At 43.2% G+C, this 144,179-nt stretch overlaps 10 protein-coding genes and 5 long non-coding RNA genes across 20 annotated transcripts in view; 11 read left to right on the plus strand and 4 right to left on the minus strand.

The window, feature by feature from the left end:
• Window positions 1-719, minus strand: part of LOC121594743 — a 766-nt gene extending 47 nt beyond the window's left edge. The window contains exons 1-3 of the long non-coding RNA XR_006005021.1: window positions 685-719; window positions 155-251; window positions 1-69 (exon numbers count right to left, since the gene is read on the minus strand). The exon at window positions 1-69 is cut by the window's left edge and continues 47 nt beyond it. This is a non-coding gene — a long non-coding RNA (uncharacterized LOC121594743). The remainder of the gene's footprint in view (window positions 70-154; window positions 252-684) is intronic.
• Window positions 720-10,945: 10,226 nt separating this feature from the next.
• Window positions 10,946-13,997, plus strand: LOC121594727. The gene is made up of 2 exons (XM_041918347.1): window positions 10,946-10,972; window positions 11,283-13,997. Exon 2 carries the CDS (start codon window positions 11,292-11,294, stop codon window positions 11,919-11,921), a length of 630 nt encoding a protein of 209 aa, XP_041774281.1. The 5' UTR covers window positions 10,946-10,972; window positions 11,283-11,291; the 3' UTR covers window positions 11,922-13,997.
• A 16,581-nt stretch (window positions 13,998-30,578) lies between these two features.
• LOC121594726 lies at window positions 30,579-36,279 on the plus strand. 2 transcript variants are annotated; one of them, XR_006005010.1, is made up of 2 exons: window positions 30,579-30,935; window positions 30,990-31,635. XR_006005010.1 is itself a non-coding variant. In XM_041918346.1 (2 exons), exon 2 carries the CDS (start codon window positions 35,542-35,544, stop codon window positions 36,277-36,279), a length of 738 nt encoding a protein of 245 aa, XP_041774280.1. In that variant the 5' UTR covers window positions 30,579-30,935; window positions 35,021-35,541. The 2 variants fall into 2 exon arrangements, 1 of the variants encoding a protein (XP_041774280.1); XM_041918346.1 differs by lacking the exon at window positions 30,990-31,635 and adding an exon at window positions 35,021-36,279.
• On the minus strand, window positions 32,604-33,462 carry LOC121594741. 2 transcript variants are annotated; one of them, XR_006005019.1, is made up of 3 exons: window positions 33,341-33,462; window positions 33,173-33,271; window positions 32,604-33,089 (listed from the first exon to the last, which is right to left on the minus strand). It is a non-coding gene; the product is annotated as an uncharacterized LOC121594741 (long non-coding RNA). The 2 variants fall into 2 exon arrangements; XR_006005018.1 differs by having other exon boundaries at window positions 33,173-33,277.
• Window positions 36,280-54,990: 18,711 nt separating the features above from the next.
• LOC121594723 lies at window positions 54,991-59,715 on the plus strand. The gene is made up of 2 exons (XM_041918343.1): window positions 54,991-56,049; window positions 59,462-59,715. The coding sequence occupies exons 1-2, from the start codon at window positions 55,177-55,179 to the stop codon at window positions 59,522-59,524; spliced, it is 936 nt and encodes a 311-aa protein (XP_041774277.1). The 5' UTR covers window positions 54,991-55,176; the 3' UTR covers window positions 59,525-59,715.
• Window positions 59,716-59,729: 14 nt separating this feature from the next.
• Window positions 59,730-65,539, plus strand: LOC121594715. Of its 2 annotated transcripts, none has more exons than XM_041918330.1 (2): window positions 59,730-61,747; window positions 65,159-65,539. In XM_041918330.1, exons 1-2 carry the CDS (start codon window positions 60,095-60,097, stop codon window positions 65,219-65,221), a joined length of 1,716 nt encoding a protein of 571 aa, XP_041774264.1. In that variant the 5' UTR covers window positions 59,730-60,094; the 3' UTR covers window positions 65,222-65,539. The 2 variants fall into 2 exon arrangements, with proteins under 2 accessions (XP_041774264.1, XP_041774266.1); XM_041918332.1 differs by lacking the exon at window positions 65,159-65,539 and adding an exon at window positions 64,221-64,261.
• Window positions 65,540-65,791: 252 nt separating this feature from the next.
• LOC121594717 lies at window positions 65,792-70,929 on the plus strand. Of its 2 annotated transcripts, none has more exons than XM_041918335.1 (2): window positions 65,792-67,444; window positions 70,856-70,929. In XM_041918335.1, the coding sequence occupies exons 1-2, from the start codon at window positions 65,792-65,794 to the stop codon at window positions 70,916-70,918; spliced, it is 1,716 nt and encodes a 571-aa protein (XP_041774269.1). In that variant the 3' UTR covers window positions 70,919-70,929. The 2 variants fall into 2 exon arrangements, with proteins under 2 accessions (XP_041774269.1, XP_041774270.1); XM_041918336.1 differs by lacking the exon at window positions 70,856-70,929 and adding an exon at window positions 69,918-69,958.
• Window positions 70,930-72,198: 1,269 nt separating this feature from the next.
• Window positions 72,199-76,922, plus strand: LOC121594724. Its single transcript, XM_041918344.1, has 2 exons — window positions 72,199-73,257; window positions 76,669-76,922. Exons 1-2 carry the CDS (start codon window positions 72,385-72,387, stop codon window positions 76,729-76,731), a joined length of 936 nt encoding a protein of 311 aa, XP_041774278.1. The 5' UTR covers window positions 72,199-72,384; the 3' UTR covers window positions 76,732-76,922.
• Window positions 76,923-76,936: 14 nt separating this feature from the next.
• On the plus strand, window positions 76,937-82,882 carry LOC121594716. Of its 2 annotated transcripts, none has more exons than XM_041918334.1 (2): window positions 76,937-78,954; window positions 81,428-82,882. In XM_041918334.1, exons 1-2 carry the CDS (start codon window positions 77,302-77,304, stop codon window positions 81,437-81,439), a joined length of 1,665 nt encoding a protein of 554 aa, XP_041774268.1. In that variant the 5' UTR covers window positions 76,937-77,301; the 3' UTR covers window positions 81,440-82,882. The 2 variants fall into 2 exon arrangements, with proteins under 2 accessions (XP_041774268.1, XP_041774267.1); XM_041918333.1 differs by having other exon boundaries at window positions 82,366-82,881.
• Window positions 82,883-83,115: 233 nt separating this feature from the next.
• Window positions 83,116-99,581, plus strand: LOC121594701. Its single transcript, XM_041918308.1, has 2 exons — window positions 83,116-84,768; window positions 99,063-99,581. The coding sequence occupies exons 1-2, from the start codon at window positions 83,116-83,118 to the stop codon at window positions 99,123-99,125; spliced, it is 1,716 nt and encodes a 571-aa protein (XP_041774242.1). The 3' UTR covers window positions 99,126-99,581.
• Window positions 86,836-95,629, plus strand: LOC121594718. Its single transcript, XM_041918337.1, has 2 exons — window positions 86,836-87,432; window positions 94,557-95,629. The coding sequence occupies exons 1-2, from the start codon at window positions 86,871-86,873 to the stop codon at window positions 95,627-95,629; spliced, it is 1,635 nt and encodes a 544-aa protein (XP_041774271.1). The 5' UTR covers window positions 86,836-86,870.
• Window positions 98,067-98,866, minus strand: LOC121594735. Its single transcript, XR_006005014.1, has 3 exons — window positions 98,414-98,866; window positions 98,172-98,280; window positions 98,067-98,102 (listed from the first exon to the last, which is right to left on the minus strand). It is a non-coding gene; the product is annotated as an uncharacterized LOC121594735 (long non-coding RNA).
• Window positions 99,582-99,631: 50 nt separating the features above from the next.
• Window positions 99,632-104,938, plus strand: LOC121594720. The gene is made up of 2 exons (XM_041918339.1): window positions 99,632-101,447; window positions 104,865-104,938. Exon 1 carries the CDS (start codon window positions 99,915-99,917, stop codon window positions 101,406-101,408), a length of 1,494 nt encoding a protein of 497 aa, XP_041774273.1. The 5' UTR covers window positions 99,632-99,914; the 3' UTR covers window positions 101,409-101,447; window positions 104,865-104,938.
• Window positions 103,869-104,400, minus strand: LOC121594736. The gene is made up of 3 exons (XR_006005015.1): window positions 104,216-104,400; window positions 103,974-104,082; window positions 103,869-103,904 (listed from the first exon to the last, which is right to left on the minus strand). It is a non-coding gene; the product is annotated as an uncharacterized LOC121594736 (long non-coding RNA).
• Window positions 104,939-115,389: 10,451 nt separating the features above from the next.
• LOC121594742 lies at window positions 115,390-116,905 on the plus strand. The gene is made up of 3 exons (XR_006005020.1): window positions 115,390-115,773; window positions 115,847-115,939; window positions 116,026-116,905. It is a non-coding gene; the product is annotated as an uncharacterized LOC121594742 (long non-coding RNA).
• Window positions 116,906-144,179: the final 27,274 nt, after the last annotated feature.

Genomic DNA, 144,179 nt, shown 5'->3' on the forward strand with positions numbered 1-144,179 from the left:
GCTGCGCGCGTTTTGACAGGTTCTTAGCGTAATCCAGTGCGATGTTTTGTGGCTGAGTTGTGCTGAACGCTGTCAATAAAAATGAACCAATAATTAATGTATGTAGTACGTATACTTTGGATAGTTTTGCGTATATGATGAGAGCAACACTTACCTTAATATTTTAAAACTGGAAAACAATTTCTTTCCGTCAAAACTTTGAAGATTGTTGACGATGCCAACAGGTGTTCGTTGATGAATGGCGCATGCACCTGTAAGTTTGAAGACGATAAGCATTAGTTGAATTAGTAGCCGGCATCCCGAATAAATGAACTCTTTTTAACAGTCGTTTAAAGTTCATTTTGTTTTGACAGAGTTCATTTGTTGCTCACTCCTTTTAAAATAAACGATCGTCAAAACAGTTAACGACTGCTCGATATCGCATATAGGCAAACACGGGAAAAAATTCGAGCAGTATAATTAAACGACTGTTAATTTGTATCGCATACGCTGTTGACAGTCGTTTGTTTAACGACGGCATACGACCAGTCGTTAAAATTAACAGATGAACTCAATGCGATCACGATGCCAAATTCTAGCAATATTTAACGCCTCTGGTTAATTTTTAACGACTGTTAATTTTAAACCATTTATTTCGCGATGCCATCTAGTGCATTGAAGCACATATGATATCAAGAAACTTACCTCAACAAGTTAGCTAGGATAAATCATTCCACAATGGAAGAAGAAGCAATACTGCGCAAAATGTAAACAAGGAAAGTAGAGGACACAAGAAATCGCACATCACTCCCGCACATCCTTCCACAACGAAAGTTCTGGACAGACTGAGGATGCCTAACACCCGGATGAGTGCGATAACAGAAAAAATCATGGTAGATAGAGAAAGATGGGTAGACTCGGTGTAGCGCAATCCGCTGGTAGATGCATGTGTGTGTGACCAACGAAAGACTTCAGACCCCGCTCCACTCGTTTTTCATCCATCATTTTTCGTCACACGCACACCATTCTACACGCGCGGCGGTTTGCAGTCCAAAATCTAGAGAGAGAAGACAGGGCATCTCGCTTTGGCACACAGAAAAATCTCTGAACAACTTCGGCTCTGCAACTTGGGGAAACGACTCCGACCCGTTGGGGTAGCGAGTTCGGGTCGGGTCGAGTCAAGGTAGGTTCATTCGGACCCGACCCGACCCGAACTCGTTGCACCAACGGGTCGGAGTCGCTTATACTTTCTCGCACCTACCGGAGTTGTTGCACCTACTTGTACCTTTCGGATAGACCCGAAAGACTCCGGGTCGCTTACCGATGGCTCCGACCCGATAGGTTCGGGTCGACCCGCCCATCACTACTAAAAAGCGTTCAACTAGGGCCTGGTTCTATGAACATGTTGCGGCAACATTTGTTCAATGGCACTATTTATTGGTTTTCCAATTAATTTCAAAAACTATGCACAAATTTGCTGACAAAAACATTTTAAAATAAAGTTGAAATTATTTTTTTATCTATTTTGGTGAGCAAAAAAGTCCGAAAATGTTCCTGCAACAAATAAACATGAAACAAATCTATTTGCAACAAAAATGTTCCCGCAACATGAGTTTGACAGCTCGTCCATACGATTTGGCAAAAAATGTTCCCGCAACATTTTCATAGACCCGGGCCTAGGGTAACTGTACCAGATTTCGGCAGGATAGTGCAGCAGTTTTACAAAAAATGCTCACACATAACCATTTTTTATTATTTTTCATGAAAGTGTTATACCTCGAGTTTTACCAATTTGAATTAAACGTTGAACTTATAATAAAGGCACAAAATCACAAGGCAGAAGAACAAACCGAAGGCTGAAGGTGTTGTCAGTACAACGATCCGTAAACGAATGATCTTTATTTTGACATTCAGATTATCGCACAGTTGTCGCGGTGATGGTCATATTTCGATCCGGCATATTGGGCACTATGGTATAATCAGGGGTCAAATCTACAGGATATTACAAAAGTGATTCACTATTTCTCACTCAGTGATCTCACTATTTCGGATAATTTATTTTCCGCGTTTCGGTCTAACTTTCAAACCTTTAATATTTACCAGCAGTTATTCGTTGTGTAGCAAAATTGAAAGAGAGCTTTATTTACGACATTCACTGTTATTTATAAACTACTCGATCGAGCCGAACACTCGAAATTGAACGAAGAATGTTCGTGTTTCGTTAAGTACGATATGAAGTGACAGGGCTGTGCCTGAACATGTGCCTGAACGCATAACGCCTCGTTTAGCGAAAAGCCGGTGGACGTCTTAGCTGAACCATCAAATACCACGCGGACCTTTGTTGTGGAGCTAGCGGCTTTGAACACGGGATGGTGAGGCAGATAATACGCGCGTTCGTCGTCGGAGGGATTTTTTATGCGTGACATGTGCCCAAGCTCCAGATACTCACGCATGAAATCATGGTATGCCGCTTTTACGTTTGGATCTCGTTCTAACCTCCGTTCTAACAAACTAAACCGCCTTAATGCTGCTGCCTTCGAAAGGCCAAGCTTATCATCGAAGTCTGCTTGTTTAGGCAAGCATACCATATAACGGCCAGCTTCATCTCGCTGTGTTGTATCCTTGTAAAATTGCTCACATTTGCGATCCTCAGGAGAATAGCCATCGTTAACCTGTAGTTCTTCTACTTTCCAGAAACGCTCTATTGATTCTTCTAGTGAAATCATACACACCACGGATGAAGTGTGAAAAGTATTGGATAATGCTGGCTGAGAGGTAGATGCTGATCCACTCACGACCCAGCCAAATACGCTCTCCATCAGAACTGGTAGATTCAATGACATTTTATATTGCACCCCGCTTACAAAGAACGTGTGATAGTTCCGGGCACCGAGAATAATGTCGATCGGTGCCGACTTCTCGAAATGGGGGTCGGCGAATATAATATGTGGCGGTAATTTCCAGTCGCTGGTGGGCACATCATGTGCGGGCAGGTCAGCAATAAGCTTCTCGACTATCAAAAACTCAACGTTAATCGCATAAGGGCTCGCTCTGGATGATACCGTGGTGCGCATCGATTTCCGCACCGGGGTGGACGATTGACCAGCACCAACCAGCGTGATGTCTACCGTGCCCGATTTGATACCTAGCCGGTTAGCAAAACGGCTACTGATCAAATCTGGCTGGGAGGCACTATCTAAAAGTGCGCGTGCAGGATGCATTATGCCATGTGCATCAACAATGTTTACAAGTGCAGTTTGAAGCAGAACTTGTTCCGTTGTTTGCCTCAATGCTGCTGCATAAGTGCGTTGCGTGTTTGCCGTGTGATCGTCTGTGTTGTGTGTGTTGCGTACGGAAGCATTTTGCGCAGCTGACGTGTTCGCAGTGGAAAATGTGCCGTAATTTTGTGAAGAGTGTAAAAGCGAGTGGTATGTTGAATTGCAGTGTCTGCACTTGTATTGCGATGAGCAATCACGCACACGGTGATTGTCGCGCAAGCAATTGAAGCACAATTTCAGTGTCATTGTGTTTCGGTACCGTTCCTCCGGTGACATTTGCATGAAACGGGGGCATTTCGTTAAATTGTGATCGGAGTGGCATAAAGGGCATGTGCGTGTGTCGTGTGATGTTGACGGAAAGCTTGCTAAGCGCATAGGCGGAGCATGTTTATGTGCGTAGTGCGTTTGGTTCACGGTAGGGGGAGCTTCGGTAATGTTTACCTGTAGGGTTTCCAACACTCGAATACGGCGCTGTAAAAATGCGATTAATCCTTCGTAACTAGGATTTTGGCTAGTTGAGGCATTTTCCTCCCAATCTCTTAATGTGGAGGTAGGCAATTTTGTGCACATTAAGTGTTCTAACAAGCAGCTCCATGCCTCCGTTTTTTCGCCTAGATGATTGAGCGTTTTCTTGTGACGTTCGAACTCGTCCACAAGATGGTGAAGGGTTGATGCACTCTCCTTCTTAACGGTGGCCATACCAAAAAGCGCTTGAAGATGCCGTTTCTTTAACAAATACTCATTCGAGTATCGTTCGGTGAGCATTTGCCATGCTAGCTCGTAATTGGCTGCGCTGATCGTGATTGCTTCGATCACCTTTGCGGCCTCGCCTTTCACGGAAGCTCGTAAATAATGAAACTTTTGTATCGGTGGTAGTTCCATGTTTTCGTGAATTAATCCCTCAAAAGTGTCCCTATACGTGAGCCATTGCATGTAATCACCATCGAACTCAGGAAGTGAGATGGTGGGAAGTTTTATCCCTGCCAACGGGTTAGTGTTTGGTGTTGTGCTTGCGGATCGCGGAACGTGCACCCGTTTAGCCTTCAAATGGGCTTCAAGGCGTATCAAACGCGAGCCAAAATCGTCTCGTAACGCGGCATTGTGACTTATCACTTCCTCGGTGGCCGCCGCATCTTCCAATTTGGCCTGAATTGCTTCCAAATCAACGGAAAGTTTCTGGACCTTTGCAATGCGAATGTTGATTTCGATTGCATCCCGTTCCGGGTAAAATTCTGCTAAAAACTTTTCATGCTTAGCCAATACTGCTAGTAAAACTATCCTTCTGGACGACAAAACGTTTATCGGAGCAGTCATAGTGCGGTTTGACAAAAAACGCTAAATTTCGCGGACTCAGTGAACTTGGTCGATTGTGAGGCGACTAAAGCACAGTTACACGCGCGCAAACAGTGATTATCGCGAGAATAATTAAGATTCAGAAAACCAGATTCGTCTTAATCCTGGTCACGGCACCAATGTTTAATCTCACTATTTCGGATAATTTATTTTCCGCGTTTCGGTCTAACTTTCAAACCTTTAATATTTACCAGCAGTTATTCGTTGTGTAGCAAAATTGAAAGAGAGCTTTATTTACGACATTCACTGTTATTTATAAACTACTCGATCGAGCCGAACACTCGAAATTGAACGAAGAATGTTCGTGTTTCGTTAAGTACGATATGAAGTGACAGGGCTGTGCCTGAACATGATGTTATTCTAGTTGATAAACTATCATAGTAAGTCACTCCAGGTCAAACCGTTGGTCAAAGTGGTCGAGTTACTTTATAGTCAAAAACCGTTTTTTTCATTCCGTTTATATTTTATATAAAAGATCGAAGAAATAAATATCCATACAAACGAAAACATCTACAGCGTTTCATTTCCTTTCTTGGGACCCTTTCCTTTTCTTTTTTTCATTTAAATCAATAAAAGATAATTACATATATCATAAGTGGGAAAAAAATTATAAGTGAAGTGTTTCCGCGTAGGAGATGGAGGTCGACGACCCGGGAGGAGGTAGGACCTTTGGGTCTTACTTCGGCATTTTGCGAGACACAACAATAAAAAACACAAAAAAAGAAGGAAAATGAGAGGTGAGAGAATAAATATAAACTTTAACAAATAGGAAAAAACAGAGGAGGTGTTCATGGTTGTGGAGAGTGACACTAAGGGAAAAAGTTTAGCAAACTACAATCCCTTTCTGTTCGCAAAGGCGACGGAGATGGCGATTGGAGGAAAGCCATTACAAACCACCATACTGAGAGACGGCAAACTGCTCATGAGAATGAGAAATCACAAAGAAGCCAAGAAATTATACAATATAAATCTAAACCACGGTGATAACTGTATGAAAGTGAAGGTGTACGAGCACAACACTTTAAACACGAGTAAGGGAGTAATCCGTTGTGATGCCTGTAAGTTTTTGACTGAACAGGAGCTATTGGAAGGTTTACAACCACAAAATGTTACAGAGGTTTACATTATGAAGAGGAGAGGACAAAACGGTGAAATGTACAACACGAGAACGGCCATTCTGACATTTAAAACTACAGTGCTTCCCAGAAAAGTGGATATAGGATATTTTTCAGAACGAGTAGAACTTTTCATTCCCGACCCAATGAGATGTATGAAATGTATGCGTTTTGGACATACTAAAAAATATTGTAGTAGGGAAAAAACATGTGCAAAATGCGGAGATTTATATCATGAAGTCTGCAATAACCCATTAAAATGCACAGCATGTGGTGAAAACCACTCATCACTTGATAAAGAGTGCCCAATTTGGAAAGATGAGGTTGAAATAAAAAAAAAAACGGAAAAAAGAATCACGATCAGAGAAGCCCACAGAATAAGAAGAGAAGTAGTGCCAATAGTACCTCGAATCTACACCACAATCAATTATTCAAAAATATTATCCGACAATACTTCAAACCCCATAATCACGGAAAAAAGGAGATTAGATGTAACTAGCGAAGAAGATAACATTGCAAAAAAATAAACGAAAACAACCGCCTTAACATTCAAAACAAAACAACTCACACAGATGAAACAGAAGAAATCACCGATGAACTTAATAAAAATTTAAATCAAAATACACAAAAAGTAAACGAAATAAACACAGAACACAACGATACTCTAATATACCTTAGCGACACAGATATTCAAAGAACAGAAGAAACAGGTAGGGAAATATCCCCTTAATAATATAAATTAGCAAAGTATACACATAAATTAAACAAACAACAAATTAAATGTACAAACTAAATATAATTCAAGCAAACATCCAAAGCATTAAAAAAATAGGGAAGAATTAATGTATATTCTAAAAGAGAACAATTACGACATTGCTTGCCTACAAGAAACATGGCTAAAAAACGAAAAAAAAAAAATGACGATAAAAGGATACAACATGATACGCACCGACCGAAGTGATGGTTACGGAGGTACGTGCATTATATTAAAAAAAAAACAAATAAATTACAAAAAATTAACACTAACAGACGAAACAGAAGAAAACATTCAAACAACAGCAATATTACTACTTTCCACAAATATCATTCTGGTATCAATATATATCGCCCCCCAAACCCTCACAATAACAATAAAAAACACTATAACAAAAATACTCTACTACACTCGCAACCACAAAAAAATCATAATAGCAGGAGATTTTAACTCCCATCACACCTTTTGGGGTGATTCACAATCAGACAGAAAAGGAGAAATAATAATTGAACAAATAAATGGATCAAACCTAATTATTCTAAAAAATAATAAATATACTTGCATTCCCACCGACAACAACAAATGACAGACATCAATCGATTTAACAATAATATCGAAAGACATATACTCTCACACACTTAAAATAATAAAAGATAACCACATAGGAGCTAGCAACCACAAAATAATTGAAATTACAATAAATAACCATAATGCATTGCCTAAGGACATAACGATCATAAATAAAAATAAAGTTAACAAACTTTTAAAGGAAATCAAACAAGACGAGATAAAAAACATTTAACAATTCACAAAAAGGGCTACAAATATAATAAACAACAACAAATACAAAATCCATTTTACCCTTAAATCATGGTGGAGCAAGGAGATCAAAGAGGCTTATGAAAAAAAAACAAGGCAAGAAAAATATTTAATGAAACCAGAAGTATAGAAAATGCGATGGAATTTAAAAAAGCCACAGCGATCTTTAGATTAAACAGTAAAATGGCAAGAGAAAAACAAACAGAAATATCCATGGATAAGATTAACACAAACACAAATAATACTGAGCTTTGGAAACTTTTTGGAAAAATAACTTATAATAACACAAATCCAAAAGAATCTAACATAATTCACAACGAAGAGAATAGCGCAAAAAAATTCATGAATATAAATTTCATTAAAAACAAAAACTCCAAATTCAGAATTGAAATAGACCCAAACTTTACCACTGAAGATGAATTATTGAACATTGAAATATGGAATCAAATCCTAAACAAGAAAAAAAACACCACTCCAGGCATCGATAAGATAACATATGAAATGCTAAAAAACATAAATGACCATACTAGAAACACAATCATTGCCGATGGAAATAAAATGTGGCAAGAAGGAAAAATAACCAAAGAACTAAAAACAATAAAAATTCTAGCCATTCCTAAACCAAACAAAGATACAAATGATCCAAACAATTATAGACCAATAGCACTAATACCAACAATAACAAAAATCTTAAATACGGCGGTACTCCTAAAACTAAACAAACACATAGAAGAAAACGACACACTACCAGAACAATCTTTTGGTTTCAGGAAAAAAAGAACAATCAACCAATGTATCAATTATCTCAATAACCACATTAAACACAACCAAAGAAAAAACCAAATATGTGGAGCAGTATTCATAGATTTAGAACAGGCCTATAACCATGTACATACACAAACACTTATAGACATAATGAGCATATCCAACATCCCCCCACAAATCATTATATGGACTTACGCCTTCCTAAGAAACAGAAATCTACAAATAACCAGTAATACCAAATCACAAAATATGCTAATAACGGATGGCCTACCACAAGGAGATGTCATGTCACCTACACTATTTAATATATACACCAAAGAAATACACAAAACCATACACGAAACACACCCAAGTAACACAATCATACAATATGCATATATAAACAAATCTACAAAAGGCACTAAACGCTTTTACCAAAAATGTGGAATCGCTAAAACTAACCATAAATATAGCAAAAACTAAATACATTATCTTTGGAAAAAAGACAACAATATACGCTTAACAATTAGGAACACAAATATAGAAAATACAAAGATATACAAATATCTTGGTACCATAATAGATAATCAACTAAACTTCCAAAAACATGTAGAACACTTGAGAAACAAAGCCACTAACCGCCTAAATCTTCTAAAAATAGTATGCGCCAACAACAACAATTTAAATCCGGAAAAAAGTCTTAATATATACAGAGCCACCATCAGAAACACCTTAGAATCGGGAGCATCATACACACTAAATTGCAACAAAAATAAAATAAGAACAATGCACACCATTATAAATCAGGCCTTAAGAAAAGCTACAGGGTGCACAAAAACTACACCAATTAACACATTGCATGCTATCTCCGCGGAAGTCCCTTTCAATTTTAGAAGCAACTTCACAGCCAGAAAGGAGCTGGTGAAAGACATAGTATACTCAGAGACAACTAGAAAACAATTAGACACACAACATAACACGCGATACAAAAAAAGAAAAAAAAAACATTCCAGGAAGAGAAAGATATAAATATTATAAAAAATATATATAAAGCAAAAACTAACGACTTAAAGAAATATCCATCAATTAATACTGAACTCAAAGAACTAATAGGTACAAAAAACAATAACAACAAAGATACTCTAAAACAAAAAACACTAGAATACATATACAAAAATAAAAATGACAAACCAACCATTTTCACGGATGGAAGTATAACATCAGATAAAGCGGGCATAGGAATATTCATAAAAAATAAATCACACCAACATTACTACAACTACAATATAAAAAATCATTCGTCCATAACGACAATAGAATTAATTGCTATTAAAAAAGCACTTCAAACAGCGGCAGAATTAAAAATTGCAAAACCAATAATTTACACAGATAGTCTAACTTCTTGCACTATCCTAAGAAAAACCTCCAAGGAAACAAAAATTGAGGAAATATTTTATAACATTTTAAACATAGCAAGTCAAATAGACGCTCTAATTATATGGATCTCATCACACATAGGAATAAAAGGGAACGAAATCGCAGACGATTTAGCAAAAAAAGGAACCATATCAAGCACAAAAATAAACAATAAAATCAGATACATAGACGCCATCAATATTTTTAAAAACGAAATGATAGAAAAAACACAAACATGGTTTAAAAACACGGCACAATCAAAAGGGAAAAAATTCTTATGCTTTCAAAATGAATTTAAAACAGAAATATGGCACAAACACATACAACTAAAAGGCAATGAAATAAAAACTATTAATAAAATAATAGCAGGACACGATTACTCAGAATACTGGCTAAGCATTATGAAAATAATGCAAAATGGAACATGCGAAACATGCCTGACACCAAAAACAGGGAGACATTAAATTTTTGATTGTAAAATATACCAAAGAAACACAGAGATCACTAAAGAAAATCTCATAAAGAACTGGCTAGACAAATCAGGTAAAACCTGCAAACAAATAATAGAGTTTATACAAAAAAACAATATATCTTTATAGAAACTTTAGGATCAGGGACAACTAAATACACATCATGTATACAAACGGTTACATTTCATACATACTTTCATTACGTACTGGAGTCTATATATCCATAACATTTTCCACCTATTTATTCACATATTCATTGAAAAAAATTTTTTTTACTCATTTATTTATTTAAAATTTTATACTTTTTTATTAAAAACAAAAATAAAAATAAAATAAAAGAAAAACCTTACCTACAACTCGGGACCTCCGTCTTATTTTTGAGGAGAAGGGCAGGCCATATGCATCCTTTCAATTCCACGAGAATTGCAACAAGATGAATAGAAAGCCATATGCCACTAGTCACAACCAGAACACCCTTTCTGCTGGAATTTGCCCTTAAGATGGCAAATCCCAATTCAGAAACAGAGGGATATTAAAAAATAAATATAATAAGCAGAATAATAAGCAATAACCATACAACCGCATTCAAAAGAAACAAACAGAACAACTATTATCTTACCTCACAAAATAATAATAATAATAATTCATTCATAAAAAAACCAGCACAACCCACAAACACAAACGAAAAAAAAAGAAAAAAAAAGATTTAAATTTAATTTAATGAAAGACAATGAAAGGGGAACCTAAAGGAAAAATCGCTTAGAAATAATAAACTGAAGCTAGTCCGGTATAACGTAGTCAAAAATACAATACAATAAAAAAATATTAAATATAAAATAATAATAAAAATAATAATGAACGGAGGAAATAACGGGAAAAAGACTAAGTAACTAACGACATAATATAAACCAACCTGGAAAAAAAGAAGACATGGATGACAGTCCACTCCCAAACTCAGATGGTACGCCTCTGATTATACCTCCCAAAAAGAGAGTATAGGAGGATGTAACCCATCAACCTAAACAGAAGAAGAAGAAAATCATAGTAAGTAAAGCTTTTTTTATTTACCGTTTCAAAGCCCTTTTTCACAAATATTCGTGAAAATGCAAACATTGATTTTGCTCCTATTTTCGGCAGCACGAATACGGGTCAGAAAATGTTTTTATCAATGTTATGGAGGCGTTTTAGGGCGAATTACGGAAAGCCACAAAAGCCACAAAAGTGGCGACGAGAAAGTTAATGTGATCGTTTCGTGTTGTAAAGTGCTGACCAAATTTTAATTCGTTTTTGTTCGTTTTCTTCCGTGTCCCGCTCATACACATACACCCACACAAATGCGCCACCACGTCCCAAGAAGCGCAAGATGAACCCCGCTGATGCAATGATGGATTTACCGACGGAGGAGGAGCAGCGACGTGCATCCTTAGGCCGACCTGGATTTTTCAACCCGGCGGTGATGCAGCTATCCGGAACATCGCGGCCGCACGTTCCCTTCGTGCACGAAGTAGCGTCCCATCATCAGGTGTCCCCAAACGGGCACCTCTATCCGCCATTGCAATTGGGACCCGCATCAGCGCAGCCGGTATCAGCGCCATCGCAATTTGTGCAACCGCCATCGCAAACGGGCTCAGCTGTAGTGGATAACGCCGTACTCCTGCAAACGCTGAATATGATGCAGCAACAAATGGCCCAGCAACAGCAGCTTATTAGTAAAATAATGGCCCAGCAAATAAGCCAGCCCGCAGTTACGCCAAATTTTAATCCAGAGCAAGCAACGGAAGCATTAGCCAATTCTACTATGGAATTTCGATTCGATTCTGAAGCTGGCATCACCTTCATAACATGGTTTTCCCGGTACGAGGAGCTGTTCAACGAGGATGCTTGTCGGCTGAGTGATGCAGCAAAAGTGCGACTTCTTTTAAGGAAGCTAGGTGCAGCCGAGCATGATCGGTATTTGTCATTTATCCTGCCCCGGCGTTCAAATGAATTTTAATTCAAGGAGACGATCGCAAAGCTCGCTGTGCTGTTCGACGTACAGGAATCCTTGATAAGCAAAAGGTACAGGTGTTTGCAGCTTACAAGGAAATCTGAAGAGGATCTGCTTACCTACGCATACCGTGTGATTAAACCATGCGTAGAGTTCAGCAAGCTCGACGAGGAGCAGCTAAAGTGCCTCTTATTCGTTTGTGGATTAAGAGAAGAACGAGACGTCGAAGTGCGAACTATATTGTTGGCGAAAATCGAGGATCGAGAGCAGATTACGTTGCAGCAACTGTCAGAGGAATGTAGTCGCATTGCCGCACTAAAAAGAGACAGCGCAATGATACAGGAAAATGAACAGCAAGTACTCGCATTGCATAACAACAATAATACAAAAATATGTAACAACCAAAGCTAACAATTCGTATTTTCAGCACCGGCAATTCCCCAGAAGAAAAAAATTCCAAAGATATAGTAAGCAGCATCCTCCCGCACGGAACACCCAGCCCAGCAGACCATGCTGGCTTTGTGGCGATAGAAATTGGGTGCAAGACTGCGAATACAAATCGCACACATGCCAAGATTGCGGAATAGAAGGGCACCGAGAAGGACATTGCAATACTGCAAGTCGTTTCTGAAAGTTTCGGCACAGCCCATCAGCGGAGGCTAAAATCGTCACGGTGAATGCTTGTGCAGTCGCAGTAAATCGTATGTTTAAGTTTACGTAAACGTGCTAATAAATGGGAAGAATTCCAGGTTGCCACTCGATACGGGGTCCGATATCACGATCATAAATCGACCCATGTGGAAAAGCTTAGGAGAACCTTTATTAAATGCATGCGAGATAAAAACAAAGACAGTGTCAGGAGCTAACCTTCACATAGACGGGGAATTCGAAGTAATTATGGGGGAATTGCGAAAACAGCCACAATACGGGTAGCTCGCGTGAATCTTTTATTATTGGGTGCAGACGTAATAGAATCTTTTAACCTGGGATCGTTACCAATGAATGCGTACTGTGAATCAGTTTCAACAGCGACACCAATTGCTAAAAGCTTAGAATATCCCAGTGTTTTTAAAGGATCAGGCAGTGATTTTTATTTTACAAACGGAACAACGACTGCTACATAAGAAAAAAAGAAAAAAAGGAAAATAACGATACCAAGATTCATACATAAAGAGCCTGAAAAGATTAACGCAATAAGGTTTGGAAGATATACAAATGGAATATAAAAAATGAGATGGATAAAAAGCAAAATGATACAAAAAAAATGAAACCAATATAACAGAAAGTAGCGCATGCTTAAAAGAAACCTGATCAACAATAGTGTCGTGACCACAGCTTGCACGTTTCATAAAAAAAACTAGAGGGCTATAACGCGATTTATTTTGTTTAAAGAGAGGGTGGGTAGCAATCCCCATATGCAAAAGAAATGCCTAAGCGAAAATTATCATTCAAGGATTCAAAAAAAGGAAAACAAAATAATAGTTACAGTTATGGTCAGAATCCTCAACTAAAAAAGGAATGTAGTACATGAACAACACAATCAAGCAAGAATACCAAGTCAAAAACAATTAAATAATAATAATACAGCACGCACTTCGAGCACTTACAAAAGCACAAAAAGATTACAATCAAAAAGGAAAAGGGATTGACAGAAGTAAAAGAGCACTCTAACACAGAAAACTCTTTAAAAGAAGGCTGTTTGAAAAAAAAAAAACAAACAAGTTTTATACACAAGTGATCTAGCAGCAACAAAATGGCATCAGTGGTTGCTTCAGCGCATCGTCTACGCAAATATTTAGAAGAACGGCAACCGCACGTCCTAGAAAGCTGAAATCGGGTACAGGAACCACGACGCTCTTCTCGCAATGGAAGATTGTCCAGTCGGTTCGAGGTGTACCGTACATTTTAAGAGAGGGAGATGTTATGGAGGCGTTTTAGGGCGAATTACGGAAAGTGAGTCAACCTGCGCATACAGTTCGGCTCCGACTGGCTGGTCACTCAGCGAGCCGAGAGGACACTCAGCACGATCGAAAGGACGATCGTGCCCTCTTGGAATAAGGCGGCCGAGCGGGACGGTCACACAAAAAGGGCACTTAGGATTAATAAATTATATTATTGTATTGTTGAAATAAGTACAACATCGTTTTAGCCTAGCTCCGCAATATCACAAAAATCAATGTAAATATGTACAAAAAAATGTATGAGCAATTTAACACTCTTACTTTCCCAAGGTTGGTGTTTGAAAGCACTTTAATTATTAATTTTATGTTGATTATTTTGACCCTTCGACAGCCATTTTGATCCGACATTCAAACAGGGTAGCCATTGAAGAAAATTGACAGTTTGATGTTATAGTGCACGGCGCGAACTGGCTTACAAATATTTATTTTTCTCTTAAGTTAGTACATTATTTGTCGTGAAATTGGTGATATTTGGTACAAGAAAGGTCATATTATGTGTCGACAAACACATTGTAGTGCTCTGATAAAGTTTAAAAGATTTACTCAGCCAAATCCAAGGTGTGTTATTGTTCCGAGTTTCGGCAGGAGCCCACAGCATTGAGCTGTCAAAAATGAACATTTACTGTGTACCAATTTTCGGCAGAATTTAAGTGAAAAATAACTTGTTTATAGTGATTTTAAAATTCCGAATGAGTTAGAAAAAATTAAATAAGCATAAAATATTCAATTTACAGGCGGTCCCCGAGATACACGGTTCATGGGGACCGAAAACGGCCGCAAAATACCGCGTATCTCGAATTTCCGCGTAAGTCGAATCTAGCGATTTTCAGCTAAAATATCACTTATATTCGTATCATTTTGCAAGTAGGGGGCGGTTTTAGTCACTTTATGAATTATTTGATATGAGTCTGACTGAATACATTAGTTAAAAACCTTTTGAAATAGTTCTTCACATTCCATCAAAACGGTAATTATTTTGTTATTTACAATTGATGTGTCAAATCAGTACAATTTTCTGAAATAATTGTCAAATATAGAAAACCGTGTGTTGTGCAAGCGCGGTCTTACGTTGGGCGCAATACGCAGCCACAGGTACTCGGTGTTGTCTGGTAACCGACAGCATCCGACGTAGCCGAAGGGTTCGTCGGCACTTCGCGCGTCGGCAAAGCGAGAGAGATCGGCCTCTTCCATTTCGGGTGCCGTCGTAGCAGGACGTGTTTTCTACCGCGTATTGTCTTTTATATGTGTACAATTTTTAATGTGGTAGTTTACTAAAGTTATTTTGTCTAATAAAAGCATACATCACCAAAAACACAAAAGTGGCAACGAGTTAAGTGAACCCAGTCAACGTTTTAAAGTGCAACAATTCCGCGAAAACGCCGTAGAATGTTAAGCCCCGACGAGACGCGGATCACCGAGGAGCAGAGACGGCTGTCGCAGAATGGTGTCCTGAACGCAGCATTCATACAGCATCCACCACCATCGCAGAATGCGCCATCGTTGCAAACGACATCGGACATCACAATGATACAGCAAATGCTGCACCTGTTACAGCAGCAAATGGCCCAACAGCAGCAGCAACTATTTTCTCAGCTTATGCAGCAACGGGAACAGCAGCAACCTACACCAGTGACCCATTATAGTGAGCTTCAACCTTCCGCGAAACCCAGCAATTCGGAGCTCATCCTCGAAGCTCTTGCTGGCAACATTACCGAGTTTCATCATGATGCAGAAGCCAACATCACATTTGAATCATGGTACGCGCGATACGATGACCTTTTCGCGCAAGATGCATCCCGTTTGGACGACGCAGCAAAAGTTCGACTCCTTGGACGAAAGTTACGAGCAGGCAAGTATGCTCGTTTCACCAATTTCATTTTACCGCATGCCCCCCGTGACCCTTCATATTCAGAAATGGTGGAAAAGCTCACGGTGCTTTTTGACAAAATGGAGTCGACCCTAAGCAAGCGGTATAAATGTTTGAGCATCACCAAATCGCGCTCCGAGGATCTTTTGTCATTCATCGGCCGAGTAAACCGCGCATGCGTCGATTTTGAATTTGCATCTATGACAGAAGAGCAATTCAAATGTCTCGTCCTGGTATGCGGATTGAAGGATGAAAGTGATCGTGATATTCGTGTCAGGCTGCTTGCTAGCATGGAAGAGCGCACAGATGCAACCCTAGCGCAGCTAGCAGAAGATTGCCACCGGCTAGCACGAGTTAAAACGGATAGTGCTATGATCGCGACCGATACGATCGAACGTGTGCACGCGGTCCATGTGGGTGGAGATAAGCAGCGGTACTAGAGGAACAACGAGCGAAACTCCAAACCGTTTGACAGAAGCACTGGTTCCAAACTCCGTAAGCCGTGTTGGCTTTGTGGTGCATTGCATTGGTCCAGGGAATGCACGTACAAGGCGCACAAGTGTCGTGATTGCGGTCGCATCGGTCATCGAGAGGGACATTGCGCTTCCTCACACCGCCGCACGAGGCATAAGAAATTTCACCAGCGACCATCCGTAGCAACCAGAGTGGTACGAGTCAACGTCTGCAGTGTCTAGCAGCACAGAAAATTTGTGACCATCCAGATCGAGAATAAATCAGTAAGGTTACAATTGGATACCGGCTCGGCTATCTCGGTTATCAGCCAGCGCATGTGGAAGCAGTTGGGTAAACCATATCTGACACCAGTAATGGTATGAGCCAAAGCAGCATCCGGTGACGTCCTCAGACTGGAAGGTGAGTTTATAGCGAACGTGTTCATTGCAAACCGTACAATGCGAGCTACCATGAGAGTGTCCAAAATGGAGTTGGCGTTGTTGGGAGCGGACATGGTTAATTTTTTCGCCCTAGGAACGATCCCGATGGATAATTTTTGCAACAACATCAAAGAAGCAGATCCACGGTCCTGGGAGGACAAATTTCCGTCGGTATTCCATGGCACGGGGATTTGTACCAAAGCCAGCGTTTATCTGCAGCTACGAAAAGATACCCGTCCAGTGTTTCGTCCCAAGCGCCCCGTTGCGTATGCAATCGAACAGATTGTCAACAAGCAGCTCGATCGGTTGGAAGGCTTGGGCATTATATCACCTGTCGATTACTCGGATTGGGCAGCATCAGTCGTAGTGGTCAGGAAGACAAACGGACAGATACGATTATGCGGCGATTATTCGACCGGCCTGAATGCAGCTTTACACCCGCATGAGTATCCACTTCCGTTACCACAGGATATTTTTCTAAACTGGCTAGATGCAAAATATTTACACAACTCGATCTTTCAGATGCGTTTCTTCAGGTGGAATTAGAGACAGGATGTCGGCCCTTGCTCACGATTAACACACACCGAGGCATTTACCACTACAATAGACTCCCCCCAGGCATCAAAGTAGCACCAGGAGCATTCCAGCAGATCATGGACAAGATGCTCGCCGGCATAAACGGAGTATCAGCCTATATGGATGACGTGGTAAAACGCAAGAAGAGCACGACATCGCCCTGGAGGAAACAATTAAACGCATACAAGACTACGGCTTTACAATACGATCAGAAAAGTGTGCGTTCAATAAGCCACAAATCCGCTATTTAGGGCATATTATAGACAGCCAAGGCCTCAGGCCTGACCCGTTGAAGAACGAAGCCATTAAAAAACTGCCTCCACCGAAAGATATCTCAGGAGTACGATCGTTCATCGGTGCGGTGAACTACTATGCAAAGTTCATCCCAAGTATTAGAGATCTGCGTTACCCAATGGACAAATTGCTGCAAAATGGTAACACATTTGAATGGACACCGGAATGCCAAAAAGTGTTCGAGCGTTTCAAAACTGTTCTTTCTTCAGACCTCCTGCTCACACATTATGACCCGAAGCTTGACATTGTGGTTTCGGCCGATGCTTCATCTGTTGGACTTGGGGCAACGCTTAGTCACAAATTTACTGATGGATCTCTTAAGGTGGTGCAACACGCATCTCGGGCGCTGAGTAAGGCTGAAGAGGGTTACAGCCAAATCGACCGAGAAGGTCTCGCCATCATATTTGCTGTAACGAAATTCCATCGGATGCTATACGGTCGACATTTTACGTTGCAAACCGACCACCGGCCATTAGTGTGAATTTTTGGAAGCAAAAAGGGGATTTCAACGTATACAGCTAATCGATTGCAGTGGTTCGCATTAACACTTCAGCTTTACGACATGACCATCGAATACTGGTTCTTTTGGCAACGCCGACGTTCTTTCTCGCCTCATACAAAACCATGCGACACCAGAGTCGGAATACATCGTAGCAAGCATCGAATTAGAGCAGGATCTCAGGTCAGTTGGCGTAAATGCCTTACTAAGATTCCCTATTCGTTTCAGAGACATTGAGCTCTACACTCAGCAAGATCCGTCGCTCCAGAAGGTTTACAAGTACATGCGAGATGGTTGGCCTCGCGACGTAGCTTACGGAACAGATCTTGCACGACTCTACGATAGAAGGGAATCGCTGACCAACGTGGATGGCTGCATTCTTTTCGGGGAGAGAGTGGTCATCCTGGAGAAGCTGCGCAATCGCTGTTTAAATCAACTACACCGAGGACATCCGGGAATGCAGAGGATGAAAGCACGTAGCTACGTATATTGGCCTAAGTTGGATGACGACATAGCACGCTATGTGGCCTCCTGCGAGGCATGTGCAGCAGCGGCAAAATCACCACCAAGGGCAACATCAATGGCGTGGCCAAAACCTTCGGCAGTTTGGAACCGAGTTCACATCGACTACGCGTGCCCTTGGGAGGGCGTTTATTTCCTGGTTGTAGTCGACGCGTATTCCAAATGGCTAGATGAGGACTTGGAGCTTTTCCTGATGACGTATCGTTCTACACCAAATGCTCAACCCGATCAGCAGAGAAATCCAGCGGAGGAAATGTTCGGTCGCCCGATAAGAACTGCATTGGAGCTATTGCGACCTCCATCATCGTACGAAGAATCTTCCCCATCATCATCAATTGCATCAGTTCGCAGATTTCATCGCAGCGACACAGTTTGGGCAAAATATTTTAGCAACAACTCGTGGAAGTGGATCCCAGGGGAGATTGTCCGCAGCTGCGGGCGTGTAATGTTGCCGAAGATCGTTGCCGAAGATGGACGGTTGTTAAGGCGTCACGTGAATCAGCTGAGACGACGAGTTGGTAACGGTTCATCACCAGCAGTTCAGCTACCCCTTGACGTGCTGTTGGCGGAATGGAAGGCATCCAGTCAGCCTGAGAGTGGACATCATGTACCGGCAACCCATTCTGCTGATCAGTCTGCATTTGAGACATCCCAACACACTGCGGCCTTCACACCACCACAACCGCAGCAGGCTCTGGAGACCGAACATCCTACAGATGGTACGAACCAGTAGCAGATAGGCGTGCCACGTAGGTCTTCTCGCGTTAGAAGACCCCCCCGTCGGCTTGGAGCCTATCAGCTCAATTAACAGGGAGAGATGTTGTGCAAGCGCGGTCTTACGCTGGGCGCAATACGCAGCCACAGGTACTCGGTGTTGTCTGGTAACCGACAGCATCCGACGTAGCCGAAGGGTTCGTCGGTACTTCGCGCGGCGGCAAAGCGAGAGAGATCGGCCTCTTCCATTTCGGGTGCCGTCGTAGCAGGACGTGTTTTCTACCGCGTATTGTCTTTTTATATGTGTACAATTTTTAATGTGGTAGTTTACTAAAGTTATTTTGTCTAATAAAAGCATACATCACCAAAAACACAAAACCGTGTGTCTCCGAATCCGCGTATAAGAGGTACCGTGTATCTCGGGGACCACCTGTACACCAATTTGTCATTGTTTTACTGTTCTGATTCTCTTAATCACAAAACCTGCCGAACTATTGGCTAACAGCAAATCTGTCGAAAAAACCACAATTGATTTGATATTTGGAAAAATACGAAATGAAATGGTGTGAAACTTCGTATGTGAATAACAAATAAGTACACTTTCACTACAAAATTATGTTTTGTGAATTTTTTCCGCATTTGTGTAGAATTTCACGTTTTTTGCTACTCTGCCGAAAATAGGTACACTGCCGAAAACTGGTACAGTTACCCTATTCGGATTTCGGATAAAGCCAGGAAAATCAATAAATTAAATACAGGTGTCCCCCGAGATACGACTGTATTTGGGACCGAAATAAAGTCCCAACGCAAGGCGTAAGTCGAAAAAGTCGTAAGTCCAATATCTATGAATGTTAAGTTTATAACCGAATTTGAAGAGTCGAAATCTATGATATCGTGTTTTTTATTTGAAACAATGTCCGATAATGTATTAATTTTACACAAATAGTCGTTTACACGATATAGATATTCAAGATCGGGTAGTTGTGGAATCCCAAATAGCCCAAATAGAATTGCTTAAGCAGCTCATTTTGGCACGCTAAAGATCGCTGCTCTAATTCGCCTTTTGCAGTAGATAAACAGCATCAAAGTTCTATGTGGGTCTTTCAAACAGCGCCTAAGCAGGTTCCTTATGCCACGATGCCAGGGATTATTTTTCTTTGTGTTTTATTTTCAAGCAAGCGTCATCGATGAAATAAACAACAAGATTTGTTTCGTTTAAACACATGTGTATATTTTTAAATGCTTTGTATTGATGAATTACACAAAATTTTACACAACTTACTGATAATTCACAATCACTTCCCTCAAAATCCCTTCTTCAAAGAACTAATCTAACTTGTGCAGCAGCAATGAGATGATTGACGGGGTCAGACTTTGACAATTTGACAAGAGCCACCTTGTACCGATGTCATGCATTAAAAAGCTATAAAGTACCACCAAGTTCGGTACGCTTTCTTAACAAGCTTTCAAGTTCCATCATGAACCCTACACATAGTGCTGTAGCATGCATATGCTATACTCAGTTCACATAATTGTCATTACACTCAAATAACAAAAATTATCAACATCCAACACACAATAACAACCCTTAAGTCAGGAAATGTAAATCAGCAGAAAAACTCTTATCCCAAAACACTTACAAAACATGCAAGCCACACACTAACTGTCAAGGACGAAAAAACATTACTAAGCACAAAACCCGTAAGAACGCAGTTGAAGCGTAAAACCATAACATTGCACAATAGCAACCATCAAGTCATATACAATGAAATAGGAGACACCGTACCATCGAGTGTACAAATAGAACCGTTACCCGCAAGCGTAAAAACAAAACACCAAATAAGCACAAAAATCCAAAACTGACCTTACAGAATAAGCGAAACCACCCAAACAGCCAGAATTGCTTAAGCAGCTCATTTTGGCACGCTAAAGATCGCTGCTCTAATTCGCCTTTTGCAGTAGATAAACAGCATCAAAGTTCTATGTGGGTCTTTCAAACAGCGCCTAAGCAGGTTCCTTATGCCACGATGCCAGGGATTATTTTTCTTTGTGTTTTATTTTCAAGCAAGCGTCATCGATGAAATAAACAACAAGATTTGTTTCGTTTAAACACATGTGTATATTTTTAAATGCTTTGTATTGATGAATTACACAAAATTTTACACAATTTACTGATGATTCACAATCACTTCACTCAATATTCATTCTTCAATTAACGAATCTACCTTGTGCAGCAGCAATGAGATTATTGCCGGCGTCCGTCTTTGACACTTTGACAAGAGCCATCTCGTACCGATGTCATGCATTAAAAAGCTTTAAAGTTCCACCAAGTTCGGTACGCTTTCTTAACAAGCCTTCATGTTCCACCATGAACCCTACACATAGTCCTAATCAACCGCAAAGTTCCAAAGAGTACCATGTGCCTGTTAAAAAGCTCCGTAGTTCCGCAAAGTACCGTCTATCTCTTAATCAGCCACAAAGTACGACATCGGAACGATTTTTCGTTAAACAGCCCTAAATCAGCTATAAAGTACGAGCTGGCTATTTGGGCATATAAAAACTCAAACTCTGATCTTCAGCATAATTGAAACAAAACAGAAAGCGAAAGTAAAACCAAATCTAACTATACTCGTAACTCGTATAAATAAAGATGTAAGATAAGAACGAGTACTGCTCAGTACGCACAGTGACACGGTTCAGTGGAGCCGTTTAAGTCTTATCGTAATTCGCACAAACAACACAAATGTGTTAAATTAATGCATTGTGTCCACTCGTTACCTGGAGCCCCGATGGCTCCCAGTGATCATCTGAAACTCTGCTTTGTTATAATTAAATGTACCTTCTTCTTTGGCTCAACAACCGATGACGGTCAAGGCCTGCCAACCCACTTGTGGGGTTGGCTTTCAGTGACTTATTGATTTCCCCCCATAGCAGGATAGTCAGTCCTACGTATGGCTGCACGGTCTATTCGGGGCTTGAACCCATGACGGGCATGTTGTTAAGTCGTACGAGTTGACGACTGTACCATGAGACCGGCTAATGTACCTAGTGAGTGATATTTAAAACTACAACACCGTTGATCTACCCAGTCGCGTACTAACCGAACATTACAGTGCTAATCAGCCGCAAAGTTCCAAATAGTACCATGTGCCTGTCAAAAAGCTCCATAGTTTCGCAAAGTACCGTCTATCTCTTAATCAGCCACAAAGTACGACATCGGAACGATTTTTCGTTAAACAGCCCCAAATCAGCTATAAAGTACAAGCTGGCTATTTGGGATCTTTTGAAATGTGTGTGTAACGGTTATCAGCTCAGAAATTCAAAAAAAAATCAATTTATTCTCTATGACAACCCGCTGCGCAAAGCGACGGAAGGCGTTATGGCGTTCTGAGAATTTTATCATGCCTTCCTTTTCTCTCCAACGGCAAATTTGTCAAGCAGCTCGTCGAGCTACCCGTCCCTGGCTCCGCCTCGTACCCCTCGCCTGAACGCGCTGCCGTAGGTTTGGATGTGTTGGTGCATCAGACGGCCAATCGCTGTCAGCCGTCGTCCGTGCTTTTCCCTCCATAGCGCCATCTCTTTCTCGCGTGTGGTCAATGCTCGCGAGCTGTTGTGGCGCCTAAAAATGCCGTTAACAAACATTGCGGCGATGAAGTTGCATTTTCACAAATCAAACCAAAAAATCGCAATGAGTTCAATTGCTGCAATATAAAAATGACTAAGGAATCGCTAGCACGATAGAGGGTTTGCTGTGCAACGCGCAGAACCCTAATTCGCATTAACACATTCAGCCCGGCGCTGATTTTCATGAGCTTACCGTTCCCCCGGCATCTAGAACGCAAGCTGATTGTGAAACCGGTATACTGGAAAGTTCACTGGCAGTCCCTGGGGCCTGCCATCGAACTTAACGTGTTAAGCATTAAGCATAACTTTGCTACACTAAGCTTTTTTGCTTTCGTATGGTGTAGATTACACAGATATGCTGAGCCGTCTGCGCAAGGGTGTGAGTGTGCGTGTGTGTGCAAAACTGTCGCCGAATGTATGCTCTTCCGGAATGTTATGATCCATCGGAAAGGAAGGTGTTCATGAAAGGCGGAAAGACGAATTGAGACCCCTGTAAATGATAGCTGATGACCGGGAGGAGGGGGTACTGGCATACAGCTGTTAAGAGATTGAACATTATACTTAAATTGCCGGCGGGGTGGGGGGGGGATTGGCGATGGAACCCCTACGATCATCGGTCACAGGCCCTAAAATTGTTGTCGCCATGGGGGGGGGGGGGGGGGGGTTGCAAATGGTTCTCCTGCCACGGAGCCCCAATGATCATCTTTCCGGGGGCCCTTGTCGCTAACACTCTGTCCACTTGTAGACATACGGCATACTACAGACTAGAGATCTTCGGTGACCGCCTAGTCCGCCTACCGTTAGATCCACCGCTGGTTCATGACGGTGTTTTTTTTTTACTGTGGAGGTGCATCCTTCCCCCTGCCTGCTGCGTATGCACCGGGCAGGAGACAGTGTGGCAGTATGAAAGTTGCACACTGGATAGGAGCGGGCCCGCAGCACCGCCATCATTCCGCACATCTGCATGCCCGTCGTGGGTTCTAATCGCGTATGAACCGTCCGTCATAGCAAGGGATTAGTCACCGGCTCCGGCTACGTGGTACTCAAGTCCTGAAAAGGCCGGCATGATCGCGTTGGCTATTACGCCAATAATAATAATAATAATAAAAAGAACTTAGCATAGCAGTCCACACCCGGGTAAGAGTTTGTCTTTACTTTGTTGCTGCCGGGCTACCGCTGTGACGAGACAAATACACGGAATGCACTCGACCAAAACATGAACCTACCGATCCGAACCCATTCCAAGGCATTGCCGGTCAACCGGCGTCATGATAACTACTCCAAACCAACAAGCCACCAGATTCTGGACGGACAGGTGCAGCACCATACGCGCACCGTAATAAACAAATCCAGAATCCTCTTTTGTATGGATTCAATTCAAAATGTTGTTTCCACTTGCGTCCGCTAGCTGAATTAGAAATAAATGTGCAACAAATCACACGCACGTTTGCTTAAATCATGTGTCTTTTTAATACCCCCAACAGCAGAGCCGATCGCAAAGATGCCAATGCCAATGGTTGTGTTGTCTCTCAGGTAGCGAGATCGAAAATGCATGGACTTTGTAGCCGCAGCGGATGAAAATGTACCCATCAGAATCAAATAGTTTTGGGGTTTCCAAACGCACGCACACACACAAACACACAAACACGCGTGCGCAAACTCACACACAAACACGCACGCGCAAACTCACACACACACACACACACACACACACACACACACACACACACACACACACACACACACACACACGCACGTACGCGCGCCCGCGAGCATGAAAGCGCGCTCGCGAGCACGCACCCCCGAAGTCGCGCAGGCACGCACTCCCCCCCCCCCCCCTAAACCACTCCCCACCGGCATGATCGATTACGGCTACCTTATCGGTAGAACGGTTGGTTCAGCTTTCTTGTAGCATCCTCAACCCTAGCGCCGGGCGGGGAGGGGGATGGCGACATGATAGAGTGAACGATCACTTTCCCCGCGCTGTGTGTGTGTGTGTGTGTCGTGGCCCGAAAACTCGAGACAGATTTAGGCATATTTTTAAAAAAATATTTTATTGCCACTATACACTGTGCTACATGATGCTTACAAGGTCGTTGAAGCATCAAACATGTTCAAATAAAAAATATTAGATTAGTGTTAGACGTTCTCCTACGCTTGTTTTAAATAGGCTTCTTCACCCTCAACTGGCAGGGGCATCGAATGGCCTCATCAGAAGCGGCACGAAATAAAATAATCCATCAATACACCGATAACACTTTGAATCCCAATCCAGCTTCTCCCACAGCGTCTCAAGGTCACACACAAATTAATAAATGCTAACACCCACAAATAACAATACACCGCAATGCACATAAATTAATCAACGCATACACCACAACAACCAATCATCTGGCGGCGGAAGGCACGGGCAGAAGCGCAAGTAAGGCAAGCCAGGGTGAGGGAGGGAGAAGAAGCGGATGAAAAAATGGGCGCCAATATTTTTAAATTTTTTGACCGTTTTTTTGCTCCGCCGCCAGAAATAGTTCGTCCATTTCGCCAACAGATGGCGCTAAACTTGCTCGACCCAGCGCAGGAATCGCTGAAGTCCAGCGCGGGAGACCAGCCAAAATCTGCGCTGGCCAGCGCAGATTTTGGTACATTTCCTGCGCTGGAAACTGCTCGAATTTGCGCAGCGGGTAATTATCACAGTTTTGTTACATCCACGCGACCGACCAGTGTACATTACTCAAATAATCGAATCGACCTGTGCACATTACTTAAGCATAAATCGAAATCAATAAGATTATATTCTTAAATTAAAAGTAAATAACAGATTTAATATTTTTCATTTTTGCACTATGGTTAATGAAAAATAATCTGAAAGAAGGAAGTTCATATTATCTCAAAAGCTTTCAATTTGAGCACATTTCATACGAGTAAAAAATTTAAAATATTAAAAATGTTTATAAATAAATTGAATGAATGAAATATAATTAATACCTATTCAATCTATGATTTCGGCCATTTTGAATAAAAATTACTTTAGGCATGAGGGCTCTTTTTTAAAGTGAGGTTAATGTGGTTAATACATTTATGTATTTGATTATTTTGCTTCATCAATAGCTGGGTAAATGAATAAATAATCATTTTTTTATTATTAACCTTTTTTAATGTGTAAGTTTGTTATAGTTCAATCAATTGATTATCAATGAGATTTATTTTTAATAACGATTGCTGTACTTTTTTCTGTTCGTTCAAAAATTGTTGCTTTCCTGATTATCAAAAAAAAAAAATCAATATTAAGACATGATTATCTATTAATTAGCTCATCCGCGGCGGTTAAAACAGGCGTTCAAAAATGCTGCTTGGGTTTGCGATAAACAGGCGTTACGCGTAACGCTAGTGTAACGTAGAGGGTAAAAGTAAGGCTAAGCCCTCTACGTTGCATAGGAGAAGCGTTACATGCCTTGAAACATTCCCAAGCATCATTTTTATTATAGTTTTGTCATCCATGCGACCGACCAGAGTCTATTTTGCAAATAAAAAAAATATTTAAAACTACGATGAAAATAAAAGTTTTATGTTTTAAGATTAACCAATAACAAGAAAAATTTAATTCTGAAACACAAGTATTATACATAGGTTATGAAAAATAGTCAATAAAAGTTCAAAAAAACTCTTGAAGCTTTAAATTGGAGTACCATTTCCAAAAGTAGAAAATAAAACAATTTGTAAAATATATTTAATTAGATTAAATATATGACATGTATTTATTGTCTATCAAATCTACGTTTCTGGCCAATTTAAATCATACCCTACCCGCAAATTTCCGTTAAATGCCTTCTAATCGCCTTGTTATCGCCGGCGAATTGAAGGCGATCAGCAGTGCATTTAGCAGTAATTAAATGCCTTTGAAATATGTCAATGAAAAATTTCGCTTTTAATTTGAAATTTGAAATTGCAACTGTCAAAAGAAAACCTTACAAGTGTCTTCATTACTGCACTGTTGTAGTGTTCCCAGATATGAGCGTGAGATTCGATAGCACGATTTACGTGTTATGTTCTCTTGCGTTAAGCTCTGAGCTATTTCACTTTATTAAAGATGGTCTACATTATTCGGTTGTTAAAGACCAACTCATTGAAAGGTGATAATATATCAAACTCATTTCGATAACTTAAATAAAAGGAAAAATGAGATACATATTTCCCCCATCCTGATAATGAACGGTGAACAAAGTGTAATTATTATGTTTTTTTAAAAGGTATTATTTTAATTTCGCTTCACATAAATTTTGTTTAAAGTAATTATAGTAAGAAAAAATTAATTTAAAAAGAAATAAAAGCAGAAAAAAGATCATAAAAATCTGGATTTGAACACACGCTTTCTCGGTTCGGAACCAAAAGCGTTGTCACTGCTCTATTTGGCAGTTACATTGGTACAGGTGCAAATTCAGTATATAAACAAGCTAAGATGGCGGCAAGCTATCTGTTCTCCTTGAATCAAAAAGTTGAAAGATTTCGAAGAGAACCCGTTACAGCCGTGAAAGTTTCGGTTGAAATCTTTATTCGCCTTCTAAGGCGACTAAGGCCTAAAATGCCTTCTGAATGCCTTCAAAGCCGTTTAATGCTGGTAGGGTAATTACATTTAGTTTAAAGGCACTTTTATAAAGGCGATGCATTAGGTTAATAAATAAATTTGCATATTGATTATAATTTTAAAATCATAGTTTTACACTAACAGTGGGCTTAGAAATGTATAAGCATATTAATATTTTAATCGTTTTAAAAGTAATTATTAAATTAAATAACATTAATGAATATCAAATATAGGAAGGTAATAGTCATATAATTATTCTTTTATTTTAAAGAATTATCAATGAATCTAAAGCTTATGAATGATTGCTGAACATTCATAAAGTTTCGATTATTAGACATTATTATCTATCAATTTGTTCATCTACGACAGTTAAAACAGGCGTTCAAAAAAAAATGCTGCTTGGGTTTGTGGTAAACTGGCGTTACGCGTAACGCTAGCGTAACGTAGAGGGCTGAGCCTTACTTTTACCACGTAGAGGGCTGAGCTTTACTTTTACCGAATAATGACTGTACAGTCTGTTCTCGAGTTACACGGTTCTCGACTTACGCGAATTCGGAGATACGCGGGTTTTCTAAATTTGGGGCCCTTTCCGTTGGAAATTCGTAGGCTGAAATTTCAGCCTGTCAGCTGTTTGCATTGTATAGCAGCAAGGTGGATTAAAAATATCAGGTGGTGGATTAGGGCCTTTGGGGGGGTCGCCATAGTTGAGGGACTTTACGTCATTTTAGAACCGTTAACCATTGGTTTCCGCACACAAAGCTTAGCAAATAGAACATATTTTTTTGTTATTATGTGCACTTTTGTGTGTCTAGTGATTTTATCGAAAAAATGAGATATATTAACAAAAGATGTGATGATTTGTTCATGCACGAAATTTTAAATCATGTTAGCATGAGTTCTAATCTCAATTAAATTGTCCATGCGTTACGTAGATAATGAGGAATTAATGTAAAACTTGAAAAAATAATGATTTCTTAATTTTTATCATCAAAAATGTTGAAAACACAAAGAATTCTAGAATAAATTAACGGAATAACACAAAATAACACACTTAAATTCATGTTTTAATGTTAAATAAGAACTCGCAAAGTCCAAAATGTATTTTTAAAGAATGTTTAATAAAAAAAATGGGGTAGATAAATTATATGTACAAATTTAATAAATGTAAAAAAATTTTGAATCCTGGGGACCTTACGTCAAGTGATGAATTGTCAAAATGCACTAGAGTCCACCACCTGATGTTTTTAAATCCACCGTGGTATAGCAGTTTTCGAGCAACTATCTTTATTGAGTATCATATACAGGTGCCCAAGCTCCCGACCACGCTGGTTTTCGCTGGTCTTTTCGGGGATAATTCGTTAACGAATTATCCCCGAAAAGACCAACGAAATACAGATCATTTTCGGGGATAGTGAACACACGTGAAAGATGAACCCATGCGAAAAAGAGCTAAAAATAGAAATGAACATTCGGATTCACTCCCTCCACTCATGTTCCAATTCATACTCATGCTTCATCCTTGATGCTACCAACTACATCGCTAGTTCTACTTGGAATCACTTTGCCAGTTGCGCCACCATATTATTATTCATTATCGTGCTATTTACTGGTTTGGTTGTATGAAGGGGTCCTGATACTAAATAAATGAAAAGAAATAAATAAAACAATAAAAATAACAGATTAACTATTAAACACGCATTTCTAACAATGAGTAAATGGGTTTGAAGTTATTGGCGGAGGATGTTTTAAAAATTAAATAAAACTTTAAATCATCAATAAAAACAATAAAAATGGAATTGAACTCATGTCGACCATGGTACAAACATTACACCATTAACATTTGACCATAACTACTTCATGAACATGAATTGTTATCTATCACTTTTAAACCCTTCAAATATAATACAATGAACAAAGATATGTGTAAAAGTTCATCGATGCGTGTGAGGGAGTAGGGCTGATGAATAGAGAGAGATGGCATGAGTTTGTGTTCATTATCCCCGAAAAATTTCGCTTGGGTGGGCTTATCCCAAGGTGTATGAATTTAGAAGGCTGATTTTTATCGCTTCTGCTTCTGAATGAAGATTTTAAGAGTATTTTGAGTATTAGTCAAGCCTCCAGAAAGCTCGTTGGAGCAAAAGTTTTTATTCGTTCTGTCAAAAAGAGAATTTCAAAATTGGTTATCAAAAAATGCTTTGAGACCACCTGGATTACATACACTTTGATTCCAGATTCGATCACCTGATTTCTTTAATGCACCTTGGGACAAATGTAAACAAAACCGTGTTTTTCGAGCAGGTACTCGAATCTAATTCTAGCTTTTAGGCTAAAATTTTCTAGACTGAAAATCGCAAGCTAGTTTTTTTGTGTGGTTTTGAATGGATTGTTTACATGATTTCAGCCTCCAACTGTCAAACTCTATACAAAAAACTGACTAGAATCGTGAAGGCCCCCTTTGACAGATAAATGTCAAATCGGTACAATTTGTTTCAAGTTGGTTATAAATTGCATTTTGGCTTACAAATTGAAATCGCTTAAAAGCCAGAAATAATAGAATTTTCTGCACAAATCATATCAAATAAATGATAAAGTGTATAAAAGTACTAAATAAAAAAAAATCCGAGTAATCAATAGATTAGTCAAAAAAACGTGAAATTCGACTTACGCGGATATTCGAGTTACGCGGATTCGTCGGGAACGCAGAAACCGCATAACTCGGGAACAGACTGTAATGAAAAAAAAAAAACTACTCTATGCCACGTTCATGCTTTTGCATCTTACTGTCAAAACCAACCTTTCAAAATGGTAGACCAAAAGCGAGCTATGCATCGACCTTTGTATTATATAGACTTTGGTATTATTTTTCAACCGATCCAAGGTGGAATGTAAAATGATGTGTAGCTATAGCGCTTTTGGCGATCCCTCCCAGGGCTCCGATTTTGACAGATGGTTTTCCTCTTGTATATGTATTGATGGATTGTTTACGTTTTGCATGGTCAATATTTGGTAGAGATCAATTTGGGTGAATATTTTAGTTTATTAGAACACAGCCCGTGATTTAAAATGGAAATTTTCCTTCGAGAACTTGAAGCGTTCGCCAAACGCGAAAACTAACTGTCAGTTTTCTTCGTCGATTCTTCTTCCACCTAGCTGTCAAAACGGGCCTGTAACTTGACCTGATATCTTTACGGCCCTTGAACCTATCAAAATTCCACAATAATACGTGAATTTTCCGAATTGACTTTTAATTACTTTTAAATGGTTGATTATAAATAACTGAATAATACATGCAACATTAGGGTTACCAAGTAATTATCTTTATGAGCTTTCTAGACTCCATGACGGTTTTATGTGTTTGCAGAAAGTGAAGTAGTAAAAAATGTTAGTTTTTAAACTATTGAAACATCCTTTAGCGCGCGGGATGGTTACGTATTCCGTCTTATGGCCCACAGCTAATTTAGTGCAGCAAAGTTTGGATGGACGAAGATATGGTAAGCCAGCACAAATGACATGGATCCGAAGGAATTAACCTGTAATTTTTACAGATGCTTTAGACTTTGTTCAGAGTTTGAGGTATGGATTATACGGCACATTTTACGTTGCCCCGACGATCTATGGATGGGTTAAGATAACCAGCATAATGTGGCCAAAAATTAATTTACGTACTGCCATGATCAAAGCTATTATCGAACAAGCTACATATGGGCCATTTGCTGGCATTAGTTTTTTATATATTATGTCATTGGCCGAAAGAAAGACAGCTGTAGAAGCAGTCAAAGAGGTAAAATTGAAATTCCCCAGTACATATACAGCAGGTCTTGCATTTTGGCCTTTTCTTCAAACAATCAATTTTGCTTGTATACCCGAACGGAATCGTGTGCTATTTGCGGCAACCTGCAGTTTCATATGGACAGTTTTTCTAGCTTCTATAAAAAATAACTGTATTTCGAATCAAAACTAATATCTGACGAAATAAACAATACTGCAACGAAGCAAATAGAAAACTTGTTAGATATTAATTAAATGCTATAGTTATGCTGACCATACGTACCGTATTCCGGGACAGTCCCAATTTCAAAATGGATATTTAATATCCAGTCGTATCCATAAAAATCCCGGGGCCGTGGGAACGCTCCCAAGCTCCCGACCACGCTGGTTTTCGCTGGTCTTTTCGGGGATAATTCGTTAACGAATTATCCCCGAAAAGACCAACGAAATACAGATCATTTTCGGGGATAGTGAACACACGTGAAAGATGAACCCATGCAAAAAGAGCTAAAAATAGAAATGAACATTCGGGATTCACTCCCTCCACTCATGTTCCAATTCATGCTCATGCTTCATCCTTGATGCTACCAACCACATTGCTAGTTCTACTTCGAATCACTTTGCCAGTTGCGCCACCATATTATTATTCATTATCGTGCTATTTACTGGTTTGGTTGTATGAAGGGGTACTGATACTAAATAAATTAAAAGAAATAAATAAAACAATAAAAATAACAGATTAACTATTAAACACGCATTTCTAACAATGAGTAAATGGGTTTGAAGTTATTGGAGCTGGATGTTTTAAAAATTAAATAAAACTTTAAATCATAAAAAAAAACAAAAAAAATGGAATTGAACTCAGGTCGACCATGGTACAAACATTACACCATTAACATTTGACCATAACTAGTTCATGAACATGAATTGTTATCTATCACTTTTAAACCCTTCAAATATAGTACAATGAACAAAGAGATGTGTAAAAGTTCATCGATGCGTGTGAGAGAGTAGGGCTGATGAATAGAAAGAGATGGCATGAGTTTATGTTCATTATCCCCGAAAAATTTCGCTTGGGCTTCCGCGTAGAACAGTACCCGTCACCCTACTAACAAAGAGAATGAATAAGTGTGCGACTTTCTGTTGAGGGGCATGTAGAAGCATGGGGAGACGGTTGGAAATACGCGGAATTACGCGGAGGCGCGAGCGTGTTTTCGTTTCTACACAGTTTTTGCACTCACACAATTACACATGTGTAAATGTGTGCGTTCACTTTGAGCCAGCGCGCTCAATTTGACCAGCTCGTAGCGGCATGCGGGTATCGGTGTCTCGCTCGCACTAGTGCAGCGAGTGTTCCTCTGTCCCAGCCAACAATTTCCGAAGGCGCCCCGTGTAAAAAATTTTTACTTTAAGCTTTCCTTAAGTTTTTACACTAGCAGCAGCTAAAGTAAAAACTTTCAGCACGGCACAAACCGACGCACACATTCAAATGCTTGGATTGCTGGTCCTGCTCACGAATACATTTGTATTTATCCCTCCCCTTATATTTTCGGATTTCTGGTTGTAGTAGTGACGCTTTTTCTTTTTGCTTTATGCACACTTTCGCATGCTATTTGTTGGACCTCCTCTTTCCACATGCGTTTTGGCACACTCACACTCTGTACACGGCTGGATGCTTCACCCCCTACAATTGTAGCGGTTCCGTTACCCTTCCTCTCGTTCCTCCTTCTGCCCTTCTCGCTAGGACATCCTCGACTGATGCTGCGCGTGTTCAACCGGCGCCTGTCTGGAAATGACGTCACGGACTGGTGCTGCGCATGTTTAGCCATATCCTATGCGTCCTTGAAGTGTCTTCTACGAAAGAGCTGTGTTGATTTCTGTTGATCAAAATTAACCAATAATTAATCCATGTGTTTTATAAAAAAAACAGCTAAACAACACATAGGATAGAAACGCTTACCTTGATATTTTAAAACCGGACACCGTTTTCCATCCGTCGATCGTTTTGCAGGATGTTGGCAAGGACAACATGTAACCGTAGATTATCATGCGCGTGCACCTGTAACTTTTTAGACGACAAGCGTTACATTCAATACATTCCATTGAAGCACACACGAGCACAACTTACCTTAGAATTTTACAAGGATAAATCATTCCATAATTGAAGAAGAAGGAACACGGTACAAAACGTAAACGAGAAAACCACGGGGCAAAAGATATCACACATCACCCCAACACATCCTTCCACGATGAAAGTTCTGGACATACTGAGGATGCCTAACACCAGGATGAGCGCGATAGCACAAAAATCATGGGAGATCGAGAGAGATGGGTACCCGGCAGGCAATTGACAGCTAAACTGACGGCGCCGGAGGAGGAGAAACGGGCGCCCAACCGTGCATGGCTCAGGCGCCCAACGGAAGACATGATTGGGCGTGGGGGGGTACGGATGAAACGGACCTCCCGTTCTTTCGTGTATTGTTTACATTCGCTTATCCGTATATTTCTTTCATTCGGGTTGTATATCAACACAGCATATTTTCAAATTGACCGTTACTTTATTGAAAATTAATTATTCTAAAAATACACTATTTTTCATACAAACCTTATTCAGCGCACGAAAACGATTATCACGGAGATTTGCAGCATTCACCTGTAATTAAATTAAAACATAAAACATAAATTTAGTAAAGAAAGTTATTTGCGTTTCACATAAATTAAGCGTTGAGAATGCAATACATTACCATTAATTATGAGAAACCAAAACAACATGTTTGTTTTATTAAACATGTTCAAACAATTTGTTGTCGTCATCGAGGACTAAGCCAGCTTCATCGTGTTGGCAGCATTCCGTTACCGAGATGTGATTGTCCTTCGTGATGAAGTGTAACTAACCGACCGTACATGGTGTGGCATTGATGAGAACGGTTTATCTGAAACTAAAGAAAGAAGAATAATATAAGTCAAGTGCATTTCATGCTGATCGTTCGCGATCGTTTCTTCTATGTACAAAGAAATAATGGCGACATTTTTACATATTTTTCATTTGCACGCTTCCTACCCGCACCAGTGTAGCCAGTGCTAGCGGACGAGCTAACACCCAATACTATGCAATAGATTTGAGCGCGGTTGTTGCGTGTTGCCCTGTGGGCCCGGCATGTTTTTACACTCTCGGAACGTACCTCTGTGCTAGCATTTTCAGAGCGCAAGTATCGCCTTGCAATCATAACGCGTCTACCACGTCCATTCGTCCGGCGTACGTTTGCTCCAGGTGGTTGCTGTCCGATTGGGCTTGCTCCAATATGCTGCGCTTCGTACGGCAGCTGTAATTCTCACAGCACAGCTGAAATAGACAATATAAGAGAAAAATATTGTTAGTGGAGCGCAATCCATGTAAACCATTAATTCTAATTATATTACTTCAATCGTCAATTTGTCTTTCTCTTACATTTTACACTGTCGCTAATTTCGGTAGCTTAGGTAAGCTAACAGTACGACGATGATCTGGATACCGCCAGTTACCGGCTCGTAGATGCATGAACGCATTCATCATCACTGAAGATTTGGTACATCCATAACAGTCCGCCTCACACGACGAAATTATTAGCAGTTGCGATCTGATACACGACGCCTAAACGCGATTAGAAAATACACAACAATAACGTTTTAGATGAAAAATATAATGTCGGTTTAGCTTAATAAACATTAAAATGAAATAATTATTTTGCTTTTTCGCACGGCATATTAGCTGAAATGAAAAAATAAACATTGTTAACCAGTTTATCAAACTGTCTTTCTATTACTTTAGATACTGTCAGACTTACTTCAACTTTGCTTCAATTTAGTATGGATCCAAGTTTCAGCCGATATGCATGTTGGTGCCCGGTGACCCACGGGGTTTTCCGCTGTTTCCAGTTTGTGGTCCGGTGGTTTTTATAGAGCAGTGACTCCCACATTCTCCAGACGGTGCCGGAGGATGAGGAATACAAACGCGTGCTCTAATTTTGTCTTTGCGGTGGCGTTAATCGAATCAGGACAGGTGCAGTATGATCCGACTACAGCGCGATGGCGAGTAACCCGGAAACACCCAGAATGGGTACATAAAACACGGGTATGTGATGAGTAGCTTGACGACATTCGGTAGTACAAGCAACAGGCACAATAATCATCGAAACCACACCATATCCTATTCCTTCTTCACAAGTCCTTAGACTCCTCCCACTCATTCATAAGTCTGCGCACTGGCAACTCGAAATACAGTATAAAAGGAAGTTGTGGAAGAGTCTCAAGTGCCACTTTCTTTACAAGTGATGCCTTCGGCCATTGCGGATGTGTAATCGTTTAGTCAGTCAGATGTACCAGTCCGTGTTGTTGGACAACTTCCCACGACAAGTGCAGTGCCATCGGTGGTTCCGGTTGCCATTCCACGTGCCTTCCGTCCTCCCAGATTGCCGGTCCGTGTTGTTCGACAACTTCCGACAACAAGTGCAGTGCCATCGGTGGATTCAGTGGTCGGTCAGCGCGAGTCAACAAAGAATGCCAGTCCGTGTTGTTGAACAGCTCAAGGTAACGGATGCAGTGTCAGCGCTGGTCTCGAATGCCGGTGATAATAATCATCATCGGTCAACATTACCTGGTGTTCCTGCACCATTCCGTCCGTTAGGCCAGCAACATGGACAGCAACCGTCAACTAGTACTGCTGCGCCATCAGTGGTACCGGTTGCTGATGCTCTACCGCATGAATCAGGTATGAAGATCGGTAGACAACAGGCATTGACGGGATCTGCAGTACCATCGATTGCATCGCTTGCCGAAGATCATGCTCCGAAGAATCTGCGTGGTATGATGACCGCTGTTGTAAGACAACATTTACCCACCAGTGCTTCTGCATCGGTGATAGCGGCTGCAATAATGATGATCACCGACGATGAACACCAGGCTGCAGCAGGAGCAAATCAAGCAGTCCTTTCAATTACTTCTACAGAGTATTATGGAAGCTGCTGCCTTCGTTGTCGGATGCTGTTGATGAAAATAGATGCACACAGCGCACAGATAATGGTGATTTAAAATGAGCAGTCTACAATACTGAATCCTATGAAGGGTATAAGAAGAAAAGCGGAGAGTTTAGCAATTTAAAAAATCGGAAATGAACAACAGTTTGATGCATTTTTAGCAAAAATAGCTGGAGATGATTTTACATTTTGCAGTTATACTTAAATAATAGATGCAGATATCAGCAGCCAGGATGCCAACAACAGGAGGCTTTAGACGTGATGTTTGATAGGACTTTTCTTGCACGGTGTAGCTGGGAAAGATCGTATTGAAAAAATAGCTTTTAGTAACTGCCCAAATATAGTGCTTATTTAAGTCTATCTCCTATCTATTTATTTTGTTAAATTGCTCTACCTATTTATAGTTGCTGTTTATATATTACATATTATTTATTGATAAACACATTGCTTTTCCATTTTTATTAATCGTAATGTCCTATTGATACTATATTTATCAATCACCTTTTATCTATTCTTTTCTAATTTTACAAATTAAATAAAAAATTGTACCTTTTATTGTACCTATCACACAGCTAGTGGTACGTAATACACATTTGCTTTGGTAGCTTTCAGGGGCAATGCTTGTTTAAGATAAAAAAATGTAAAATGGCAGTTGGTTTCATTTTGCAAATCACTAACAGCCATCGCGTTTTTGCTCCTATCATTTATTGTACTTTATTGCCCACTGTCAAACGTTTGACCGAGGAGGAACAACGCTAACGATATTCCGCAAAATAAATAATGCTGTTGTATCTTAAAAGATATAAACATAGTGCGTTAACAGCAATAACACGATTACACGACGACAATGCGACCATAGCAAACTGTGGTGTCAATCGTCGCGGTGAAGCAACAACAACTAAACCCGAGAAAGGCCAGGCTGTTCAGTTGGAGGAATTTTCTTAAAAGAACAACAAACAACATACGTCGATGGAGCGCTAATGCTCAAATTAATAAATAAACGAATTAATGAATAATTAGATAAACACATGCATTCATAAGCTATACATAAATGTTACCATCGATTGTTTACAACGATGTTCACAGTGTGCCGTAACTCTCTTCAATTCCCAAACTTGAGATGATTTCCACCTGGAACAAAATGCTCATCCGGTTGTTGCTCTGATAGCGCAGTTCCCATAAGACCCGCGACGACGATCCAAGGTTGCAAACAAAAATATGGATGAGAAATCTAAAAGTAAAAAGAATCAAAGTTTCCTTACCATCATGCCCACTTCTTTGATGGCTTTCCAATATCCTTCGCATGAAATCCGCTGGGTGCATACGAATCGGATGGTGAATCGGATTTGTGTGTCTTCGGACAGCTTGGAACACTCCTGAAGAACACTGATAACATCGATTATTCGTAATGTTAAACGGTTAAATTTATTCGATTAGTTATTTAATTTCAGCTTAATGAAAAATTACAAATACAACAACTTTAATTAACATACCTTCCTGCGGAGGCAAATATCTGCACGTATCTAACCTCCATCTATCGTTTTCTCCTGGTGAACGATAAGGACACCCAAAAATATGGAAAATTAGATGGGTACAACCGAACACTAGACGGATACGTTTACATATTTCTAATTTATAACACTTTAGCACACATTTTTGCTTCACACTAAGCACAACAAACTAACATAGGAACCTTCAATATTTCAACGCTTCAATATTCGCCAACAGCACACAAGTGAATAGCACCATTGGTCATTACTTTTAAGTTCACATTACAAACTTTAACACTAAAAATATGCAACTAAAATACATGTTTATTTTAAAGACGCTTCTGCATCAAACTCTTTCACATTGTAAACATAACCTCGATCCATCTTCGCTGCCTAAAATTACACACACACATCCACACACTGTACGTCGTCACATGCCGTTTTCTGCTGTTGCACGCACACAGTTGCAGTTCATCAGCGCTCGTCCGTGTTTCTTCCTGCTCTTCCATGCGTTTCAACACCCTTCGCCCTAGTATGAAACGTCAATTGCCTGCCGGGTAGTCTCGGTTCAGCGGAATCCGCATGCAGATGTATGTGTGTGTGTCACTCGAAAGATATCGGTTTCCCCTTCTCCCGTTTTTCGTTCATAGGCCACACGATCGGCGTTGTGCCGTCCAAAATCTAGAGAAAGAAGACATGCTCTCTCGCTTTGGCACACAGGAAAGTCCCGGGCGATCGAAGTTTGGCTAAGTGTTGAAGTGTTGTGCACATTGAAATGAAGCTGCGCTTATCTTTCGCCATTTATCCTAAATGTGTGATTTGCTCTGGTTTATTTCAATGATTTTGTTGGTTGTATTGAACATCTACAATGGTATCCATGCTGTTGAAGCACGAATACTTTTTTATATATATAATGTGTGTGGTTTGAAGCAAGATTGTGTAAAGTTATGTATTAAAATGAGCTTTTATTTGCAATAAAAGTGATGACATATAAACCAAGTTTGATGTGTCAAAGTTTCTGTTTTGATTCGGGTGCACCAAGTCCGTGTGATGGGAAGCGCACAGCGCGCTACGAAAGAAACGAGCGGGAGGGGATGTCAGTCCAGCGCAACTCGCTGGAATCAAGTGGGAGGGGTGTCAGTTCAGCGCAGCGCAAGCCGAAAGAAACGGGAAGAAAGGGGTATGAGGAAAATACGATGAAACAGCGCGAGCGAGCGCCTCGTGTATTTTAAAGGCAAGCAAGAGAGCGCATTCTCTCCGTGGTAGAGCTCCATCCGCCATTTTTAATTTTCAGCCCAAAACAATGGACTTCGGATTCCATCTTGGGCCGAACCCCCCACACGTTTTTCTACCTACCCCTCGCCTGACAATTTCGTTCTCTTTGTCTGTCGGGTAGTGTCTAGTGGTATTTTCGAATTCAGTTTTGTTCATGAACAGTTATTAAACCTACAGTTATTGATTAAAATAATATTCTACTAACGATAAATCGATTGATTCAAAGTGATTTAATTATAAAATTAGTGTAAAAAATGGTCACAAAGAAATAAATATCCACAAAGCAACTAAACGCGTCTTTCCCGCTTGTGCGTCAATCTTCGAATGAAGCTTGTCTGCTAGTTTATTCCCAAAGAAATTACAAATTTCGCGCAATGACGTTTATGATCTAAACTTAAGCTAGGTTTATATGTGCATGTCTACATTGGTTAATTTTATATTTTTTTATATGAATTTGACTTGGGGCGGTTCCGTGGTACAGTCGTCAACTCGAACGATTCAATAACATGCCCGTCATGGGCTCAAGCCCAGAATGGACCATCCCCTTGTAGCAATGATTGACTATCCGGCTACGTGGTAATGAATTATGTCTCGAAAACCTGTATAGGCCGACATGTCCGCGTAGGACGTTACGCCAAATAGAAGAAGATGATGAATTTTACATTTCTCGGACCATTATTCGTGCAAATTGATTAACCGGCAACCGTCCGGTCCCGAGCTGCCCGGATAATCGACGTTTACTGTACTTTAACCGTAGAGTTGGCAACCAGATTTACACACGTAAGTTGGCAACCGGCATACCCGGGTATTCCACACGTTTTGATGTAAAAAATTCACGATTTTCATAGGTAAACAATGCTTTCTATATTTTAACCTTTAAGTTGGCAACCGGATACCCGGGTATTTTTTTCAGCTTCGAACTGCAATAACTTTTGATTCATTGCTTTTATTGACCTGAAATTTTCCGTAGCCTCTCAACTTTTAATTTATGATTTTTTGGTGCATAAGTTGTAATTTCAAACAGCCTGTAAGTATTTTATTTTGATTTTTTTTAAACTTTACCACGTAAGTTGGCAACCAGCATACCCGGGTATTCCATACATTTTGTATGGAGAATGACGTTTCTCTTCTTCCTCTTTTCGTATTGTGCTTATTTTCGAGTCAAAATCAAGCGATTCCAAATTTCAATTTGACCGTTATTTTTATCAAAAAAATGAAAAAACTTAATGAATAAATGAAATAGAAGAGAATATATGGTCGGCATAACTTGCTTACAGCATTGAAATATAGAAAGCATTGTTTACCTATGAAAATCGTGAATTTTTTACATCAAAACGTGTGGAATACCCGGGTATGCCGGTTGCCAACTTACGTGTGTAAATCTGGTTGCTTACTCTACGGTTAATGCTGTAAGCAAGTAATGCCGACCATATATTCTCTTCTATTTCATTTATTCATTAAGTTTTTTCATTTTTTGATAAAAATAACGTTCAAATTGAAATTTGGAATCGCTTGATTTTCACTCGAAAATAAGCACAATACGAAAAGAGGAAGAAGAGAAACGTCATTCTCCATACAAAATGTATGGAATACCCGGGTATGCTGGTTGCCAACTTACGTGGTAAAGTTAAAAAAAATTCAAAATAAAATACTTACAGGCTGTTTAAAATTACAACTTATGCACCAAAAAATCATAAATTAAAAGTTGGGAGGCTACGGAAAATTTCAGGTCAATAAAAGCAATGAATCAAAAGTTATTGCAGTTCGAAGCTGAAAAAAATACCCGGGTATCCGGTTGCCAACTTAAAGGTTAAGCTTTCCATATAGCAGTAATTCCAGGGCTTAAAACACTGCGTAACGCTTTTCTTGCTTCGTCAATGTTTCGTTCAATTTTAAAATTCAGCCGGTATTTTAAACGAAAACAATTTCAGAGATGTCTTTATTTTTCTTTCTCTTTCCTAAGGGACACGCAAGGTCTTCGTTAAGCTTAATCTGCTTATATTTTCGTGAAATAAATTAATAAATAAAACACTTACTCGTTTATTGAATAAAAACACAATTTCACTTGGTAACCACCTCACACAATTTTCTTCCATTACGCGGATTTCGTCAATCTTCAGCATTAGTCATGGGAAAAATGATTCTTTTTAAAGATCAGGTGCGGTCCAGTTCGCTCAGTGAAATGAACTGAACGCGCGCGGTGATTCTTTCGCACACCCGCTTAGCGCCTGCAACATCTCCCCCTTTAGGATAGTTGATACGAGTCAAACCTTCGCGGAACTCTTCTAGGCCTAGAGGAGCGGCGAGCCGGCGGTATCTGTTCTACTTTACTCTGCTCTGGAGGGATGAAGTTGTCCTGGTGCTGATGACGAATCTCTACTGTCTGTTCCGGCATCGATGATGATGATGATGATGACTGTGCCGACAGCCAAGAAGCAGGCGAGGATGTAGATGACGAAGACGATGACTTAGGTGACGAAGACGATGATGGTACAGGCGATGATGTGGATAGACCCCAAGTATCCAACAGAACGTGTTACATGTAACTGTGCCAACAAATCACGTGCCTCTTTTATGGCACACGCAAACCAAAACAAACAGATAATGACAGGAGATAGGTGTAAACATCTCGGCTGTCAAAGTCGATGTTCGAAATTCGGATATCGGGAAAAGGGCAACGTTCGCGCAATGGCCATCGCAGGAAGAAAGGGCTTAAATAGACCGTGCGCAGGATAATCGGCCTCTTTCAAAACTAGCGCACGACAAAGACCGCGTTTTTAAAACTACAGTTAATAATTACATTCGGTCGAGCCGGTGATTAATAAAGCACATTGTACGTTGGTGAAAACGGTCGTTATTTTTCATATTCGCTATCGTGGAGCCGACGAAGTTGCTTTCGCAACATTTTTTAAAAACGCGCTTACTGTTAACAACGCGTTGTTACGTCGCCAACCGTTAAGGTACCGTCGCGAGTGAGTTCAGTGAAGTTCGCAGAATGTCCCGTACACCGATCCCGCCTCGAGGAGAACCTCTTCGCGAAGGACTGGAGCAGCTTCCTCCCTTTGTTGCTAGGCCAGGTAGCGTCCGTGGATCCGGTAGAACCAGCACAGATCCGTTGGCCAATTCTACAACTAAGCCTACGGAAGCTGGACGGGCATCATCGATATCATCGAGGGTATCATCGATATCATGGAGGGCATCATCTAAACTACGGAACGACACCCTGCATGAGCTGGTAAAGAGAGCTCGCGAAGCTAAGCGCGAGCTAGCGGCGATCGAGCGCGAAATAGCTGACGTTGTGGTTGAAACCACACCATCGATTGTCGATACGGAGAGAGAAGTTGCACAGCTGCTACACGATACCGATTATCGTGATGAACCAGACCACCGAGAGCTAGGCAGCCACATCCCAGCTGCGGTTACTGGACGACAACCAGGTAACCACATCCCAGCCACGGTTGCTGGACCGATACGGTCGGAGAACTACCGTCTACCGCCCCAAGTAGTTGCTGTGTCGGCGAAACATCCTGTGAGACAATCCACAGCGATCGACGAAGAGTTGAGGAAGATCGAAAAGCAGTTTGAGCAACGGCTGTTAGAGGAGAAACTTCTGGCCATTGAAAGGAGTTAGCTCCGTCGATTGGCCGAAACTAAACAACTACTAGAGGAATCGTCCCGCCCCTCGACGAGCTACACCGCAAGGCAGCCTGAGGAGTCATATAGACCAGCTGTAAGTTTTGTGCCAGTGAGACCAGAAGGAACGACCCAAGTGCCACGAACCTGGGCACAGAACTACGCGGCAAATTTTCCTTCCTTTAACGAGAGTCAGGTCTCAGCGCGAAGGTGTACGAGTCGTGAGCTGCCACCCTTTAGCGGGGACCCCAAGGAGTGGATGGCGTTCATAGCCAATTACGAACACTCCACGGCTATATGCGGCTACACCAACGATGAAAACATGTTACGGCTACAGGCATGTTTAAGGGGTAAGGCCCGTGAGGCAGTCGTTAGTTGCCTACTATATCCAGACAGTATTCCCGAGGCCATCGAAATCCTCAAAGAATGCTACGGACGGTTGGCTGATGGCCAACATTCGTCGTATGCCGCCCCCGAAGGATGACCGATTCGATGCACTTGTGGATTATGGTGTCGCTGTGAGGAACTTCTATGCATCTATAACGTGCTCTGGACTACACAACTACTTCGACGGAGGACCACTGCTGGAGGAGCTCGTGGACAAGCTGCTGCCGTACGTGAGGCTGAACTGGTACTACTACCAAAACCGCTGCGCGCACACCACACTGGCCGTATTCAACGATTGGGTGAAGGAACTGGTACGCGCTGCCAGCCGAGGCGTGAAGCATACGAGCGGTCGTAGGGAGGTGAAGGTTGAGTCTAATGATCGTCATCACGACCGTAAGTACGCTTATCAGAACGTTCACTCCACAGGTACGACCATAAAACCAGCGCCAGCACAGTCAACATCTGAGGGTAACACAGAGCAATGTGTTGCTTGCCATGGAGAATGTCAAGCCCTATCCGTGTGCAGCAAGTTTCTGGGGATGAGTGTGCATTCACGTTGGACGCTAATTAAACGTGGATCTCGATGCAGGACATGTCTTCGAAAGCATCAGGGTGCTTGTGACGTCCATGTTTTATGTGGAATGCATGGGTGTGAACGTCGTCATCATCGGTTGCTACATTCACCTAGTAACAACCAAGTCCAACCGGACACTCAGCAAGAGAGCAATCGGGTCAATAGTAGTTGCAATGTACACTCCGCGCTTCCCGGGGGTGTGCTGTTAAAATATGTTCCGGTGACGCTGCACGGCAATGGACGGAGCGTTGACACAATCGCGCTCCTAGACGACGGATCATCGGCGACATTTATGGAGCATGATTTGTTAATACAACTGGGCATTAGTGGCACGCCTCGCCCCTTGTGCATATCGTGGACCGGAAACCAGAGCAGGAGCAGTCGGTAGTGCTTTTTGTGAAAATATCTGGCGCTGGAGCGTCTACCGTGTATGATATGAAAGCAGTACACACGCTTCGCACGCTTGGTTTATGCAGCCAGATAGTGACACCGACGCAATTAGCAGCTGAGTACAATCATCTAAAAGGGCTGCCGTTGTCGTCGTATCAAAACGTCTCAGCGAAAATTCTCATCGGTATTGACAATTGCTTCTTGAGCCAAGCGCTAAAAACGATCGAAAGAATGGCAGATGAGCCAGCAGCATCGAACACCCGACTTGGATGGGTGGTTTATGGGCCATGTAAACGCAGTACATCCGATACTGGGAATGATGAAAATAAATCCTTGAATGTGCATATTTGTCCCTGCAACAAAATGAAAGATGATGAGATGGATCTGGCATTAAAGGAGTACTTCTCTTTAGAATCGTTGGGGTTGTACCGTCCTGTTAAACATTTGCGCTGCGATGATGAAGAACGTGCGCTGAATATCCTCGCCTCAAATGTTCGGTTGATAGACGGGCATTTTGAAGCAAGCCTCCTCTGGAAATATGTTTATGTTTATGTTTATTTGTCTATCGATGGACAATAATGCCCTCTCGAACCATTTAAGCAATGTTTTACAATTAGTTCTTTACAGTGGATTACAATAACATAGAACATAAAAGTGTGCACTATGGAACCAAATTTAACACAGGAACACGATCATTAAGCTCATTTGGCGAAATCCTCGGCTCAAAAGCGTCGCTGACTGCGTTGAAAGCACGGCACATCAGTAGGAACGGGTCTGTTTTTGCACGAAGCCGTTACACGAATATTTCCTCACGAATTAGGTATTTTCTTTCACTAAATTGTGCGATTAATCACGAAAGTATATTTCTGCGAATTCACTGCGAGATTTATTTCAATATAGATATCACTCACGAACACGTCTTCACGACCCGATGGCCTTCGAACGAAAGAGACCGATCTCCCGTTGCTTGATCCTTTGATCACTCTCTCGCCGGACGTTAGAGATCGCATTCCTCTTGCATTACACGTGGCGGCGATACGTGTCGTCACGCGATTGGTCGAGAGAAAGATTAAAGTATCAACGCGTTTGAATTCGTGTGCGAATAGATTCGCGTTCGGGCTTATAGAACGAACGCATTCTTCTTATAGCTTACAGCGAATTCGGCTTATAGAACGAACGCAAGTCGACTTTTTTCTCTGTTTCGAGTGGACCGTTTTATCGGTCACCATTTCTCCCCCCTTTGGGACGAAGTCGCCCGTCCCAAATATTATTCAATGGTGGTGGATCATCTTCGTGCTCTGTCGTCTGAAAGTGTTCGTCTTTCACCCTGTCACTTTGAGAACAATCTCCCTCTGCTGCTTTTTCGTCGTCCGTCTCATCGTTAGGGTCAATAGGGAGTGGGGCAAGAAGTCTGACATTTCGCTTGTAAGTGCCACTGCCCGTCCGTACGTCAGCTACGCGAACTACTCCGTCGGGTCCCACGTAGATCTTTGTCACCATTCCCATTGGCCACCGTCCGACTGGTACGTTGTCGTCGCCCACTAATACAATCTGCCCGGTTTGTATGTTGGGGGTCTTTTTCGTCCATTTGGCGCTGCAACGTAACTGAGCTAGGTATTCCGTCCTCCATCGTGTCCAAAACTGCTGTGATAGTTTTTGTACTCGCTTCCATCGAGTTTTTGTGCCTTCCGAATCATTGACCGTCACCTCGGCGGGAATTGCAAATGATGGTCTTCCTATCAGGAAATGAGCGGGAGTGAGAGGCTCCATGGCATCAGGGCTGGTGTGGGTTGCGGTGAGAGGTCTGGAATTGAGAATGGCTGAGATTTGGTGCAGTAATGTTTGTAGTTCAATCACGTTTAGCTGGGCTCCTTTAGAGGCAGCTTTCAACAGTCGCTTTGCCACCTTAATATTACATCAAGACTAATACATCAGAAGCCACCGATTGCTCTCCATGTTATTCTGTCATGCATTATGCACCTTTATGCAATTCCGTGGCTAATACCGATTTCGTTGATGGGTTGCATAGTACCGGATTATTTCAGTTGAGTGGTATTGCAAATCAATCTGGGCGTCAATTGGATCTGGTCTTCGCAAACCTTGCCGCAACCAATATTTTGTGCGACTCAATCACACCTCTGCACTCTGTGAATGGTACTTCGGCTCTAGAGAACTTCCTCCCATACGTAACACACTGTAGTATTCCACTTCTCAGTGAGGACTTTCATCATCCTTCATTGGATATGATGATTTATTATCCCGTACAACTATCCCACACCACCAACAGTCACACTCGCAGTACAGTCAATAGAAATTTCTTCAAAACGAATGTGGAACGTATGAATGCCCTTATTGTGTCGTTTGACCGTAATTTTGACTGCTCCAACTTTTCCACTATCGACGAAGCCACCGATTGCTTTAGCGTTTTTATGCGCTCAGCGATTAATTCCTGCGTTCCTGTTGCTCAACGAAAGCCTGGCCCCGATTGGTCTAATGCATCTTTAAGACGGTTGAAAAAAATAAAATCAAAAGCCTACGCGGATTACAGTAGAACGAGATCATCGCTGCATAGGAGAATTTTTTTCGATGCACTGAACAATTATCGTCGACATAATCGTGTGCTCTACCGCTCCTTCATTCGCCGTACTGAAAGGCAGCTATTTTCTAAGCCGACACGGTTCTGGAGCTTCTGGAACAAACGGCGCAATATAAGAAGTATCCCTCCGTCAATGAGCTACAATGGCCAAACTAGTATCGATACATCCGATATTTGCAACACTCTCGCCAATCGTTTCGCTGATGCATTCACCCTTCCTGTTCACAATCCTAACACACTAGCAGAGGCCACCCGCAATACTCCATCGGATGCTATCGATTTTATTATACCCACAATTGACGAAGCATTAATTGCGCGCACACTCAACGATATAAAACCATCTACATCATCTGGACCTGACAATATTCCCGCATACATATTGAAGCACTGCCGTCAATCACTCGCACCCATTCTTGCCAAAATATTTAATGATTCCCTTATGCGTGGCACGTATCCTGAGTCCTGGAAACACGCGCGAATGATTCCTATCCATAAAAAAGGCAGTCGACTTCATGCTAGTAATTATCGTGGCATTGTATCCCTATGCGCTTGTGCAAAGGTGTTTGAGCTCATTCTATACAATCCGCTACTCACAGCAGTTCAAAACTATATGAGCCCTAGTCAGCATGGATTTCTCCCAAGGAGATCTTCCACCACAAATCTTGCTGAATTTGTTGGCTACTGCTTCGACAACATGGATCGTGGTACTCAAGTTGATGCAGTATATATCGACTTCAGGGCTGCGTTCGATAGTATTTCTCATGATATTCTACTTTCGAAGCTAAAAAAACTCGGTTTCCTCGACTGGCACATCACCTGGCTGCGTTCATATTTAACTGGTCGTTCGTACTACATAAGTATAGGATCTCATCGTTCTCACTCTTTCACCAGCTCCTCCGGTGTGCCTCAAGGGAGTAATTTGGGACCGCTACTCTTCCTCATCTATATTAATGATCTATCTTTCGTTTTACCGCCAGGCCAACACCTAATGTACGCCGACGATGTAAAAATATTCGCTCCAGTTAGAAACGACAGTGACTGTGTACGCCTTCAAACGATCCTTGAGAATCTGGATAGCTGGTGCAGCAGAAACGCTCTCCAAGTGTGTGCTGATAAATGCCAGTGTATATCATTCAGCAGAGCCCGTCACCCCATCACGTTTACATACACTATGCTCAACACGGCTTTGGCTCGCACGACATGTATCCGTGATCTGGGGGTGCTACTCGATCAGAAGATGTCATTTCGCCCTCACATTGATAGCGTTGTTGCGAAGGGAAATCAGCTACTTGGTTTAATTACGCGGACCTGTAGCGAGTTTACCGATCCCATGTGCGTCAAATCGATCTTCTGTGCCATCGTAAGGTCGTGCCTGGAGTACTGCTGTCCGATCTGATGCCCGCTTGGCGTTGGTGACATCAATCGCCTCGAAGCCATTCAACGGAGACTCACCAGGTACGCGGTTCGACTCCTTCCATGGCAATCCCACCACGCTCGGCCCACCTACCATCAGCGGTGTCTGCTTCTCGGACTTGAACCACTCTGCTCTCGACGTAAAAACGCCCAATGCCTTTTCATATTTCGGCTCCTTAACGGAGAGATCGATTCCCCGGCATTACTAGCCAGCATCAATTTGTTCGCTCCCTGTCGGATTCTTAGATCCAATTTCCATCTCCGTGTTCCGCGTACCCGCAACAACCATAGCCAGGGACACCCTATTATACGTATGTCCCTCGAGTTCAATGAAGTGTTAGATTTGTTCGATTTTAGTATGTCTACTTCCACGTTCAAGGAGAAATTGCGTCTACGTCACATGTAATGTTTGCTTATAACTAGATGTTTATTTATATGCTCCTTAATTTAATTATAAGGTTGCCGATTAGACATGATGGTCCGTCGGTTTATATATATGAAATAAATAAATAAATAAATAAAATATTGGCCTCCCAAAGTCCTCCGAAATTGGGGCTTCGAGGAGGGATGAATGAAAATCGAATTCCCTTCTCGGCAGCGGCCCCTACTACGTCGTCTTGAAGTTCTCGGTTGTTGAACGTTTTCCGAAGCTCACTTAGCTCCTTTTCAGCACCCACGAAGTTGCGACCATTATCCGAATATATAATTTCTGGTCTTCCACGAAGGGACACGAATCTTAGTAGTGCCGAGATAAAGGCAGATGTTGACTGATTCTCTACTAATTCCAAGTGAATTGCTTTAGTTGAGAAGCACACGAATATGCACACGTAGATCGTTATTTTGTATTTTGATCGCGAGCCGGGTATCACCTCGAATGGACCGCACAAGTCTACGCCAGTGTGGGTGAATGCCGGCGACTCTGTTACGCGGGCAGCTGGCAACTGGCCCATCTGTTGACAAAACTGTCGAGGCCTGGCGCGAACGCATAATACGCAACGAGATAGCACACCTATTACCATGCGCCTAAGATGCCGCATCCAAAATTTCGAGCGAAACTCAGTGATGACAAAATTTGCACCGGCGTGAAAGTTGTCTTCAGGGTGAGCCTTAGGCATAAGTATGGGCAACTTACATTCCTCAGACAGGTCAGCGTTCAATAGTCGTCCTTGCACGTGAATCAAGTTATCCTTGACGATTGGGTTGAGGTGTTGGAAAGGTCCCTTCGCACTTACGGACCCGGTGTTATTCTTTTCTTGAACTTCATTTGGAAATGCTGAGGTTTGCATCACCAGTAGTAGAAGCTTTAGTCCATGGTCTAGTTCATCCAATCCTAGTGGGCCATTTCTTTTCTCGGCTGCCTGCTTGCAATTGACACGAATTTTAGTGGTATTTGATCTGAAGTTATGAATAGTTCTGCCTAGCCAAGCAAAATGTCGTCTAGTCTTAATGAATGAGTTGTGGTACTTGTACTGCGAGATGAGATCAGCACAAGTCGGACCTATGGTTGCCGTCTGTAACTGTGAGGTGCTAGCGCCTTCGTCTGGGATGGGAATGCTGTAGGTACACTGCTGGGGTGTTTCATCAGTACTGTTGAAAGGTGGCCCCTCAAACCACAGCTGTACGAACTCAGCGCTAATTAATTTGCGAGCTGACAGTCCTCGAGAAACTATGTCTGCTGGGTTGAGTTTCGTGGGTACGTAATGCCAGTCGGAAGCATGTGTTATTGCTTGTATTTTTGCCACCCTGTTCTTCACGAATACATCCCATTTCATATTGTTAGAGCGCACCCAAGCTAGCACTACTTGAGAATCTGTCCACCATTTTGTTTGAGTTATGCGAGTATCGAATACGTCCTTTATTTTTTCGTAGACTTCGGCTAGAAGCAATGCTGCCTGTAGCTCCAATCGCGGAAGGGTGAGTTCTTTTAGTGGTGCAACCCTTGATTTTGAACACAACAGGTGCGATTTCCATTTACCCTTGACATTTAGATAACGCACGTATATAGCGCAACCATACGCTTTCGCGGAGGCGTCGCAAAATCCGTAAATGGAGGCATTTTTGGTTTCACTTGGCAGTACCATTCGTGGTATCTGCAACTGGCTGAGTAAGGGAAGCTGGGCAGTAAACTCATTCCATTGCTTTATCACGCAAGGTGACACCTCCTCGTCCCATTCTATGCCATCGCGCCACAGATTCTGCATCATGATCTTTGCTCTGATAATCACTGGCTGCAGCATTCCGATGGGATCATATAGTTTTGCAATTCTGGATACCAAATGTCGTTTACTCATGGTCTTAATTGGTTCAAAGAAGGAGTCATCAATGATCAGTTGAAAAGTATCCTCTGAGGGACACCAAGCCAAACCTAACATTTTTATGGCCTGCTTATCGCCAATCTGAACCGTAGACTCTCGATGTTCTACGGGTATGTCATCGATCACGTCACGAACATTGGATGGATCCCATTTTCGTAGGGGCATTCCTCTGTTCAGGAGTGCCCTTTCGACGCCGGTTCGAAGATCACGTAGTTCTTCTGGCGTTGCAGCGCCGAAAGATAGGTTATCTACGTAGAATAATTTTTGAATTACGTCGGCAATTTTTGGGTACGTAGAGCGTACTTCCTGACCGGCCTCGTAAAGTGCCCTACAGGCGAGATATGAGGACGAAGCTTCACCGTATGTGACAGTGCGAAGTCGATACATTTGCGCTGATTGCTGTGGATCATTACGCCATAGGATACATTGCATCCAGGTATCAGGTTCTGCCACCCATATCTGACGATACATCTTTGCGATGTCTGCAGTGGCCACTACCGTTTGTGTACGAAAATCCAACCAAATATGCATTAGGTCAGGTTGTAGTACTGGTCCGATGGCTTGGATGTCGTTGAGTGAAACTCCACTGCTGGATTTTGCACTCGCATCAAATACTACACGCAATTTGGTGGTGGTTGAATCAGGTTTGATCACACACGAATGCGGTATCACGTAGCGTACCATATGTAGTTCATTCGCCTGTACTGGCGTCATATGTCCCATTTCCAAATATTCACGCATGAATTTCCGGTATTCATCGTAAGTAGGCTCATGCCGGGCTAACCTCCGTTCGAGGGAAAATAGTCGTCGTTGCGCTTGTTCAAGAGAGTCTCCCCCCGTAGAGGAATTTGAACCACGTAGCGATCATCTTCAGCACGGGTTAAGTGTCTTTTGAAGTGTTCGTCCAGGTCGAGTTCTTGAGAAATACCACTAATTGTTGAGATCGGAGTGATCTCCTCAACATTCCAAAATTGCTCGATACATTCCTTGAACTCATCTCCACATTCCAAAGAGTTACAACTACGCATGTACCGATTGGACGAATCAATGTTGCTCAATGATCCCCCTACTAACCAACCAAATTTGGAATTCAGAAGCCTAAGGCCATTGGATAACTGACGAACGCCGGAACGAAGAGCATCAAAGAAGACTCCAGCTCCTAGTATAGCATCAATCGAACCAGGATAACTGAAGCGGGCATCAGCAAGTGATTTCATGGGAGGCAATTCCGATTCAGCATACTCGATTACTCGGGTAGGTTGATCATTTAGTCCAGGAAGAAGGTACATATTTAATTGGCGCCGATATGTGCCATTGGTGGTAGTAATTGAAACTTGTGTTTTATTAGTTATTTGGATATTGCCGCTTACCCCATTCAGTATTAAGTATCCAGGTGTCAATGGTAGTCTGAGTCGTTGGGCAGCGTCAGTAGTGATGGCGTCCACTTGACTGCCCGAATCTATTATGCAGCGAATACGCTGCCATTTACCATCACCATCTTGCAACAGTAAAACCGCAGTTGCCAGTAGAACGTATTCCTGAGGAAGTGATAGGTTACCTGTAAGTGCGGGGTTGGTAGCCGCGCGCGTTAACTGCTTCTGTCTGGTTGGGGACCTGGTGCGATTAGGTCCTGGATGAGCAGGGCCCGATGACTTATTCACCGTACTATTTTCGAGTAGTGCCGTGCCCCTTGTGATTGGTGTACAGCAGGAACGGGCCACCGCGCGAGAGCGATGCAGCACAGCACCAACAGGATCAGGCACCGCGCATCCACGAAGCGATGATGAGCAGGAACGGGCCACCGCGCGAGAGCGATGCAGCGTAGCACCAACAGGATCAGGCACCGCGCAACCACGAAGCGATGATGAGCAGGAACGGGCCACCGCGCGAGAGCGATGATGAGCAGGAACGGGCCACCGCACGAGAGCGATGCAGCCCAGCACCAACAGGATCAGGTACCGTGCATCCACGAAGCGATGATGAGCAGGAACGGGCCACCGCACGAGAGCGGTGCAGCACAGCACCAACCGGATCTGGCACCGTGCATCCACGAAGCGATGATGAGCGGGAACGGATGGGCATGACGAATGGGGTGCGATGATAACCAGATAGTCACTTCTCACTCCCATTGCTTTCGACGTGCAGCATCGTATGGTGTTTCTTGAAGCATACTTGGCATCGTTTCTCGCAAGGGCATTTTGCTGCAGCATGCTGTCGGGAGAAGCAATTGATGCACTTACCTAAGGCCATTATGTAGTTGGTACGCTCCAAAAACGACCGCACGCGCGGTTTCTATGGCCTGTCGTTCCGATATCCGCATGCCGGCCTTCTGCGTGCACAGTAGCGGACAGCATCGCGCGCTCCGTCCGCGCCGGTGCGTGGTTTGTAGCGGGACGTTCCGTCCGGAAGTTATTTCCAGGTTTGGCCTTAGGTTCGTAGTAGAGGGTGTTGGCCAGCTGATCTAATTCGTTGCGGAGTGCCTTCCACGTAGGGATCTGCTGAGCATCCAGGCGGCGAGTGATCTGAGCAGCGGTTTCTTCGTCCAACTTACTCAAAACGAAACTCACAATCATACCATCTTCCACTGCTGATGCGGCTTGATCCATTTTGCCAGCAATCTGGCGCGCTGACGAGGTCGATGTTTCCACGGCGTCGATAAGCCGCATCAATGCCGTTGAAGACGCTGCTGTCAATTTCGGTAACGCGTACAGCTGCTGAAAGTGGCCGAGAAATGCCACGCGCTTTTTGTAGAAGCGTTCCTCAAGACGTTTCCACGCGTCTTGGAACGTCATTCCAGCATTTTCAAATGCTTCGCAGCTGTTACGGGCTATTTCGCACCGTTCAAAGCATTGCACGAGGAAGGCGTAGCATTCTGCATCTTCTTCCAATCCAGCCACGCGTTTGTTGAACCGCCCCGCGAACGCGGGCCACTCCGATGGCGATCCCGAAAATTTGGGTAGATCTAGCCGTGGGAGATGGTTCTTTTTTGCAACGACCGGCAGCATCGTCGTGTCGAGTGCTGGCGTCGTAAATATGTTCCCCGGGTGCAGCTCGGCCAAGGCGCACTTTGCCGTCGCGTACGCCTCGGTGAAGGGGACCCGTCTTGGATGCGGTCCCGCGAGACCCTCGAGCTGCACGAGAGCGTTTCTACCGTCGCTCCATAGCGACTCTAGTATTTCGGCCTTTATAGAAGCCATGGTTTTGGAAAGCTTTCCTTCGCGAGCCTCATCGAGTATCGCTTTAACTGCACCTTCCAGCGCAGTTAGCTGGCGCGCTACCTCGATGCTGTGCTCGCTGTCACCCGGCGTCGTCATGGCTGAAGCACTTGTAATATTTTATACGCTTACACGAAGCACTACACTCGCGTTGTATCACGTCAGGGTCACCAAATGTTTTTGCACGAAGCCGCGACACGAATATTTCCTCACGAATCTGGTATTTTCTTTCACTAAATTGTGCGATTAATCACGAAAGTATATTTCTGCGAATTCACTGCGAGATTTATTTCAATATAGATATCACTCACGAACACGTCTTCACGACCCGATGGCCTTCGAACGAAAGAGACCGATCTCCCGTTGCTTGATCCTTTGATCACTCTCTCGTCGGACGTTAGAGATCGCATTCCTCTTGCATTACACGTGGCGGCGATACGTGTCGTCACGCGATTGGTCGAGGGAAAGATTATAGTTGTTGTTTACCAACAGCGGTTCTAGTTTGACAGATGCGTTGTGGTGAAGTGAGAGAGAGGGACAGGTAGCACAGGCGAAACAAACACGGGCGAAATAGAGAGAGTAGGAATGGTTCATCCCGAAGGAGCTTCGCGTGCACGAAGACGAAAATCGACCTCTTTCTACCATCGCGCCAAGAGAAGAAAGTTCAGTGAATTTTTAATACAGTTTAATGAAATTAAGTGAATTAAGAAAACTGATGTTTCAACTTTAAATTCGCGAAAGAAAGAGCTTTGTTGCTGGACGCAACAATTTAAAAATTCACTACTTACGTTTCACGAGTCCTGGTAAGATGCGAACCCGCAGCGCCTTAGCGAAACCGCAATATCAGTGACGTGAAGCAAGAAGGAAACCTCACGGCTTGGAAAATGGAGGATAAGCAGTGTGGTGTGTGCAATGGTGCAAGTACGGAAAATGCAGTGGAGTGCGATCGATGCGAAGGAATGTTTCATCTTGCGTGCGTGAACGAAGATGAAACCGTGTACAGTAGGGATTGGACATGCCATCTGTGCACTCCTGAAACACCGCCCCCCACTTCATCTACCCTTCATCGTGCGACGCCCGTAGTAGCGACCCAACCAGCCCCGGTAGCAGTGGATACGAACATAGTGAATCTGGAACCATCCACCAGAGCAAGATCGACGGAAGTGATCACGCCCGTATCGAATCCTCCGAATGATCCATCAAAAGCAAGACCCACTCAAACTGCTGATTCTCCATTGGACAATCTTAGCAGAACCTTCCAACGTTTCTTGGAAGAAGCACGCGAGCCACGCAGGCAAGAGCCTGACGTGATACAACGGCTCGAATCCGTGCTAAACACCTTTGTTCAACGGATGAATCAAGAACAAAATCCGCAAGGATCACGCCGGGACAATCTCGGATCTACGGCGTTTTGTTCGAGTGATACAACCTTGAACATTAATCAGAGTCAGATACTAGCTAGACATTCCGATAACGCCCAGCTACCGACGTTCGCCGGTAACCCAGAGGAGTGGTCCGTGTTCGAAAACGCGTTTTATGAGACGACGGAACTATGTGGTTTCTCTGACGGAGAAAATATTATAAGGCTGCAACAAGCATTAAAAGGAGAAGCGTTTAAAACAGTCCAGGGGAGACTCAGGAAAGCAGCTAACCTCAAAGAAGTCATGCAAGAGCTCAAATCATCGTTCGGACGTCCAGAAGTAGTTGTGAAAACGTTGTTGAGCCAGATTCGACGACAGGTACCCCCGAGAGCAGAAAAGTTGGAGACGCTTGTGCAGTTCGCCGTATCCGTGGACGAAATGTGTGCTGCTGTGAGAAACAACGGGGTCGAGGAGCGTTATGATGGACCCGTGTTGGATGAGCTCGTTGGTCGTCTCCCTCCGATGATTAAGCTGATGTGGGGCATACACAGTCTTACGTTGTCAAAGGTCAACCTGGCTGCATTCGGAAAGTGGATGCAAACCATTAAGCATGCAGCCCAAGCGGTAACGAGCCCTGCAAATCTTATCGAACCACGATGCAGTAAGTATTTGCACATGCATACTACTAATCCCTCCTCGCAGAACTCCACAGAAGCCGTTTGTGCATGCGATAACGGCTGCGTTCGCTTATACGAATGTGACGGATACTGGCAGAAAAGCGTAGCAGATCGCTGGGACATCATTAAGCGGAACTACTTGTGTAAATGTTGTTTGAAAAAACATCGTGCGCCCTGTAAAGAGACGAGAGTATGCGGCAAAGACGGATGTACTGTAAAACACCACCCGTCACTACACAATTCGGCAGGTAAGGGAAAACACGAAGCAAATTTCTCTCACTCTACAGCCACCGACGAGAACATACTATTGCGATACGTGCCAGTTGAGCTGCAGGCTGTAGGAAAGACGATCAGAACAGTTGCTTTTCTCGACGAAGGAGCGTCAGTATCACTAATCGAACATTCGCTAGTTGACGAGCTGGAACTTGAAGGGACAAACCGACCTCTTTGTTTGAAATGGACTGGAGGACAACATCGCACTGAACCAGATTCAAAACAGGTGAGCGTAAATATAGTAGGAATATCCAGTGGTGCTCAGACCTTTGAAGCCTCTAATGTAAGAACGGTGAAAAGTCTTGGGTTGCCCTCGCAACGCGTTAAAATGGATCGTTTACGAACAAAATATCAGCATTTGTCATCCATTCCATTAGCACCATATGCTTCTGTACCTCCACGCATTCTCATAGGAATGAATAACTATCATCTCACTGTTCCATTAAAGACGATAGAAGGAAAAACAAATGAACCCGTCGCAACAAAGACGAGGCTAGGATGGGTAGTTTCGGGTTGCGATTCGTCGTCAACTTCTAACAACAGCAACATTTTGGCATTTCATCGAGCACATATTTGTGATTGTGCAGAAATAGAAACCAAAATTGATCAAGCTCTAAAAGGTAGTTTTGAGCTCGAAGAACCCACATGTAAAGGCGGCATAAACACTCTTTCAAATCATGAGGAACGGGCGAGTGTATTGCTGCGTAAACACACCTCACTACAAGGTGAGAGGTATGTCACTGGATTGTTGTGGCGCTATGATGACGTAAAACTGCCAAACAATCGAGCAATGGCTCTCAAACGCTTGGAATGTTTAGAACGCCGCATGGCAAAAGATGAGCACCTTCGAGAAATGATGGACCGAGTGCTGAAAGACCATGTTGAAAAGGGATATATTAGAAAATTATCAAATGAAGAGCATAAGTTTAAGCATCCTAGAAAGTGGTATCTACCAATCTTTCCTGTATTTAACCCCAATAAACCAAATAAGGTTAGAGTAGTGTGGGATGCAGCTGCAATAGTGAATGGAATTTCGCTTAATTCCATGTTATTGACTGGGCCAGACCTTTTTTCACCACTGCCGACTGTCCTAAGTCGGTTTAGAGAATATCGTGTTGCTATTGCCGCTGACATTCAAGAAATGTACCATCAGGTTATGATTAAAGAAGAGGATCTGATTAGCCAAAGATTCCTATGGCGAACGGACCGGTCGCAAGTTGAGCCCGATGAATATGAGATGCTGAGGATGACCTTTGGGTCAGCCTGTTCACCAACTTCCGCCCAATTTGTAAAGAATGTAAACGCGGACCGTTTCGCGGCCCGCTATCCTCTAGCCGTCGAATGTATTAAGCGTCATCACTACGTCGACGATATGCTTGCCAGTATAGAGAGTGTGACCGAGGCCACGAAGCTAGCACAAGATGTGAAATTTATTCACTCACAAGGAGGATTCAAGCTTCACAATTGGATGTCGAATTATGGCCAAGTATTAGATGGTGTTGGTAGTAGCAACAGCCGGGAGAAGGATATGAACCTCGATCCAACAGCTTGTACCCAGAAGGTCTTGGGAATGTGGTGGAACGCAAACGAAGATACGTTCCAATTCAAAGTGCCGTTAAAGGATGTAGATGTTCTACAAGGGATCGTGATACCAACCAAACGGCAAGTACTGAGCACGCTTATGACAATCTACGATCCGTTAGGCTTGATAGCAGGCTTTTTACTGTTCCTCAAAGTCTTATTGCAAGAAGTTTGGCGTTCTGGAATTGGGTGGGACGATCAAATACCCAATTCTCTGCAAGACAAATGGAAGGAGTGGTTAACTTGCATACCCCATCTGCAATCTATCAAGATTCCGCGATGTTACCGCACGTCCATCAGCTTAGAGAACTGCACGACACAGCTTCATATTTTTGTAGACGCCGGGAGAGACGGTTTCGCAGCCGTGGCGTACTTCCGATTCGAATCCGAAGATCAACGGGAAGTTGTGTTGATCGGCGCAAAAACTCGAGTAGCTCCGTTAAAATATACATCGATTCCCCGATTAGAGCTGCAAGCTGCAGTATTGGGAGTTAGACTGATGACAGGTATTCATCAATCACACCGGATAAAGATCCATAGACGCTTCTTGTGGACCGATTCAAAAGACGTTTTGTGTTGGCTCAACTCGGATCATCGAAATTATAGCGTCTACGTAGCTCATCGAGTAGGCGAAATATTAGAAAACTCGTCAGTAAAGGAATGGCAGTGGGTGCCGACTAAAAACAACGTAGCCGACGAAGGTACAAAATAGTCCAACCTTAACCGACACTGCACGACCGGAATGTGGTTTAAAGGACCAGCGTTCCTACAGCAACCGGAAAACGAGTGGCAAGTGCAAAGCTTCAGACCTTCAACTACTGAGGAAGAGTTACGCCAGACGGTTTCATATCATCGTGAATTATCCCCAGTAATTATCTTTGACAGATTTTCTGATTGGAAACGCCTGCATCGAGCCATCGCCTACATGTGGAGGTACATCAATAATTCTCGTCTGCCAAAAATGTCTCGATATTTTGGACCCCTTTCGCATCTCGAGCTACAACAAGCTGAGCAATCGATCATCAAGGAAGCGCAACGATTAGAGTTTCCAGAAGAATATCAGCTGCTTCTGCATGACAAATCAGGTACAAAGGGATCTAAAATGATTAACAAGAAAAGTTCTCTTTATAGACGTAGTGCATACATGGACGACGACGGTATCTTACGAGTACGAGGAAGAATCGATGCTTATCGTTACGCAAGCCATGACATGAAGAGGCCAATTATTCTTCCCAAAAAATCCTGGCTCACCGATCTGATTGTAACGGAGTACCACTGGAAATATAAACATCAAAATCATCAAACCGTAATGAATGAAGTGCAGCAAAAGTTCGATATTCCTGGCCTACGAAGCGCGTGCCACAGAGTGCGAAACAATTGCTTTAGATGTAGCCTTCGTAAAGCTTACCCTAAACCTCCAGTGATGAATGAGTTGCCGTTAGCTCGAGTGTCGCCGTACGCCAGACCGTTCTCCTACACAGGGATAGATTACTTCGGACCTTTTTTGGTCGCTGTTGGACGGAGACAGGAAAAGCGCTGGGGTGTGCTGTTCACGTGTCTAACAATACGGGCCATACACATAGAGGTGGCTCACAGCTTGAACACCAGCGCTTGCATCATCGCTATTCGCAATTTTATCGCACGTAGAGGGACTCCGATTGAAATCAGAACTGATCGTGGGACTAATTTCGTTGGCGCTGATCGTGAGTTGAAAGATGCGGCGAAGCAGATAAACACCGAGGAGCTGATAGATGAAATGTACCTCCCCGATACGACGTGGATATTCAACCCCCCCGGAGCACCACATTTCGGTGGTGCATGGGAGAGATTAATCCAATCAGTTAAACGCACCCTCTCCGGCATGCAATTTACCAAAACACCGACAGATACCGTTTTCGCCAATTGGTTTATTGAAGTAGAAAACATTATCAACTCTCGCCCACTAACACATGTATCGGTTGATAGTGAGGAAGAAGCCGTGTTAACGCCAAACCATTTTCTCTTGGGTTCATCTTCTGGAATAAAACCATTAACATCTCTTGATGATTCTTCCGCAGCCCTCAGGAACAACTGGAAGACGTCACAACTGTACGCAGATCAATTTTGGAAAAAATGGTTAGCTTCTTATCTGCCTACGCTCACCCGTCGCAGCAAATGGTTTGAGACCCAGCCGCCATTGCAATTAGGAGACCTCGTGCTGATTGTCGATGACGCCCTACCAAGAGGATGCTGGCCTAAGGGAAAAATCGTACAGCTCGTACCTTCGAAGGACGGAACAAATCGGCGTGTGCACGTACAGCTTGCGAACAAAAAGATTGCGTTGTGGTGAAGTGAGAGAGAGGGACAGGTAGCACAGGCGAAACAAACACGGGCGAAATAGAGAGAGTAGGAATGGTTCATCCCGAAGGAGCTTCGCGTGCACGAAGACGAAAATCGACCTCTTTCTACCATCGCACCAAGAGAAGAAAGTTCAGTGAATTTTTAATACAGTTTAATGAAATTAAGTGAATTAAGAAAACTGATGTTTCAACTTTAAATTCGCGAAAGAAAGAGCTTTGTTGCTGGACGCAACAATTTAAAAATTCACTACTTACGTTTCACGAGTCCTGGTAAGATGCGAACCCGCAGCGCCTTAGCGAAACCGCAATATCAGTGACGTGAAGCAAGAAGGAAACCTCACGGCTTGGAAAATGGAGGATAAGCAGTGTGGTGTGTGCAATGGTGCAAGTACGGAAAATGCAGTGGAGTGCGATCGATGCGAAGGAATGTTTCATCTTGCGTGCGTGAACGAAGATGAAACCGTGTACAGTAGGGATTGGACATGCCATCTGTGCACTCCTGAAACACCGCCCCCCACTTCATCTACCCTTCATCGTGCGACGCCCGTAGTAGCGACCCAACCAGCCCCGGTAGCAGTGGATACGAACATAGTGAATCTGGAACCATCCACCAGAGCAAGATCGACGGAAGTGATCACGCCCGTATCGAATCCTCCGAATGATCCATCAAAAGCAAGACCCACTCAAACTGCTGACTCTCCATTGGACAATCTTAGCAGAACCTTCCAACGTTTCTTGGAAGAAGCACGCGAGCCACGCAGGCAAGAGCCTGACGTGATACAACGGCTCGAATCCGTGCTAAACACCTTTGTTCAACGGATGAATCAAGAACAAAATCCGCAAGGATCACGCCGGGACAATCTCGGATCTACGGCGTTTTGTTCGAGTGATACAACCTTGAACATTAATCAGAGTCAGATACTAGCTAGACATTCCGTCAACGCCCAGCTACCGACGTTCGCCGGTAACCCAGAGGAGTGGTCCGTGTTCGAAAACGCGTTTTATGAGACGACGGAACTATGTGGTTTCTCTGACGGAGAAAATATTATAAGGCTGCAACAAGCATTAAAAGGAGAAGCGTTTAAAACAGTCCAGGGGAGACTCAGGAAAGCAGCTAACCTCAAAGAAGTCATGCAAGAGCTCAAATCATCGTTCGGACGTCCAGAAGTAGTTGTGAAAACGTTGTTGAGCCAGATTCGACGACAGGTACCCCCGAGAGCAGAAAAGTTGGAGACGCTTGTGCAGTTCGCCGTATCCGTGGACGAAATGTGTGCTGCTGTGAGAAACAACGGGGTCGAGGAGCGTTATGATGGACCCGTGTTGGATGAGCTCGTTGGTCGTCTCCCTCCGATGATTAAGCTGATGTGGGGCATACACAGTCTTACGTTGTCAAAGGTCAACCTGGCTGCATTCGGAAAGTGGATGCAAACCATTAAGCATGCAGCCCAAGCGGTAACGAGCCCTGCAAATCTTATCGAACCACGATGCAGTAAGTATTTGCACATGCATACTACTAATCCCTCCTCGCAGAACTCCACAGAAGCCGTTTGTGCATGCGATAACGGCTGCGTTCGCTTATACGAATGTGACGGATACTGGCAGAAAAGTGTAGCAGATCGCTGGGACATCATTAAGCGGAACTACTTGTGTAAATGTTGTTTGAAAAAACATCGTGCGCCCTGTAAAGAGACGAGAGTATGCGGCAAAGACGGATGTACTGTAAAACACCACCCGTCACTACACAATTCGGCAGGTAAGGGAAGACACGAAGCAAATTTCTTTCACTCTACAGCCACCGACGAGAACATACTATTGCGATACGTGCCAGTTGAGCTGCAGGCTGTAGGAAAGACGATCAGAACAGTTGCTTTTCTCGACGAAGGAGCGTCAGTATCGCTAATCGAACATTCGCTAGTTGACGAGCTGGAACTTGAAGGGACAAACCGACCTCTTTGTTTGAAATGGACTGGAGGACAACATCGCACTGAACGAGATTCAAAACAGGTGAGCGTAAATATAGTAGGAATATCCAGTGGTGCTCAGACCTTTGAAGCCTCTAATGTAAGAACGGTGAAAAGTCTTGGGTTGCCCTCGCAACGCGTTAAAATGGATCGTTTACGAACAAAATATCAGCATTTGTCATCCATTCCATTAGCACCATATGCTTCTGTACCTCCACGCATTCTCATAGGAATGAATAACTATCATCTCACTGTTCCATTAAAGACGATAGAAGGAAAAACAAATGAACCCGTCGCAACAAAGACGAGGCTAGGATGGGTAGTTTCGGGTTGCGATTCGTCGTCAACTTCTAACAACAGCAACATTTTGGCATTTCATCGAGCACATATTTGTGATTGTGCAGAAATAGAAACCAAAATTGATCAAGCTCTAAAAGGTAGTTTTGAGCTCGAAGAACCCACATGTAAAGGCGGCATAAACACTCTTTCAAATCATGAGGAACGGGCGAGTGTATTGCTGCGTAAACACACCTCACTACAAGGTGAGAGGTATGTCACTGGATTGTTGTGGCGCTATGATGACGTAAAACTGCCAAACAATCGAGCAATGGCTCTCAAACGCTTGGAATGTTTAGAACGCCGCATGGCAAAAGATGAGCACCTTCGAGAAATGATGGACCGAGTGCTGAAAGACCATGTTGAAAAGGGATATATTAGAAAATTATCAAATGAAGAGCATAAGTTTAAGCATCCTAGAAAGTGGTATCTACCAATCTTTCCTGTATTTAACCCCAATAAACCAAATAAGGTTAGAGTAGTGTGGGATGCAGCTGCAACAGTGAATGGAATTTCGCTTAATTCCATGTTATTGACTGGGCCAGACCTTTTTCACCACTGCCGACTGTCCTAAGTCGGTTTAGAGAATATCGTGTTGCTATTGCCGCTGACATTCAAGAAATGTACCATCAGGTTATGATTAAAGAAGAGGATCTGATTAGCCAAAGATTCCTATGGCGAACGGACCGGTCGCAAGTTGAGCCCGATGAATATGAGATGCTGAGGATGACCTTTGGGTCAGCCTGTTCACCAACTTCCGCCCAATTTGTAAAGAATGTAAACGCGGACCGTTTCGCGGCCCGCTATCCTCTAGCCGTCGAATGTATTAAGCGTCATCACTACGTCGACGATATGCTTGCCAGTATAGAGAGTGTGACCGAGGCCACGAAGCTAGCACAAGATGTGAAATTTATTCACTCACAAGGAGGATTCAAGCTTCACAATTGGATGTCGAATTATGGCCAAGTATTAGATGGTGTTGGTAGTAGCAACAGCCGGGAGAAGGATATGAACCTCGATCCAACAGCTTGTACCCAGAAGGTCTTGGGAATGTGGTGGAACGCAAACGAAGATACGTTCCAATTCAAAGTGCCGTTAAAGGATGTAGATGTTCTACAAGGGATCGTGATACCAACCAAACGGCAAGTACTGAGCACGCTTATGACAATCTACGATCCGTTAGGCTTGATAGCAGGCTTTTTACTGTTCCTCAAAGTCTTATTGCAAGAAGTTTGGCGTTCTGGAATTGGGTGGGACGATCAAATACCCAATTCTCTGCAAGACAAATGGAAGGAGTGGTTAACTTGCATACCCCATCTGCAATCTATCAAGATTCCGCGATGTTACCGCACGTCCATCAGCTTAGAGAACTGCACGACACAGCTTCATATTTTTGTAGACGCCGGGAGAGAAGGTTTCGCAGCCGTGGCGTACTTCCGATTCGAATCCGAAGATCAACGGGAAGTTGTGTTGATCGGCGCAAAAACTCGAGTAGCTCCGTTAAAATATACATCGATTCCCCGATTAGAGCTGCAAGCTGCAGTATTGGGAGTTAGACTGATGACAGGTATTCATCAATCACACCGGATAAAGATCCATAGACGCTTCTTGTGGACCGATTCAAAAGACGTTTTGTGTTGGCTCAACTCGGATCATCGAAATTATAGCGTCTACGTAGCTCATCGAGTAGGCGAAATATTAGAAAACTCGTCAGTAAAGGAATGGCAGTGGGTGCCGACTAAAAACAACGTAGCCGACGAAGGTACAAAATAGTCCAACCTTAACCGACACTGCACGACCGGAATGTGGTTTAAAGGACCAGCGTTCCTACAGCAACCGGAAAACGAGTGGCAAGTGCAAAGCTTCAGACCTTCAACTACTGAGGAAGAGTTACGCCAGACGGTTTCATATCATCGTGAATTATCCCCAGTAATTATCTTTGACAGATTTTCTGATTGGAAACGCCTGCATCGAGCCATCGCCTACATGTGGAGGTACATCAATAATTCTCGTCTGCCAAAAATGTCTCGATATTTTGGACCCCTTTCGCATCTCGAGCTACAACAAGCTGAGCAATCGATCATCAAGGAAGCGCAACGATTAGAGTTTCCAGAAGAATATCAGCTGCTTCTGCATGACAAATCAGGTACAAAGGGATCTAAAATGATTAACAAGAAAAGTTCTCTTTATAGACGTAGTGCATACATGGACGACGACGGTATCTTACGAGTACGAGGAAGAATCGATGCTTATCGTTACGCAAGCCATGACATGAAGAGGCCAATTATTCTTCCCAAAAAATCCTGGCTCACCGATCTGATTGTAACGGAGTACCACTGGAAATATAAACATCAAAATCATCAAACCGTAATGAATGAAGTGCAGCAAAAGTTCGATATTCCTGGCCTACGAAGCGCGTGCCACAGAGTGCGAAACAATTGCTTTAGATGTAGCCTTCGTAAAGCTTACCCTAAACCTCCAGTGATGAATGAGTTGCCGTTAGCTCGAGTGTCGCCGTACGCCAGACCGTTCTCCTACACAGGGATAGATTACTTCGGACCTTTTTTGGTCGCTGTTGGACGGAGACAGGAAAAGCGCTGGGGTGTGCTGTTCACGTGTCTAACAATACGGGCCATACACATAGAGGTGGCTCACAGCTTGAACACCAGCGCTTGCATCATCGCTATTCGCAATTTTATCGCACGTAGAGGGACTCCGATTGAAATCAGAACTGATCGTGGGACTAATTTCGTTGGCGCTGATCGTGAGTTGAAAGATGCGGCGAAGCAGATAAACACCGAGGAGCTGATAGATGAAATGTACCTCCCCGATACGACGTGGATATTCAACCCCCCCGGAGCACCACATTTCGGTGGTGCATGGGAGAGATTAATCCAATCAGTTAAACGCACCCTCTCCGGCATGCAATTTACCAAAACACCGACAGATACCGTTTTCGCCAATTGGTTTATTGAAGTAGAAAACATTATCAACTCTCGCCCACTAACACATGTATCGGTTGATAGTGAGGAAGAAGCCGTGTTAACGCCAAACCATTTTCTCTTGGGTTCATCTTCTGGAATAAAACCATTAACATCTCTTGATGATTCTTCCGCAGCCCTCAGGAACAACTGGAAGACGTCACAACTGTACGCAGATCAATTTTGGAAAAAATGGTTAGCTTCTTATCTGCCTACGCTCACCCGTCGCAGCAAATGGTTTGAGACCCAGCCGCCATTGCAATTAGGAGACCTCGTGCTGATTGTCGATGACGCCCTACCAAGAGGATGCTGGCCTAAGGGAAAAATCGTACAGCTCGTACCTTCGAAGGACGGAACAAATCGGCGTGTGCACGTACAGCTTGCGAACAAAAAGATTGCGTTGTGGTGAAGTGAGAGAGAGGGACAGGTAGCACAGGCGAAACAAACACGGGCGAAATAGAGAGAGTAGGAATGGTTCATCCCGAAGGAGCTTCGCGTGCACGAAGACGAAAATCGACCTCTTTCTACCATCGCACCAAGAGAAGAAAGTTCAGTGAATTTTTAATACAGTTTAATGAAATTAAGTGAATTAAGAAAACTGATGTTTCAACTTTAAATTCGCGAAAGAAAGAGCTTTGTTGCTGGACGCAACAATTTAAAAATTCACTACTTACGTTTCACGAGTCCTGGTAAGATGCGAACCCGCAGCGCCTTAGCGAAACCGCAATATCAGTGACGTGAAGCAAGAAGGAAACCTCACGGCTTGGAAAATGGAGGATAAGCAGTGTGGTGTGTGCAATGGTGCAAGTACGGAAAATGCAGTGGAGTGCGATCGATGCGAAGGAATGTTTCATCTTGCGTGCGTGAACGAAGATGAAACCGTGTACAGTAGGGATTGGACATGCCATCTGTGCACTCCTGAAACACCGCCCCCCACTTCATCTACCCTTCATCGTGCGACGCCCGTAGTAGCGACCCAACCAGCCCCGGTAGCAGTGGATACGAACATAGTGAATCTGGAACCATCCACCAGAGCAAGATCGACGGAAGTGATCACGCCCGTATCGAATCCTCCGAATGATCCATCAAAAGCAAGACCCACTCAAACTGCTGACTCTCCATTGGACAATCTTAGCAGAACCTTCCAACGTTTCTTGGAAGAAGCACGCGAGCCACGCAGGCAAGAGCCTGACGTGATACAACGGCTCGAATCCGTGCTAAACACCTTTGTTCAACGGATGAATCAAGAACAAAATCCGCAAGGATCACGCCGGGACAATCTCGGATCTACGGCGTTTTGTTCGAGTGATACAACCTTGAACATTAATCAGAGTCAGATACTAGCTAGACATTCCGTCAACGCCCAGCTACCGACGTTCGCCGGTAACCCAGAGGAGTGGTCCGTGTTCGAAAACGCGTTTTATGAGACGACGGAACTATGTGGTTTCTCTGACGGAGAAAATATTATAAGGCTGCAACAAGCATTAAAAGGAGAAGCGTTTAAAACAGTCCAGGGGAGACTCAGGAAAGCAGCTAACCTCAAAGAAGTCATGCAAGAGCTCAAATCATCGTTCGGACGTCCAGAAGTAGTTGTGAAAACGTTGTTGAGCCAGATTCGACGACAGGTACCCCCGAGAGCAGAAAAGTTGGAGACGCTTGTGCAGTTCGCCGTATCCGTGGACGAAATGTGTGCTGCTGTGAGAAACAACGGGGTCGAGGAGCGTTATGATGGACCCGTGTTGGATGAGCTCGTTGGTCGTCTCCCTCCGATGATTAAGCTGATGTGGGGCATACACAGTCTTACGTTGTCAAAGGTCAACCTGGCTGCATTCGGAAAGTGGATGCAAACCATTAAGCATGCAGCCCAAGCGGTAACGAGCCCTGCAAATCTTATCGAACCACGATGCAGTAAGTATTTGCACATGCATACTACTAATCCCTCCTCGCAGAACTCCACAGAAGCCGTTTGTGCATGCGATAACGGCTGCGTTCGCTTATACGAATGTGACGGATACTGGCAGAAAAGTGTAGCAGATCGCTGGGACATCATTAAGCGGAACTACTTGTGTAAATGTTGTTTGAAAAAACATCGTGCGCCCTGTAAAGAGACGAGAGTATGCGGCAAAGACGGATGTACTGTAAAACACCACCCGTCACTACACAATTCGGCAGGTAAGGGAAGACACGAAGCAAATTTCTCTCACTCTACAGCCACCGACGAGAACATACTATTGCGATACGTGCCAGTTGAGCTGCAGGCTGTAGGAAAGACGATCAGAACAGTTGCTTTTCTCGACGAAGGAGCGTCAGTATCGCTAATCGAACATTCGCTAGTTGACGAGCTGGAACTTGAAGGGACAAACCGACCTCTTTGTTTGAAATGGACTGGAGGACAACATCGCACTGAACGAGATTCAAAACAGGTGAGCGTAAATATAGTAGGAATATCCAGTGGTGCTCAGACCTTTGAAGCCTCTAATGTAAGAACGGTGAAAAGTCTTGGGTTGCCCTCGCAACGCGTTAAAATGGATCGTTTACGAACAAAATATCAGCATTTGTCATCCATTCCATTAGCACCATATGCTTCTGTACCTCCACGCATTCTCATAGGAATGAATAACTATCATCTCACTGTTCCATTAAAGACGATAGAAGGAAAAACAAATGAACCCGTCGCAACAAAGACGAGGCTAGGATGGGTAGTTTCGGGTTGCGATTCGTCGTCAACTTCTAACAACAGCAACATTTTGGCATTTCATCGAGCACATATTTGTGATTGTGCAGAAATAGAAACCAAAATTGATCAAGCTCTAAAAGGTAGTTTTGAGCTCGAAGAACCCACATGTAAAGGCGGCATAAACACTCTTTCAAATCATGAGGAACGGGCGAGTGTATTGCTGCGTAAACACACCTCACTACAAGGTGAGAGGTATGTCACTGGATTGTTGTGGCGCTATGATGACGTAAAACTGCCAAACAATCGAGCAATGGCTCTCAAACGCTTGGAATGTTTAGAACGCCGCATGGCAAAAGATGAGCACCTTCGAGAAATGATGGACCGAGTGCTGAAAGACCATGTTGAAAAGGGATATATTAGAAAATTATCAAATGAAGAGCATAAGTTTAAGCATCCTAGAAAGTGGTATCTACCAATCTTTCCTGTATTTAACCCCAATAAACCAAATAAGGTTAGAGTAGTGTGGGATGCAGCTGCAACAGTGAATGGAATTTCGCTTAATTCCATGTTATTGACTGGGCCAGACCTTTTTCACCACTGCCGACTGTCCTAAGTCGGTTTAGAGAATATCGTGTTGCTATTGCCGCTGACATTCAAGAAATGTACCATCAGGTTATGATTAAAGAAGAGGATCTGATTAGCCAAAGATTCCTATGGCGAACGGACCGGTCGCAAGTTGAGCCCGATGAATATGAGATGCTGAGGATGACCTTTGGGTCAGCCTGTTCACCAACTTCCGCCCAATTTGTAAAGAATGTAAACGCGGACCGTTTCGCGGCCCGCTATCCTCTAGCCGTCGAATGTATTAAGCGTCATCACTACGTCGACGATATGCTTGCCAGTATAGAGAGTGTGACCGAGGCCACGAAGCTAGCACAAGATGTGAAATTTATTCACTCACAAGGAGGATTCAAGCTTCACAATTGGATGTCGAATTATGGCCAAGTATTAGATGGTGTTGGTAGTAGCAACAGCCGGGAGAAGGATATGAACCTCGATCCAACAGCTTGTACCCAGAAGGTCTTGGGAATGTGGTGGAACGCAAACGAAGATACGTTCCAATTCAAAGTGCCGTTAAAGGATGTAGATGTTCTACAAGGGATCGTGATACCAACCAAACGGCAAGTACTGAGCACGCTTATGACAATCTACGATCCGTTAGGCTTGATAGCAGGCTTTTTACTGTTCCTCAAAGTCTTATTGCAAGAAGTTTGGCGTTCTGGAATTGGGTGGGACGATCAAATACCCAATTCTCTGCAAGACAAATGGAAGGAGTGGTTAACTTGCATACCCCATCTGCAATCTATCAAGATTCCGCGATGTTACCGCACGTCCATCAGCTTAGAGAACTGCACGACACAGCTTCATATTTTTGTAGACGCCGGGAGAGACGGTTTCGCAGCCGTGGCGTACTTCCGATTCGAATCCGAAGATCAACGGGAAGTTGTGTTGATCGGCGCAAAAACTCGAGTAGCTCCGTTAAAATATACATCGATTCCCCGATTAGAGCTGCAAGCTGCAGTATTGGGAGTTAGACTGATGACAGGTATTCATCAATCACACCGGATAAAGATCCATAGACGCTTCTTGTGGACCGATTCAAAAGACGTTTTGTGTTGGCTCAACTCGGATCATCGAAATTATAGCGTCTACGTAGCTCATCGAGTAGGCGAAATATTAGAAAACTCGTCAGTAAAGGAATGGCAGTGGGTGCCGACTAAAAACAACGTAGCCGACGAAGGTACAAAATAGTCCAACCTTAACCGACACTGCACGACCGGAATGTGGTTTAAAGGACCAGCGTTCCTACAGCAACCGGAAAACGAGTGGCAAGTGCAAAGCTTCAGACCTTCAACTACTGAGGAAGAGTTACGCCAGACGGTTTCATATCATCGTGAATTATCCCCAGTAATTATCTTTGACAGATTTTCTGATTGGAAACGCCTGCATCGAGCCATCGCCTACATGTGGAGGTACATCAATAATTCTCGTCTGCCAAAAATGTCTCGATATTTTGGACCCCTTTCGCATCTCGAGCTACAACAAGCTGAGCAATCGATCATCAAGGAAGCGCAACGATTAGAGTTTCCAGAAGAATATCAGCTGCTTCTGCATGACAAATCAGGTACAAAGGGATCTAAAATGATTAACAAGAAAAGTTCTCTTTATAGACGTAGTGCATACATGGACGACGACGGTATCTTACGAGTACGAGGAAGAATCGATGCTTGTCGTTACGCAAGCCATGACATGAAGAGGCCAATTATTCTTCCCAAAAAATCCTGGCTCACCGATCTGATTGTAACGGAGTACCACTGGAAATATAAACATCAAAATCATCAAACCGTAATGAATGAAGTGCAGCAAAAGTTCGATATTCCTGGCCTACGAAGCGCGTGCCACAGAGTGCGAAACAATTGCTTTAGATGTAGCCTTCGTAAAGCTTACCCTAAACCTCCAGTGATGAATGAGTTGCCGTTAGCTCGAGTGTCGCCGTACGCCAGACCGTTCTCCTACACAGGGATAGATTACTTCGGACCTTTTTTGGTCGCTGTTGGACGGAGACAGGAAAAGCGCTGGGGTGTGCTGTTCACGTGTCTAACAATACGGGCCATACACATAGAGGTGGCTCACAGCTTGAACACCAGCGCTTGCATCATCGCTATTCGCAATTTTATCGCACGTAGAGGGACTCCGATTGAAATCAGAACTGATCGTGGGACTAATTTCGTTGGCGCTGATCGTGAGTTGAAAGATGCGGCGAAGCAGATAAACACCGAGGAGCTGATAGATGAAATGTACCTCCCCGATACGACGTGGATATTCAACCCCCCCGGAGCACCACATTTCGGTGGTGCATGGGAGAGATTAATCCAATCAGTTAAACGCACCCTCTCCGGCATGCAATTTACCAAAACACCGACAGATACCGTTTTCGCCAATTGGTTTATTGAAGTAGAAAACATTATCAACTCTCGCCCACTAACACATGTATCGGTTGATAGTGAGGAAGAAGCCGTGTTAACGCCAAACCATTTTCTCTTGGGTTCATCTTCTGGAATAAAACCATTAACATCTCTTGATGATTCTTCCGCAGCCCTCAGGAACAACTGGAAGACGTCACAACTGTACGCAGATCAATTTTGGAAAAAATGGTTAGCTTCTTATCTGCCTACGCTCACCCGTCGCAGCAAATGGTTTGAGACCCAGCCGCCATTGCAATTAGGAGACCTCGTGCTGATTGTCGATGACGCCCTACCAAGAGGATGCTGGCCTAAGGGAAAAATCGTACAGCTCGTACCTTCGAAGGACGGAACAAATCGGCGTGTGCACGTACAGCTTGCGAACAAAAAGATTATAGAGAGACCGGTAGTAAAAATCGCTGTAATAAACGTAGAACCGCACGAAAGAGTTTAACGCAGTCAAACACCGGGCCAGTGTTGTTTACCAACAGCGGTTCTAGTTTGACAGATGCGTTGTGGTGAAGTGAGAGAGAGGGACAGGTAGCACAGGCGAAACAAACACGGGCGAAATAGAGAGAGTAGGAATGGTTCATCCCGAAGGAGCTTCGCGTGCACGAAGACGAAAATCGACCTCTTTCTACCATCGCGCCAAGAGAAGAAAGTTCAGTGAATTTTTAATACAGTTTAATGAAATTAAGTGAATTAAGAAAACTGGTGTTTCAACTTTAAATTCGCGAAAGAAAGAGCTTTGTTGCTGGACGCAACAATTTAAAAATTCACTACTTACGTTTCACGAGTCCTGGTAAGATGCGAACCCGCAGCGCCTTAGCGAAACCGCAATATCAGTGACGTGAAGCAAGAAGGAAACCTCACGGCTTGGAAAATGGAGGATAAGCAGTGTGGTGTGTGCAATGGTGCAAGTACGGAAAATGCAGTGGAGTGCGATCGATGCGAAGGAATGTTTCATCTTGCGTGCGTGAACGAAGATGAAACCGTGTACAGTAGGGATTGGACATGCCATCTGTGCACTCCTGAAACACCGCCCCCCACTTCATCTACCCTTCATCGTGCGACGCCCGTAGTAGCGACCCAACCAGCCCCGGTATCAGTGGATACGAACATAGTGAATCTGGAACCATCCACCAGAGCAAGATCGACGGAAGTGATCACGCCCGTATCGAATCCTCCGAATGATCCATCAAAAGCAAGACCCACTCAAACTGCTGATTCTCCATTGGACAATCTTAGCAGAACCTTCCAACGTTTCTTGGAAGAAGCACGCGAGCCACGCAGGCAAGAGCCTGACGTGATACAACGGCTCGAATCCGTGCTAAACACCTTTGTTCAACGGATGAATCAAGAACAAAATCCGCAAGGATCACGCCGGGACAATCTCGGATCTACGGCGTTTTGTTCGAGTGATACAACCTTGAACATTAATCAGAGTCAGATACTAGCTAGACATTCCGATAACGCCCAGCTACCGACGTTCGCCGGTAACCCAGAGGAGTGGTCCGTGTTCGAAAACGCGTTTTATGAGACGACGGAACTATGTGGTTTCTCTGACGGAGAAAATATTATAAGGCTGCAACAAGCATTAAAAGGAGAAGCGTTTAAAACAGTCCAGGGGAGACTCAGGAAAGCAGCTAACCTCAAAGAAGTCATGCAAGAGCTCAAATCATCGTTCGGACGTCCAGAAGTAGTTGTGAAAACGTTGTTGAGCCAGATTCGACGACAGGTACCCCCGAGAGCAGAAAAGTTGGAGACGCTTGTGCAGTTCGCCGTATCCGTGGACGAAATGTGTGCTGCTGTGAGAAACAACGGGGTCGAGGAGCGTTATGATGGACCCGTGTTGGATGAGCTCGTTGGTCGTCTCCCTCCGATGATTAAGCTGATGTGGGGCATACACAGTCTTACGTTGTCAAAGGTCAACCTGGCTGCATTCGGAAAGTGGATGCAAACCATTAAGCATGCAGCCCAAGCGGTAACGAGCCCTGCAAATCTTATCGAACCACGATGCAGTAAGTATTTGCACATGCATACTACTAATCCCTCCTCGCAGAACTCCACAGAAGCCGTTTGTGCATGCGATAACGGCTGCGTTCGCTTATACGAATGTGACGGATACTGGCAGAAAAGCGTAGCAGATCGCTGGGACATCATTAAGCGGAACTACTTGTGTAAATGTTGTTTGAAAAAACATCGTGCGCCCTGTAAAGAGACGAGAGTATGCGGCAAAGACGGATGTACTGTAAAACACCACCCGTCACTACACAATTCGGCAGGTAAGGGAAAACACGAAGCAAATTTCTCTCACTCTACAGCCACCGACGAGAACATACTATTGCGATACGTGCCAGTTGAGCTGCAGGCTGTAGGAAAGACGATCAGAACAGTTGCTTTTCTCGACGAAGGAGCGTCAGTATCACTAATCGAACATTCGCTAGTTGACGAGCTGGAACTTGAAGGGACAAACCGACCTCTTTGTTTGAAATGGACTGGAGGACAACATCGCACTGAACCAGATTCAAAACAGGTGAGCGTAAATATAGTAGGAATATCCAGTGGTGCTCAGACCTTTGAAGCCTCTAATGTAAGAACGGTGAAAAGTCTTGGGTTGCCCTCGCAACGCGTTAAAATGGATCGTTTACGAACAAAATATCAGCATTTGTCATCCATTCCATTAGCACCATATGCTTCTGTACCTCCACGCATTCTCATAGGAATGAATAACTATCATCTCACTGTTCCATTAAAGACGATAGAAGGAAAAACAAATGAACCCGTCGCAACAAAGACGAGGCTAGGATGGGTAGTTTCGGGTTGCGATTCGTCGTCAACTTCTAACAACAGCAACATTTTGGCATTTCATCGAGCACATATTTGTGATTGTGCAGAAATAGAAACCAAAATTGATCAAGCTCTAAAAGGTAGTTTTGAGCTCGAAGAACCCACATGTAAAGGCGGCATAAACACTCTTTCAAATCATGAGGAACGGGCGAGTGTATTGCTGCGTAAACACACCTCACTACAAGGTGAGAGGTATGTCACTGGATTGTTGTGGCGCTATGATGACGTAAAACTGCCAAACAATCGAGCAATGGCTCTCAAACGCTTGGAATGTTTAGAACGCCGCATGGCAAAAGATGAGCACCTTCGAGAAATGATGGACCGAGTGCTGAAAGACCATGTTGAAAAGGGATATATTAGAAAATTATCAAATGAAGAGCATAAGTTTAAGCATCCTAGAAAGTGGTATCTACCAATCTTTCCTGTATTTAACCCCAATAAACCAAATAAGGTTAGAGTAGTGTGGGATGCAGCTGCAATAGTGAATGGAATTTCGCTTAATTCCATGTTATTGACTGGGCCAGACCTTTTTCACCACTGCCGACTGTCCTAAGTCGGTTTAGAGAATATCGTGTTGCTATTGCCGCTGACATTCAAGAAATGTACCATCAGGTTATGATTAAAGAAGAGGATCTGATTAGCCAAAGATTCCTATGGCGAACGGACCGGTCGCAAGTTGAGCCCGATGAATATGAGATGCTGAGGATGACCTTTGGGTCAGCCTGTTCACCAACTTCCGCCCAATTTGTAAAGAATGTAAACGCGGACCGTTTCGCGGCCCGCTATCCTCTAGCCGTCGAATGTATTAAGCGTCATCACTACGTCGACGATATGCTTGCCAGTATAGAGAGTGTGACCGAGGCCACGAAGCTAGCACAAGATGTGAAATTTATTCACTCACAAGGAGGATTCAAGCTTCACAATTGGATGTCGAATTATGGCCAAGTATTAGATGGTGTTGGTAGTAGCAACAGCCGGGAGAAGGATATGAACCTCGATCCAACAGCTTGTACCCAGAAGGTCTTGGGAATGTGGTGGAACGCAAACGAAGATACGTTCCAATTCAAAGTGCCGTTAAAGGATGTAGATGTTCTACAAGGGATCGTGATACCAACCAAACGGCAAGTACTGAGCACGCTTATGACAATCTACGATCCGTTAGGCTTGATAGCAGGCTTTTTACTGTTCCTCAAAGTCTTATTGCAAGAAGTTTGGCGTTCTGGAATTGGGTGGGACGATCAAATACCCAATTCTCTGCAAGACAAATGGAAGGAGTGGTTAACTTGCATACCCCATCGGCAATCTATCAAGATTCCGCGATGTTACCGCACGTCCATCAGCTTAGAGAACTGCACGACACAGCTTCATATTTTTGTAGACGCCGGGAGAGACGGTTTCGCAGCCGTGGCGTACTTCCGATTCGAATCCGAAGATCAACGGGAAGTTGTGTTGATCGGCGCAAAAACTCGAGTAGCTCCGTTAAAATATACATCGATTCCCCGATTAGAGCTGCAAGCTGCAGTATTGGGAGTTAGACTGATGACAGGTATTCATCAATCACACCGGATAAAGATCCATAGACGCTTCTTGTGGACCGATTCAAAAGACGTTTTGTGTTGGCTCAACTCGGATCACCGAAATTATAGCGTCTACGTAGCTCATCGAGTAGGCGAAATATTAGAAAACTCGTCAGTAAAGGAATGGCAGTGGGTGCCGACTAAAAACAACGTAGCCGACGAAGGTACAAAATAGTCCAACCTTAACCGACACTGCACGACCGGAATGTGGTTTAAAGGACCAGCGTTCCTACAGCAACCGGAAAACGAGTGGCAAGTGCAAAGCTTCAGACCTTCAACTACTGAGGAAGAGTTACGCCAGACGGTTTCATATCATCGTGAATTATCCCCAGTAATTATCTTTGACAGATTTTCTGATTGGAAACGCCTGCATCGAGCCATCGCCTACATGTGGAGGTACATCAATAATTCTCGTCTGCCAAAAATGTCTCGATATTTTGGACCCCTTTCGCATCTCGAGCTACAACAAGCTGAGCAATCGATCATCAAGGAAGCGCAACGATTAGAGTTTCCAGAAGAATATCAGCTGCTTCTGCATGACAAATCAGGTACAAAGGGATCTAAAATGATTAACAAGAAAAGTTCTCTTTATAGACGTAGTGCATACATGGACGACGACGGTATCTTACGAGTACGAGGAAGAATCGATGCTTATCGTTACGCAAGCCATGACATGAAGAGGCCAATTATTCTTCCCAAAAAATCCTGGCTCACCGATCTGATTGTAACGGAGTACCACTGGAAATATAAACATCAAAATCATCAAACCGTAATGAATGAAGTGCAGCAAAAGTTCGATATTCCTGGCCTACGAAGCGCGTGCCACAGAGTGCGAAACAATTGCTTTAGATGTAGCCTTCGTAAAGCTTACCCTAAACCTCCAGTGATGAATGAGTTGCCGTTAGCTCGAGTGTCGCCGTACGCCAGACCGTTCTCCTACACAGGGATAGATTACTTCGGACCTTTTTTGGTCGCTGTTGGACGGAGACAGGAAAAGCGCTGGGGTGTGCTGTTCACGTGTCTAACAATACGGGCCATACACATAGAGGTGGCTCACAGCTTGAACACCAGCGCTTGCATCATCGCTATTCGCAATTTTATCGCACGTAGAGGGACTCCGATTGAAATCAGAACTGATCGTGGGACTAATTTCGTTGGCGCTGATCGTGAGTTGAAAGATGCGGCGAAGCAGATAAACACCGAGGAGCTGATAGATGAAATGTACCTCCCCGATACGACGTGGATATTCAACCCCCCCGGAGCACCACATTTCGGTGGTGCATGGGAGAGATTAATCCAATCAGTTAAACGCACCCTCTCCGGCATGCAATTTACCAAAACACCGACAGATACCGTTTTCGCCAATTGGTTTATTGAAGTAGAAAACATTATCAACTCTCGCCCACTAACACATGTATCGGTTGATAGTGAGGAAGAAGCCGTGTTAACGCCAAACCATTTTCTCTTGGGTTCATCTTCTGGAATAAAACCATTAACATCTCTTGATGATTCTTCCGCAGCCCTCAGGAACAACTGGAAGACGTCACAACTGTACGCAGATCAATTTTGGAAAAAATGGTTAGCTTCTTATCTGCCTACGCTCACCCGTCGCAGCAAATGGTTTGAGACCCAGCCGCCATTGCAATTAGGAGACCTCGTGCTGATTGTCGATGACGCCCTACCAAGAGGATGCTGGCCTAAGGGAAAAATCGTACAGCTCGTACCTTCGAAGGACGGAACAAATCGGCGTGTGCACGTACAGCTTGCGAACAAAAAGATTGCGTTGTGGTGAAGTGAGAGAGAGGGACAGGTAGCACAGGCGAAACAAACACGGGCGAAATAGAGAGAGTAGGAATGGTTCATCCCGAAGGAGCTTCGCGTGCACGAAGACGAAAATCGACCTCTTTCTACCATCGCACCAAGAGAAGAAAGTTCAGTGAATTTTTAATACAGTTTAATGAAATTAAGTGAATTAAGAAAACTGATGTTTCAACTTTAAATTCGCGAAAGAAAGAGCTTTGTTGCTGGACGCAACAATTTAAAAATTCACTACTTACGTTTCACGAGTCCTGGTAAGATGCGAACCCGCAGCGCCTTAGCGAAACCGCAATATCAGTGACGTGAAGCAAGAAGGAAACCTCACGGCTTGGAAAATGGAGGATAAGCAGTGTGGTGTGTGCAATGGTGCAAGTACGGAAAATGCAGTGGAGTGCGATCGATGCGAAGGAATGTTTCATCTTGCGTGCGTGAACGAAGATGAAACCGTGTACAGTAGGGATTGGACATGCCATCTGTGCACTCCTGAAACACCGCCCCCCACTTCATCTACCCTTCATCGTGCGACGCCCGTAGTAGCGACCCAACCAGCCCCGGTAGCAGTGGATACGAACATAGTGAATCTGGAACCATCCACCAGAGCAAGATCGACGGAAGTGATCACGCCCGTATCGAATCCTCCGAATGATCCATCAAAAGCAAGACCCACTCAAACTGCTGACTCTCCATTGGACAATCTTAGCAGAACCTTCCAACGTTTCTTGGAAGAAGCACGCGAGCCACGCAGGCAAGAGCCTGACGTGATACAACGGCTCGAATCCGTGCTAAACACCTTTGTTCAACGGATGAATCAAGAACAAAATCCGCAAGGATCACGCCGGGACAATCTCGGATCTACGGCGTTTTGTTCGAGTGATACAACCTTGAACATTAATCAGAGTCAGATACTAGCTAGACATTCCGTCAACGCCCAGCTACCGACGTTCGCCGGTAACCCAGAGGAGTGGTCCGTGTTCGAAAACGCGTTTTATGAGACGACGGAACTATGTGGTTTCTCTGACGGAGAAAATATTATAAGGCTGCAACAAGCATTAAAAGGAGAAGCGTTTAAAACAGTCCAGGGGAGACTCAGGAAAGCAGCTAACCTCAAAGAAGTCATGCAAGAGCTCAAATCATCGTTCGGACGTCCAGAAGTAGTTGTGAAAACGTTGTTGAGCCAGATTCGACGACAGGTACCCCCGAGAGCAGAAAAGTTGGAGACGCTTGTGCAGTTCGCCGTATCCGTGGACGAAATGTGTGCTGCTGTGAGAAACAACGGGGTCGAGGAGCGTTATGATGGACCCGTGTTGGATGAGCTCGTTGGTCGTCTCCCTCCGATGATTAAGCTGATGTGGGGCATACACAGTCTTACGTTGTCAAAGGTCAACCTGGCTGCATTCGGAAAGTGGATGCAAACCATTAAGCATGCAGCCCAAGCGGTAACGAGCCCTGCAAATCTTATCGAACCACGATGCAGTAAGTATTTGCACATGCATACTACTAATCCCTCCTCGCAGAACTCCACAGAAGCCGTTTGTGCATGCGATAACGGCTGCGTTCGCTTATACGAATGTGACGGATACTGGCAGAAAAGTGTAGCAGATCGCTGGGACATCATTAAGCGGAACTACTTGTGTAAATGTTGTTTGAAAAAACATCGTGCGCCCTGTAAAGAGACGAGAGTATGCGGCAAAGACGGATGTACTGTAAAACACCACCCGTCACTACACAATTCGGCAGGTAAGGGAAGACACGAAGCAAATTTCTCTCACTCTACAGCCACCGACGAGAACATACTATTGCGATACGTGCCAGTTGAGCTGCAGGCTGTAGGAAAGACGATCAGAACAGTTGCTTTTCTCGACGAAGGAGCGTCAGTATCGCTAATCGAACATTCGCTAGTTGACGAGCTGGAACTTGAAGGGACAAACCGACCTCTTTGTTTGAAATGGACTGGAGGACAACATCGCACTGAACGAGATTCAAAACAGGTGAGCGTAAATATAGTAGGAATATCCAGTGGTGCTCAGACCTTTGAAGCCTCTAATGTAAGAACGGTGAAAAGTCTTGGGTTGCCCTCGCAACGCGTTAAAATGGATCGTTTACGAACAAAATATCAGCATTTGTCATCCATTCCATTAGCACCATATGCTTCTGTACCTCCACGCATTCTCATAGGAATGAATAACTATCATCTCACTGTTCCATTAAAGACGATAGAAGGAAAAACAAATGAACCCGTCGCAACAAAGACGAGGCTAGGATGGGTAGTTTCGGGTTGCGATTCGTCGTCAACTTCTAACAACAGCAACATTTTGGCATTTCATCGAGCACATATTTGTGATTGTGCAGAAATAGAAACCAAAATTGATCAAGCTCTAAAAGGTAGTTTTGAGCTCGAAGAACCCACATGTAAAGGCGGCATAAACACTCTTTCAAATCATGAGGAACGGGCGAGTGTATTGCTGCGTAAACACACCTCACTACAAGGTGAGAGGTATGTCACTGGATTGTTGTGGCGCTATGATGACGTAAAACTGCCAAACAATCGAGCAATGGCTCTCAAACGCTTGGAATGTTTAGAACGCCGCATGGCAAAAGATGAGCACCTTCGAGAAATGATGGACCGAGTGCTGAAAGACCATGTTGAAAAGGGATATATTAGAAAATTATCAAATGAAGAGCATAAGTTTAAGCATCCTAGAAAGTGGTATCTACCAATCTTTCCTGTATTTAACCCCAATAAACCAAATAAGGTTAGAGTAGTGTGGGATGCAGCTGCAACAGTGAATGGAATTTCGCTTAATTCCATGTTATTGACTGGGCCAGACCTTTTTCACCACTGCCGACTGTCCTAAGTCGGTTTAGAGAATATCGTGTTGCTATTGCCGCTGACATTCAAGAAATGTACCATCAGGTTATGATTAAAGAAGAGGATCTGATTAGCCAAAGATTCCTATGGCGAACGGACCGGTCGCAAGTTGAGCCCGATGAATATGAGATGCTGAGGATGACCTTTGGGTCAGCCTGTTCACCAACTTCCGCCCAATTTGTAAAGAATGTAAACGCGGACCGTTTCGCGGCCCGCTATCCTCTAGCCGTCGAATGTATTAAGCGTCATCACTACGTCGACGATATGCTTGCCAGTATAGAGAGTGTGACCGAGGCCACGAAGCTAGCACAAGATGTGAAATTTATTCACTCACAAGGAGGATTCAAGCTTCACAATTGGATGTCGAATTATGGCCAAGTATTAGATGGTGTTGGTAGTAGCAACAGCCGGGAGAAGGATATGAACCTCGATCCAACAGCTTGTACCCAGAAGGTCTTGGGAATGTGGTGGAACGCAAACGAAGATACGTTCCAATTCAAAGTGCCGTTAAAGGATGTAGATGTTCTACAAGGGATCGTGATACCAACCAAACGGCAAGTACTGAGCACGCTTATGACAATCTACGATCCGTTAGGCTTGATAGCAGGCTTTTTACTGTTCCTCAAAGTCTTATTGCAAGAAGTTTGGCGTTCTGGAATTGGGTGGGACGATCACATACCCAATTCTCTGCAAGACAAATGGAAGGAGTGGTTAACTTGCATACCCCATCTGCAATCTATCAAGATTCCGCGATGTTACCGCACGTCCATCAGCTTAGAGAACTGCACGACACAGCTTCATATTTTTGTAGACGCCGGGAGAGAAGGTTTCGCAGCCGTGGCGTACTTCCGATTCGAATCCGAAGATCAACGGGAAGTTGTGTTGATCGGCGCAAAAACTCGAGTAGCTCCGTTAAAATATACATCGATTCCCCGATTAGAGCTGCAAGCTGCAGTATTGGGAGTTAGACTGATGACAGGTATTCATCAATCACACCGGATAAAGATCCATAGACGCTTCTTGTGGACCGATTCAAAAGACGTTTTGTGTTGGCTCAACTCGGATCATCGAAATTATAGCGTCTACGTAGCTCATCGAGTAGGCGAAATATTAGAAAACTCGTCAGTAAAGGAATGGCAGTGGGTGCCGACTAAAAACAACGTAGCCGACGAAGGTACAAAATAGTCCAACCTTAACCGACACTGCACGACCGGAATGTGGTTTAAAGGACCAGCGTTCCTACAGCAACCGGAAAACGAGTGGCAAGTGCAAAGCTTCAGACCTTCAACTACTGAGGAAGAGTTACGCCAGACGGTTTCATATCATCGTGAATTATCCCCAGTAATTATCTTTGACAGATTTTCTGATTGGAAACGCCTGCATCGAGCCATCGCCTACATGTGGAGGTACATCAATAATTCTCGTCTGCCAAAAATGTCTCGATATTTTGGACCCCTTTCGCATCTCGAGCTACAACAAGCTGAGCAATCGATCATCAAGGAAGCGCAACGATTAGAGTTTCCAGAAGAATATCAGCTGCTTCTGCATGACAAATCAGGTACAAAGGGATCTAAAATGATTAACAAGAAAAGTTCTCTTTATAGACGTAGTGCATACATGGACGACGACGGTATCTTACGAGTACGAGGAAGAATCGATGCTTGTCGTTACGCAAGCCATGACATGAAGAGGCCAATTATTCTTCCCAAAAAATCCTGGCTCACCGATCTGATTGTAACGGAGTACCACTGGAAATATAAACATCAAAATCATCAAACCGTAATGAATGAAGTGCAGCAAAAGTTCGATATTCCTGGCCTACGAAGCGCGTGCCACAGAGTGCGAAACAATTGCTTTAGATGTAGCCTTCGTAAAGCTTACCCTAAACCTCCAGTGATGAATGAGTTGCCGTTAGCTCGAGTGTCGCCGTACGCCAGACCGTTCTCCTACACAGGGATAGATTACTTCGGACCTTTTTTGGTCGCTGTTGGACGGAGACAGGAAAAGCGCTGGGGTGTGCTGTTCACGTGTCTAACAATACGGGCCATACACATAGAGGTGGCTCACAGCTTGAACACCAGCGCTTGCATCATCGCTATTCGCAATTTTATCGCACGTAGAGGGACTCCGATTGAAATCAGAACTGATCGTGGGACTAATTTCGTTGGCGCTGATCGTGAGTTGAAAGATGCGGCGAAGCAGATAAACACCGAGGAGCTGATAGATGAAATGTACCTCCCCGATACGACGTGGATATTCAACCCCCCCGGAGCACCACATTTCGGTGGTGCATGGGAGAGATTAATCCAATCAGTTAAACGCACCCTCTCCGGCATGCAATTTACCAAAACACCGACAGATACCGTTTTCGCCAATTGGTTTATTGAAGTAGAAAACATTATCAACTCTCGCCCACTAACACATGTATCGGTTGATAGTGAGGAAGAAGCCGTGTTAACGCCAAACCATTTTCTCTTGGGTTCATCTTCTGGAATAAAACCATTAACATCTCTTGATGATTCTTCCGCAGCCCTCAGGAACAACTGGAAGACGTCACAACTGTACGCAGATCAATTTTGGAAAAAATGGTTAGCTTCTTATCTGCCTACGCTCACCCGTCGCAGCAAATGGTTTGAGACCCAGCCGCCATTGCAATTAGGAGACCTCGTGCTGATTGTCGATGACGCCCTACCAAGAGGATGCTGGCCTAAGGGAAAAATCGTACAGCTCGTACCTTCGAAGGACGGAACAAATCGGCGTGTGCACGTACAGCTTGCGAACAAAAAGATTATAGAGAGACCGGTAGTAAAAATCGCTGTAATAAACGTAGAACCGCACGAAAGAGTTTAACGCAGTCAAACACCGGGGCCAGTGTTGTTTACCAACAGCGGTTCTAGTTTGACAGATGCGTTGTGGTGAAGTGAGAGAGAGGGACAGGTAGCACAGGCGAAACAAACACGGGCGAAATAGAGAGAGTAGGAATGGTTCATCCCGAAGGAGCTTCGCGTGCACGAAAACGAAAATCGACCTCTTTCTACCATCGCGCCAAGAGAAGAAAGTTCGGTGAATTTTTAATACAGTTTAATGAAATTAAGTGAATTAAGAAAACTGATGTTTCAACTTTAAATTCGCGAAAGAAAGAGCTTTGTTGCTGGACGCAACAATTTAAAAATTCACTACTTACGTTTCACGAGTCCTGGTAAGATGCGAACCCGCAGCGCCTTAGCGAAACCGCAATATCAGTGACGTGAAGCAAGAAGGAAACCTCACGGCTTGGAAAATGGAGGATAAGCAGTGTGGTGTGTGCAATGGTGCAAGTACGGAAAATGCAGTGGAGTGCGATCGATGCGAAGGAATGTTTCATCTTGCGTGCGTGAACGAAGATGAAACCGTGTACAGTAGGGATTGGACATGCCATCTGTGCACTCCTGAAACACCGCCCCCCACTTCATCTACCCTTCATCGTGCGACGCCCGTAGTAGCGACCCAACCAGCCCCGGTAGCAGTGGATACGAACATAGTGAATCTGGAACCATCCACCAGAGCAAGATCGACGGAAGTGATCACGCCCGTATCGAATCCTCCGAATGATCCATCAAAAGCAAGACCCACTCAAACTGCTGACTCTCCATTGAACAATCTTAGCAGAACCTTCCAACGTTTCTTGGAAGAAGCACGCGAGCCACGCAGGCAAGAGCCTGACGTGATACAACGGCTCGAATCCGTGCTAAACACCTTTGTTCAACGGATGAATCAAGAACAAAATCCGCAAGGATCACGCCGGGACAATCTCGGATCTACGGCGTTTTGTTCGAGTGATACAACCTTGAACATTAATCAGAGTCAGATACTAGCTAGACATTCCGTCAACGCCCAGCTACCGACGTTCGCCGGTAACCCAGAGGAGTGGTCCGTGTTCGAAAACGCGTTTTATGAGACGACGGAACTATGTGGTTTCTCTGACGGAGAAAATATTATAAGGCTGCAACAAGCATTAAAAGGAGAAGCGTTTAAAACAGTCCAGGGGAGACTTAGGAAAGCAGCTAACCTCAAAGAAGTCATGCAAGAGCTCAAATCATCGTTCGGACGTCCAGAAGAAGTTGTGAAAACGTTGTTGAGCCAGATTCGACGACAGGTACCCCCGAGAGCAGAAAAGTTGGAGACGCTTGTGCAGTTCGCCGTATCCGTGGACGAAATGTGTGCTGCTGTGAGAAACAACGGGGTCGAGGAGCGTTATGATGGACCCGTGTTGGATGAGCTCGTTGGTCGTCTCCCTCCGATGATTAAGTTGATGTGGGGCATACACAGTCTTACGTTGTCAAAGGTCAACCTGGCTGCATTCGGAAAGTGGATGCAAACCATTAAGCATGCAGCCCAAGCGGTAACGAGCCCTGCAAATCTTATCGAACCACGATGCAGTAAGTATTTGCACATGCATACTACTAATCCCTCCTCGCAGAACTCCACAGAAGCCGTTTGTGCATGCGATAACGGCTGCGTTCGCTTATACGAATGTGACGGATACTGGCAGAAAAGCGTAGCAGATCGCTGGGACATCATTAAGCGGAACTACTTGTGTAAATGTTGTTTGAAAAAACATCGTGCGCCCTGTAAAGAGACGAGAGTATGCGGCAAAGACGGATGTACTGTAAAACACCACCCGTCACTACACAATTCGGCAGGTAAGGGAAGACACGAAGCAAATTTCTCTCACTCTACAGCCACCGACGAGAACATACTATTGCGATACGTGCCAGTTGAGCTGCAGGCTGTAGGAAAGACGATCAGAACAGTTGCTTTTCTCGACGAAGGAGCGTCAGTATCGCTAATCGAACATTCGCTAGTTGACGAGCTGGAACTTGAAGGGACAAACCGACCTCTTTGTTTGAAATGGACTGGAGGACAACATCGCACTGAACCAGATTCAAAACAGGTGAGCGTAAATATAGTAGGAATATCCAGTGGTGCTCAGACCTTTGAAGCCTCTAATGTAAGAACGGTGAAAAGTCTTGGGTTGCCCTAGCAACGCGTTAAAATGGATCGTTTACGAACAAAATATCAGCATTTGTCATCCATTCCATTAGCACCATATGCTTCTGTACCTCCACGCATTCTCATAGGAATGAATAACTATAATCTCACTGTTCCATTAAAGACGATAGAAGGAAAAACAAATGAACCCGTCGCAACAAAGACGAGGCTAGGATGGGTAGTTTCGGGTTGCGATTCGTCGTCAACTTCTAACAACAGCAACATTTTGGCATTTCATCGAGCACATATTTGTGATTGTGCAGAAATAGAAACCAAAATTGATCAAGCTCTAAAAGGTAGTTTTGAGCTCGAAGAACCCACATGTAAAGGCGGCATAAACACTCTTTCAAATCATGAGGAACGGGCGAGTGTATTGCTGCGTAAACACTCCTCACTACAAGGTGAGAGGTATGTCACTGGATTGTTGTGGCGCTATGATGACGTAAAACTGCCAAACAATCGAGCAATGGCTCTCAAACGCTTGGAATGTTTAGAACGCCGCATGGCAAAAGATGAGCACCTTCGAGAAATGATGGACCGAGTGCTGAAAGACCATGTTGAAAAGGGATATATTAGAAAATTATCAAATGAAGAGCATAAGTTTAAGCATCCTAGAAAGTGGTATCTACCAATCTTTCCTGTATTTAACCCCAATAAACCAAATAAGGTTAGAGTAGTGTGGGATGCAGCTGCAATAGTGAATGGAATTTCGCTTAATTCCATGTTATTGACTGGGCCAGACCTTTTTTCACCACTGCCGACTGTCCTAAGTCGGTTTAGAGAATATCGTGTTGCTATTGCCGCTGACATTCAAGAAATGTACCATCAGGTTATGATTAAAGAAGAGGATCTGATTAGCCAAAGATTCCTATGGCGAACGGACCGGTCGCAAGTTGAGCCCGATGAATATGAGATGCTGAGGATGACCTTTGGGTCAGCCTGTTCACCAACTTCCGCCCAATTTGTAAAGAATGTAAACGCGGACCGTTTCGCGGCCCGCTATCCTCTAGCCGTCGAATGTATTAAGCGTCATCACTACGTCGACGATATGCTTGCCAGTATAGAGAGTGTGACCGAGGCCACGAAGCTAGCACAAGATGTGAAATTTATTCACTCACAAGGAGGATTCAAGCTTCACAATTGGATGTCGAATTATGGCCAAGTATTAGATGGTGTTGGTAGTAGCAACAGCCGGGAGAAGGATATGAACCTCGATCCAACAGCTTGTACCCAGAAGGTCTTGGGAATGTGGTGGAACGCAAACGAAGATACGTTCCAATTCAAAGTGCCGTTAAAAGATGTAGATGTTCTACAAGGGATCGTGATACCAACCAAACGGCAAGTACTGAGCACGCTTATGACAATCTACGATCCGTTAGGCTTGATAGCAGGCTTTTTACTGTTCCTCAAAGTCTTATTGCAAGAAGTTTGGCGTTCTGGATTTGGGTGGGACGATCACATACCCAATTCTCTGCAAGACAAATGGAAGGAGTGGTTAACTTGCATACCCCATCTGCAATCTATCAAGATTCCGCGATGTTACCGCACGTCCATCAGCTTAGAGAACTGCACGACACAGCTTCATATTTTTGTAGACGCCGGGAGAGACGGTTTCGCAGCCGTGGCGTACTTCCGATTCGAATCCGAAGATCAACGGGAAGTTGTGTTGATCGGCGCAAAAACTCGAGTAGCTCCGTTAAAATATACATCGATTCCCCGATTAGAGCTGCAAGCTGCAGTATTGGGAGTTAGACTGATGACAGGTATTCATCAATCACACCGGATAAAGATCCATAGACGCTTCTTGTGGACCGATTCAAAAGACGTTTTGTGTTGGCTCAACTCGGATCATCGAAATTATAGCGTCTACGTAGCTCATCGAGTAGGCGAAATATTAGAAAACTCGTCAGTAAAGGAATGGCAGTGGGTGCCGACTAAAAACAACGTAGCGGACGAAGGTATATACGAAAATAGTCCAACCTTAACCGACACTGCACGACCGGAATGTGGTTTAAAGGACCAGCGTTCCTACAGCAACCGGAAAACGAGTGGCAAGTGCAAAGCTTCAGACCTTCAACTACTGAGGAAGAGTTACGCCAGACGGTTTCATATCATCGTGAATTATCCCCAGTAATTATCTTTGACAGATTTTCTGATTGGAAACGCCTGCATCGAGCCATCGCCTACATGTGGAGGTACATCAATAATTCTCGTCTGCCAAAAATGTCTCGATATTTTGGACCCCTTTCGCATCTCGAGCTACAACAAGCTGAGCAATCGATCATCAAGGAAGCGCAACGATTAGAGTTTCCAGAAGAATATCAGCTGCTTCTGCATGACAAATCAGGTACAAAGGGATCTAAAATGATTAACAAGAAAAGTTCTCTTTATAGACGTAGTGCATACATGGACGACGACGGTATCTTACGAGTACGAGGAAGAATCGATGCTTGTCGTTACGCAAGCCATGACATGAAGAGGCCAATTATTCTTCCCAAAAAATCCTGGCTCACCGATCTGATTGTAACGGAGTACCACTGGAAATATAAACATCAAAATCATCAAACTGTAGCATATCTGCTATACAAAACTGATTGTAATACACACTATCAGCTATAGACACATTGTAACACACTTTGGAAAGCCAAACCACACCATTGTAACACATTCATTATAACACATTCAGCAAATCAGATCATACCATAGCAACGCAACCGGAAGAGTTCAGGCCGTCCATTCAAACAAATAACAGATGTGACACACTTATCAAAAACAACCGAAACGCACAACATAAGCAGGAACAGTATGTAACCCAAAGCAGGAACAGTATATGCATTAAACCCAAAACAGGAACTTAGTGACAAGATCCATCGTTCTTGTCAACAAAAGACAAACGTAACTAGCTGAGTGAAAACAATAACTTTCCAACATAAAACCCGGAACCAAATGTGCGAAACCCTCAACTTAATTTGAGTATAAATAAAACCAATTCCGACCGTGGCAAGTCAGATTCGTTCGGACTGTCAGGATAGGACTATGCCCATCCTACATCTATCGACTTCTCATTTAAAGAGTTTAGTTATGTCCCCCTACCCAAGGTAAGGCCTCTAAACTCCAACGTTTCCAGTAAGGGAAACCTCCTAAAGGTTTCTATGATCGCCTGGACGATCAAGTGTCGAAAAGTCCGCTCGAACGAAGTTTTATTCCACCTCGGCTCATGTCAGCGAAACACTGACCTACCGCGACGGTACTCGAAATACAGTTGTACGATCATCGCATTACATGGCGACCGTAACTTTATCCAAGAACTCATTACATGGCGACCGTGACCTCAATCTGCAATCGACAGGCAGAAGTGTAAGCAAATTATTTCAAGTAAAATGTGATACGTACAACGGTAACGTAAAGCTTAAGTGTCGTGTGACGAACCAAAAGTATTGTGACCATAACTGGCATTCGGCGGAAAGTGAAAAAAAAAGTGTCAAATGTGCAATTTTTTTACAGAACATTCATCAACGCAGCTGGCGCAAGTAACCCATATGTAAACAAAAGCAATAACGATGAAAGAACAGCTACAAGCAAGTTTCGTACAGTGCAGAATGAAAAATAAAAACATTTAGTGCAGTGTAAGTGCGAAATGAATGTTTAATTGATGAACAAACATTAACCGTACACAGTGTTGTGAGAACCTACCTAAATGCGTAAAAACGTATTAACACTTATGCAATCGGTTTACCTAGTAGAGTAACCTTGAAATGGGAAACTATAGCAAAAAGCTAACTTTTAACAACAACCCAAGTTCAGCACAGTACAGTATAGCAATCTATACGATTATTGAAGCAAGTGATATGGAATGATAAAGTGCAGTGCAAAACAAGTTGTGGTCAGTGTGATTGAAAGGAACAACCGTTCCCACCGTGGAAGACGAAAAGAAAAACCGAGCCCACTGCCCAATCTGGATCGGCAGACGAGAATGAACAAGTGTCCCAACCCCGACAAGACATCGAGCGACAACTGATGACATCGTGGAAATTCACACCAAGCACCGATTAAACTGCAAGCACCGGTATAAATACAGCGTAGAACCAGCAGCAACAAAATGCACGTCGCATATTCCATTAAGGTACTGTAACTTTAAAATATGGTCAAATGGGTTTTTAAAGCCAGGAAATAGGAAATAGGAAGTAATTGAAAACAATATGAAAAAGGAATGATTACTATAAGCGATAAAATCGAAATTTTGAAATATATATTTAAAAAAATACAGGATCCTAATCAAAGAACTTGTACAAGAACACAACTAAGAATTAAAGCTGAAGAAACATTTAAAGAAATTCAAAATGACATCGAAAAAAATAGATACAAATATACTTTTAACAAACTATTAGAATTTAGCAAAATTTCTAATGCATTAATACAAAATATCATTGCTATGAGCACATCAAAAACCAACGACGATTCACGTAACAAGTCATCTGATTTTTCTACAAATAGCTCAGAGGATAAAAATATCAATTTAACACTGTTAACATCTAGTAGATTATCATTTAAACGCTTAGCTCAGATCATATTTGTCTTACTAAAGCTGCATAAAAAAATTAAAATGGCTAATTTTGATATTAAAACAGCCACAGGTCTAGTACCCACATATGACGGGTCACCCGATACCTTTAATGCATTTGAGGACGCTTCTACGCTATTGTTCGAGTTAAATCCAAACCATGAAGAAATGCTCGTAAAATTTATAAGAACCAGACTGACTGGTAAGGCTAGAATAGGGTTACCTAGCAATATAACGACTTTTAATGAATTAATCAGTGATATAAAGAGAAGATGTGAAGAAAAAACAACACCTGATAAAGTAATAGCAAAACTAAAATCCATAAAAACAAGGGATGCACAATCAATTTGCAATGAGGTCGAACTGCTTTCAGAAAAACTAAAGGTAATTTATCTTAAACAAGGAATTCCAGAAAAAATAGCTAACAATATGGCAATTAAAACAGGTATCGATACACTTAAAGAAAAGGTAGCAAACTCTGAAACTAAAATACTGTTGAAGGCAGGTACTTTTGCGACAATAACCGATGCAACACAGAAAGTAATGGAGAATGAAAGTGAAGAAACAAACAGAACTACTAATGTCCTTAACATAAATACACAACGCTACTATAGAAACTATCCTAGAAACCAAGGTAACCAGAATAGGAACAATCAAAACAACTATCGTCCAAATACAAACCAACCATACCGAAACTACTATAATAACAGAAATAATAACAACTTCAACAATCGAAATAATAACAATAGCAGCTACAACAACAATCTGCGAAACAATATTCGCTATAACAACAGATTTATTCAGGGATACAATAATGAAAGATACAACTCCAACTTCAATGGTAATCAGAACAGACCAAACAAAAACCTAAGGGCAATAACAAATGGAGAAACAGGGCAACAACAACGAAGCATATACCATACTACAGCTCAGGTACAGGAAGTGGAGGACAATATTTTTTTAGACCAACAGGAGTCAACTCAAACTCTAGATCAATTTACTCATTAGAACTAAATGGAGTTGATTATATAAAGATTAGATTGAGCATTGCAAATAATGAAACATCAATATTACTAGTTGATACAGGAGCATCAATTTCTTTATTTAAAGCAAGCAAGTTAAAGAAAAATCATGGCCCAATACGTTCAGACTCAATATCATTAACAGGGATATCTAACACACCAATTTATTCAAAAGGAAGTACAACATGCACTATATATTTCAACAATCTAGAATTGGAACACGATTTTGTATTAGTTCCAGATGAATTCAACATAGGAGCAGATGGTATATTAGGCAGAGACTTTTACAAACTATACAGATGTTCAATCAATTATCATCTGGAAATGCTTACATTCACATGTCAGGGGGAGGAAATTCAGCATAACATTGAAGAAGATGATGGAAAAGGATTTATTTTGCCAATCAGAAGTGAAGTGGTACGTAAAGTATATCTTCCAAACATTACAGAGGATACCATAGTCTTCGCACAAGAAATTCAACCAGGAGTATTCTGTGGTAGCACTATTATTTCAAAGGATAATCAGTTAATTAAATTCATCAATACAAGGCAGAGAAATATTTACATAACAAACGCAGAATTTAAACCCATTACAGAACCATTAGCAAATTATGAAGTGAAACAAGTGAATAACAAAGTAGGAGAAATTAATAATGATAGATTGCAAAAACTATTACAAAAAATTAAAGTAGATAAAATCCCCACTACGGAAATTTATAATTTGAAGAAAATCGTAACTGAATATAACGATATATTTTGCGTAGAGGATGATCCAATTACTACAAATAACTTTTACCCTCAGAAAATTGAATTAAAGGATAATATTCCTACGTATATACCGAATTATAAACAAATATACTCACAGGCTGATGAAATACAAAATCAGGTAGACAAAATGCTTAAGAATGACATAATTGAACACTCAGTCTCCCCATATAACTCACCTATATTATTGGTTCCAAAGAAATCAACGGATGATAATAAAAAATGGAGACTTGTAGTAGATTTCAGGCAGCTAAACAAAAAGGTTATACCAGATAAATTTCCATTACCAAGAATAGATACAATATTAGATCAGCTAGGGAGAGCAAAATATTTTAGCACCCTTGATCTCATGTCAGGATTCCATCAAATACCTTTAGAAAATGATTCAAGAAAATTTACAGCTTTTTCAACCGAATCAGGGCATTACCAATTTAAACGTATGCCGTTCGGTTTAAACATTAGCCCCAACAGCTTTCAACGCATGATGGCTATCGCTATGGCAGGATTAACTCCTGAGCTAGCATTTGTATATATAGACGATATAATCGTTACTGGCTGCAGTGCACGGCAGCACATCAGTAACATAGTTAAAGTTTTTGATAGGTTAAGGTCTTACAATTTAAAATTAAATCCAGAAAAATGTTCATTTTTCAAAACAGAAGTTACTTATTTAGGTCATAAGATAACAGATAAGGGTATATACCCAGACGATTCTAAGTTTGAAACAATTAGAAACTTCCCTATACCTAAAAATGCAGATGAAGTACGAAGATTTGTTGCATTTTGTAATTATTATCGTAAATTTGTACAGAATTTTGCAAAAATTGCTAAACCTTTAAATAACCTAATTAAGAAAAATGTCAAGTTTATTTGGACAGATGAATGCCAAAAAGCATTTAATAGTTTAAAAGAAAGCCTTTTGTCTCCAGCAGTCTTGAAGTATCCGGATTTTACTAAAGAATTCATACTAACAACTGATGCTTCAGATGTAGCATGTGGAGCAGTTCTTTCTCAAATCTCAGATGGAAAAGATCACCCAATTGCGTATGCAAGCAAAAGCTTCACGCAAGGAGAAAAGAATAAGCCTATCATAGAAAAGGAACTTACAGCAATTCACTGGGCAATCAATTATTTCAAACCATATCTATACGGCAGAAAATTCACCGTGAAAACAGATCATAGACCATTAGTATATCTTTTGGTATGAAAAACCCAACATCTAAACTAACACGAATGAGACTAGATTTAGAAGAATTTGATTTTAAAATAGAATTTTTAGCAGGTAAAACTAACGTAGTAGCAGATGCTTTATCCAGAATTATAACTGATTCTGATGAGCTTAAAGCATCAATTCCTAAAAATAAATCAGATATATCAAATCCTATTTTAATGGTAAATACTAGAGCTATGATAAAGAAAAACAACGTTGTAGAAAACAAAGAAAACAAAAAGAAAAAGGAAGAAATAATGGAAGAATATAATTCAACAAACATGTATGAAACAGACAGGCCATCTGATACTACTAAAATGATGAAAATGAAATCAATTATTAATGAAAAAGATGAATTTATTGAGCTCGTGATATGCAATCACAATTATTACAAAGCGCTGGGAAAATTTAAAATACCCATAACTTCTGCGAAGCAAAGTCAAACACTAGAGTTTGTACTGCATGAATCATGCCTAATCGCTAGAAAGTATCACAAGAATTTAGCAATTGCATCGAATGACAGATTATTCGAATTTTACTCAATGTCGACCATAAAAGAAATAATTAACAAAATGATAACAGACGTTCACATCGTGGTATTTACACCACCTAGACTGGTAGAAGATACAGAAGAACAGATCAAAATAATGTCCAATTTCCACACAACACCATCAGGAGGTCATATAAGACAATTCAAGCTGTATAGTAAGATAAAGGATAAATTCAAATGGAAAAATATGAAAGCGGATATCATCAAGTATGTAAAAAGTTGTAAAGCATGCGCAACTAATAAGATCCTAAAACATACTAAAGAGGAAACTGTTGTGACGACAACACCCTCTAAACCATTTAACATCATAACGATTGATACCGTAGGCCCTTTACCAAAAACAGCAAATAATAATCGATACGCAGTTACGACCCAATGCGAATTATCGAAATATATCGTAATCATCCCGATTCAAAACAAAGAAGCAAATACTATAGCAAAAGCATTAGTAGAAAATTTTATTCTTACATTTGGAAACTTTTTAGAAATGAGATCAGATCAAGGACTTGAATATAACAATGAAATTTTGGCACAAATATCAAAAATATTAGAAATCAAACAAACGTCAAGCAAAATTTAATGAAAATGTAAACAAATTAAACATACGAATAGGAGATTATGTCTATTTAACAAACGAAAATAGAAGGAAATTAGATCCAGCTTATATAGGACCATTTACAGTCGTAGAAATTACAGATACAAACTGCGTTATAAAACACAATCAAACAGGAAAAACCACAACAGTACATAAAAACAGATTAAAACATTTTTAGTGAATAATGCACTCTTTCGTATAAACTCAATCGTACATTATTCAAAAAGGGTGGAGGTGTAGCATATCTGCTATACAAAACTGATTATAATACACACTATCAGCTATAGACACATTGTAACACACTTTGGAAAGCCAAACCACACCATTGTAACACATTCATTATAACACATTCAGCAAATCAGATCATACCATAGCAACGCAACCGGAAGAGTTCAGGCCGTCCATTCAAACAAATAACAGATGTGACACACTTATCAAAAACAACCGAAACGCACAACATAAGCAGGAACAGTATGTAACCCAAAGCAGGAACAGTATATGCATTAAACCCAAAACAGGAACTTAGTGACAAGAACCATCGTTCTTGTCAACAAAAGACAAACGTAACTAGCTGAGTGAAAACAATAACTTTCCAACATAAAACCCGGAACCAAATGTGCGAAACCCTCAACTTAATTTGAGTATAAATAAAACCAATTCCGACCGTGGCAAGTCAGATTCGTTCGGACTGTCAGGATAGGACTATGCCCATCCTACATCTATCGACTTCTCATTTAAAGAGTTTAGTTATGTCCCCCTACCCAAGGTAAGGCCTCTAAACTCCAACGTTTCCAGTAAGGGAAACCTCCTAAAGGTTTCTATGATCGCCTGGACGATCAAGTGTCGAAAAGTCCGCTCGAACGAAGTTTTATTCCACCTCGGCTCATGTCAGCGAAACACTGACCTACCGCGACGGTACTCGAAATACAGTTGTACGATCATCGCATTACATGGCGACCGTAACTTTATCCAAGAACTCATTACAAAACCGTAATGAATGAAGTGCAGCAAAAGTTCGATATTCCTGGCCTACGAAGCGCGTGCCACAGAGTGCGAAACAATTGCTTTAGATGTAGCCTTCGTAAAGCTTACCCTAAACCTCCAGTGATGAATGAGTTGCCGTTAGCTCGAGTGTCGCCGTACGCCAGACCGTTCTCCTACACAGGGATAGATTACTTCGGACCTTTTTTGGTCGCTGTTGGACGGAGACAGGAAAAGCGCTGGGGTGTGCTGTTCACGTGTCTAACAATACGGGCCATACACATAGAGGTGGCTCATAGCTTGAACACCAGCGCTTGCATCATCGCTATTCGCAATTTTATCGCACGTAGAGGGACTCCGATTGAAATCAGAACTGATCGTGGGACTAATTTCGTTGGCGCTGATCGTGAGTTGAAAGATGCGGCGAAGCAGATAAACACCGAGGAGCTGATAGATGAAATGTACCTCCCCGATACGACGTGGATATTCAACCCCCCCGGAGCACCACATTTCGGTGGTGCATGGGAGAGATTAATCCAATCAGTTAAACGCACCCTCTCCGGCATGCAATTTACCAAAACACCGACAGATACCGTTTTCGCCAATTGGTTTATTGAAGTAGAAAACATTATCAACTCTCGCCCACTAACACATGTATCGGTTGATAGTGAGGAAGAAGCCGTGTTAACGCCAAACCATTTTCTCTTGGGTTCATCTTCTGGAATAAAACCATTAACATCTCTTGATGATTCTTCCGCAGCCCTCATGAACAACTGGAAGACGTCACAACTGTACGCAGATCAATTTTGGAAAAAATGGTTAGCTTCTTATCTGCCTACGCTCACCCGTCGCAGCAAATGGTTTGAGACCCAGCCGCCATTGCAATTAGGAGACCTCGTGCTGATTGTCGATGACGCCCTACCAAGAGGATGCGGGCCTAAGGGAAAAATCGTACAGCTCGTACCTTCGAAGGACGGAACAAATCGGCGTGTGTACGTACAGCTTGCGAACAAAAAGATTATAGAGAGACCGGTAGTAAAAATCGCTGTAATAAACGTAGAACCGCACGAAAGAGTTTAACGCAGTCAAACACCGGGGCCAGTGTTGTTTACCAACAGCGGTTCTAGTTTGACAGATGCGTTGTGGTGAAGTGAAAGAGAGGGACAGGTAGCACAGGCGAAACAAACACGGGCGAAATAGAAAGAGTAGGAATGGTTCATCCCGAAGGAGCTTCGCGTGCAACGGATGAACCTGCGCAAATTAAGTGGAATGACCGCAATTCTCATAGGAATGAATAACTATCATCTCACTGTTCCATTAAAGACGATAGAAGGAAAAACAAATGAACCCGTCGCAACAAAGACGAGGCTAGGATGGGTAGTTTCGGGTTGCGATTCGTCGTCAACTTCTAACAACAGCAACATTTTGGCATTTCATCGAGCACATATTTGTGATTGTGCAGAAATAGAAACCAAAATTGATCAAGCTCTAAAAGGTAGTTTTGAGCTCGAAGAACCCACATGTAAAGGCGGCATAAACACTCTTTCAAATCATGAGGAACGGGCGAGTGTATTGCTGCGTAAACACACCTCACTACAAGGTGAGAGGTATGTCACTGGATTGTTGTGGCGCTATGATGACGTAAAACTGCCAAACAATCGAGCAATGGCTCTCAAACGCTTGGAATGTTTAGAACGCCGCATGGCAAAAGATGAGCACCTTCGAGAAATGATGGACCGAGTGCTGAAAGACCATGTTGAAAAGAGATATATTAGAAAATTATCAAATGAAGAGCATAAGTTTAAGCATCCTAGAAAGTGGTATCTACCAATCTTTCCTGTATTTAACCCCAATAAACCAAATAAGGTTAGAGTAGTATGGGATGCAGCTGCAACAGTGAATGGAATTTCGCTTAATTCCATGTTATTGACTGGGCCAGACCTTTTTTCACCACTGCCGACTGTCCTAAGTCGGTTTAGAGAATATCGTGTTGCTATTGCCGCTGACATTCAAGAAATGTACCATCAGGTTATGATTAAAGAAGAGGATCTGATTAGCCAAAGATTCCTATGGCGAACGGACCGGTCGCAAGTTGAGCCCGATGAATATGAGATGCTGAGGATGACCTTTGGGTCAGCCTGTTCACCAACTTCCGCCCAATTTGTAAAGAATGTAAACGCGGACCGTTTCGCGGCCCGCTATCCTCTAGCCGTCGAATGTATTAAGCGTCATCACTACGTCGACGATATGCTTGCCAGTATAGAGAGTGTGACCGAGGCCACGAAGCTAGCACAAGATGTGAAATTTATTCACTCACAAGGAGGATTCAAGCTTCACAATTGGATGTCGAATTATGGCCAAGTATTAGATGGTGTTGGTAGTAGCAACAGCCGGGAGAAGGATATGAACCTCGATCCAACAGCTTGTACCCAGAAGGTCTTGGGAATGTGGTGGAACGCAAACGAAGATACGTTCCAATTCAAAGTGCCGTTAAAGGATGTAGATGTTCTACAAGGGATCGTGATACCAACCAAACGGCAAGTACTGAGCACGCTTATGACAATCTACGATCCGTTAGGCTTGATAGCAGGCTTTTTACTGTTCCTCAAAGTCTTATTGCAAGAAGTTTGGCGTTCTGGAATTGGGTGGGACGATCAAATACCCAATTCTCTGCAAGACAAATGGAAGGAGTGGTTAACTTGCATACCCCATCTGCAATCTATCAAGATTCCGCGATGTTACCGCACGTCCATCAGCTTAGAGAACTGCACGACACAGCTTCATATTTTTGTAGACGCCGGGAGAGACGGTTTCGCAGCCGTGGCGTACTTCCGATTCGAATCCGAAGATCAACGGGAAGTTGTGTTGATCGGCGCAAAAACTCGAGTAGCTCCGTTAAAATATACATCGATTCCCCGATTAGAGCTGCAAGCTGCAGTATTGGGAGTTAGACTGATGACAGGTATTCATCAATCACACCGGATAAAGATCCATAGACGCTTCTTGTGGACCGATTCAAAAGACGTTTTGTGTTGGCTCAACTCGGATCATCGAAATTATAGCGTCTACGTAGCTCATCGAGTAGGCGAAATATTAGAAAACTCGTCAGTAAAGGAATGGCAGTGGGTGCCGACTAAAAACAACGTAGCCGACGAAGGTACAAAATAGTCCAACCTTAACCGACACTGCACGACCGGAATGTGGTTTAAAGGACCAGCGTTCCTACAGCAACCGGAAAACGAGTGGCAAGTGCAAAGCTTCAGACCTTCAACTACTGAGGAAGAGTTACGCCAGACGGTTTCATATCATCGTGAATTATCCCCAGTAATTATCTTTGACAGATTTTCTGATTGGAAACGCCTGCATCGAGCCATCGCCTACATGTGGAGGTACATCAATAATTCTCGTCTGCCAAAAATGTCTCGATATTTTGGACCCCTTTCGCATCTCGAGCTACAACAAGCTGAGCAATCGATCATCAAGGAAGCGCAACGATTAGAGTTTCCAGAAGAATATCAGCTGCTTCTGCATGACAAATCAGGTACAAAGGGATCTAAAATGATTAACAAGAAAAGTTCTCTTTATAGACGTAGTGCATACATGGACGACGACGGTATCTTACGAGTACGAGGAAGAATCGATGCTTGTCGTTACGCAAGCCATGACATGAAGAGGCCAATTATTCTTCCCAAAAAATCCTGGCTCACCGATCTGATTGTAACGGAGTACCACTGGAAATATAAACATCAAAATCATCAAACCGTAATGAATGAAGTGCAGCAAAAGTTCGATATTCCTGGCCTACGAAGCGCGTGCCACAGAGTGCGAAACAATTGCTTTAGATGTAGCCTTCGTAAAGCTTACCCTAAACCTCCAGTGATGAATGAGTTGCCGTTAGCTCGAGTGTCGCCGTACGCCAGACCGTTCTCCTACACAGGGATAGATTACTTCGGACCTTTTTTGGTCGCTGTTGGACGGAGACAGGAAAAGCGCTGGGGTGTGCTGTTCACGTGTCTAACAATACGGGCCATACACATAGAGGTGGCTCACAGCTTGAACACCAGCGCTTGCATCATCGCTATTCGCAATTTTATCGCACGTAGAGGGACTCCGATTGAAATCAGAACTGATCGTGGGACTAATTTCGTTGGCGCTGATCGTGAGTTGAAAGATGCGGCGAAGCAGATAAACACCGAGGAGCTGATAGATGAAATGTACCTCCCCGATACGACGTGGATATTCAACCCCCCCGGAGCACCACATTTCGGTGGTGCATGGGAGAGATTAATCCAATCAGTTAAACGCACCCTCTCCGGCATGCAATTTATCAAAACACCGACAGATACCGTTTTCGCCAATTGGTTTATTGAAGTAGAAAACATTATCAACTCTCGCCCACTAACACATGTATCGGTTGATAGTGAGGAAGAAGCCGTGTTAACGCCAAACCATTTTCTCTTGGGTTCATCTTCTGGAATAAAACCATTAACATCTCTTGATGATTCTTCCGCAGCCCTCAGGAACAACTGGAAGACGTCACAACTGTACGCAGATCAATTTTGGAAAAAATGGTTAGCTTCTTATCTGCCTACGCTCACCCGTCGCAGCAAATGGTTTGAGACCCAGCCGCCATTGCAATTAGGAGACCTCGTGCTGATTGTCGATGACGCCCTACCAAGAGGATGCTGGCCTAAGGGAAAAATCGTACAGCTCGTACCTTCGAAGGACGGAACAAATCGGCGTGTGCACGTACAGCTTGCGAACAAAAAGATTATAGAGAGACCGGTAGTAAAAATCGCTGTAATAAACGTAGAACCGCACGAAAGAGTTTAACGCAGTCAAACACCGGGGCCAGTGTTGTTTACCAACAGCGGTTCTAGTTTGACAGATGCGTTGTGGTGAAGTGAGAGAGAGGGACAGGTAGCACAGGCGAAACAAACACGGGCGAAATAGAGAGAGTAGGAATGGTTCATCCCGAAGGAGCTTCGCGTGCACGAAGACGAAAATCGACCTCTTTCTACCATCGCGCCAAGAGAAGAAAGTTCAGTGAATTTTAATACAGTTTAATGAAATTAAGTGAATTAAGAAAACTGATGTTTCAACTTTAAATTCGCGAAAGAAAGAGCTTTGTTGCTGGACGCAACAATTTAAAAATTCACTACTTACGTTTCACGAGTCCTGGTAAGATGCGAACCCGCAGCGCCTTAGCGAAACCGCAATATCAGTGACGTGAAGCAAGAAGGAAACCTCACGGCTTGGAAAATGGAGGATAAGCAGTGTGGTGTGTGCAATGGTGCAAGTACGGAAAATGCAGTGGAGTGCGATCGATGCGAAGGAATGTTTCATCTTGCGTGCGTGAACGAAGATGAAACCGTGTACAGTAGGGATTGGACATGCCATCTGTGCACCCACTTCATCTACCCTTCATCGTGCGACGCCCGTAGTAGCGACCCAACCAGCCCCGGTAGCAGTGGATACGAACATAGTGAATCTGGAACCATCCACCAGAGCAAGATCGACGGAAGTGATCACGCCCGTATCGAATCCTCCGAATGATCCATCAAAAGCAAGACCCACTCAAACTGCTGATTCTCCATTGGACAATCTTAGCAGAACCTTCCAACGTTTCTTGGAAGAAGCACGCGAGCCACGCAGGCAAGAGCCTGACGTGATACAACGGCTCGAATCCGTGCTAAACACCTTTGTTCAACGGATGAATCAAGAACAAAATCCGCAAGGATCACGCCGGGACAATCTCGGATCTACGGCGTTTTGTTCGAGTGATACAACCTTGAACATTAATCAGAGTCAGATACTAGCTAGACATTCCGTCAACGCCCAGCTACCGACGTTCGCCGGTAACCCAGAGGAGTGGTCCGTGTTCGAAAACGCGTTTTATGAGACGACGGAACTATGTGGTTTCTCTGACGGAGAAAATATTATAAGGCTGCAACAAGCATTAAAAGGAGAAGCGTTTAAAACAGTCCAGGGGAGACTCAGGAAAGCAGCTAACCTCAAAGAAGTCATGCAAGAGCTCAAATCATCGTTCGGACGTCCAGAAGTAGTTGTGAAAACGTTGTTGAGCCAGATTCGACGACAGGTACCCCCGAGAGCAGAAAAGTTGGAGACGCTTGTGCAGTTCGCCGTATCCGTGGACGAAATGTGTGCTGCTGTGAGAAACAACGGGGTCGAGGAGCGTTATGATGGACCCGTGTTGGATGAGCTCGTTGGTCGTCTCCCTCCGATGATTAAGCTGATGTGGGGCATACACAGTCTTACGTTGTCAAAGGTCAACCTGGCTGCATTCGGAAAGTGGATGCAAACCATTAAGCATGCAGCCCAAGCGGTAACGAGCCCTGCAAATCTTATCGAACCACGATGCAGTAAGTATTTGCACATGCATACTACTAATCCCTCCTCGCAGAACTCCACAGAAGCCGTTTGTGCATGCGATAACGGCTGCGTTCGCTTATACGAATGTGACGGATACTGGCAGAAAAGCGTAGCAGATCGCTGGGACATCATTAAGCGGAACTACTTGTGTAAATGTTGTTTGAAAAAACATCGTGCGCCCTGTAAAGAGACGAGAGTATGCGGCAAAGACGGATGTACTGTAAAACACCACCCGTCACTACACAATTCGGCAGGTAAGGGAAGACACGAAGCAAATTTCTCTCACTCTACAGCCACCGACGAGAACATACTATTGCGATACGTGCCAGTTGAGCTGCAGGCTGTAGGAAAGACGATCAGAACAGTTGCTTTTCTCGACGAAGGAGCGTCAGTATCGCTAATCGAACATTCGCTAGTTGACGAGCTGGAACTTGAAGGGACAAACCGACCTCTTTGTTTGAAATAAACTGGAGGACAACATCGCACTGAACGAGATTCAAAACAGGTGAGCGTAAATATAGTAGGAATATCCAGTGGTGCTCAGACCTTTGAAGCCTCTAATGTAAGAACGGTGAAAAGTCTTGGGTTGCCCTCGCAACGCGTTAAAATGGATCGTTTACGAACAAAATATCAGCATTTGTCATCCATTCCATTAGCACCATATGCTTCTGTACCTCCACGCATTCTCATAGGAATGAATAACTATCATCTCACTGTTCCATTAAAGACGATAGAAGGAAAAACAAATGAACCCGTCGCAACAAAGACGAGGCTAGGATGGGTAGTTTCGGGTTGCGATTCGTCGTCAACTTCTAACAACAGCAACATTTTGGCATTTCATCGAGCACATATTTGTGATTGTGCAGAAATAGAAACCAAAATTGATCAAGCTCTAAAAGGTAGTTTTGAGCTCGAAGAACCCACATGTAAAGGCGGCATAAACACTCTTTCAAATCATGAGGAACGGGCGAGTGTATTGCTGCGTAAACACACCTCACTACAAGGTGAGAGGTATGTCACTGGATTGTTGTGGCGCTATGATGACGTAAAACTGCCAAACAATCGAGCAATGGCTCTCAAACGCTTGGAATGTTTAGAACGCCGCATGGCAAAAGATGAGCACCTTCGAGAAATGATGGACCGAGTGCTGAAAGACCATGTTGAAAAGGGATATATTAGAAAATTATCAAATGAAGAGCATAAGTTTAAGCATCCTAGAAAGTGGTATCTACCAATCTTTCCTGTATTTAACCCCAATAAACCAAATAAGGTTAGAGTAGTATGGGATGCAGCTGCAACAGTGAATGGAATTTCGCTTAATTCCATGTTATTGACTGGGCCAGACCTTTTTTCACCACTGCCGACTGTCCTAAGTCGGTTTAGAGAATATCGTGTTGCTATTGCCGCTGACATTCAAGAAATGTACCATCAGGTTATGATTAAAGAAGAGGATCTGATTAGCCAAAGATTCCTATGGCGAACGGGCCGGTCGCAAGTAATCATGAGCCCGATGAATATGAGATGCTGAGGATGACCTTTGGGTCAGCCTGTTCACCAACTTCCGCCCAATTTGTAAAGAATGTAAACGCGGACCGTTTCGCGGCCCGCTATCCTCTAGCCGTCGAATGTATTAAGCGTCATCACTACGTCGACGATATGCTTGCCAGTATAGAGAGTGTGACCGAGGCCACGAAGCTAGCACAAGATGTGAAATTTATTCACTCACAAGGAGGATTCAAGCTTCACAATTGGATGTCGAATTATGGCCAAGTATTAGATGGTGTTGGTAGTAGCAACAGCCGGGAGAAGGATATGAACCTCGATCCAACAGCTTGTACCCAGAAGGTCTTGGGAATGTGGTGGAACGCAAACGAAGATACGTTCCAATTCAAAGTGCCGTTAAAGGATGTAGATGTTCTACAAGGGATCGTGATACCAACCAAACGGCAAGTACTGAGCACGCTTATGACAATCTACGATCCGTTAGGCTTGATAGCAGGCTTTTTACTGTTCCTCAAAGTCTTATTGCAAGAAGTTTGGCGTTCTGGAATTGGGTGGGACGATCAAATACCCAATTCTCTGCAAGACAAATGGAAGGAGTGGTTAACTTGCATACCCCATCTGCAATCTATCAAGATTCCGCGATGTTACCGCACGTCCATCAACTTAGAGAACTGCACGACACAGCTTCATATTTTTGTAGACGCCGGGAGAGACGGTTTCGCAGCCGTGGCGTACTTCCGATTCGAATCCGAAGATCAACGGGAAGTTGTGTTGATCGGCGCAAAAACTCGAGTAGCTCCGTTAAAATATACATCGATTCCCCGATTAGAGCTGCAAGCTGCAGTATTGGGAGTTAGACTGATGACAGGTATTCATCAATCACACCGGATAAAGATCCATAGACGCTTCTTGTGGACCGATTCAAAAGACGTTTTGTGTTGGCTCAACTCGGATCATCGAAATTATAGCGTCTACGTAGCTCATCGAGTAGGCGAAATATTAGAAAACTCGTCAGTAAAGGAATGGCAGTGGGTGCCGACTAAAAACAACGTAGCCGACGAAGGTACAAAATAGTCCATCCTTAACCGACACTGCACGACCGGAATGTGGTTTAAAGGACCAGCGTTCCTACAGCAACCGGAAAACGAGTGGCAAGTGCAAAGCTTCAGACCTTCAACTACTGAGGAAGAGTTACGCCAGACGGTTTCATATCATCGTGAATTATCCCCAGTAATTATCTTTGACAGATTTTCTGATTGGAAACGCCTGCATCGAGCCATCGCCTACATGTGGAGGTACATCAATAATTCTCGTCTGCCAAAAATGTCTCGATATTTTGGACCCCTTTCGCATCTCGAGCTACAACAAGCTGAGCAATCGATCATCAAGGAAGCGCAACGATTAGAGTTTCCAGAAGAATATCAGCTGCTTCTGCATGACAAATCAGGTACAAAGGGATCTAAAATGATTAACAAGAAAAGTTCTCTTTATAGACGTAGTGCATACATGGACGACGACGGTATCTTACGAGTACGAGGAAGAATCGATGCTTGTCGTTACGCAAGCCATGACATGAAGAGGCCAATTATTCTTCCCAAAAAATCCTGGCTCACCGATCTGATTGTAACGGAGTACCACTGGAAATATAAACATCAAAATCATCAAACCGTAATGAATGAAGTGCAGCAAAAGTTCGATATTCCTGGCCTACGAAGCGCGTGCCACAGAGTGCGAAACAATTGCTTTAGATGTAGCCTTCGTAAAGCTTACCCTAAACCTCCAGTGATGAATGAGTTGCCGTTAGCTCGAGTGTCGCCGTACGCCAGACCGTTCTCCTACACAGGGATAGATTACTTCGGACCTTTTTTGGTCGCTGTTGGACGGAGACAGGAAAAGCGCTGGGGTGTGCTGTTCACGTGTCTAACAATACGGGCCATACACATAGAGGTGGCTCACAGCTTTAACACCAGCGCTTGCATCATCGCTATTCGCAATTTTATCGCACGTAGAGGGACTCCGATTGAAATCAGAACTGATCGTGGGACTAATTTCGTTGGCGCTGATCGTGAGTTGAAAGATGCGGCGAAGCAGATAAACACCGAGGAGCTGATAGATGAAATGTACCTCCCCGATACGACGTGGATATTCAACCCCCCCGGAGCACCACATTTCGGTGGTGCATGGGAGAGATTAATCCAATCAGTTAAACGCACCCTCTCCGGCATGCAATTTACCAAAACACCGACAGATACCGTTTTCGCCAATTGGTTTATTGAAGTAGAAAACATTATCAACTCTCGCCCACTAACACATGTATCGGTTGATAGTGAGGAAGAAGCCGTGTTAACGCCAAACCATTTTCTCTTGGGTTCATCTTCTGGAATAAAACCATTAACATCTCTTGATGATTCTTCCGCAGCCCTCAGGAACAACTGGAAGACGTCACAACTGTACGCAGATCAATTTTGGAAAAAATGGTTAGCTTCTTATCTGCCTACGCTCACCCGTCGCAGCAAATGGTTTGAGACCCTGCCGCCATTGCAATTAGGAGACCTCGTGCTGATTGTCGATGACGCCCTACCAAGAGGATGCTGGCCTAAGGGAAAAATCGTACAGCTCGTACCTTCGAAGGACGGAACAAATCGGCGTGTGCACGTACAGCTTGCGAACAAAAAGATTATAGAGAGACCGGTAGTAAAAATCGCTGTAATAAACGTAGAACCGCACGAAAGAGTTTAACGCAGTCAAACACCGGGGCCAGTGTTGTTTACCAACAGCGGTTCTAGTTTGACAGATGCGTTGTGGTGAAGTGAGAGAGAGGGACAGGTAGCACAGGCGAAACAAACACGGGCGAAATAGAGAGAGTAGGAATGGTTCATCCCGAAGGAGCTTCGCGTGCAACGGATGAACCTGCGCAAATTAAGTGGAATGACCGCAATTCTCATAGGAATGAATAACTATCATCTCACTGTTCCATTAAAGACGATAGAAGGAAAAACAAATGAACCCGTCGCAACAAAGACGAGGCTAGGATGGGTAGTTTCGGGTTGCGATTCGTCGTCAACTTCTAACAACAGCAACATTTTGGCATTTCATCGAGCACATATTTGTGATTGTGCAGAAATAGAAACCAAAATTGATCAAGCTCTAAAAGGTAGTTTTGAGCTCGAAGAACCCACATGTAAAGGCGGCATAAACACTCTTTCAAATCATGAGGAACGGGCGAGTGTATTGCTGCGTAAACACACCTCACTACAAGGTGAGAGGTATGTCACTGGATTGTTGTGGCGCTATGATGACGTAAAACTGCCAAACAATCGAGCAATGGCTCTCAAACGCTTGGAATGTTTAGAACGCCGCATGGCAAAAGATGAGCACCTTCGAGAAATGATGGACCGAGTGCTGAAAGACCATGTTGAAAAGGGATATATTAGAAAATTATCAAATGAAGAGCATAAGTTTAAGCATCCTAGAAAGTGGTATCTACCAATCTTTCCTGTATTTAACCCCAATAAACCAAATAAGGTTAGAGTAGTATGGGATGCAGCTGCAACAGTGAATGGAATTTCGCTTAATTCCATGTTATTGACTGGGCCAGACCTTTTTTCACCACTGCCGACTGTCCTAAGTCGGTTTAGAGAATATCGTGTTGCTATTGCCGCTGACATTCAAGAAATGTACCATCAGGTTATGATTAAAGAAGAGGATCTGATTAGCCAAAGATTCCTATGGCGAACGGACCGGTCGCAAGTAATCATGAGCCCGATGAATATGAGATGCTGAGGATGACCTTTGGGTCAGCCTGTTCACCAACTTCCGCCCAATTTGTAAAGAATGTAAACGCGGACCGTTTCGCGGCCCGCTATCCTCTAGCCGTCGAATGTATTAAGCGTCATCACTACGTCGACGATATGCTTGCCAGTATAGAGAGTGTGACCGAGGCCACGAAGCTAGCACAAGATGTGAAATTTATTCACTCACAAGGAGGATTCAAGCTTCACAATTGGATGTCGAATTATGGCCAAGTATTAGATGGTGTTGGTAGTAGCAACAGCCGGGAGAAGGATATGAACCTCGATCCAACAGCTTGTACCCAGAAGGTCTTGGGAATGTGGTGGAACGCAAACGAAGATACGTTCCAATTCAAAGTGCCGTTAAAGGATGTAGATGTTCTACAAGGGATCGTGATACCAACCAAACGGCAAGTACTGAGCACGCTTATGACAATCTACGATCCGTTAGGCTTGATAGCAGGCTTTTTACTGTTCCTCAAAGTCTTATTGCAAGAAGTTTGGCGTTCTGGAATTGGGTGGGACGATCAAATACCCAATTCTCTGCAAGACAAATGGAAGGAGTGGTTAACTTGCATACCCCATCTGCAATCTATCAAGATTCCGCGATGTTACCGCACGTCCATCAGCTTAGAGAACTGCACGACACAGCTTCATATTTTTGTAGACGCCGGGAGAGACGGTTTCGCAGCCGTGGCGTACTTCCGATTCGAATCCGAAGATCAACGGGAAGTTGTGTTGATCGGCGCAAAAACTCGAGTAGCTCCGTTAAAATATACATCGATTCCCCGATTAGAGCTGCAAGCTGCAGTATTGGGAGTTAGACTGATGACAGGTATTCATCAATCACACCGGATAAAGATCCATAGACGCTTCTTGTGGACCGATTCAAAAGACGTTTTGTGTTGGCTCAACTCGGATCATCGAAATTATAGCGTCTACGTAGCTCATCGAGTAGGCGAAATATTAGAAAACTCGTCAGTAAAGGAATGGCAGTGGGTGCCGACTAAAAACAACGTAGCCGACGAAGGTACAAAATAGTCCAACCTTAACCGACACTGCACGACCGGAATGTGGTTTAAAGGACCAGCGTTCCTACAGCAACCGGAAAACGAGTGGCAAGTGCAAAGCTTCAGACCTTCAACTACTGAGGAAGAGTTACGCCAGACGGTTTCATATCATCGTGAATTATCCCCAGTAATTATCTTTGACAGATTTTCTGATTGGAAACGCCTGCATCGAGCCATCGCCTACATGTGGAGGTACATCAATAATTCTCGTCTGCCAAAAATGTCTCGATATTTTGGACCCCTTTCGCATCTCGAGCTACAACAAGCTGAGCAATCGATCATCAAGGAAGCGCAACGATTAGAGTTTCCAGAAGAATATCAGCTGCTTCTGCATGACAAATCAGGTACAAAGGGATCTAAAATGATTAACAAGAAAAGTTCTCTTTATAGACGTAGTGCATACATGGACGACGACGGTATCTTACGAGTACGAGGAAGAATCGATGCTTGTCGTTACGCAAGCCATGACATGAAGAGGCCAATTATTCTTCCCAAACAATCCTGGCTCACCGATCTGATTGTAACGGAGTACCACTGGAAATATAAACATCAAAATCATCAAACCGTAATGAATGAAGTGCAGCAAAAGTTCGATATTCCTGGCCTACGAAGCGCGTGCCACAGAGTGCGAAACAATTGCTTTAGATGTAGCCTTCGTAAAGCTTACCCTAAACCTCCAGTGATGAATGAGTTGCCGTTAGCTCGAGTGTCGCCGTACGCCAGACCGTTCTCCTACACAGGGATAGATTACTTCGGACCTTTTTTGGTCGCTGTTGGACGGAGACAGGAAAAGCGCTGGGGTGTGCTGTTCACGTGTCTAACAATACGGGCCATACACATAGAGGTGGCTCACAGCTTGAACACCAGCGCTTGCATCATCGCTATTCGCAATTTTATCGCACGTAGAGGGACTCCGATTGAAATCAGAACTGATCGTGGGACTAATTTCGTTGGCGCTGATCGTGAGTTGAAAGATGCGGCGAAGCAGATAAACACCGAGGAGCTGATAGATGAAATGTACCTCCCCGATACGACGTGGATATTCAACCCCCCCGGAGCACCACATTTCGGTGGTGCATGGGAGAGATTAATCCAATCAGTTAAACGCACCCTCTCCGGCATGCAATTTACCAAAACACCGACAGATACCGTTTTCGCCAATTGGTTTATTGAAGTAGAAAACATTATCAACTCTCGCCCACTCACACATGTATCGGTTGATAGTGAGGAAGAAGCCGTGTTAACGCCAAACCATTTTCTCTTGGGTTCATCTTCTGGAATAAAACCATTAACATCTCTTGATGATTCTTCCGCAGCCCTCAGGAACAACTGGAAGACGTCACAACTGTACGCAGATCAATTTTGGAAAAAATGGTTAGCTTCTTATCTGCCTACGCTCACCCGTCGCAGCAAATGGTTTGAGACCCAGCCGCCATTGCAATTAGGAGACCTCGTGCTGATTGTCGATGACGCCCTACCAAGAGGATGCGGGCCTAAGGGAAAAATCGTACAGCTCGTACCTTCGAAGGACGGAACAAATCGGCGTGTGTACGTACAGCTTGCGAACAAAAAGATTATAGAGAGACCGGTAGTAAAAATCGCTGTAATAAACGTAGAACCGCACGAAAGAGTTTAACGCAGTCAAACACCGGGGCCAGTGTTGTTTACCAACAGCGGTTCTAGTTTGACAGATGCGTTGTGGTGAAGTGAGAGAGAGGGACAGGTAGCACAGGCGAAACAAACACGGGCGAAATAGAGAGAGTAGGAATGGTTCATCCCGAAGGAGCTTCGCGTGCAACGGATGAACCTGCGCAAATTAAGTGGAATGACCGCAATCGGTTTTGCGTGAAGTTTTAAAACGGGCACGAAGACGAAAATCGACCTCTTTCTACCATCGCGCCAAGAGAAGAAAGTTCAGTGAATTTTTAATACAGTTTAATGAAATTAAGTGAATTAAGAAAACTGATGTTTCAACTTTAAATTCGCGAAAGAAAGAGCTTTGTTGATGGACGCAACAATAGTATCAACGCGTTCGAATTCGTGTGCGAATAGATTCGCGTTCGGGCTTATAGAACGAACGCATTCTTCTTATAGCTTATAGCGAATTCGGCTTATAGAACGAACGCAAGTCGACTTTTTTCTCTGTTTCGAGTGGACCGTTTTATCGGTCACCAGGGTCAGAGGAGCCAAATTGTGTTCTACGGTCGTCGAGGGCCAACATTGCCCGAGTCCGGGGCGGCCTGGCCGGAACGTTTAGATTGATGGCAGCCAGTAGTGACGGAGAGTCAATACGGCCGTCGAGAAGTCCCGTGATGAACGACAACCTGGCTTTTCGTATTCGCTCACTTAGGGTGGGTAGCCCGAGTAGTAAACACCTAGTTCGGTAATCGAGCCTTTGGTTCCATGAGCGAAGTGCAAATCGTGAAATTTTGCGCTGGATTGATTCCAATCGAGCTAATGGACGCGCCGCAGTTGGCCACCAAACGATATTTGCATATTCCATCAACGACCGGATAAGTGAGCAATAGAGCGCCTTGGTGCAAGGTATATCATTAAGCTCGCGAGTCATATTGATAACTAGACCTAGCATTCTGTTGCTGGTGGCTACTACGTGATCCAGTTGATCCTTAAATGATAGTTTTGTATCGAGCAAAACACCTAGATCCTTAACACATTGTTTTCGCGCCAAAGACTGTCCATCAATCGCATATTCATACAATGATGGGCAGCGAGAACGACTGAAAGTGATGGCTTCACATTTATCTGTGCATAGGGATAAAGCATTACGGTTGCACCAACACTGGAACTCATGCAAGGAAGTTTGCAGTCGTGCGTGGTCTTCTGGTTCACGAATAACACGAAAAATTTTCGCGTCATCTGCGTACAGTAGGTGATTATCAGCCGGAAGGATCAACGTCGCGTCGTTGATGAAAAGAAGGAACAGCAAAGGACCCAGGTTGCTGCCCTGCGGGACTCCAGAAGATGCACGCACTGGACTTGACATGTACGGGCCTAACTTCACGGAATATTGACGATTTGTAAGGTACGATCTAAGCCACATTATCATCGGGTTTGGGAGACCAAGTAAGTCGAGTTTCGCAGGCAAGATGGAGTGCGATACACTGTCGAATGCTGCCTTGATATCCGTATAAATACATCTAGTTGTAAATTGGTATCGATAGATTTATGGCATTTGCTAACAAATTCTAGTAGATTAGTCGTTGTAGATCGCCTGGGTACAAAACCATGTTGATTCACACTAATATAGTTGCAGGCCGAGGCCAACAATAGCTCGTAGATTAGCATTTCAAACACCTTTGCATATGATACGGTTAAGCTTCCCAATAGCAGAGCAATGGCATTGAAACGTCACGAGTGCTTGGAGAGAAAACTGCGTCGTGATCCAGAGCTAGCCACCACAATGCACGCTAAGATAGTGGAGTACGAGCAAAGGGGATATATAAGAAAACTCACCCAAACCGAGCAAAACACCAGTGAGCCGAATGACTGGTATTTGCCTATATTTCCAGTCACGAACCCAAATAAACCTGGCAAAATTCGAATCGTATTTGACGCTGCAGCAAAAGTGAACGGGGTCAGTTTAAATTCCGTCCTGCTGACTGGACCGGATCAACTCGTAGGGCTACTCAACGTCTTTTATAAATTCCGTGAGTACAAAGTAGCAGTAACAGGCGACATTCGAGAAATGTTCTTCCAGGTACGAATGAACCCACGCGACCAACGCAGTCAGATGTTCCTTTGGAATGATGGAAAGATTGGAAGCACCCCACAACCATACGTGATTAAAGTAATGACGTTTGGCGCAGCATGGTCCCCAAGCACCGCACACTATGTGAAGAACCTAAACGCTAATCGATTCGAAATAGAGTATCCGAGAGCAGTCGAATGCATTAAATATGAGCATTACGTTGATGACATGCTCTCCAGCGTAGAAACCGAAGATGAAGCCATTCAGCTAGCTCGGGATGTGTGCTTCATTCACGCACAAGGTGGATTTGAGATCCGCAATTGGTTGTCAAATTCAATCAAAGTCAAGGCCGCGTTGAACCTGGTTGAACCCGTAGAAGTAAATGTACCAGTTGAAATAGAAATGGCAACAGAGAAGGTACTTGGTATGTGGTGGAACATAGAGACAGATGTGTTCACATTCAAAGTCTCTCCGAGATATGAGCCGCAAACATTGCTTCAAGGAGGTTTACCTACAAAGAGAGATATTTTAAGAATATTGATGTCGATATATGATCCTGTGGGGCTTATTGGCCACCTCTTAATGTACCTAAAGGTCTTACTGCAAGAAGTGTGGCGCGCAAAGATCCAATGGGACGAGAAAGTTACTGGCAATCTGCTTGTGAAGTGGCAAACTTGGGCATCTGTTCTGCCCAGCATACAGTTAGTAAGCATTCCGAGATGTTATCGTCAAGCCGTAAATATAAATCAATGCAACATAGAACTGCATGTTTTCTGTGATGCCAGCGAAAACGGAATGGCTGCTGTTGCCTATTTAAGGTTTGAGGAAGATGGGTTGATAGATTGTGCGCTCGTCGGCTCGAAAACTAAGGTTGCTCCTTTAACCTTTACGTCGATACCGAGGCTTGAGCTTCAAGCAGCAGTAATAGGAACACGCTTGGCCCAGACGATAAAGGGCTCACATCGGCTGCACAGCAATCGTGAAGTATATTGGACAGATTCACGTTCGGTTATAAGTTGGATAAATGCAGACCATAGAAGATACAACCAGTTTGTGGCCGTATGAGTTTGCGAGATCGTCGAGACCGCGAATGCTAGTGACTGGAATTGGGTATCCACTAAGGGAAACATTGCCGATGAAGGCACGAAATGGCAGAAAGTACCGGAACTCAGCCCGACTAGCAGATGGTTCCGTGGCCCTGACTTTTTATGGGAGTCTGTCAGCGAGTGGCCAAACAATCAAAATCAAGCAGGAGAGACAGATGAAGAAATGCGTCATACTTTGCTTCATCACTCGATTAACACTTCGACTATCGAGTTCACTCGATTTTCTAAATGGCAAAGATTGGTAAGGGCTGTTGCGTATGTTTACCGCTTCTTTAATAACTGCCGAAAAGAAAGGACTAAGCAGCAAGGAGGGCTAACACATGATGAATTGGAACGAGCTGAATACGCAATTTACAAGCAAGTACAGAAAGATCACTATGAGGATGATATAAGATTACTCGATAATAGTGAGCTACAAATACATCCGTGGAAACAGCCACTTAACAAAGCAAGTCCGTTGTACAAACTGAGTCCGTTAATCGACAAACAAGGAGTGCTGCGTATGAGAGGGAGGATTAATAAATGCGTGTGGATTGGCGATGATACCAAGCGACCAGTTATCATCCCAAATCAGCATTATGTAACCGGCCTGCTGATTAGTTGGTACCATCACAAATATCGACATGCCAACCATCAAACGGCGATTAACGAAATAAGACTCAAATACCATGTTCCACAACTTAAAGCCACTTATAACCGAGTAAGACGTTGTTGTCAATACTGCAAAGTGCGACGTGCCATACCACAAAATCCTACAATGGGAGATCTCCCGTACCAACGGCTAGCTGCTTTTCAACATCCGTTCTCGTACACGGGTGTTGACTATTTCGGACCGATGGTAGTCGCAGTCGGAAGACGAACCGAAAAACGGTGGGGAGTGATTTTCACCTGTCTCACCACCAGAGGAATTCGGACTCTTGCATTTTTGCTATCCGCAACTTCACAGCACGGAAGGGTATGCCGTTGGAGTTCATTAGTGACCGGGGCACTAACTTTGTAGGTGCATCGCGAGAGCTCAAGGAAGCAGCGGCGCTGATTGATGCAGAACGGTTGATGGTAGAATTTGTACAGCCTGGGACGAGATGGGTGTTTAACCCACCTGCCGCACCGCATTTTGGTGGGTCATGGGAAAGACTCATCCAATCGATAAAAAAGACGCTTTCCTCCTTCGATCTTCCCCATCACCCTACCAACGAGCTGCTCCGGGCTAGGTTGAGTGAAGTAGAGTTGATTGTGAATTCGCGACCCTTGACAGACATTCCGTTAGAAAATGAATCCGAGTCCCCACTAACACCAAATCACTTCATTTTAGGCAGCTCAAATGGAAGTAAGCCACTGTTGCCGTTTGACGATTCGATTCCTTTGATGCGTAAATCCTGGAAATTGGCACAACAGTTTGCAGATATGTTTTGGAAGCGATGGGTTTCCGAATACTTACCAACATTGACGAGACGGACAAAATGGCACCAGCCTACGAAACCAATAGCTGAGGGCGATTTAGTATTGATAGCGGACTCCAATAACCCACGAAACTGCTTGCCTAGGGGACGCATTGTGAAGATGTGCCGAACGGCCGACAATCAGGTACGGCGCGTGACCGTACAGACTGAGAGTGGGATGAAAGAGAGATCTGCGGTAAATATAGCTATTTTAGACGTCGGCACAACGTAGGTAAGCCACTGAGAGCGTCATACCGGGGGGAGAATGTTACATGTAACTGTGCCGACAAACCGCGTGCCTCTTTTATGGCACACGCAAACCAAAACAAACAGATAATGGCAGGTGTTGGAATGTAAGAATTATGAAACGGTCATTTTGAATTGTTTGCGGTTGTTTTGTCAGTTGGGAATTAAAGGTTAAATGTATTTTCTGGCAGCACTGCTGATCGACAATTTCTTTGATCAAGTATGTGTGCGAATAAAGCGGCACTAGCGCATGAAACTCGATACGAGCCGGACGTGTTCTTGACTTTGTCTCCTTTGACGATCGAAGACGACACAACAAAACACAACGTAGGGCGTAGGGGCGTCAAGGGGGAAAGGAACCAACAAACCATGTTCCAGAACGCAACATTGGTGCCGTGACCAGGATGGTCTAATACTTGCGGTTTGGTTTGACTGGTTAAAGTGAAGAACTTTGTGTGATTTCTTTTGGCAAAAATCGCGTAACGCGTGTGAAATCTGAAAGTTCCGTATCGAGCGTTGGTGGATTTATGAATAAGAAAAATCGCGAAAGCGTGAGAAATCATTGTGCTAGGGTGTTCTTTGCGTGTGTATGAATTTTGTGTCGCGTATTAGAAATGTCGGTTAGTGAAGATTTTGCCGGTTTCTCTGACGCGTCGGGTTCGAACAATACAATGCAATACACACAAGCAGAAGATCTGGATACGATTATCCTAAAGCGCGAGCGCGACCGAGTCGTGCAATCGTTGACAAGAATCGACACGTTTTTGGCGCAGTACAAAGAGAGTGATTTCCCAGAATTGACGCCTCGTCTCGATCTATTGAATGAGCGTTGGGGGGAGTTTCAGGTTTTGGCTCGAAATATTCGCGCAAAAGATGACAGTGAAAATAACGATGTGCTTTATGGTGAGATCGAAGACAAAGTCATGCTATTGAAAGGAAAATTATTGGGAAAGCTGCGGGCTGGAGCGGAGATACCGAGTGTGAAACAGGAACGCGTGTGCGATGATCATAGTAGTGTTCGTTTGCCTCAGTTGACGCTTCCTCAATTTTCCGAAAAATATGACGAATGGCTCCCGTATCACGACATGTTTGTTGTTACTGTTCATGAGAACGAGAAATTGTCGCAGGTTGAGAAGACCCAAATGACAATCGGACAGCATCTCACTATAGCGAGCCCGATGTCAGCTTGACGTTTCCATACTGAGACGCTGTCTTCGGCTGCCTCCTCCATACTGAGCAAGCATTGTCTTACTCATCGGCATGGTGAGTTACAGAAGTTTGTATGGTGAGCATTCTGGCTAGCGCCAAATTTTCTCATGAGACGATCTGGCGCGCCCCGTCGATTCGATGAGATGCCTTACCACATGATAGTGAGGTCGGATTTTGGATCGGCTGCCGATCTTGCTCATATGAGTTGAACGGTCTGCCGTATGGTGAGGGCTCCGTGTGTGGCTGTGTGATGTATGTGTGCATATGTGATGATTCGCGAGACGGCATAAAGTGTTTTGTTTGGAAGAAGGTTTCGTGCTGAAATTTAAAATTAGTGCGATTCCCTGTGCACTATACCGGTTTTGTGGCAATAATACAGTGTTTATTTAGTTCATTTTACTGCAGTGCAAGTTTTTTGCAAGATATATCCGTGATAAGCCGAACGTATAAAGAAGGAAGAAAGCAGTGAGACAACAGGGTGACAGCAAAATGCAATAGCTGGATTAACCAGATAAGTATAAGAAATTATCATTTAAAACAGTGGAAGATGTTCGGAACAGGAATTGTTAAAAGATTAATTAGTTATGCTTTGTCGTCCTAATGTTTCAGATTCTTCTACAGCGGATATTTGATGGCAAAAAGCGAGTGAAAAAAGAATGCAACTATGGACGGACGGCATAAACCAACTCGATTAAACTACTATACATACCCGTCGTTATCGTTGTACCAACAATTATAAGGGAAATTATACTGTGAAGGTAAAAAACCAGACTTCTTTTTATTGAACCTTCTAAAAATAATATTACTAATGCATTTTGTTTCTTTATTTAGCGTATGCTGCAAAAAATTGTCCCGGTCTGCCAACCATTTCCTCGCGCCCTTCTGATTCGATTGCTCATGATCAGACTGTGCAATTTTAAAATGGTAAGTTCATCCAATCTATACCTTTCCAGTACATGGTAAATTTTGACGTAATTAAATAAATAAAAAAAATAATATGGTCATTTCAGCATACATAACGGAATGCAGCTTACTTTTTGACAACGATTTTTTTCCAAGTTTTATAAGACGTTCAAGTGCTATCGCTATGAGCTGAAATTTTAATATAATAGACATATGAGGAACGGGTCAAAACAGTAGCTAGATAGGATAACATACAATACGAAAATCATGCCCAGCATCGTGCTATCTATCAACCAAACACATCATTAATAGACATGCTCATTATAGACTCGCAGGACGACTACATTTGTCCCGTCGATTACAAGCAGATAGGATAATATAGAAAATAGGATAGGATATTTAGTCAAATGAGATCAAAGCTATATGTTTAATTCAGAGAAGGTATTGTAACATAATGGTACACGAAAGATTGAAAAAGGGTAAGGCGGCAAATACACGACGCGCGTTTCCGCGCCCGCGGAAACGCGTATAAAATCCAGCCATAGGAATTAAATGTCATTCGAATGTGCTACAACGGAAACGCAGAGATGCTCATTCTGAATATCTCTGCGGAACTGTTATGCACGTTTGAACGCGCCCGCGGAAACTCATATCGTGTATTTGCGGCCTAATATATATTAAACTAAATCAAGCTATTTATTATACTAATATTTAGGGATAGTATAGCTGGAGTGCAAGTTCAAGTATACAATCATACACGTTACCCGGCCCTCTGGTACTTATCTAATACGACATCCAACATAAAAAAAATATTCCATTCATTCAACAGGTTCGAGTCTTGTTTGTTCGAGATGTCTAGCGGAGCACCTCCATATAACTCTATACGTTTCTTCGAGTTGGATGTCTGGTTCGATTGGTGCCTAAGGGTCGGGTTTAACAAAACATAATTTTACGGTTAGTATTATACACGCAAAGAACACAGATTAAGCGTATTACCAATATATTTGACTAATAGTTATATTTACTTTACTAAACTTTAGTTCAACGTATACATATATTGCGATATATTACAACTTAAATAAAGCAAATCATCCCCACAAATCAGGGTTTCTTTTCAAATTTATCTCAACCGTATTAGTTTTTATCGCATTTTATTTTTAAAACTTTATCGATTTGGTGTAATGACCTGCTCCATCATGCCAGCCTATTACAACGTTTGAGACTCATTCAATACGACCCAGCTGGATAAATCAGTCATTGCAGCCGGACGGGGCTCGATCCACTCTATACTTGAACCTACGACTCCGCGACGGACATGTCCTACTCCACACTAACTGTATTTGACGATCCAAAATTTACCACCATTAATCTGAAATACCAAGCAAAAATAATTTTAATGAAATTACATAATAAACAAAAAAACACCATAAATACCTATACAATCCAGATTTAGGTTGATCTTTGTTACTAACTATAAAATCAGAACAGAAATCTAAAACAAACGCTTCAAAAAGCACCTACAAATTATTCAAAAAAAAATCTTACACACATATAAAGCACTACCAATTATACAACAGTACCTTACCGCGTAACAAGCTATGCATGATTTTACCGCACTACCGTCGTTCATTGAGCGCCGCATTTTGCTGCTTTGTAACTGCATCGTCCTAGCGCGCGAGGAACAGCCTATGTACAGCACACCCGGGATGATGAACATCAGCTCATGGATCGACACCAGCCACACCGCGGTTAAATTCAACACAATAAAAGTTTACACACTGTCCCTTCCACCCACTTTCCACCAGTTACTTCCACACGCAGCACAAAATTCACACCGACACACAATACCACACAACACACACCGCAGGTACAACAGATATGACGTATATGCAGCCATGGCCACACGAAACAAGAACGCACTTTGAAAGACGTGAGATTAGACTTTTTTTTCGATAATTCACTATGGCTACTCACCATGGCTTTCTCACTACTGATTCGCTCACCTCTGAGAAGATCGGATTTTCTATTCAATCCGATCCAAAATCCGATCCTGTCAAAAATTTGACATTTTTTGGCCATTTTTTAGGGGGTCCCATTGTCATTTGGGGATGCTTTATTTGAAGGGTTCTCTGAAAGGTGAAGCGCTGAAAGTGGTGGATACTTTGCAAGCCTGTAATGCGAATAATGATGTTGCTTAGGATGCTTTGAAAAAGTGTTATTCTAACGAATATATTTTGAAGAAGCGTCAAGTTAACGCGATGCTACAATGGCCACGGATGAAAGTCATGAACACGGTGGGTATTCATGGACTTATCGATTGTTTCGAGAGGAACTTAAAAATTCTAAGGCAGCTAGGTGAAGTGACCGAACAGTGGGGATGTTTGATTATTCAGATAATCATTTCAAAGTTGGACGAAAGCATCCAACAAAAGTGGGAAAGGCACGTTGAAGAAAGTGAGCAAAAACGGTGACGGATTTGTTAAACTTTTTGCGCACACAGACGCGCATAATGGACACGTTTGCTGTGGATAGGCCAATGGCAGTGGGCAAATCTACAAGTGAACGTCGTGTTGCGTCTAATGTGGCTGCAGAAGCAAAGTGCGCAAAATGTGATGGATCGCATATGGTGGAAAATTGTGACTCGTTTCGCAGTTTAACGTTGCCGCGTCGTCGTGAAGTGGTTGAAGCTAAGAAGCTTTGCCGTAATTGTTTGAGGCAAGGGTACTTTCAAGCAAAGTGTTGGTCACGTGCGCGATGCAATATATGCAATCGTAAACATCATTCCCTTCTGCACGGTGAAAATGTAAGTGATACGATCGGTCCGTCGGTTCGTGAAGAACTTCCATCAACCAGTGGCACGCAAGTGCGAGTGCACTTCTGTGTTATTATCAACGGCGATAGTGAGTGTGCGTGCGTGTGGTAACAAATGGTTGTCGGCAAGAGCATTGATTGATAGTGGGTCTCAGGTGAACCTGATGACAAAGGGCTTGGCTGCGCGGCTTAAGTTACCGCAGTATGAAAGTAAAACTGCATTATCGGGAGTTGGACATTCGAAAGTGGACATAACGACGTCGGTAACGACTGTCATACGTTCCAAAAATTGTAACTATCAAGAACGTATGCAGTTTCTAGTGTTGCCAAGAATTTCGAGCTACAGGCCGGTAACAGGAAATCAAATTAGCAGGTAGAATCTTCCGATGAATTTTGTGCTCGCGGATCCTAATTTCGATAGTGATGCTGAAGTGAATTTATTGTTGGGCTCCGAATTTTACGCGACTTTTTTGAAACCGGACAACCGTGGTAAAATTAGGCTCGAGTTACCAGCGCTCCCAACATTTATTAGCACTGTTCTCTGATGGGTTGCAACTGGGAAAGTTCCGCTGGCTTCTGAAGGTAGCAATTATGTTATTTGTGGCACGTGTACTAGGTTGGACGATTTAATTAAGCGTTTTTGGATTATTGAAGAAATACAAGAGCCACTTCAGCATAGTCAGGAAGAAAGGGATTGCGAAGCACATTTTGTGCAAACTCATCAGCGGGATAGTGAAGGGAGATATATAGTGAAGCTGCCATTTAAGTGTGACTTACAGAACCAATTGGGGCCGTCAGGTGCGATAGCGAGAAAACGGTTCTTGCAATTAGAACGACGTTTCAATCGGGACCCATGGTTGAAACAAAAGTATACGGCGGTTATCAACGACTACATCGACAAAAGGGATTTTAGTCAAGGTGGCTGCGAACCCTGATTTTGAGGAAGCTCATGGTCATTACTTCTGACCGTATCATCCAGTAATCAAGGCGTCCAGTACCAGTACAAAGGTACGACCTGTGTTTGATGGATCGGCCTCTACCGACGGTGGTAAGTCTCTTAATGATTTGTTAATGACTGGTCCTGTGATTCAGGATAACTTGTTGGCGTTGTTGCTGAAATTTCGGATGAGGAGCGTGGCATTAGTGGCAGACATAAAACAGATGTATCTGCAAGTCAAGGTGCATCCCGACGACACTCGTTTTCAACGTGTATTATGGCGAAGCTCATCTGTTGAGTCCATCGAAGTCTACGAGTTGCAGCGTGTCACATTTGGACTTGCCCCGTTTTCATTTCTAGCCATTCGAGTACTGCAGCAATTAGCAATTGATGAAGGGGAAAACTTTCCCTTGGCGAGACAGGCGTTGTTAGAGGACTTCTATGTCGATGACTACATTGGTGGTGCCTCTAGCGAAGAAGAAGCAGTTAGGTTGCAAGCTGAGCTGACGCTATTGTTGAAAAAAGGCGGATTTCATCTAATTAAATGCAATTCTAACAAACCAGATGTTTTATCTAGCGTTTCAGCGGAAGACAGAGCAATATCCAACGTTGAAATGTTTGAAGTTCCAGAGGAGCCAGTAAAAACTCTAGGTATCGCGTGGCTACCAGAATCGGACCAGCTGTACATAGACTCGAACATTCAGATTAAGAACGTGAGCTGGTCCCGTAGAAAGGTTTACTCTTTGGTAGCGCGGATATACGACCCTTTGGGGCTGGTGGCTCCTGTGACATCTTGGGCCAAGATAAATATGCAATCGTTGTGGTTGGCAACTAATGACTGGGATGTAGAAATACCGGCTGTCATGCAAGAACGATGGTATGCTTTTCAATCACAACTCGTGTTGCTGAAGGAGGTTAAGTTTTCACGCCATGCTGTTGTGCATAATCCTGTTGCTGTTCAACTACATTGCTTTTCGGATGCATCTGAAGCAGCTTATGGGGTATGCGTGTATGTTAGAACGATTGGTAGCAGCGGGGAAGTGGTAGTTGAGTTGCTTGCTGCAAAGTCTCGTCCTGCGCCGCTGAAAAGAGTCAGTTTGGCCCGGTTAGAACTTTGTGGAGCATTACTGGCAGCAAGGTTGCAGAAAGTGGTACGCCAAGCGTTGAGAATTCCAGGCGTGGAAACCTTTATGTGGACTGATGCGACAATCGTGTTGCATTGGATTCGAGCACCATCCCATTCTTGGGCTACGTACGTAGCGAATAGGGTATCCGAGATTCAGGAATTGACGCATAGCTACAAATGGATGCACGTGAAGGGCGTTGACAATCCTGCCGATATTGTATCGCGTGGAGCTATGCCGAACGAGCTGTTAGCATCGAAGCTGTGGTTCCAGGGTCCCGGGTGGTTACAACTATCGGAGGAAGAATGGAAGAAGAATGCCAGCGGTGTGTTGGCAATTCCCGAAGAGGAGTTATTGGAACGAAGGAAGAGCTCATTGGTGGCCGCAGTAAGTACCGAGAGCGATGATTGGTGTGATAGATTTTCCAACTATGACAAATAACTGCGGATCACTGCGTATTGTATGAGATTTATTCTTTGTTGCCAACGAAAACTGGATCCTAAACACAAAGGTGTTTTGTTGGTGAGCGAGCTAGCAGAGGCAAAAATTCGACTGGTGAAAAGAGAACAACGGATTTACTTTGCGGCTGAGATAAAGGAGTTGTCTGCTGGACAAACGGTACGTCCCAAATCATCACTGAAGACATTAGGAGCTTTTTTGGACGGTGATGGTTTACTCCGAGTTGGTGGCCGCTTGCATCGCGCAAAAGCCATGCAGGTTTGTGGTAGATTTCCGTTGGCGCTACCCAAGAAGTCACGATTTACTAGGCTAATGGCAGAATATTATCATCGATTGGCACTTCATGGTGGGCCAACGGCAACATTGAGCGCACTCAGGAGAGAATTTTGGCCAATTCAAGGACGATCTTTGGTCAATAGTGTTTGCAGAGGCTGTCTGGTATGCTTCAGGATGAATCCCGCGTTAGTTCAACAACCACCAGGACAGCTACCCGTGTCTCGTGCTATGCCAGCTCGACCATTTTCGATCGTAGGGGTTGATTTCTGTGGACCCATTTACTTGAAGCCGGTGCATCGCCGAGCAGCAGCTGAAAAGGCATATATTTCAATCTTTGTGTGTTTTTCAGTAAAGGCTCATCGAGCTTGTGGAGTCTCTATAAACTCATGCATTTCTAGCGGCGTTTCGTCGGTTTGTGGCAAGACGTGGTTTGCCCAGCGAGGTCTATTCCGACAACGGTCTCAACTTCCAAGGAGCGAGTAAGGTGATCGATGACTTCTACACGTTGATGAACAGCGATTCGGCGGTGGAGGATATATCGAGGTATGCTGTTGGCGCTGGCGTTAAGTGGCACTTCATCCCGCCCCATGCACCGAACTTTGGCGGCCTTTGGGAGGCAGCGGTAAAGGCGGCAAAACACGTCCTACTGAAGGTTGTTGGTGATCGGCAGCTGGCGTTTGGGGAGATGTCGACGGTACTGGCACAAGTGGAAGCTCAACTTAACAGCAGACCGCTTACACCGTTGTCGGAGGATCCGGAAGAACTTGATGTATTGACGCTGGGGCATTTTCTAATCGGGGCTCCGATGAACGCTCTACCGGAGCCTAACGTGGGTGATGTACCAATCAATAGATTGCAGCGTTATGAAGAATTGCGTAGAGTGGTACAGGGAGGAATATTTTAGCGAACTACATAACGAACATCAACGTGGCAAGGCAGTAGTAGAGCTAAAGGTAGGACAAATGGTCCTGTTGAAAGAGGATGGGAAGACTCCTCAACATTGGCCAATGGGACGGATTGCTAAGGTATTTCCTGGCCCAGATGGCGTAGTGAGAGTCGTTAGTATCAGGCCTAGGAACGGCTTGTATAAGAGGCCAGCGAATCGGATTAGTCTTCTTCCGTTTGAGAGAGTGAATTAGATATCATAAAAGCATTTTGTGAAGTAACGGAAAGATGTAAATTTGGTAAATTTAGGTGGCCGCTATGTTGGAATGTAAGAATTATGAAACGGTCATTTTGAATTGTTTGCGGTTGTTTTGTCAGTTGGGAATTAAAGGTTAAATGTATTTTCTGGCAGCACTGCCGATCGACAATTTCTTTGATCAAGTTTGTGTGCGAATAAAGCGGCACTAGCGCATGAAACTCGATACGAGCCGGACGTGTTCTTGACTTTGTCTCCTTTGACGATCGAAGACGACACAACAAAACGCAACGTAGGGCGTAGGGGCGTCAAGGGGGAAAGGAACCAACAAACCATGTTCCAGAACGCAACAACAGGAGATAGGTGTAAATTCGGATATCGGGAAAAGGGCAACGTTCGCTGCGTAAAGCGATGGCGCAACGGCCATCGCAGGAAAAAGGGCTTAAATAGACCGTGCGCAGGATAATCGGCCTCTTTCAAAACTAGCGAACGACAAAGACCGCGTTTTTAAAACTACAGTTAATAATTACATTCGGTCGAGCCGGTGATTAATAAAGCACATTGTACGTTGGTGAAAACGGTCGTTATTTTTCATATTCGCTATCGTCGAGGAGCCGACGAAGTTGCTTTCGCAACAGGACGTTTAATGGCATTACTCTTTGTTGCGCATTGGTTTTGACAAAATACATAACGTTTCCGCATCGTTTGATAATTACTGCTGGAGTCCAACTACACGAATTCCGCTTGTACACCTTTACATACATTGGATCGTTAATTGTAAATGCTCTTAGCTCTGTATCGAATGATCCGTACTGGGATTTTGTTGTTGGGCGCAACAGTTCGAAACTTGTTCTTAATCTTCTTCCAAACATTGCTTCTGCTGGCGTTTTGGATTCTTGTAATTGTGCGTTTGGTGTGGTTCTATTAGCCAATAAAAATATATCTTCCTATCTTCTACCAAGGCAATGGAACCTCGTGTGGAGGTGACTTGGCTGCAGCTGCACAAGATGAGCACGTACTCACACATTCAGCAATGTCTTTATATAAGGCGGGCCAATATACATAACTGCGTGCCAACGCCTTCATTCGGTGCACTCCCGGATGCCCTTGGCGAAACTGCTCTAAACATCTCTTTTGCAAATTCTGTGGAATAACAAGCCTTTCACCAAATAAAATACTTCCATCCACTATGAAGAGTGCATCTTTTCTGCTGTAATATCGAGCAAACTCCAACCCAAAAGTATTATTTTCTGGCCAACCTTGCTGAATATACTGATATACTTTTCGTAATAATTTGTCTGTTTGAGTAGCGTTTGCAACATCTCTGAAGTTTAACGGAAGCGTACATAACGAGCTCACGGCAACTGATCGTATATCTTTTTCCAACTCAATACTTGCTACGATATACTCCTCCTCCGGCTGAGTTCGCTTTTTGATTAATCTTGATAATAAATCAGCATCTCCAAAATGATCAGTGCGAACGTAATCAATATCGAAATCATATAGTTGCAATGTAAGGGCAAATGTTTGTAATCTGTTTGCTGTGCACACTGGGATTCCCTTCTTCGAACCAAAAATTGGGAGCAATGGTCTATGATCTGTTTGTAGCTTGAAATGACGCCCATATATCATTTTGTGAAACTTTGTCACTGCAAATACTATCGCTAGTCCTTCGCGACCTATCTGACTGTACTTCTTTTCTGTCTCTGTCAGTGCCCTTGATGCATGTTGAACGACTTTGACGCTGCCGTCTTGCAACTTGTGGCTTAATGTGGCGCCTAGACCAACTGATGACGCGTCGCCTGAGACTATGATGTCTGCCTTAGAATCATAATGCGTGAGTAATAGGTCTGAAGAGAGAGTTTTCTTAAATGCTTGAAAAATTTCCTCGTATTGCTTTGACCATTGAAAATTCTCACCATGCTTGAGTAGACTGTCTAAAGGGTAGCGGAGGTCTCTCATTTTTGGCACAAATTTGCCGTAATAATTAATAGCTCCAATAAACGAACGAAGCCCTGATACATCTGTTGGCGGTGGTAGGTTTAAAATTGCTTCGATCTTTGCCGGGTCTGGACGAATACCTTTTCCTTCTATAATGTGACCAAGATATCGGATTTGCTTCATGCCAAATACACATTTATCCGCTCGGATTGTGAATCCGTATTCTTTAATGCAGCTTAAAACTTCTTTCACATTCGTGTCGTGTTCTTCTTGTGTCACACCTCCAACTATCAAATCATTCATGTATCCGCATACCTTTACCATGCCTGCTATCATTGTATCTATAAGCTGTTGGAATATTGCAGGGGCTACTTTTATTCCTGGCGTAAGGCAGTTGTATTGGTATAAGCCACGATGTGTATTTATGCTCAGTACTGGCCTATATTGTTCTTCTACTGGGACTTGTGCAAAAGCATCAGAAAGGTCTATGGTTGTAAAAATATTGCATTGTGCCAGTTTGGTAAAAATTTCCTCCGGAATTGGAAGGGGATACTCGTGTGCTTGAAGTGCCTGATTTAAACCTGTCGAGTAATCATCGCATATACTTATCTTCCCGTTAGATTTGCGCACAACCACAACAGGTGCTGCCCAGTCTGAATAGTTAAAATTCGTGCCTGCTGCTGTTAGTGCCTTCACTGTTGCCCTATTCAATTGCGGTTCGCCTATCTGTCTCCAGGGCTGCTGTCCTATTACCGTTATATCAGAAGCAGTATCCAATTGTAACGGTAACGACCTTCCGTTCACGCACACTGTCACGTATTTTCGTTATGCAACACGCATTCACATTCACAACCCTTACGTGTGTATTAGAATAAATTGTTTTCTGAGGGCTCTTTCGATTTCTGCAAAATCCTTCCTTGTGACCTACTGTTCCGCATTGCTTGCACTTGTGATACTTGAATGTACAATCACGCTGTATACCACAATACCAGCATGGGGTTTTTGGTTTGATACCTGATGGACCTCCTCCATTTTGCAAACGTTGCTGACTACCATTTTGAAAACGTTGCTGGCTACCATTTTGGTAACGTTGCTGACTACCATTTTGAAATCGTTGCTGATTGCCATTTGCTTTTGGCAGAAATTTCGAGTTTGCTGACGGCCATTTTCATATCGCGGCTACCTTTCTATTTGCACTATCTTCAATCATTGCGCTATCTGCGTGCAAATTAATTATGCCTTGACATTCGGTAGATAATTGTTCCAGGGAAATTCTGCGTGCTTTTCGATCGTATTTATTAACCGCGTTCGGTACTCTAAATCGTTTTCGTTCTTGAGACCACACACGAATACTAATGCCTTTAGTTGATTTTCTCTCATAGCTTTCAATTCAAAATCTTCACACGTACGGTTAACCCTACACGCATACGACATAAAGACTTCCGATTGAGTTTTCTCTATTTTCAGACACTTGTAACGCTTGCTTAAAATTGTCTCTTTCGCACTAAATAACGCTTCCAGTTTGGTCACTGTTTCCGCAAACGAAAAATCTCCGGGATGTTTGGGTAGCACATAGTTCATGTAACGCTCGTGTTCACTTGTACTAAGCTTCCTCAGAAGCACCCTAACCTTAGCTGCATCCTCTATGTGTAAAGCATCTTTCTCAAAAAGCTCCTCATAACGTGCGTACCACGCGGTAAACGTTCTATTTTCTTCGGGTTCATATTTGTACTCACTGATTTGTCGCGCAATGAAATCCAGCGTTGTTTCTACTGGTGATTCACTGCTTGGGCCGGGTGTGGGGCGCTGCATAAGCGTAGTTAGCAGCTCCTGCTGATGAGCCATCTGCTGCTGCATCAGTTGCATCATCTGTATGATGGTTTCATTTGTGTCGCTTGGGCCGGCCGTGGCACTGTTTGGCTGAAAAACAGTTCCAATAATGTGATTAGTTAAATTTTGCCTTGGTTGGGAGAGACGCCTGAGATTCTCTTCCACATCGAACTCCATTGCGTTCGGTTCCATTTTTGAGATGGATAAACCGCGCTACTGATAGCGGTTTCTGCTGTAAGGCGGTGAGTGTTTTGCGCGATGGCGCTTTTCTTCACGATGCAGTGTGAAGCTTCCTTCTGTTGCCATGGCGGTTTCCTTCACGATGCTGTATGGGTCTTCCTTCTGTTGCCTTTTCTCGTCGCCAGTTGTTACGTCCGGCGTTTGGGTGATATAGGACGGAGGCCGATTGAAAACTCTGGACACAACGTTTGAACTTTTACAAACATATATTACAAAAACTGCTTAAAGCTAACACGCTAAAACATTGTCCGCGGCACGTCTATGTTCCCTCGCTGCTCAACCCCGAAGAAAGGCACGATGGGCTTTCGCGCACGACCGCAGCCTCCCGATTGCTGACACGACACGACAACCCAGAGTACCAATGCCGTGCGTTGCTGCTAGCGCCCGCAACAATGAGGAGAATCTTTTTCATATATTCAAAGCCGACACGGGGTGCTTGTAACATGGAAAATTACCTACATTTTCGATCAGGTGTAAAAAAAAACTACTAGAGCGAGAGTGTATCGCTATTTTGCGGAACGGGAAGGAAGACATGGATAACAGAAGCTTTCTCGTTCTAGTCAACACACTATCAGATTGAAAAAGCTTGCAGATTTTCTGAGTAGGAGAATGAACTCCGCACCGCTTGCGGTGGTTTGTTGCACACTTTCATGATCGGTATGGAGAGTTTCCGCACGGAGAATCAGTACCGCACCGCTAGTGTGGAGTCGTAAACGCGCTTTTTTAAATATGTTATCAGTTCGGGTTTCAACCGATCGCGTTCGGTTCGGCAAGGAAATCATAAAGAGGGCGACAGGACACGGAGAAGGTCTCGAAACCAAAAGCGGGATCGAAGACTAATTTTTTGGCAAACGTAGAACAATAAATCGTTTCGGCAAAGAATTTACACCGCGTTGGTTTTCATTTCGCAACATTCCAAAAAATTGCGATTCAAATGAACTTGTGAAACGAGTTTCGAACGTTTTGTAGCCGGCATTCATTTGTTTTGCCGATCGAAATAAAGTAAATCGCGCGCAAATAGAAAAGTTTCGGTAGCCGTAAAAAAGTGACAAGTGTAATGGAGCAGTACAATACGCGTCGTATGCCACGGCTGGAGCGAGCTAACTCCGGAACGCATCCGGATACGGAACGAGAGTACGTTCCCAGCGTAGCTTCACCCATCCCTGGACCATTGCGCAAATCTGCTACCCCGCCGGAAGGAGCCACCCCTAGGATTACCTCTATAGATAGAGATACTACATCCTACAAACGGGTGCAAAGTAAGGCGGAAAACACATATTGTCGCGAGCTCATCCCATCGGAAGAAAACATCCAGAGGCTAGTTCCCGAATCAGGAGATACGATACCTCGAGAAGTGATGCCGAGTAAGGCGGGTGACTCGAAACGTTACGTTAACGAAAACGTGATTTGTGAGAGCAAAGAGACGGGAACCGCACCGGAAAGTACACGATTAACCGAGGAAAAACGGCGCCGGAGGCGTATCGCTATTGAACAGGAGCTGAGCATACTCGATATCGCGGACGCTCAACATAGCGAATCAACCTTTGCGCAGCCTCCTACTGGCAGAAATTTGGTAGCACAAGAGCTGGAGTTTGAAGAAAGGGTCCGTGATATGGAGAATTCCATGCGAGTAACGTCCCACCAAAATGTTGGCACTTCGCGGGGTCGATATTGTAGCATCCATGCTATCGCGTACCCGCTTGACGCATGAATGCTAACAGCCGAGTAAAACACTGCACATGCGTCCCGTGCTTTACTGCACACGCAGTTCCGTGTTTTACCATGGTGGTCGCACCACCCAAGTAGGAAATAAACAAGGAAGACCTCCAAAGTAGGTCATAAATAAGGAAGAACAATTAGCATAAGAAACGCATTAGACCTTAAGCAAAACATTGTAAATTGTAAAAGCCCACCAGGAAGGCGACCCTCTTGACAAACATGCGTTTGTCAAAACGCATCAAGTTGCGAAAGAGAAAGTTACGAGCGTAAACATCTGGTGAACAAATGTACGCTAGCTTTCTTAAGATGGGAGTATAAATAAAGCTATCAGAACGGACAGAAGGTCAGTTCTGATCGGACATAGGATCGTACATCTTGTCCCTTCAACTCACTTATGAGCAGTATTGTCCCCCTACCCAAGGTAAGGCTCTACTGTCTCCAACAAACGCACCGTGTATCAGCTGGCCGGTCAGCAAAACCCCAATCCGAAAGGTTAACGTATGCTAAGTGGCATAACGTCGTTCCCACGGTTTAGCATAACTGGAAGTTCGCTTTTCACCTGACGCAGATTGATTTCAATTGTTACGCAAGGTCAAGTTCGATTAGTTTACCGCGCCAATCGCGAAGTGCTAACTCAGCGCTGCCACTAGGCCTATGACGCGAACCCGTACCGAACCAACAACAATAATTCCAAACACCACATGGCGACCGTGACAGTTTAAACAAGTGCGCGTAAGCAATCGACATATCGTCCCAAATAAGTGCGCGTAAACAAAAATCGAGCAAAAGCGTGAGAAACAAGTGACTATCAGGTGCAAACCATAGCAAGAGCAGTGTTTATAAACATCAACAATAAGCAACAAGTGCAGTGTCGCAGGTTGTAAAAACAAAAACAAAAGTGAACTTGAGACCGCAAGCGAAGCGCGGAAGTGAGTTACAAACAATAAGTGCAGTGTTTGTGCCGTTAAACTTATTTAGTGAAAACACATATAAAGCTAGTATGGGTAATGATAACTCGAAACCGGAAACGGATGTGAAAGGAAACAACGACTTAACTATTGTGCAAACCCAGAACATTCATACGGAGCAACACGAAGCCCACGAACTCAAACTAAATTTGATTCTGGCGCTTATGATCATAATTTGCGTAGTTAAGTTATTCAAAACATTATACAGAATGGTTAAGGCACAGGCACACAAACAAGCCATCAAAGTTTTGTCACTGCCAAAGTAAAAAGGTATAAATACCAAGTGAGTGAGTGAAAAGTGCACATTCCAACCCGAGCACCACAGGAAGCACAGCGACCAGCCGGAAGAAACCACGCAGCAAGGCAAAAACACAAAAACAACCCCTTCAAAGCCGAGGCAGCATCTGCAGGAAGAAAGCGACAACGAAAACCAGACGCAGGAAACAGACCAGACGAGATGCGAGCAAGCATCAAGAAACAACAACAAGCAACACGCAGTAACTACAGAAAAGCACTGCAGTTCGTGAAATGGATGTTCAATGAACACGAGAAGGTAAACCTTTCCAAAATTCTCGCGTCTACAGAAAGCGTCATTTTCTGTAAGAGGGCTACACCAAGAAAAGAAGCGTTGGATACGGCGGCAGCCACAGTCCAAATTGTTAAGGCTCTCGCAATAAATGAGATCATAGATAATTAAACAAAAAAAAAGTGATAGTCAAATTATTTCATGGCATCTTCACTAACGGAGCATATATCAAATTTAGAAAACATTAAAGACCGGCTAAAAGACATTGCAAAAACTTTTAGGTCGTGTCAGATTAAAATAATAAAAAAAACAAATTAGCGACGGGTACGAAAAATTACAAATCGACCTTGTCAAACTCGAAGGAAAAATAAAAGAGGACGAACTAAATAATCTGGTAAGAAGCAGTAGAAAAATCTACTGTGAATTGACGGAACTCGTCCAATTTCACGAGAAAAAAAGTCTGGATAAAGTTTCACAAACAATGACTTCGCCAGTAGAAATCATTAAAATCGCGTCGGCACTAGTGCCGACATACAACGGCAACGAAAAAGAAGCTGTGACATTTATTGCAGCCTTAAAAGCGTTAAAGGCCGTAGTGGAAGACGCAAACAACGGGATCGCTGTTTGCGTCGTTGTATCAAAATTAAGGGAAAAGCCCTTACAGTGGTAGGAGAAAACCCTTCAAATATCCAAACCATCATAGAAAAAATATCGACAAAATGCATATCAAAGAAAACACCAGAAGATCTCGTGGAGATCATAAAAAGAACTACACAAAAGGGAACAGCAAAGGCTTTTGGGGAAGAAATAGTAGAGTTGACTAGACAACTCGAAAATGCTTATCTGGAGGAGGAAACGCCAGCAGCAAGAGCCACCGAAAAGGCAAATAGGGCGGGAATGCAAGCCCTAGTCACTGGTCTAAGAAAGGAACAATACCAAACGATTGTAATGTCGGGAAATTTCGCCTCCTTAGGACAGGCAATCGAGGCCGTCAATAAGGCGGAATCATATTAAGTAAATGATCCCTCTCCCCCACAACGAGAAATCGCCAAGAACTGGAAAAAGCCCGCACAAAACTGGAGGGAACAGCAAACCATAGCAAGAGCAGTGTTTATAAACATCGACAATAAGCAACAAGTGCAGTGTCGCAGGTTGTAAAAACAAAAACAAAAGTGAACTTGAGACCGCAAGAGAAGCGCGGAAGTGAGTTACAAACAATAAGTGCAGTGTTTGTGCCGTTAAACTTATTTAGTGAAAACACATATAAAGCTAGTATGGGTAATGATAACTCGAAACCGGAAACGGATGTGAAAGGAAACAACGACTTAACTATTGTGCAAACCCAGAACATTCATACGGAGCAACACGAAGCCCACGAACTCAAACTAAATTTGATTCTGGCGCTTATGATCATAATTTGCGTAGTTAAGTTATTCAAAACATTATACAGAATGGTTAAGGCACAGGCACACAAACAAGCCATCAAAGTTTTGTCACTGCCAAAGTAAAAAGGTATAAATACCAAGTGAGTGAGTGAAAAGTGCACATTCCAACCCGAGCACCACAGGAAGCACAGCGACCAGCCGGAAGAAACCACGCAGCAAGGCAAAAACACAAAAACAACCCCTTCAAAGCCGAGGCAGCATCTGCAGGAAGAAAGCGACAACGAAAACCAGACGCAGGAAACAGACCAGACGAGATGCGAGCAAGCATCAAGAAACAACAACAAGCAACACGCAGTAACTACAGAAAAGCACTGCAGTTCGTGAAATGGATGTTCAATGAACACGAGAAGGTAAACCTTTCCAAAATTCTCGCGTCTACAGAAAGCGTCATTTTCTGTAAGAGGGCTACACCAAGAAAAGAAGCGTTGGATACGGCGGCAGCCACAGTCCAAATTGTTAAGGCTCTCGCAATAAATGAGATCATAGATAATTAAACAAAAAAAAAGTGATAGTCAAATTATTTCATGGCATCTTCACTAACGGAGCATATATCAAATTTAGAAAACATTAAAGACCGGCTAAAAGACATTGCAAAAACTTTTAGGTCGTGTCAGATTAAAATAATAAAAAAAAACAAATTAGCGACGGGTACGAAAAATTACAAATCGACCTTGTCAAACTCGAAGGAAAAATAAAAGAGGACGAACTAAATAATCTGGTAAGAAGCAGTAGAAAAATCTACTGTGAATTGACGGAACTCGTCCAATTTCACGAGAAAAAAAGTCTGGATAAAGTTTCACAAACAATGACTTCGCCAGTAGAAATCATTAAAATCGCGTCGGCACTAGTGCCGACATACAACGGCAACGAAAAAGAAGCTGTGACATTTATTGCAGCCTTAAAAGCGTTAAAGGCCGTAGTGGAAGACGCAAACAACGGGATCGCTGTTTGCGTCGTTGTATCAAAATTAAGGGGAAAAGCCCTTACAGTGGTAGGAGAAAACCCTTCAAATATCCAAACCATCATAGAAAAAATATCGACAAAATGCATATCAAAGAAAACACCAGAAGATCTCGTGGAGATCATAAAAAGAACTACACAAAAGGGAACAGCAAAGGCTTTTGGGGAAGAAATAGTAGAGTTGACTAGACAACTCGAAAATGCTTATCTGGAGGAGGAAACGCCAGCAGCAAGAGCCACCGAAAAGGCAAATAGGGCGGGAATGCAAGCCCTAGTCACTGGTCTAAGAAAGGAACAATACCAAACGATTGTAATGTCGGGAAATTTCGCCTCCTTAGGACAGGCAATCGAGGCCGTCAATAAGGCGGAATCATATCAAGTAAATGATCCCTCTCCCCCACAACGAGAAATCGCCAAGAACTGGAAAAAGCCCGCATAAAACTAGAGGGAACAGAAACCTCAAAGCTGGAGAGAAAGACCTCAGTAAAATTGGAGGTCTAATCCCCAACCAACACAACAAAACAATTTTTCAGGACAGAACCAGAGGGAGGTGAGATACGCGGAGGCGAATTAAAACCATCCCGATCATTAACAGCAAACTGTGTACGGTCAACATACACAATAAACATAAAAAAATCCAACTTCGTTAAAGTTAAGTTAGGATTATCAGATTCCATCTATACTCTTCTAGTCGACACTGGATCTGATATTTGTATTATAAAAGGACAATTTGTGAAAAAAACACAGGTATATCAACCTAAAGATAACTGTGACATTCAGGGAATAGGCCAAGGAACAATTATTTCCCATGGTTCTACATATACAGACATTTTAGTCGAAGGACAAAGTGTTTTCCAGGAATTTCATATAGTTCCTCAGGATTTTCCCATTCCGTTTGATGGAATTTTAGGTAGGGATTTTTATACCAGCTACCAATGCAGGATAGATTATTATCTATGGATTCTACAAATTAAATATGAAGGAGAAGATCTGGAGATTCCCATGGAAGATACGCTAGAGGGCAAAACTTTAATACCCCTTAGATGCGAAATTATCAAAGAGGTAAAATTTTTAAATAAGCTCAGAAGAGACGAAGTGGTATGCGCACAAGAACTCCAAAAGGATGTTCTAGTTGGAAATTGCATCGTTAATGAAAACTCACCTTACGTGAAAATAATTAACACTTCAGACGAGCCAAAGCTGGTTAGAATCAACCACCTAAGAACAATTCCCCTAGATCAATACGACGTGGTACAAAATCAACTCAACAATGAAAACAGGGTGGAAAATTTAAAAAACGCAGTACAAACTAGTAACTGCTCTAAAAATACAGGTATTGCTTTCAATAATTTGCTGATGGAATTTAATGACATATTCCATCTACCCGGGGATAAACTAACAGTTAATAACTTCTACGAGCAAAAAATAAGACTAGAAGATAGAGCTCCGGTATACATACCAAATCATAAACAAAATCACGCACAGCTACCGGAAATAAAGGAGCAAGTCGGCAAAATGTTAGAGGACGACATCATCGAACCCTCAGTGTCGCACTACAACTCACCAATTTTGCTCGTACCAAAAAAATCTTCAACAGAGAAGAAATGGAAACTAGTGGTCGATTTCCGACAATTAAACAAGAAAATATTACCCGATAAATTTCCAATGCCCCGCATTGATACAATACTAGACCAATTAGGACGTGCTAAATTTTTCAGCACACTTGATCTGATGTCTGGTTTCCACCAGATTCCACTGGCAGAAAATTCGAAAAAATACACCGCTTTTTCTACACCAGATGGCCACTACCATTTCAAAAGGCTTCCGTTTGGACTTAATATATCCCCTAACAGCTTCCAAAGAATGATGACCATGGCCATGACTGGGCTTCCCCCAGAATGCGCGTTCGTTTATGTAGACGACATAGTTGTCATTGGATGCTCGGAGAACCAACACTTGAAAAATTTACGACAAGTGTTTGGAAAACTAAGGCAATACAATTTAAAATTGAACCCTGAAAAAAGCCATTTTTTCAAAAAAGAGGTTACAAACTTAGGGCACAAAATTACTGATAAAGGAATTTTGCCTGACGACTCTAAGTACGACAGCGTAAGAACATACCCGGTACCTACAAACGCGGATGAAGTTAGGAGATTTGTTGCTTTCTGCAATTATTATAGAAAGTTTGTGCCAAATTTCTCAGAAAAGGCACAACCACTTAATAATCTGCTGCGCAAAAAAGTAACATTTGAATGGACCCCGGAATGCCAAGCGGCATTTGAATACCTAAAGGACGCACTGATAAATCCTAAAATTTTGCAATATCCAGATTTCGAGAAGGAGTTTATATTAACAACCGATGCGTCAACAACAGCTTGCGGAGCAGTATTATCGCAAACACATGATGGTACTGAACTTCCAATCGCTTTCGCAAGTCGGACCTTCACAAAGGGAGAAAGCAATAAGGCAATCATAGAGAAAGAATTACTAGCAATTCATTGGGCAATAGAACACTTCAGACCGTATCTTTTCGGCACAAGGTTTAGAGTAAAAACGGACCATAGACCTCTGGTATATTTGTTTGGAATGAAGAACCCTTCTTCCAAATTGACAAGAATCCGTCTAGATCTTGAAGAATTCGACTTTATAATCGAACATGTGAAAGGAGAACAGAATGTAGTTGCAGACGCTCTATCCCGTATCAACATCACGTCAGATGACATTAAAAACATCAACGTGCTGACAAGATCAATGGTGAAGCAGAACGCTACAGATAAAGTTACAGATACTTTAGCGCAAAAACAGCCGAAAATGTATCACTCTCTTTCATTCGAGGAAATCGAGGACGTGCCAAAACTACAAGTTGAGGTGAAGGAAAACGAAAACACTATTGAGCTAGCAGGAAAGGTTTTAAACAAAAATAAAACTAAAGTTCTCCTATTAGTAAGAGACTTTTACCTCAAGGGCGATATAGGAAAGGAAGACTCTTTATTAGTAAAGGACTTCTATAAAAGAAAGGAAAACTCTGCATTAGTGCAATTTTTCCGGATACTAGAGCGAAAAGCCAAGGCGGCCAAATCAAAAATTTTCGCTATATCCAATAAAGACAAGCTATTTGAAAAAATCAGCGTAGAAGATGCCAAGAAAATTGCCAACGAAAGTCTAATAAATCTCGAAATAAAAATCTATGAAAATCAAAAAGGGATAACAAATCAGGAGGAAATAACGAATATACTCAAAAATAATCATGAAACACCTACGGGAGGTCATCTAGGACAAACTAGGATGTTTAAAAAGATTAGAAGAGAATTTGAATGGAATAACATGAAAAGAATCATAAAGGAATACGTTAACAATTGTAAACTTTGTAAACTAAACAAACACCAACAAAAAACGATTGAAAAATTTGTAAAAACAGATACACCATATCAACCGTTTCAAACTATATCTATAGATACAGTAGGACCTTTTCCAAAGACATACAAAGGGAATAGATACGCTGTAACAATACAATGTAATTTCACAAAACACATAACCATAATTGCGATACCAAACAAAGAAGCCAGCACGATTGCTAGAGCTATAGTAGAACAATTTATGCTGATATACGGAACAAACGTATCACAAATTAGAACAGATATGGGTACAGAGTATAAAAACGATGTATTTAACAACATAACAGATATACTTAAAATAGAGCACAAATTTGCCACGGCTTACCATCCTCAAACCATAGGAGCGCTAGAGCGTAACCACAAATGCCTTAACGAATATCTTAGGATATAGACTAATGAACATAAAGACAACTGGGATGAATGGATTAGCTATTACACATTTTCGTATAATACTACGCCAAATTTAGAACATGGATACACTCCATTTGAGTTAGTTTTGTTGAGTTAAGCTTAATAAAAGGAATAAATCCAACAAACGCAGTGGTTCCGTTCTGGCTGACGGTCTAAGCTCAACTACAAAGTTCATTTATTGTCTGATCAAGATATTTACATGGTACAAGTCAAGGTAAACAAATAAAGAAAGGTGTGAACGCACAGGTTAGTATAAACTGTAAGGTGTTCACACTGCTGTCAGATTAGTCGTCGGTGCAAACTCCAACACTCCTCCTCATCGACGACTCCATCGTACAACTACTCGATATTGAGCAGTTTGCAAAAGAACTCGTGTTTTTGCGGTCCCAACGGTTTGGTCATGATGTCAGCTATCATTACCTCGGTTGGACAATATTCCAGGGTGATCTCGTTCCTTTCGCACAACTCCTGCACGAAACGTTCTTTCGTGTCGATGTGTTTGGATCTGCGATGAGTTCTTTCTGTCTTCACGAAAGCCAAACACCCTTGGTTGTCTTCTTTGATGACTGTAGGATTTGATGTGCTTTCTCCAAAATCTCGAAGCAGTTTTCGCAACCAAATCGTCTCTTGGCATGCTTGTGACAATGCCACGTACTCGGCCTCCATAGATGATAGGGTGACACACGTTTGTCTACGGCTGGCCCAAGATATAGCTCCTCCGCAGTACATGAACACGAATCCCGACGTTGAGCGCCGGCTCTCGGTGTCTCCAACCCAATCAGAGTCAGAGTATCCACACAGCCCTTCATTTTCAGCACCACCAAGTCGCAGATAATTCTCTTTAGTTCCTTTCAAGAAACGCAGTACTCGTTTAGCTGCATTCCAATCAGTTTGGGTCGGTGCGGCAAATTTTCTCCCGAGGATGGGTGTAGCGGCTGCGATGTCTGGTCTAGCTGTCACAGCAAGATACAATAAACCTCCTACCAAACTGCGGTATACTGTTACATTTTCAAGCAGTTCCGATTCATCACACTGTTGTTTCAAATAGCCCTGATCCATAGGCGATTTCGAACATTTCGCATCTTTCATTCCATGGGCTTCCAATAATTTTTCGATAAATAGCTTCAATCTCAGCTTATAGCATCCTCCATCTCGCTGCACTTCCATGCCTAGAAAATGCTTTATTTCACCCAAACAAGTTATCTCAAATTCTCGACTGAGATCTTTATGAATCAGTAAGGCTTCTTCTTCTGTTGATGTGGCTATGAGCATATCGTCTACATACACAAGCAAGAAGATCGAATTATTATTTGTAGACTTTACATACATGCATTGATCTGCCGAAGAAGCTTTGAATGCTAGTTTGGCTAACACGTCGCTTAATTTTCGATACCAACAACGAGCAGATTGGTGTAATCCATAAATGCTCCGTTTAAGCCGACAAACTAGCTCCTCCTGCCCATTTACTGCGAAACCAGGTGGTTGACGCATGTAAATTTCTTCGCTTAGTGTTCCATTCAAGTATGCCGTTTTCACGTCCAGATGGCGTACTGTCATTTTTCGTTTACAAGCAACAGTGAGAAAAGTTCGAAATGTCGAGTGATTTGTCACTGGAGCATACACGTCACTATAATCAATGCCAAATCGTTGCGTATAACCTTGTGCTACAACGCGAGCTTTGTGCTTAACTATTTCATCGTGCTCATTTCTTTTGATTTTAAATACCCATCTTGAACCAATGGCTTTACGTCCTTTAGGAAGGGGTACCAATTCCTATGTGCCAATCTTATGATGTGATTGCATTTCGGACGCCATGGCTTCACGCCACTCTGCTTCTTTCATGGCCTCTTCTACATTTAAAGGTTCTTCACGAGCACACGAAGCTACGCCAGCTGCGTACCCTAAAACATAATCTTCAAGGTACGGAGGCGGTCTTGTTACTCTTTCTGGGCGAGCATTTTCATCTGTTTCTGTGTTTTGGATCTCCTCCTCTCCTGATGCCCCTTCGCTTGTCTGTGCGATTACCGTTTCGTCATTGTCATCGCTTGCATTCTTTTGAGAACGTGGAACTAATGAAACTTCTACAAAACTGTTTCTATTTTCATGTTCGATGAACCGGGCGTCTCGACTTATTGTTATGTCGTCAGTTTCAGGATTCACAAATCTATAAGCTTTATGCTCTGACGAGTATCCAACCAATTTCAGCTTTATAGCTCTATCGTCTAACTTATTTCGTTTTACTTTCGGCAAGTGAACATAAGCGTCACTACCAAAAATGCGTATGTGTCTTAAGTCCGGCTTACGATTCCAGCATAGCTCATACGGTGTTTTGTTAACGGATCTAGACGGTAAGCGGTTCTGCATGTATGTTGCCGTTAACATTGCCTTACCCCAAAAACGTTTATCCATACCCGAATCGATCAGCATACAAGTAGCCATCTCGGTGATCGATCGATTCTTTCGTTCTGCTACGCCGTTGGATTGAGGGGAATAGGGTATTGTGAATTGAGGCTTGATTCCATTATCAACGTAAAATTTTCGCAACCTTGTGTTGTCGAATTCCCCTCCACCATCAGAACGAATAAAACGAGGTTTTCTGCCGAAAATATTTCCTACCCACTCTACGTATTCGATTATTTTCTCCGTGGCATCTGATTTCTTCTGCAGTAAACAAGTTACGGTAAATCTGCTAAAATCATCGACTATATGCATTACATACCTGTTGCCGCTCGGTATTAGTGTTTCCATCGGACCACATACGTCTGTGTGCACGATGTCCAATACCTTCGTCGACTTCCGGTCGGTCACAGCTGGGAAGGGGGCTCGGGTAGATTTCCCCTGAAGGCAGCACTCGCACACCAGTTTCACTCCGCAATCGATGATCTTCATCCCGGTGCCTAGCTGCTCCTTGTTGATTCTCTCGATGGCTGCCAAATCGCGGTGTCCCAGACGCCGGTGCCACTGATGCTGACAATTCTGATGTTGGTCGCTGGCTGCTCTCATGGACGACTCCGCCAATTGTAGATAGTACTGACCATTGTACCGTACGCCAGTTGCCACGATGATTCCATGCATGTCGATAATTTTGCACCCTTCGCAGTCGAATATCGCACTCATATTTTTCTTCGCCAGGCGATCTACTGAGAATAGATTTGCTTCTAATCCGGGCACATATTTCAGGTCACTGAATGTAATGTGGCGCTTCTCCTGATTACCATCAATCACAGAAATAACCGCTTTTCCTTCTCCTAGAACCCTTGTCTTTTCACCATTTGCGAGCGTTATAAAACCTCCAGCAAATTCGTTCAATTCGGTGAAAATGGCTTTGTCGTTGCACATATGAGCACTGGCACCGCTGTCGATAATCCAAGCGTTGCTGCACCCACCGTTAACAACAAACGCTGTTCCAGGAACATCGCTCAATACGGTCTTCGCGTTGCCATTGTTCTTACTTTGGTTTTGTCTCTTTTTGCAATTTGCCATGAGATGGCCGGGCTTCTTACAAAAATGACAAAGACGGGGAGGACGGTGTCGATTATTTTCTGCTGAGCTATGTGCTTTGTCGCTCCTATTGTTTGAGCCACACTCACGTTCGATCCTGCGCTGGTTTTCATCCGCTATTTTCGATCGCACCAATTCCACAGAAATGTCGTCATCCGACAAACAATCGAGTGCTGTCACTAACGTATCATACGATGCAGGAAGGCTACGAAAAATCATGCATATTTTCGTGTCGGTGTCGAGAGCCATTCCAGCTGCACTCAAGCGATCGAATAATTCGTCGATTTTAAATAAATGCTGTTCAACATCACCATGCTCTGCCAGGTTCAACGCGCAAAGTTTCTTCAGTAGTGAAACTTTTACCGATCGCGTATTTTTCTCGTGATGTTTCTTGAGAGCATTGAAAACGTCATGTGCCGTTTCCTTGTTTTTCACTAACGGGAGCTGATTGTCTTCCAGCGATAAGAGTTTATAGATAGTTGCCTTAGCATGCCTATTGTTGGACATCCAATCATCATCTGCTATGTTCTTAGCCTCCGGTTGCTTCTCCACAACCTCCCATAGATCATCACGCTGTAGCAAGTTTTCTATACGCACTTTCCAAGTGCTCCAATTTGTTGCGTTTAGTTTCGGGAACGACATCTTGCTGTCCACCATTTTGTATTCGGTACTGCTCGTAGCTGCTTAGCACTGTGGATTTCTATTCGGAAGCGCGACCGAATTCACTCGTAATTTTTCACACACGTACTCGACTCTGACTGGTCAAGATATTATGCAGCAGAAATTACGCAATTAGCCTCTAACTGGGCCCATAACCTTTTGAGTTAAGCTTAATAAAAGGAATAAATCCAACAAACGCAGTGGTTCCGTTCTGGCTGATGGTCTAAGCTCAACTACAAAGTTCATTTATTGTCTGATCAAGATATTTACATGGTACAAGTCAAGGTAAACAAATAAAGAAAGGTGTGAACGCACAGGTTAGTATAAACTGTAAGGTGTTCACACTGCTGTCAGATTAGTCGTCGGTGCAAACTCCAACAAGTTTTTGGAAGAAGAGAGAAAATACAACACGAAATATCAAACCACAGTAATCCCATCTACAATTACGAAGATTACTCGCAGGAACTAAAATATCGATTAAAATTGGCACACGATAGAACAAGAAGTTTTATGGAAAGAGAAAAAGATAAAAGAATAAGCCAGCAAGTAAAAGTAAATCCAATAGATTTACAAATTAATGACGAAATAGCAATAACGAATGAGAATAGGAGAAAACTGGACCCAATTTATAAAGGGCCATATACAGTAATCAAAATAGATGGAACTAATGTAACTATTAAGGATCAAAAGGGACAAACCCAAATAGTTCATAAGAATAGAGCAATTAAAATGTGAGAATAACTCCATTTAGATTACGTTATTCTTCCGGAGGGTGGAGGTGTAGCATCCATGCTATCGCGTACCCGCTTGACGCATGAATGCTAACAGCCGAGTAAAATACTGCACATGCGTCCCGTGCTTTACTGCACACGCAGTTCCGTGTTTTACCATGGTGGTCGCACCACCCAAGTAGGAAATAAACAAGGAAGACCTCCAAAGTAGGTCATAAATAAGGAAGAACAATTAGCATAAGAAACGCATTAGACCTTAAGCAAAACATTGTAAATTGTAAAAGCCCACCAGGAAGGCGACCCTCTTGACAAACATGCGTTTGTCAAAACGCATCAAGTTGCGAAAGAGAAAGTTACGAGCGTAAACATCTGGTGAACAAATGTGCGCTAGCTTTCTTAAGATGGGAGTATAAATAAAGCTATCAGAACGGACAGAAGGTCAGTTCTGATCGGACATAGGATCGTACATCTTGTCCCTTCAACTCACTTATGAGCAGTATTGTCCCCCTACCCAAGGTAAGGCTCTACTGTCTCCAACAAACGCACCGTGTATCAGCTGGCCGGTCAGCAAAACCCCAATCCGAAAGGTTAACGTATGCTAAGTGGCATAACGTCGTTCCCACGGTTTAGCATAACTGGAAGTTCGCTTTTCACCTGACGCAGATTGATTTCAATTGTTACGCAAGGTCAAGTTCGATTAGTTTACCGCGCCAATCGCGAAGTGCTAACTCAGCGCTGCCACTAGGCCTATGACGCGAACCCGTACCGAACCAACAACAATAATTCCAAACACCACATGGCGACCGTGACAGTTTAAACAAGTGCGCGTAAGCAATCGACATATCGTCCCAAATAAGTGCGCGTAAACAAAAATCGAGCAAAAGCGTGAGAAACAAGTGACTATCAGGTGCAAACCATAGCAAGAGCAGTGTTTATAAACATCAACAATAAGCAACAAGTGCAGTGTCGCAGGTTGTAAAAACAAAAACAAAAGTGAACTTGAGACCGCAAGCGAAGCGCGGAAGTGAGTTACAAACAATAAGTGCAGTGTTTGTGCCGTTAAACTTATTTAGTGAAAACACATATAAAGCTAGTATGGGTAATGATAACTCGAAACCGGAAACGGATGTGAAAGGAAACAACGACTTAACTATTGTGCAAACCCAGAACATTCATACGGAGCAACACGAAGCCCACGAACTCAAACTAAATTTGATTCTGGCGCTTATGATCATAATTTGCGTAGTTAAGTTATTCAAAACATTATACAGAATGGTTAAGGCACAGGCACACAAACAAGTGCACATTCCAACCCGAGCACCACAGGAAGCACAGCGACCAGCCGGAAGAAACCACGCAGCAAGGCAAAAACACAAAAACAACCCCTTCAAAGCCGAGGCAGCATCTGCCGGAAGAAAGCGACAACGAAAACCAGACGCAGGAAACAGACCAGACGAGATGCGAGCAAGCATCAAGAAACAACAACAAGCAACACGCAGTAACTACAGAAAAGCACTGCAGTTCGTGAAATGGATGTCCAATGAACACGAGAAGGTAAACCTTTCCAAAATTCTCGCGTCTACAGAAAGCGTCATTTTCTGTAAGAGGGCTACACCAAGAAAAGAAGCGTTGGATACGGCGGCAGCCACAGTCCAAATTGTTAAGGCTCTCGCAATAAATGAGATCATAGATAATTAAACAAAAAAAAAAGTGATAGTCAAATTATTTCATGGCATCTTCACTAACGGAGCATATATCAAATTTAGAAAACATTAAAGACCGGCTAAAAGACATTGCAAAAACTTTTAGGTCGTGTCAGATTAAAATAATAAAAAAAACAAATTAGCGACGGGTACGAAAAATTACAAATCGACCTTGTCAAACTCGAAGGAAAAATAAAAGAGGACGAACTAAATAATCTGGTAAGAAGCAGTAGAAAAATCTACTGTGAATTGACGGAACTCGTCCAATTTCACGAGAAAAAAAGTCTGGATAAAGCAAACAATGACTTCGCCAGTAGAAATCATTAAAATCGCGTCGGCACTAGTGCCGACATACAACGGCAACGAAAAAGAAGCTGTGACATTTATTGCAGCCTTAAAAGCGTTAAAGGCCGTAGTGGAAGACGCAAACAACGGGATCGCTGTTTGCGTCGTTGTATCAAAATTAAGGGGAAAAGCCCTTACAGTGGTAGGAGAAAACCCTTCAAATATCCAAACCATCATAGAAAAAATATCGACAAAATGCATATCAAAGAAAACACCAGAAGATCTCGTGGAGATCATAAAAAGAACTACACAAAAGGGAACAGCAAAGGCTTTTGGGGAAGAAATAGTAGAGTTGACTAGACAACTCGAAAATGCTTATCTGGAGGAGGAAACGCCAGCAGCAAGAGCCACCGAAAAGGCAAATAGGGCGGGAATGCAAGCCCTAGTCACTGGTCTAAGAAAGGAACAATACCAAACGATTGTAATGTCGGGAAATTTCGCCTCCTTAGGACAGGCAATCGAGGCCGTCAATAAGGCGGAATCATATCAAGTAAATGATCCCTCTCCCCCACAACGAGAAATCGCCAAGAACTGGAAAAAGCCCGCACAAAACTGGAGGGAACAGAAACCTCAAAGCTGGAGAGAAAGACCTCAGCAAAATTGGAGGTCTAATCCCCAACCAACACAACAAAACAATTTTTCAGGACAGAACCAGAGGGAGGTGAGATACGCGGAGGCGAATTAAAACCATCCCGATCATTAACAGCAAACTGTGTACGGTCAACATACACAATAAACATAAAAAAATCCAACTTCGTTAAAGTTAAGTTAGGATTATCAGATTCCATCTGTACTCTTCTAGTCGACACTGGAACTGATATTTGTATTATAAAAGGACAATTTGTGAAAAAACACAGGTATATCAACCTAAAGATAACTGTGACATTCAGGGAATAGGCCAAGGAACAATTATTTCCCATGGTTCTACATATACAGACATTTTAGTCGAAGGACAAAGTGTTTTCCAGGAATTTCATATAGTTCCTCAGGATTTTCCCATTCCGTTTGATGGAATTTTAGGTAGGGATTTTTATACCAGCTACCAATGCAGGATAGATTATTATCTATGGATTCTACAAATTAAATATGAAGGAGAAGATCTGGAGATTCCCATGGAAGATACGCTAGAGGGCAAAAC

The sequence above is a fragment of the Anopheles merus genome, chromosome 2L (genome assembly GCF_017562075.2).
Source record: "Anopheles merus strain MAF chromosome 2L, AmerM5.1, whole genome shotgun sequence".
In the NCBI taxonomy this organism is placed as follows: Eukaryota; Metazoa; Arthropoda; class Insecta; order Diptera; family Culicidae; genus Anopheles; species Anopheles merus.

Bases quoted from the DNA above. Each gene is read 5' to 3' on its own strand.
- LOC121594727 (XM_041918347.1), top strand. From the start codon at position 11,292: ATGAACCCCGCTGATGCAATGATGGATTTACCGACGGAGGAGGAGCAG.
- LOC121594726 (XM_041918346.1), top strand. From the start codon at position 35,542: ATGTGTAATCGTTTAGTCAGTCAGATGTACCAGTCCGTGTTGTTGGAC.
- LOC121594723 (XM_041918343.1), top strand. From the start codon at position 55,177: ATGCAAGAGCTCAAATCATCGTTCGGACGTCCAGAAGTAGTTGTGAAA. The intron at 56,050-59,461 runs GTGAGCGTAAAT...ATTCTTCCGCAG, and splicing joins CTGAACCAGATTCAAAACAG to CCCTCAGGAACAACTGGAAG.
- LOC121594715 (XM_041918330.1), top strand. From the start codon at position 60,095: ATGGAGGATAAGCAGTGTGGTGTGTGCAATGGTGCAAGTACGGAAAAT. The intron at 61,748-65,158 runs GTGAGCGTAAAT...ATTCTTCCGCAG, and splicing joins CTGAACGAGATTCAAAACAG to CCCTCAGGAACAACTGGAAG.
- LOC121594717 (XM_041918335.1), top strand. From the start codon at position 65,792: ATGGAGGATAAGCAGTGTGGTGTGTGCAATGGTGCAAGTACGGAAAAT. The intron at 67,445-70,855 runs GTGAGCGTAAAT...ATTCTTCCGCAG, and splicing joins CTGAACGAGATTCAAAACAG to CCCTCAGGAACAACTGGAAG.
- LOC121594724 (XM_041918344.1), top strand. From the start codon at position 72,385: ATGCAAGAGCTCAAATCATCGTTCGGACGTCCAGAAGTAGTTGTGAAA. The intron at 73,258-76,668 runs GTGAGCGTAAAT...ATTCTTCCGCAG, and splicing joins CTGAACCAGATTCAAAACAG to CCCTCAGGAACAACTGGAAG.
- LOC121594716 (XM_041918333.1), top strand. From the start codon at position 77,302: ATGGAGGATAAGCAGTGTGGTGTGTGCAATGGTGCAAGTACGGAAAAT. The intron at 78,955-82,365 runs GTGAGCGTAAAT...ATTCTTCCGCAG, and splicing joins CTGAACGAGATTCAAAACAG to CCCTCAGGAACAACTGGAAG.
- LOC121594701 (XM_041918308.1), top strand. From the start codon at position 83,116: ATGGAGGATAAGCAGTGTGGTGTGTGCAATGGTGCAAGTACGGAAAAT. The intron at 84,769-99,062 runs GTGAGCGTAAAT...ATTCTTCCGCAG, and splicing joins CTGAACCAGATTCAAAACAG to CCCTCAGGAACAACTGGAAG.
- LOC121594718 (XM_041918337.1), top strand. From the start codon at position 86,871: ATGTGGTTTAAAGGACCAGCGTTCCTACAGCAACCGGAAAACGAGTGG. The intron at 87,433-94,556 runs CTGTAGCATATC...CTCATTACAAAA, and splicing joins TAAACATCAAAATCATCAAA to CCGTAATGAATGAAGTGCAG.
- LOC121594720 (XM_041918339.1), top strand. From the start codon at position 99,915: ATGAAACCGTGTACAGTAGGGATTGGACATGCCATCTGTGCACCCACT.